General features: G+C 39.7%; 6 protein-coding genes, 1 long non-coding RNA gene and 1 gene segment (V, D, J or C); 3 read left to right on the top strand and 5 right to left on the bottom strand.

Annotated features, from left to right (window-relative positions):
- Positions 1-42667: 42667 nt before the first annotated feature.
- Positions 42668-44945, bottom strand: LOC311300060 (perforin-1-like). 2 transcript variants are annotated; one of them, XM_084424144.1, is made up of 3 exons: positions 44872-44945; positions 44140-44660; positions 42668-44013 (listed from the first exon to the last, which is right to left on the bottom strand). In XM_084424144.1, exons 1-3 carry the CDS (start codon positions 44872-44874, stop codon positions 42813-42815), a joined length of 1725 nt encoding a protein of 574 aa, XP_084280270.1. In that variant the 5' UTR covers positions 44875-44945; the 3' UTR covers positions 42668-42812. The 2 variants fall into 2 exon arrangements, with proteins under 2 accessions (XP_084280270.1, XP_084280271.1); XM_084424145.1 differs by having other exon boundaries at positions 44926-44945.
- A 14949-nt stretch (positions 44946-59894) lies between these two features.
- s100v2 (S100 calcium binding protein V2) lies at positions 59895-64579 on the bottom strand. Its single transcript, XM_084422808.1, has 3 exons — positions 63877-64579; positions 61823-61954; positions 59895-60695 (listed from the first exon to the last, which is right to left on the bottom strand). Exons 1-3 carry the CDS (start codon positions 63886-63888, stop codon positions 60537-60539), a joined length of 303 nt encoding a protein of 100 aa, XP_084278934.1. The 5' UTR covers positions 63889-64579; the 3' UTR covers positions 59895-60536.
- Positions 64580-71288: 6709 nt separating this feature from the next.
- Positions 71289-75185, top strand: LOC311299332 (uncharacterized protein). Its single transcript, XM_084422851.1, has 5 exons — positions 71289-71417; positions 71671-71831; positions 72540-72866; positions 73681-73974; positions 74431-75185. Exons 2-5 carry the CDS (start codon positions 71783-71785, stop codon positions 74592-74594), a joined length of 834 nt encoding a protein of 277 aa, XP_084278977.1. The 5' UTR covers positions 71289-71417; positions 71671-71782; the 3' UTR covers positions 74595-75185.
- A 2556-nt stretch (positions 75186-77741) lies between these two features.
- On the top strand, positions 77742-79290 carry LOC311300481 (immunoglobulin lambda-1 light chain-like). Its single transcript, XM_084424776.1, has 4 exons — positions 77742-77840; positions 77986-78303; positions 78435-78740; positions 78895-79290. The coding sequence occupies exons 1-4, from the start codon at positions 77792-77794 to the stop codon at positions 78999-79001; spliced, it is 780 nt and encodes a 259-aa protein (XP_084280902.1). The 5' UTR covers positions 77742-77791; the 3' UTR covers positions 79002-79290.
- Positions 79291-93117: 13827 nt separating this feature from the next.
- LOC311299296 (uncharacterized protein) lies at positions 93118-124333 on the bottom strand. 8 transcript variants are annotated; one of them, XM_084422791.1, is made up of 16 exons: positions 122603-124333; positions 101387-101704; positions 100993-101298; positions 100553-100651; positions 100402-100429; positions 100250-100287; positions 100039-100079; positions 99244-99302; positions 96760-99143; positions 96414-96549; positions 95991-96305; positions 95597-95902; positions 95108-95200; positions 94264-94304; positions 93954-94015; positions 93118-93442 (listed from the first exon to the last, which is right to left on the bottom strand). In XM_084422791.1, the coding sequence occupies exons 10-15, from the start codon at positions 96466-96468 to the stop codon at positions 93956-93958; spliced, it is 870 nt and encodes a 289-aa protein (XP_084278917.1). In that variant the 5' UTR covers positions 96469-96549; positions 96760-99143; positions 99244-99302; positions 100039-100079; positions 100250-100287; positions 100402-100429; positions 100553-100651; positions 100993-101298; positions 101387-101704; positions 122603-124333; the 3' UTR covers positions 93118-93442; positions 93954-93955. The 8 variants fall into 8 exon arrangements, with proteins under 8 accessions (XP_084278917.1, XP_084278916.1, XP_084278918.1 ...); XM_084422790.1 differs by having other exon boundaries at positions 93119-93442; positions 93941-94015; XM_084422792.1 differs by having other exon boundaries at positions 93119-93442; positions 93941-94015; positions 99088-99143.
- On the bottom strand, positions 118590-122595 carry LOC311299301. The gene is made up of 5 exons (XR_014629093.1): positions 121779-122595; positions 121011-121109; positions 119641-119681; positions 119327-119401; positions 118590-118791 (listed from the first exon to the last, which is right to left on the bottom strand). It is a non-coding gene; the product is annotated as an uncharacterized lncRNA (long non-coding RNA).
- A 4418-nt stretch (positions 124334-128751) lies between the features above and the next one.
- On the bottom strand, positions 128752-131815 carry LOC311299295 (Ig heavy chain C region-like). The segment is given in 7 exons: positions 131573-131815; positions 131113-131430; positions 130719-131024; positions 129879-129977; positions 129759-129786; positions 129622-129659; positions 128752-129474 (listed from the first exon to the last, which is right to left on the bottom strand).
- A 4527-nt stretch (positions 131816-136342) lies between these two features.
- Positions 136343-144179, top strand: part of sema4ab (sema domain, immunoglobulin domain (Ig), transmembrane domain (TM) and short cytoplasmic domain, (semaphorin) 4Ab) — a 43081-nt gene continuing 35244 nt past the window's right edge. For both annotated transcript variants that reach the window (XM_084422784.1, XM_084422783.1), the window contains exon 1: positions 136343-136597. The gene's annotated coding sequence lies outside the window, so the exon portion shown is untranslated. The remainder of the gene's footprint in view (positions 136598-144179) is intronic.

Below are 144179 nucleotides of genomic sequence, written 5' to 3'. Positions count from 1 at the left end.
TATTGACCTCCAAACGTTGTCATCATATAGCACCACCTATGTTCGGAACTTGGGGGTCTGGATTGATAATAACCTTAAATTTGAAAAGCAGATATGTGCTGTGGTAAAATCTTGTTTCTTTCACCTCCGTCTTTTAGCTAAGGTTAAGCCATTTCTGTCTGTCAAACACTTTGAGATTGCTATGCATGCATTTGTAACATCCAGATTGGACTATTGTAATTCTTTATACATTGGTATTTCGCAGAAATACATCACCCGTCTACAACGAGTCCAAAATGCAGCTGCACGCCGCCTCAAAGGGAAGCGTAAATTCGAACACATTACACCAGTCCTGATGTCGCTACACTGGCTACCGGTCAAATTTAGAATTGATTTTAAAGTTCTGTTATTTGTTTTTATGTCGCTACAGAAACAGGCTCCACCGTACTTATCTGAATTGCTCCATCCAGTATCTCAATCAAGATCACTAAGATCGGGGGATTCAAACTCTCTGTCTGTCCCACGAACCAGACTTAAAAATAGGGGTGATCGTGCATTTGCAGCCTATGGACCCAAGCTATGGAATAGCCTACCGCCGCATATTAGATCTGAACAAACTCTGTCACTTTTCAAATCTTCCTTGAAAACGCATTTATTCTCATTAGCTTTTAAAATATCTTGATATGTGTATTTTTTCTGTGGGTATCTTCTCTTGTGTACTATGTTGATATTGTGCTTGTTTTCTATCTCTTTTGCCTTGTTAAGCACTTTGGTCAACGCTAGTTGTTTTTAAATGTGCTATACAAATAAAATTGTATTGTATTGTATTGTAATCAAAATGTGCTGTCATTTTGTGTCATGGTTATACTGTGTGAATTATTTTTGAGCCTTTTACCTTTACTCAGAAAGGACAGTGAAGAGTGACTGGAGAGAAATAGGGTGGGATCGGGAAACGACCCCGAGTCACATTCGAACTTGGGTCCCCTGTGAGCACTTGGATCTGAATACGATACGGACATGGCAGTAGTGATTTTGTTACTGTTTACGATCTTGTCCAAAGAGCTGGACATTCCCTTTAAAATCAGGCGCGCTTGTTCCATGGCGGGTTGCTATTATAACGGCGGATTTGGCACACCTGGAGCGGTTCTCAGCCGAGGAGACCGACGTTCTCGCCAGGGCCGTAAAAGACAGAGAAGAGACATTGTATGGGGATGGGAGAAACCCACCAAAATTAGATTCGGTTAAACAGGCCTGTAATAATTTGGGTAAATGTGTAAGCTTGATTTATGCCTATTTTTTCATATCTTTATGGACACCACAATGATTTCCCTTGTGCGGTAATAATTTTCCTTGTAATTATGTATAATTTGCAAAAATGGGAACTGCTGCCTGCGTCTGTGTAGATGAGAGAAGCAAAGTGTATGTGCGTTGTGCACACGCTACATTACGGCCAAGCATGCGCCCTTAAAATAGCATCTGAATAACATGCCACTGACTTTAGGCTATGTTTTTCCTGGTCTGTGGCGGAATTGTTTTCCGGAACTGCAAAATGGCACCAGGGAACGTTTGCGCCGGAACATGCCTCCTCTTTTCGCTGAACCGCCCCCGGGAGTGCAAGTTTATTCCCTAATTTACCGACACGTGTCTGTGGAGGGAAAAGTCCGCTGTGCGTCGGGTGCAAAATAGGAATGATACATGCGTCGGTGTACAAAGTCAATCGCAAGATGCAAGATAGGGCCCTTAGTGTCACGGATTCAGCAACACCATCACTCCAGCCATCAGCACCAGATTACCACACTCCGCCCACTCGTTCACCAGAGTTCTGATCACCTGCATGTCCTCATCAGCATACTTTATTTAGACCGTCATTCCCTTCATCTCATTGTCTGGTCCCGTCTACGACAAGCTCTACAGACCCTACCTGCATACTCACCTGAGAGACTTACCTGATCTACCCGATCCGTCTTTAGTCTTAAGTTTGCCATCATCTGTTCCTCGTCTTCTGTTGTGATCTCCTGTTCGTCTACTCACCAGCCATTCACCTGCATAGAGAAACACTGTGTCACCAGCCAGCTAAGTCTGCATCGAATCATCTATTGCCTGTTGACTTACCTGTGTCGCCTCCCTGCTTCTCATCCACTCCTGCAAATAAAGTTTTATTATTAATCACTTACCTGGTCTGTCCTCTTCTGTTTATAACACTTAGCTGGTTTTGCAGCAAAAGACGATGTGTTAATGCATTGACTAAAGTGACGTTTTTGAAAATAAGACATTTCAATAACTGACAATAACCCTTTCATTGCCATTAAAGTGAAATTACTGAACCTAAACATAGGAGCTTGATTAAAAAAAATGCTAATTTAAAAGAGAAATGTCAGTTGGATTTAGAGATTTTTGCAGTCAGATATATCCCAGGTATCATCCATTCATTCAAGTTAACTCTCTACCAAAGTCATTACTCACAATGTCCCATCCTTGTCTCCACCCCTGAACTCGCTCCAAGTAACCCGTGAAATGATCCAAATTAGTTTTTCTCAGCTCCTCAGCTCCCCCCTTACCGCTGACTCTCTCCAGCTCTCTGGCTTTGCATCTCTTCACCACCAGTTCGGCTTTGTGAGGCAGATCCCTTGGCTATACCTCAGGCCTCCAGGCCCACGTCTCCACCTTGGCTTGTCTGCCCTTTGGCCAATTTTGGCCTTAAGACCTCTTTTAAGGGTTAAGATGCTTTCCGAATGACTTTTTTCTTTACTAGGATTTTTTCTTTAATTTTAAGAGTAAACGCCCACATTTCTAAGAATTTTCTTAGAATTTTGTCACTAGGAGCAACTCTTTGCATTAAGATTCTTTATGAATACGGGCCCTGTATTCTAGAAAATAGTAAAATATTTCTATATACAAGAATTAGCAGCAACCCAGGTTTTAAAAGTATAATGAGATGCCTATGTAGAATGTAGAATGACCTATAATATAAAGTGTAAATAAATAGAGATTATGGGAGCGGGGGTGAAAGAGAGGGGAGAGAGTTCAGCCGGGGCGGGGGTGGAAGAGAGGGGAGAGAGTTCAGCCGCCTGACAGCCTGGTGACTAAAACTGTTCATGAGTCTGGTGGAACGAGCACGGAGGCTCCGATATCTTCTCCCAGACGGCAGGAGGCTGAAAAAACTGTGCGCATGATGGCTGATACCGCCCACAACCATGCTTGCTTTGTGGGTAAGGCGGAGATTGTACATGTCCTGCAGGGAGGGAAGGGAAGCACCAATGATCCTTTCAGCTGTGTTTATTATGCGCTGCAGTGAGTTCCTGTTGTAATTGGTGGTCAACGTGGTCAAAATATTAACCTCCTTCCTGTAGTGGGTCTCATCATCCTTGGTGATGAGTCCCACCAGTGTTGTATCATCCGCAAACTTTACCATGTGATTTGTTCTGTAGGTTGGTGTGCAGTCATGAGTCAGCAAGGTAAAGAGCAGGGGACTGAGTACACAGCCTTGAGGGCCCCCTGTGCTCAGTGTGATTCTGCTCGAGGTGTTGTTGCCAACTTGTACTACTTGTGGCCTCTCACTGAGGAAGTCCAACAGCCAGTTACATAGCGAGTTGTTGAGCCCCAACTGGTCTAATTTGTGAATGAGTTGTTGTGGAATTATGGTATTGAATGCTGAACTAAAATCTATGAACATCATTCTCACATATGAATCTTTTGAGTCCAGATGAGTAAGGGCTGGATGGAGAGCGAAGCAGATTGCATCCTCTGTGGAGCGTTTGGCTCTGTATGCAAACTGGAAAGGGTCCAGGGTAGGTGGGAGGATGGATTTTATGTGTGACATGACTAGCCGTTCAAAACACTTCATAATGATTGAAGTCAGTGCCACAGGGCGATAGTCATTAAAGCAAGATGGAAGAGGTTTCTTTGGCACAGGTATGATGGTGGTGGTCTTGAAGCATGATGGAACAACAGCCTGTCTCAGAGAAGTGTTAAAGACATCCCTAAAGACATCCTTCAACTCCTCTGCACAATCCTTCAGGACACGACCCGGGATGTTATCTGGACCTACTGCCTTGCGAGTGTTGATAGTGGAGAGTGTTCTCTTTACGCTGGCGGCAGACAGACACAGAACCTGGTCGTCAGGAGAAGGTGGGATCTTCTGTGGCCATGTGTTGTTTTGTGCTTCAAACCTTGCAAAGTACCTGTTAAGGTTATTTAGCAGAGAGATGTTTGTAGTCCGTAATGGTCTGAATGCCCCCCCCACAGGCTCTGTGTATCTCTGCTGTCTTTGAAATTATGGGTTATCTTGTTTGTATATTTCTGTTTTGCTTTCCTGATGCCACGGGACAGGTCGGCTCTCGCTGTTCTCAGGCCAGTTTCATCTCCAGCCCTGAAGGCTTTGTTTCTAGCCCCCAACAGTCGATGGATATCCCCTGTCAACCACGGCTTCTTATTAGCCCGAGTGATGATGGTTTTTGTGTGTTACATCATCAATGCACTTACTGATGTAAGAAGTGACCGTATCTGTATACTCCTCAATGTCTGTGTGATCATTATATGTGGCTGCCTGCTTAAACATTTCCCAGTCTGTTGTGTCAAAGCAGTGTTGAAGTGCAGAAGAAGCCCCCTCCGGCCACACCTGTACCTGCTTCAGAACTGGTTTGGTGACTTTCACTCTTGGTCTATATGCTGGCATAAGCAAAACAGTGATGTGATCTGAGTGACCAATATGGGGGAGTGGGGAGGCCTTATATGCTCCTTTATGAGTTGTATAGACCAGGTCCAGGATATTATCCCCGCTTGTTGGAAAGTCAACATGCTGGTACAGTTTGGGAAAAACTGGTCTTAAGATCAGCGTGATTAAAATCTCCTGTGAGAATGGTAAATCCATCAAGATGGGCTGTCTGTTGTTCACAGATGGCCTGATACAGTTCACCAAGTGCCATTTTCCTGTCGCTGTTGTTAGGGGTGGGGGGGATGTAAACAGCAACTAACAAAATCGCTGTAAATTCCCTCTGCAGATATAAAGGACGACACTTTATGATCATAAATTCCGCCAATAATGAACAGTGTGTACATACCACCACAGCGTCCTGACACCAGGCATCACGGATGTAAACACAGACCCCTGCACCACGAGTCTTTTCTCCATTTTTGAGGGCTCTGTCTGCTCGATAGCATGTTTCCTGCTCCAGTTGCACAGCAGAGTCGGGGATGTTATCATTTAGCCACGTTTCGGTGAAAAGAAGCACACAGCAGTTTCTCACATCTCGCTGCGCCAATCTCAGCAGTTGAATGTGATCCATTTTATTATCCAGGGATCGCACGTTAGCCATAAGAATATGGCTAATATTTCCGTTCATTATTGGCGGAATTTATGATCATAAAGTGTCGTCCTTTATATCTGCAGAGGGAATTTACAGCGATTTTGTTAGTTGCTGTTTACATCCCCCCCACCCCTAACAACATGGTATGGCTGGGCGAGTTGGATTAGCCTTTAGCCTAGCTTAGATGCCTCCGCGCTTACTCCTCTTCTGCTTCCGTTCGCGCCGCTTGTGGCGCCTCCTTTCCCGGATAGAAGTAACAGTCGAGTCCGGTGTGATCTCAGGCCAGCGGCGTAATCCTAGGTTCTTGATTATCTCTGCTTGTATGATATCCAAAGTGTTGTTTTCCTTAATCCTGCCGATGTCTAACAAAACTTCAGAATCAGAATCAGAAAGAGCTTTATTGCCAAGTGTGCTTGCACCCACAAGGAATTTTTCTTGGTACTGAAGCTTCCAGTGCACATATACAAATACAAATACAACAAGAACATAGTAATACAAATTCTAAGAATAAAAATATATAAAAAATAAATAAAAATAGTATAAAAGTAAAAAAGTAGGGTCACAGTTGGGTTTAGTCTTAATAAACATTTACAGATTATGAACATATTTACAGTATTTTGAGTAGTATGAATAATATAAATATAAATATCACCTGAATTAGAGAATATTACACTAGACAGTGGGAGTCTAGCGCATGTTACAGATTATAAACATATTTACAGTATTTTGAGTAGTATGAATAATATAGATATAAATATCACCTGAGTTTATTGCACTAGACAGTGGGAGTATTGCACTTACAGGCATATGCTTTGGGGGGCATGTTAAGTGTTCAGAAGGGAAATGGCCTGTGGAAAGAAACCAGGGGGTGTCCAGGGTGAGTGGAGTCTGTGATGATTTTACCTGCTCTCTTCCTCACTCTGGAAGAGTACAGGTCCTGGAGGGTTGGCAGGGGGGCACCAATAATCCTCTCTGCAGTCCGGACTGTCCGTTGTAGTCTCCTGATGTCCGATTTGGTAGCTGAACCAAACCAGACAGTGATGGAAGTGCTTAAGACAGACTCAATGACGGCTGAGTAGAACTGGATCAGCAGCTCCTGTGGCAGATTGAACTTCTTCAGCTGGCGAAGGAAGTACAGTCTCTGCTGGGCCTTTTTCACAATGGAGTCAATGTGATTTGCCCACTTCAGGTCCTGGGAGATGGTAGAGCCCAGGAACCTGAATGACTCCACTGCTTCCACAGTGCTGTTCATGATGGTGAGAGGGGGGAGTGCTGGGGTGTTTCTCCTGAAGTCCACGATCATCTCCACTGTTTTGAGCGTGTTCAGCTCAAGGTTGTTATAACTGCACCAGACAGCCAGCTGTTCAACCCCCAGTCTGTAAGCAGACTCTTCACCATTTTGGATGAGACCGATGACAGTGGTGTCGTCTGCAAATTTCAGGAGCTTGACAGAGGGGTCTTTAGAAGTGCAGTCATTAGTGTACAGGGAGAAGAGGTACTTGACGATTGTACTTAACGCTCTGGGGACCAAAAACGCGCCCGCGCGTTTTGCTCGTTTTTTTTTTTTAGCAATGAAAATAAACACTAAATGCTCTGTTAATTTTGATCTTTCATTTTCGTGTAATACATCAATCGATCCTGTTCAGTTTCTATTTTTTTTCTGTATACTCACAATAAAAATAAAGTGTTTTGCTTTTTGACAAATAAAGAAAAAATAAGATGATGCGATTTCTGCCTTCTCTCTGTCAGTAAACTACCGTTTGAAACGCGTTCGAAAATGATCTATAACTCCGCGAAAATTCAGTCAAACAGGCAAACAGACCCACGGGCATAAAGCTTGAGATCGCAGCTTTTAAGTACCGATGTAGACAGATGAGACGAACACGAAAAACTCAAACAATTATCAAAACAAAACACCACATGGGGACAGCGAGGGGCCGCTGCATCTGCACGCGCCGCCATCAGCACACACACACACACCTCCTCATGGGATACCTCGTCATGGTATCTCCATTTTATTGATGGAGATACCATGACGAGATCCTGAGGCCCATTGTTGTGCCATTCATCCACGACCATCACCTCATGTTGCAGCATGATAATGCACGGCCCCATGTTGCAAGGATCTGTACACAATTCATGGAAGCTGAAAACATCCCAGTTCTTGCATGGCCTGCATACTCACTGGACATGTCACCCATTGAGCATGTTTGGGATGCTCTGGATCGGCGTATACAACAGCGTGTTCCAAGTCCTGCCAATATCCAGCAACTTCGCACAGCCATTGGTCTGGCCCATAGGGGTCTAGCCAAACAAGCAGAAGTTCCTCCAGGGTGTAACTTTGTACATGACAACCTTTTCACCTCACTTAGCCTCCTTCATGAAATGACAAAACGAGGTTATGGATGTCTTGGAATGTGTTGTGTAAATAGGTGTAACTGAATAATTTGTATGAATTCTGACTATGGCTGTTGAGATTGCTAACCTCTTATAATAACAAAGGCGTAGGTTGATGAGTGGAATAATGGAACTTGTCGTCATGCCGATGGATCTAATAATGTTTATGGATGAGTGAATACATTCATGTTTTTTAACATGACAGTGGTATGAAGCAGGGCGCGATTGCTAATGAGAGACAGATATCAGCGATATAAAGAAATAAGGACATTTATACCGAACTACCCGCAAGTGCTGAATTAATATTCACACAGGTCAGTTTATTAGACTAATGAAACTTGTGAGGTAACGCTAGTGATGGGGACGAGACCGCCTATGCCGAGTCCGAGTCAAGACCGAGTCTTTGAAGGGTCGAGTCCGAGTCGAGACCGAGTCCGTTGGTTTTCAAATACAGTCGAGTCCGACTCCAAGTCAAGACCGAGTCTTTGAGGAAACAAGTCCGAGTCGAGACCGAGTCTTTAGGAGTCGAGACCAAGACCATAAAAACATGTCAGTTTTCATATTCATGATTTAATATCACCCCAGTTAATAATCAACAGTTAGGCCTACAGACTAAGCTAGATTGGGAATTGTTTAGAGGAGCAGTCTTAACGTCTTAATATGGTGTGATAGATGTGACCAGTAAAGGAAAAGGAACACGGAGGCAGCAGGCTACTGCAAACGTTTAGGGGTTTATTTCCACAGAATGGGGTTACAAAAGTAAAGCAAATGTTGACCCAACTGAGGTAAACCAAACATACCAAAAATAAATAAAATAAAATACAAACAAAAAAAACATACACTAAAGATAAGTCACTGCATTTGCCTCTCAAACAGTTACAGAGGTCTAGGGTCTACAGGACCTGTTCTCTCACAGAACACTACTGACTCATACAGAAACAATTAACAAATTTATACATTGATGGCCAGCACCAATTAACACAAAAAGGGGAATACACAGACATATAATGGCCATTACATACAATCAACAAATATGAAAACATCAAATATACATAAACAAACAGTTCAAATAATACTATGAAATAACTTCACTTAATAAATGTACTTGTACATAAACAACAACAAAAAAGAAGCGAAATAGTCGTTGGAGTTCCCCCAGAGCAGAAACCGGAATGGTCGCGGCCCGATCATTGGCCGGAACCATATATATAGGTCCGATGTTTCCACCCGAACCCCTTTTGACGGTACACCAGCTCACGGGACTCCGACATAAACAGACAAAGGAACGGTAAGAATAAACTCAAACTAAACATTAAAGAGTATGCGCACTTAACTCCCAATGAAAGTTTAAATAAAGTTTATTAAACCAAATTCTGTTGTTGTGTATTCTTTACTATAAACAAATTCCATTTAATAAAAAAAACAAACTAACCTGACCCAGGCTCACCAACATCCGCCACACACTCCCCCACTTCTGGTTTCACACCGGCAGGCGAGAAAGGAAGTCAGCCAGCACGTTATCTCGACCAGGGACATGCTGGATGGAGAATCGATAGGGCTGGATCGACAGGTACCAGCGGGTAATTCTGGCGTTTGAATCTTTCATACGGTTCATCCATTGTAGTGCCTTATGGTCTGTCTCAAGCACAAACTCACATCCAAGCAAATAATACCTGAGGGTATCAAGGGCCCATTTTACTCCCAAACATTCCTTTTCCACAGTGGAGTATCGAACCTCCCTGGGGAACAACTTGCGACTGATGTAGGCTACAGGGTGTCGATCTTCTTGCGTCCCCTGGAGAAGAACCGCTCCTACTCCAATATCAGACGCATCAGTTTGCAATATAAAGAGCTGATCAAAATCTGGACAACATAAGACCGGCCCCTGACACAGAGCATTCTTAAGATCCAGAAAAGCCTGCTCCGCCTCCTCAGTCCACCGAACCTGGTTCGGACAGTTTTTACGAGTTAAATCTGTAAGGACAGCTGCTCTCACAGAAAAGTTGGGTACAAACCTCCTGTACCAATTTGCCATCCCAAGAAAGGATCTTACCTGAGACTTTGTCTGAGGTACGGGACAATTCTTTATTGCCTGAATTCTTTGAACTTGAGGTTTAATAACTCCATGTCCGATCACATACCCCAAGTACTCGGTTTCTGCCTTTGCCATGGAACACTTGGACGGATTAATGGTGAGCCCAGCCGATCTAACGTGGTTAATGACAACTTCCAGATGTTGCAGATGCTCTTCCCACGTCGAACTGTAAATGACAACGTCATCCAAGTAAGCGGCTGTAAAATCAGTCAAATTTGAGAGTACCTGATCGATGAGCCGTTGGAAGGTGGCAGCAGCTCCATGAAGGCCAAAGGGCATCTTGCAGAAATGATAGAGCCCCCAAGGGGTCCGGAATGCTGTCAGTTCCCGGGATCTCGCACTCAATGGAACCTGCCAATACCCTTTAGCCAAATCAATAGTGGTTAACCCTCTGGGGTCTGAGAGGTTTTTGGGGTCCTTGAGATGTTCTGACATGCCCTGACATTTGTGCTTTTTTCAGTTGCTTATAAACATATTAATGGCAAAGGTGTAAATTCACTCTATTTAGCACAAACAGGGCTACCATAATATGTGAACAACTTGCATGTACATGTTTGTATTTTTGAGAGAATAATGTTTATGCATGGTTTTTTAAAAAACAAAAAACTAAAGTTTCTGAAATAAGGCCATAAAACACATTCTAAATATATGTAAATAAGACTTTTGACTAATGGATGTCATTGCCTACTGTTTTTTCTTCAGAATTATGTGAAAATCATCCTGCCTAATCATTCACATAACACAATACATTGATTTAAATCTTGTAAAACACTTTTTGTTTGGAAAGGCCATATGCGGGTGGGCGTGATTCACACCTGCAGAGTCAATGGGGCCCGCATAATGAGGCTGCATACGTAATGAGCCTTTCATTCAGGTGTGTGACTGAGCCACAAGAATGCAAGGACAATATATAACTGGTTTGTTGTTTTTTCCACAAATTTTGCTTGCAAATTGTACAATATCCAAGGTAAACATTTCTAGTAATTGTGCAGTTAATTGTTCTCATACTGTCAGATTTGGAATATATTCTCTTCCCAAATGTGTCACTAATAAAGCATAATAAAATTATTTAAAGAGAAGGCTTATAATGACCTTTTAAGATTTTGTTTACATCTATCCTTATATAGGCCTATATATATATATATATATTAAGGTTATACAATTACAACAACATTTAAAATTGTAACAGTATTTCCAGTGTAATCTTTCTTTGTATTCGCGATTCATATTAAAACAGTATTTTTGCCAGCTGTAGTAGCTCCACAACAGCGCGCATCTGTGCGTTCATTCATTCCGATTAGAACAAAGCAAACAGAACTGACCTATTCCTCAGCGGGATCCGTTTGCTCCTCGAAATGATACTTCCAGAACTTCTGAGGTACATTTTTGCAGGATTATTATCAAGATAGTATTATTCCTCACAGCATCGTAAAGTACATACGTCTGAAAGTGAACTCGCGGTGTGTGTTATCCAGCTGATGTGGGCGTTTCACAGGTTTGTATGGATCGGCTTACATTTGCGTTTGAATAGCGCGCGCTCTCCGTGGGCGGAGCACATTATAACGCAATTAGCTGAGATGAGAACGACTGACATCTCTCTCTTTGCATACATATTACATAAACTGTGAATATTTGTTTTTTATAAAAATTACTTCATTTAAAAGGAGAGAATTCAAGCTTCATGTCTGTATGCCTGTATGCCTGTTTGACTGAGTATTCGCTGAGTTATGGTTAATTTTCGGACGCGTTTCAGAATGGACTACACTGAAAGAGAGGAGGCAGAACTCGCTTCGTTTTTATTTTTCTTTATTTGGCAAAAAGCACAACACTTTGTTTTTATTGTGAGTATACACAAAAATAATACACATTTAACAGAATCTATTGATGTATGAAACTCCAATGAAAAATCAAAGTCAACAGAGTATTCATGAGTTTCTTTTACACTGCTAAAAAAAAAGCGAGCTGGTATCGCCGGCGATACCGCCGACCTCAGGGGGTTAAGTAATTTGCTTTACCCAAACGGTCAATGAGGTCCTCTATTCTGGGAGCTGGATAAGAATCAAACTTTGACACGGAATTAAGATATCTGAAGTCGATGCAAAACCGTAGGCTGCCATCTTTTTTGGGCACCAAAACAACTGGGCTACACCATTCGCTTTTTGATGGTTCCACAATCTTCATTGCTAACATTTCATCCAACTCCACTCGCAAAGCTTTCAGGAGCCGCTCAGGTATTCTATAGCTCATACGTTTTGGGCAAGCTCCTTCTCTGAGCACAATGTCATGCTCAACTATGGGGCAGTCAAGGACTAGTGGGGGGCAGTCAAGGACTAGTGGGGGGCAGTCAAGGACTAGTGGTTAGGGAGTTGGACTGGTAACCCAAAGGTTGCTGGTTCGATTCCAGAACCGGTGGGAAATGACTGAGGTGCCCTTGAGCAAGGCACCTAACCCCTAATCGCTCCCCGGGCGCCACACAAAGGCTGCCCGCTGCTCTGGGTGTGTGTATCCACGTTTGCAGTGTGTGTGTGTGTTAACTACTCACTACTCTGCTCCTAATGTGTGTGCATTAACTTGGATGGGTTAAATGCAGAGGTCAAATTCCAAGTATGGGTTACCATACTTGGCCGTCACGTGTCACTTTCACTTTCACTTTCACTTTCAACTAAGTTGGTATGTCCTGGTCTTTTCTGAAAAACTTGGGGATCACACAACCTCTGAATTTCAAGCTGTTGACTTTGGGACAGGTGACTTAGCGATAGACTAGAAGGAGCTGAAATTGGTAGATACTGGGCCTCTACCTCCTCCTCATCCTCTACCTTCCGAATCATGAATGCCCCTGCATCCCTTGATCTGGAAAACCACTCTTTGAGCAAGTTAACATGCAAAGTCCATTTCGAACGTTTCTGACCCGGAGTGGCAACTTCATATGTAACCGGCCCCAGCTTCCTCAGTACTTCAAAAGGACCCTGCCATTTGGCAGTCAACTTACTCGCATCAGTGGGCAACATCACCAATACCTGAGTACCTGGCTCAAAGTTTCTTGTCCTGGCCTTCTGGTCATACCAGGTCTTTTGCAGTTTTTGCGCTTCAGCCATATGCTCCTGAGCCAACGTACCCATGGCTTCCAGCTTCTCACGCATCTGAACCACATGGGTCAACAATCAGAGTGGGACTTACACAGTCTTGTTCTCCATTCCACATGTCCTTCAGCAGCACCAGCGGTCCCCGCACTTCCCGTCCATATAGTAATTCAAACGGGGAAAATCCAGTCGAGGCCTGGGGAACTTCCCTGTAGGCAAAAAGCAGATACGGGAGCCACTGATCCCAATCGTCACTTTTGTCCACAACAAACTTACGCAGCATTTGTTTCAGAGTTTGATTGAAGCGTTCTGTTAACCCGTCAGTTTGTGGGTGATAAGGGGTGGTTCTTACTCCCTTTATACCCAACAGTTTATACACTTGTTTTAATAGCTCTGACATAAAGTTAGATCCTTGATCTGTGACTATGCTTTTAGGAAAACCTACTCTAGAAAACAGTTGAATAAGGGAGGAAGCTACCGCTCTAGCCTTAATGGATTTAAGGGGAAAAACCTCTGGATACTTTGTGGAGTAGTCTGAAATGACCAACATATATCGGTTTCCTGCCTTGGTCCTCTCTAGTGGCCCAACAATATCCATACCTAGCTGATCAAAAGGTACCCCAATAATGGGCAGAGGCTTAAGAGGTGCCCTAGGAGGGACCCGCAGAGAAGTCTGTTGACACTGTGGACAAGTTTTACAGTACGTGGCTATGTCCTTCCTCATACCTGGCCAATAAAAGTGACGCATGATTCGTGCTGTTGTCTTATGTCTACCTAAATGGCCTGCCCAAGGTACCGAATGACCCAAAGAAAGGACTAATTCCCTACCCTCCCTGGGGACTACCAACTGCGGCTCAGGACTCCATTTACGAAACAAAACCCCATTGCGGAGGCAAAAGACTCCCTGACTACCTTCCACCTCTGGCTGGCCTGCTAGTGATCTCTCCTCCACCCACTTGTACAATGGACCGACTACATTATCATCTTTCTATAATTGTACTATGTCTCGAGGTACTTTATAACCCAATGTATTCTCAGGGACAGGTTCCACTTCACTCACCACTGTATGTCGAAACTTTTCACGCTTCCTCTGACTCCTGGACTTCCGCGTCTTTCCTGGCTTTTCTTCCAGTTCTGCCTCAAAAAAAGGTAAAGCTCCTAGTAATCCTACCTCCTCCTCACTACTCTTGCCCATGGCCCGGGTAATAGCTGCATTGCAACTCTGCAAAGGAAGGAGATCAAACAAAACAGGCAGATCTTGACCCAGCACCATAGGGTATGGCAACTCCGGTGAAAGGCCTACTTCTAACAGAAAAGATTGTCCATGTACCTTTACATAAACATCAGCTGTAGGATAGTACCTTTCATCACCATGAACACATTTAATTGCTACTGGAGATCTTAGGTTCCACAGATGGACTGGCACTAACTCTGCTTTGACCAATGTCTGCATACTTCCAGTGTCCACCATAGCACTTACTTCCTGTCCATTCAAACACACCGTCACATGATGCAATGAAATCTTTGCTATACAAGTAGGGTCATCAGGTCTAGGTACTCCACACAAATTTGCCTGTGTGGAAGGTCTATTAGGGCACCTAGGCTTAGTATGCCCCTCCTGTCCACACTGATAGCACACAATAGTTTTGATGTTAGCACTCAGTTTCCCACTAAGACCACCATTATCACCCACAAACTTACCTCCCGTCATACTTGTCTTTGGGGGTGATACAGATCTCTTACTGGGTCTTTTGGGGTCTTTGAATGTTTTCCATTGATTGTACGACCAGGGTTGACCTCGTCTCCGTGCTGCGACAAACACATCTGCAAGCTCTGCAGCCTTTGCTGCTGACTCTGGGTTGTGCTCTTTTACCCATGTTTGAAGCTCTGGAGCCAGCACCCGAAGATATTGCTCCAAGATAATCATCTCCGCAACTTCCTCCTTACTCCGATTCTGTGGCTGAATCCACTTGTTAAAATTGTCCTTAAGACGTCCATATAGCTCCTTAGGGGACTCATCAGCTCTTACATCTGTGGACCGAAACCTCAAACGATAGGACTCAGGATTAATATCGTATTTCTTTAAAACAGCTGTTTTCACTTCATCATAGACAAGAGATTCATTAATATCCATGTTCACATAAGCACTACGAGCTTTGCCCGTAAGTAACGGCACTAACCTCACAGCCCAGTCAGTTCTCGGCCATCGGCATGCAGCGGCTATCCGCTCAAAAGTCGTAAGGAAATGCTCCACATCATCGTCTTCATTAAGCGGCTGTAGACGTGGCTCTGCCATAGCCCTTGGCTGTTCTACAACTTGACCAACAACGGATGGTGAGCCCCGAGCATCTCTCTGCTCACTCCCTTGATTCGAAGGGGTATACTGCAACCCAGCTGGATGAACATCAGTTGGTGTAGTTCTCGTATGTACCTCTTCCTGAAGAAGAGTGAACTGATGTTGAAGAGCCCTCCATCTATTCTCCTGCCTCGCTGTCTCCTGGTCAAGTCGTTCATCTCTCTCTTGCTGCATTTTCATGTGTGCTCTGAACATGTCTCGTACCTCTTCAACTGTAACATTCTGTGAGCCACCTGCAACTGTTAGACCCTCACCGTCAGCTCCTCCTGTAGCTGACGCCCCCATCTCATCACTCTTTACAGCTCTCTTCGGCCCCATTTCGACCAATGAAGTAGGGGTGGAAAAAGAAGAAAAAAAAACGTTCACTGCTGCCCCCTACTGGCACATCCCACCGCTGCCACCAAATTGTGATAGATGTGACCAGTAAAGGAAAAGGAACACGGAGGCAGCAGGCTACTGCAAACGTTTAGGGGTTTATTTCCACAGAATGGGGTTACAAAAGTAAAGCAAATGTTGACCCAACTGAGGTAAACCAAACATACCAAAAATAAATAAAATAAAATACAAACAAAAAAACATACACTAAAGATAAGTCACTGCATTTGCCTCTCAAACAGTTACAGAGGTCTAGGGTCTACAGGACCTGTTCTCTCACAGAACACTACTGACTCATACAGAAACAATTAACAAATTTATACATTGATGGCCAGCACCACTAACACAAAAAGGGGAATACACAGACATATAATGGCCATTACATACAATCAACAAATATGAAAACATCAAATATACATTGTAGCGACAATGGGTAGAAAGCAACCACCAACTAATCTTCTTTTTGAATATTAATTCAAATTCTCTACTTCTCGATGACTGAGGGGGGGAGATTTGTTCAGAACGTCTCATGATCATCACCGGTCTGACTAATTGAAGGAGCCCCCGGCACTAACACATAACTGGTCAATGGCTAGCTTTGTGGCCTAATACGGACTGGTTAAGATAAAGACAGTGTCCGCACATTCCAGAGTCAAATCACCAAGACCAGAGCCATAAGTCACCCATCCCGGTGCCAGAGAGTCTGCAAAAGACCCTTTAGAAGAAGAATCGACACCAGCAGATGTTACTGAAACCCCCGACAACATTCCTGAACACCTCCTCATTAAGACCTCTGAACAAACAGAGTTCTGTCTCTTCACCAGAGAACTGATTCTTATCAATAACTATACATAAAATCATTCAAGAACAATTTTCAATGGACTCATGATCAAACAATCATGCAACTACCTAATCCTGGGTTGTTTCCACCACTTATATGTATATTTTAATAAGATAATATGTTTTGATCCCATTTAATTCAGGTAATAGTTATTATATTAACTATTAGAAGGAGTGAATGAATGAAAGTGTGTACTGTTTCATATCAATGCTATCTTACGAACACAACTAGCAAGATGGCTTGAATGATATCGGTGTAATATGTTTTGATCTTCTTTTAATTAGAAATCATGTCTAAACTGTGGCCCCTGTTCTCTCTGTTAGTAAGGAGAGCACAGATAAGCATGATTTACGATCAGAACTGAAAAGAACGTCACCTCCTAAATTCAGCCAGTGTCTAATTGGCCAGAACTCATCCTGGAGGTTGGACAAAATTTTAGTTTAAAACCTTAGACCCAAAAACAAAGCTCTCGCTCTCGCTCTCTCTCTCTCTCGCTGCTCTCTCTCGCTCTCTCTCTCGCTGCTCTCGAAGCTCTCTCTCTCTCTATAGGAACCATGTAAACGCGCAAACGAAATAACCCAAATCAAGATCTGAAGAACATGGGTTAAATAGCTTCATTCAAGCCATCATCATCTACTCTCAATTTCCTTTCTTTTCTTAGTTTCATTTCTTTTCCGTTGTGAGTGTCGGTTCTAAGTTAAGTTTTGCGACAAGATTTCGAGCCACGTTTCTTCTGCAAAGCCAGCTTCAAACAAAGACTTTCATTCCGCCAGCACACCACGTGACTGACCCCGTGATCCAGACATCAGGCACGAGGAGACCGAACGGACCGGGAAAACCCCTTTCACGCAACAAAAAGGGAATCCCCAAAAGCAAATACGCAAGTACCTCCATGCAGGCTAAAATCTTAACTGGTGTATTTATATAACTTTAATAACCTGCCTAAAACGATAGAAGGGTTAAATTAATGATTGATGGTTTGTTCAGGTCATGTCTAGTGTATATGGAATCGTGAGATTTCATCCTTTCACTCTTAAACCCACTCTTTCCTCACTCTATCCCTTTCTGCAACGCGTATGAATGTGTATGTGTGTGTGTGCGTGTGTTTGTGTTGGATATTAGCTTTATGTGTTAGTAGTCTATATAATCAATAAAGTATTGTTTGTATTTAAAAGAGATTACTCGTGTGTGCTTATCAGATTTATTGTCTTGAACTTCGATTTAAGTTACCTATGCTGTTACCCTTAATTTACTTCGTAATTTATTGTTAGCTGGGGATTAATTCTTTCTTGACCAGGAAGATATTATATTTCCTAGAGTTAATACTTGTTTATGCTTTCTGTTCATTGGATGAACTGATAAAATGATCATACTATTGATTCTGCTACAGTAAATTCTGAAGATAATTAAAAATAATTAAAATATTAATTATTGGTCATATTCCGTTATGAATAATAATTAATAATATTTATACGTGGGCGTATAAACGCTACATTAAATGGTGGAGAAGAATGCGGGAAGTTTAACCTAAATTGTAAGCATATACGAAGTAATTATATTTTCATAGTATGCGAAGGGAGAGATCCGAACCTCCGAGTCTGTGTGTAGCCTATGACGTATGCAGCGAGCGCCGCGCGCCCTGTTTGAATGAATGTGAATACACAGAGAGAGCTGTTACTCTAGTCTAGGCTGCCTGCCTATTTTTATTTTATTTTAAACTGCAGTAAAATAACCCAAGATATAAGATCTCACACAATGATAAGGTAAGGATTGAGCGTGTCCCTCAATTTCTGAAATACTTAGCTTAAGACGTCTGCGTGTTCCAGAGTCTTTCAAATAGCTATAACGTTATGTGTGTTTGTATCAGTCAGAGAGCTGAATGAAATTAAAACTGCAGTAATTAAAATAACCATGTAAAGGACGGATGAGCGTGTTCCTCGTCTAACGTTCCTTATTTATCTGATTGTCACTCAGTGCGTGTTCCACTGCAAGGACGAATATTCTCCTCACAGATTAGTCTTTATTTCTCAGGTTGTCCGTGCGTGTCCCACGGCAATCCCCGTGATAAACTATAAGCTTATCTGTGTCAGTTCAATTAATTCTCGCGTAAACACTGCGTATGTCCGAGTGTAGTTGAATAGGAATTATTTAAAGTTGTGTTCAAGTAAAGCTTGACGTTGAAACTTAACCAACAGTTAGGAACCCTGTTGTTGTTGTGTGCTCAGATAACATTGCACAGAGACGATCCGCCGAGATCGCTATTGTTCCATCTATTACAGCGCAAAGCTGCCCTTTAAAGTTAATCTCACTCTTAAACAACTGAGTGAAGCCCCACGTCGTAAAAACTACGAGTGGTGTCCTTTATTTGTATTTTTGAAATGCGCCGACATTTCACGTAATATGATCGACGTGCATATTCTTTGAACATTGTTGAAATGTGCCGACATTTCATGTAACATGCATTACTGTTTACAAACTGCAATTCACATGTTTGCCCACTAGCGTTGTTTTGTCGCCATAGTTACAATCGTGACACGGAAGTCTTAACCAACGCTTCCGGGGGAACTCTGACCCTCGCATGATCAGAGCCACAGCAAAGCCCTGACCACAGTGTAAACAAACCCTTTGGTGGCTAAGCTAGCTGCTAACCCTTGGCTAAGCTAACCTAACCTAGGCAGTTGTTTACAGTGAGGCCTATATGCTAAAGCCTTAAGCATTATTTACGTTTGTCATTTGTATTAACATCAGTGGTTAAATACAGTGTCTGTTTGAACAACGTTAAAGTGATTTAACCATTTAAACACCTTGATTTTTACACCTGTTGGTCTTTTCTTCTTTCTTATTTTACCTGTCTAATATTTTAATTACCCATATTTTCCGTGAAAAGGAAATTTCGTTTGGAATTATTAATTTCGTTTACCTGCATTTTACTTGAAAAAGAAAATACTGGTTTATGATTATTAATTGTCAAATTCTAATTTGATTTAAAAAAGGAAATTAAAATTGAAAATCTATTTTTCTAAACAGGTAATTTCTAATGATTTCTAGATTTATTTTTAATAAATCTAATTTCATAATTTTCATAATTTCTAAATTACTCTTTTAGATTTAATCACTTAAGGTGAATACGTTTTGAACTTTGAAAGTTAAGTAAACTTATTCAACCCACATTTCCCTATTTCAAATATTGTTAGACTCCTACTTGCTCATTTATTGTTATTGCGTTGTAACCTCCTTCTCAAGTTGTGGTTATAAACTTAACCATTCTATTTTACCCATTTACCTCTTTTTGTCGCTGTGGAGCGACACACCTGAGCCTCAATAGGAGACATTGGTATCTCACTACAAGTTTCAAATAAATCAGAGATAACCCTCTCTTTACAAAGCTTTATTTTTGAATGTTTAGTTGGCTGGCAACTATCAATTCTATACTTGTAGTTCGACAAAGGCTCCAGAGCCATTTGTGGATCCAATCTCCTTCCCTCCTTTCCTTCTTACATCCTTCCTGTTCTGTCCTGATTTCCCATCCTTCACATTTGTAGGAAACAAACCTGGAAGAACCATCAATCGAGTCTAAAGAAAGAGAAAGATAATTTTTCCAAAGAAAACAATTATTAGGTATTTGATTTGTAATCAAACCCTCTCTTGTTCTCCATACTCTCTCTGTCTTTGTAAACGCAATTTACAATTTAACATCTTATCCAAGATCAATTAACAGAGACCAGTGTTGAGCAACCGTCGCCTTCATAGCATCCCAGCTGTAAGCGGTCCAACTGACGGTGTGTGGTGTCAATCCTGTAAAACTCGGAAAAAGGTATCAGCATTATTATTGTATTATTTTTCCTTGTAAACATAAGCAATAATATTGTTTACCTTTCTGGAAACAGATTCTCACCGATAGGAAGCATTTACGAGAAAAATAATATTTCTCCTACTTAAGAATTTTCTTTCTTGTTTTATTGAAATTGGTTTTAACCTCTCTCTCTTTTTTCCCCTTACTCAGTTGAGTGACACATCACGAGTTTAAACCAGCTTTTCAAAAAAAAAAATCCTTTCAATTGAGATTTGTTTTAACCTTTTTCTCTCTTTCCCTCACTTAGTTGAGTGACAAAGTTTCCACATCACTAACCTACCTGTCTACACTGAGACCAACACTTAGACATTACAACACTTCACTATTGTTGTACAGTCACTGAAACGACACTTAGCTGTTCAACCACATATAGGCTTACACCCCACACAGATCTGTGTCAGTCTCTTCACCCCAGCGTGCCAACATGTCGTGGACAACAAACCCCACTGACGTGGACGCCTGGCTCGGAGGCATTGCAGACTGCCTCACACCAAAGACATTTGAACTGTTATTATTTTTAATAATAATCATAACGCTGAGAAGATTCCTGACACATGATTCAAGCCAGAATCAGAACCACAACCACGCGGAACTAACCAAGATTATCTGTTCCCTAAGCAATGCCTTCACAGCCCAGCTGACACTAAGCGACAAGCACATCACCCACCTTCAGGAGGAGCTGACACGTGCCCAGAGCCGCATAGACAAGCTGGAAGTGAAAGTCCAGGACGACTTCAAGCTTCAGACCACTGAGTTCCTGAGAGAGCTGATGCACACTCAACTCTGCACTGACCAGCTCAAAGTGAAAGCTCAAGTCGAACTCGAAGTGCCCGACAAAGTGAAGCAAGAAACAAAGAAGCAAGTTTACAAGCTCCAAGAAGCCCTTGCAGTCACTGAACGTGACAAACAAGAATTAAAGACTGTCCAGAAGCACCTGGTAAACCAACTCCAGTCTGCTGAACACCAGCTAGAGAAAGCTAAAGCTGACATTAAAGTCAAGAACTCTAAGATCATTGCTCTGAAAGACCCCCTGGAAAGGTGCAGTGCTGAAATCGACCATCTGACCCAACAGCGAGATGACGTCAACGACGAGCTCTACGCGGTCAGAGATGAACTCCAGCACATTTTCAAACAGAAACCAGAGCCAAGAAGGGAGAGACCTCCCTCAGCATCACCACTGCTGAGCAGAACAGAGTCCTCCATCCAAGAACTGGCATACAGTGAAAGAAGTGAATGGCCACAACCCGAAAGGTCACCAGCCTTCACCACAGAACTGTTCACTGCCAACAAACAAAGAGAGCTCATTCAGGCAGACTCCAAAGCTGCACAGGGGATGACCTGTAAAGATCTCAACCAGCTGGTTAAGAGTATCACTCAGTTCAACCTGAACTCCACGGAGGGCCCAGACATCCAGGCCCACATCCGAGATATCAACTTCCACCTAGAGGTGAGACCACATGTGACTGACAGAGACAGGTTTTACATCCTCAGATCGACATCCACTCCAAAGGTACGAAGCTTCCTAGACCGACAACCTGCTCATGTCAAGTCAAACTACCAGCTGCTATGTGAGACACTGATTAAAGAATTCACAGGCCCAGAGTCGGAACATGGTGTGTTAATCGCTTTGGAAACTAAACAAGGTCGGCAAGAGACTCCTCAAGCCTACTACCACCGTTTTCGACAAGCCTTCTTTGGTGCACATAACTCACCTGAACATGAAGAGGATGTGAATTTCAAAAACCTCTTCCTGAGAAATCTGCACCCCGGATTGAGTTATTATCTTGGTCTCGAGGCCTGCGCAGACACAATGACAATTCAACAGCTGCGTGACCTGACACACAAGGCCCACATCAAACAGAAGAGGTCCTCAAAGAAAGGTTTGAAAACATCCACAATTTCAAACTCCTTCAGCCAAGACACAAGCCTTGCACTGGAAGACAACCAGTGGCATGACAACACCACAGTTCTTCGTAAGAAGCACAGAGAACGTGACTCCCATGCCGATGACAGCTACCACACCAACCGCATGGAAAAGACATGGAACCAGCCACGCTTCTCAGGAAACCCACCTCGGCACCACTCAGTTAAGCACAGCACTGAGTATGCCCAATAACAAGACAGTTTACCCTCAAAAGACATGGAGCCACTAATGAGGCAACGGGAAGTGTTCCTAGAAAGCAGGCTGAACACGGATGACCAACAAGATGAGTCAAAATTTGCTATGACTAGCGATGGAACGGAAGACCCACGACTCATCTGATACACCTTCATAATGAAGATGACAACCACTTGTTCTACAACAACACAGAACAAAGTGGTCTCTCACAGTCAACCACTGACAAACACCCAGAGGTACCAGAAAACACCATCCTGGTTACCCATCACTCATAAAGAAACCACCAAACGAGCTCCAACTCAAGAACCATGTGTGTGCTACAGCAACAACAGTAAGCACAGAAGATCAGAAAGGCTGTCACAACCAGAAGGCATCATCGGAGGAATGCAACAACGGAGACCAAGTTTCGCACTACAGCTTCACGCATCCATGCCAAACTACCTCCCCATGTCTGCCAGAGAACTTCCTGCCTTACTGGTTTGACCCCCAGCAGATCACAGAAGATCCTTTCTCCAAGGCAAAGAGGCAACAAGCTCATCAAAGCTAAGCCATCAAGCAAAGGGGGGAGCAAAACAGACTGAAACAGATCTGACCATACATACATACATACATACATGCATGCATACATGCATACACTACACAACACCCCTAACATACTCACTAACATATAGAAGTTAACCACCTCTACCGTGCAAAACACGCAACAAACATGTTTTCTCCCACAGGTAAAAACTAACTTCAGAAACTAGCTTAACAACGTAGCTACACTTACCATAGGAAACATGGTAACTACCCATCCAACAAGTACACCTGAGAACACCTCTCATTACATCGTGATACCTGACACCTTAGCTGCGCAACAGTAGTTATAAGTCATACCAGGAACACTCAACTGCTTTGTTTTGTTTTACCTCTTCCTTCCTTTCCTTCTTCTTTTATTAGGTAAAATGCCTGTCCACCCTATAAGGGTCAAGGTCGCAATAATAGGATTGACACACCACGCCTAATATTTGTAAGTCACCTTAAAACGAATGTGAGCCAGAGAACTCCCTGCATCATTCGTATCACAAATTGAAAGGTAAATTGGTCCAAACCTAGAACAATTTAGAAGAGAATAAAACAAACAAATCAAATTTAATCACAAAATTGATTAATCACCGTCCCAAAACGAACTAGGATAACGGTCCTAAGATTGAACTAAACTTTATTCAACGTGATTAACTACATTGAGAGAGTGAACCTGTTTATGCCTAGGTAATCTAATGTCCTGCACCAGTAAAGTGACCAGTCATGGAGGTGTTGTCTTGTTGTTTGCTGTGTGTGTTTGCTTCCTCTACCCATTTCTCCAGCGTTCACCGATGTCTTCTACTCAACACATCGTCGAACGGAGGGGGGATATGTAGCGACAATGGGTAGAAAGCAACCACCAACTAATCTTCTTTTTGAATATTAATTCAAATTCTCTACTTCTCGATGACTGAGGGGGGGAGATTTGTCCAGAACGTCTCATGATCATCACCGGTCTGACTAATTGAAGGAGCCCCCGGCACTAACACATAACTGGTCAATGGCTAGCTTTGTGGCCTAATACGGACTGGTTAAGATAAAGACAGTGTCCGCACATTCCAGAGTCAAATCACCAAGACCAGAGCCATAAGTCACCCATCCCGGTGCCAGAGAGTCTGCAAAAGACCCTTTAGAAGAAGAATCGACACCAGCAGATGTTACTGAAACCCCCGACAACATTCCTGAACACCTCCTCATTAAGACCTCTGAACAAACAGAGTTCTGTCTCTTCACCAGAGAACTGATTCTTATCAATAACTATACATAAAATCATTCAAGAACAATTTTCAATGGACTCATGATCAAACAATCATGCAACTACCTAATCCTGGGTTGTTTCCACCACTTATATGTATATTTTAATAAGATAATATGTTTTGATCCCATTTAATTCAGGTAATAGTTATTATATTAACTATTAGAAGGAGTGAATGAATGAAAGTGTGTACTGTTTCATATCAATGCTATCTTACGAACACAACTAGCAAGATGGCTTGAATGATATCGGTGTAATATGTTTTGATCTTCTTTTAATTAGAAATCATGTCTAAACTGTGGCCCCTGTTCTCTCTGTTAGTAAGGAGAGCACAGATAAGCATGATTTACGATCAGAACTGAAAAGAACGTCACCTCCTAAATTCAGCCAGTGTCTAATTGGCCAGAACTCATCCTGGAGGTTGGACAAAATTTTAGTTTAAAACCTTAGACCCAAAAACAAAGCTCTCGCTCTCGCTCTCTCTCTCTCTCGCTGCTCTCTCTCGCTCTCTCTCTCGCTGCTCTCGAAGCTCTCTCTCTCTCTATAGGAACCATGTAAACGCGCAAACGAAATAACCCAAATCAAGATCTGAAGAACATGGGTTAAATAGCTTCATTCAAGCCATCATCATCTACTCTCAATTTCCTTTCTTTTCTTAGTTTCATTTCTTTTCCGTTGTGAGTGTCGGTTCTAAGTTAAGTTTTGCGACAAGATTTCGAGCCACGTTTCTTCTGCAAAGCCAGCTTCAAACAAAGACTTTCATTCCGCCAGCACACCACGTGACTGACCCCGTGATCCAGACATCAGGCACGAGGAGACCGAACGGACCGGGAAAACCCCTTTCACGCAACAAAAAGGGAATCCCCAAAAGCAAATACGCAAGTACCTCCATGCAGGCTAAAATCTTAACTGGTGTATTTATATAACTTTAATAACCTGCCTAAAACGATAGAAGGGTTAAATTAATGATTGATGGTTTGTTCAGGTCATGTCTAGTGTATATGGAATCGTGAGATTTCATCCTTTCACTCTTAAACCCACTCTTTCCTCACTCTATCCCTTTCTGCAACGCGTATGAATGTGTATGTGTGTGTGTGCGTGTGTTTGTGTTAGATATTAGCTTTATGTGTTAGTAGTCTATATAATCAATAAAGTATTGTTTGTATTTAAAAGAGATTACTCGTGTGTGCTTATCAGATTTATTGTCTTGAACTTCGATTTAAGTTACCTATGCTGTTACCCTTAATTTACTTCGTAATTTATTGTTAGCTGGGGATTAATTCTTTCTTGACCAGGAAGATATTATATTTCCTAGAGTTAATACTTGTTTATGCTTTCTGTTCATTGGATGAACTGATAAAATGATCATACTATTGATTCTGCTACAGTAAATTCTGAAGATAATTAAAAATAATTAAAATATTAATTATTGGTCATATTCCGTTATGAATAATAATTAATAATATTTATACGTGGGCGTATAAACGCTACAACATAAACAAACAGTTCAAATAATACTATGAAATAACTTCACTTAATAAATGTACTTGTACATAAACAACAACAAAAAAGAAGCGAAATAGTCGTTGGAGTTCCCCCAGAGCAGAAACCGGAATGGTCGCGGCCCGATCATTGGCCGGAACCATATATATAGGTCCGATGTTTCCACCCGAACCCCTTTTGACGGTACACCAGCTCACGGGACTCCGAAGGTGTTTCTCAATGTCAAGGATACTTCCTTGGCAGGACTGGTCCTTCCAAGTCACTTCCTTCAGAGGCTAGGCGAGGCTCCTCTTTAGCATTCGGAAAACATGTAAATGGAACAGGCTAGCAAGTGCACGTCAGTGCGTCATTACGTCAGTGAAAATGATAAACAGAGCGTTGCTATGGACGCAGTTCTGTTCACTCAGGCAAAATAATCGTTTTTAAATCAATAAACTCCTTTTTAATCATATTGATTATTTGACTGGTAAGTGTGTTTAAACAGTGCAGGTCAATTTGACCCATAACATAATGGATGTAATTATTTTTTTAAACAAATGTTTGGTAACGTAAATATATTAACATTTGAAAGCATATTGATCCGTTAACGCTCCGACTCCGTTAACGTCCAACATTTTGAATTTTTTGAACAAGATAGCAAAGCTGCGCGCATAGGATTGTGGGTGATTTGAGAGCGCGAAGAGCGCGAAGGCTACACATATGCATCCTTTCCTGTATATGGGATATTTTTCGAACGAAGGACTCAGTCCTTGGTGGAAATTCCGAGGATCCTCGACATTGGAACAGTCCTTCGACGGATGTCGATGACGTAGCATCCTCGAAATTCTGGCTTCCGAGGATCCTTCCTTGACATTGAGAAACGCCTCGACATAAACAGACAAAGGAACGGTAAGAATAAACTCAAACTAAACATTAAAGAGTGTGCGCACTTAACTCCCAATGAAAGTTTAAATAAAGTTTATTAAACCAAATTCTGTTGTTGTGTATTCTTTACTATAAACAAATTCCATTTAATAAAAAAAAAAAACTAACCTGACCCAGGCTCACCAACATCCGCCACATATGGACTATGCTTTTAGTCAGGTCCGAATCTTCAAGATTGTGTAACCCTGTAGGCATTTTTGAGGAAAAGTTGTTATACCACATTTTTAGAAAGTTCAATGTCTCCTGAATAAGGATCCACCGTATAACATTGAAATAAGGGTTCCATTTTCTTGTAATTGTTATTGCAGGGCTCGAGACTAACGGCGTCCTATCGTCCTGGGGACGATAGAAAATGTGTTTAGGACGAACAGAAATATTCTCTAGGACGACAGGACGTTCTACAGGACGAAAGACATTTTTGTATGTGTGTTAATTTATTACTAGCCTATTAGGGTAACTTACTTAGAAAATGTCAAAATTAACCGACCAAGCGCTGACTACAACGGAGCGCGTCTTCTCATGCTGTTACTATAGTTACTATCACTGGCCGGCTACTCACCCGGAGACTTGTTTTGCGGTACATCTATCACATGGCTTATTTTCACAGACAAAAACGAGACGATAACTAAATAAAAACTAGTTTTGAATGACAAAAACCATGACGAAAATCTATTGACATTTTCGTCAACGAATAAAAACTAGACAAAAATGTTAGATAGTGACGATTTGGGAAGCGATCCAGTCAGAAATGAAAGCTCTAACATTAAGTTCTGCCAGGAAGACTTAATTGTTACGTCACTCTACTTTTTATCTATCCAATCACATTCCAACACTTGTGGTATATAAGATCGGTACTTACTCATGTTTGAGTTCGCAGATGCTGACGCTTCAATTCACCACCATCCTCCCCACCTCCTCCAAATTGAATCCTTCCCTCATCCTCCTCACCACCACCACCAGGATGGTCCCTTCCATACCTCACGGGGGTCGGCTGCGCCCCTGCCTTGATCTTCAGGCAGGATATGCAGAGTCCGGACCCTCAGATTACGAGCTACGGACGGGGCCTACGCCAAAGAACTTTATTGCTTGCTGGGTTGCTAATAAATGGTTAATTGTCACAGTATTTAGTCTCCCGAGTCTTTCTGGTAGAACTGATGTCCTGCGTTTGTGGTAGATGCGCACATTTGTACTGTAACGTGCTGATCTACCCAGCGGCACACGGGTTGACATGCGCTGCATGTCTCATAAAACGTTAAAAAATGTAAACGCCTGGGAGAATGAGTAGAGCAGACATATAGATCTGAATAAGCTGTATTCAGTACGGTTTTCTGTGCGCACACACCTGATCCGAAGTGTGCAGCCATGCACATAGACACCTATACAGCGCGTGAGTACTGAATTGAGCTCTCTTTCGTGTCTGAATGGACAAATACACAACATTATGTCGAAATGTCCGTTTCCTATTCACGTAAACTATGTTGGTTATGTCTTAAACAGTTTTGAGTGTATCGGATGTGCATCAGCGCACGTCACTGGACATGATCCGATGTCTTAAAGTGACAGTGGGTAATTAACCTAATGCGGTCTGTGTAATGATCAAGCAACAAAAGAAAAAGAGAAAAGCATTCACTGCTCGTTAATAGGTTTAATAATAATTCATTATATTTAATTCATACAAATAAATATGTCTGCTGCTTGAAAGAATAAAGAATGATGATATTTTTGAGATATGTTGTCACCAGTATTTATTTGTTATTTTTTAATCCAACCAACTCCAAAACGTTTTGAGCTGTATGTATTTTTATCTTAATTTTCGTATATGTAAAAAAAAAAAAAGAATTCTGCATGAGTACAAAAAAGCATACTGTACACTCCTGTTATTTTTTATTAAATCTGTTTTTTACCTGTTTACAGATAATTACTTTGAATGGAGCTAAATAAATATAATACTATATATCATAAACATTTTAATGGTGTTTTTGTTATGTGACTAACAACTAACAACTATAGATGATAATAACAAAGTACAGAAACAACATGTTTATTTTGGGACGGTTGACATTCACTTTAGGACGGTTCAAATCGTTTTTCAGGACGGTTCCAGGACGGAGGTGAAAAAAGTTAGTCTGGAGCCCTGTGTTATTGAAACAATAGGTGCATTATTCACAGCCGAAACACTGCAGGTGGATAGGGTAACATTTTTAAGTTATAGATATCACCATAAAACCTTTCCAGTTTTTCACTTACATAGAGACAGATGTTTTTCAGGACGGTTCCAGGACGGAGGTGAAAAAAGTTAGTCTGGAGCCCTGTGTTATTGAAACAATAGGTGCATTATTCACAGCCGAAACACTACAGGTGGATAGGGTAAAATTTTTAAGTTATAGATATCACCATAAAACCTTTCCAGTTTTTCACATACATAGAGACAGACATTTTTTGTATTACAAGTTTTCTGAAATGTCATGTTTACATATGCAAATGAGGCATACCAGTATATATATATATATATATATATATATATAAAATTCGAGGGGCAGGCATACCAGTACGCGGTTCTCCCTTTCGGGCTAGCCCTGTCTCCTCGTGTCTTCACGAAGGTTGTCGAGGCAGCCCTTGTTTCTCTCGACGACTGGCTGATCCTAGCTCACTCTCGAGACAAGGTTTGCGAACACAGGGACCTAGTGCTCCGGCACCTAGCTTGTCTGGGCCTTCGGGTCAACTGGGAGAAGAGCAAACTCTGCTCCGTGCAGAGGATCTCTTTTCTCGGTATGGAAATCGACTCGGTCACCATGTGCGCGCAGCTTACGAGCGAGCGCGCGCAGTCACTGCTAACTTGCCTTCGTCAGTTCGAGGGCAAGAGTGCGGTTCCACTGAAACTATTTCAGAGGCTCCTGGGGCATATGGCATCCACAGCCGCAGTAACGTCGCTCGGTTTGCTTCATATGAGACCGCTTCGCGATCAAGGCACACTCCGAGTCCCAGTGACTTCGACCTGCCGTCAGACCTTCACCCCGTGGACGAACCTCAGTTTTCTATGGGCTGGAATGCCCATAGAACGAGTTTCCTGGCATGTTGTTATATCAACAGATGCCTCCACAATGGGCTGGGGTGCCATGTGCAATGGACATGCTGCCGCGGGCTCCTGGACAAGACCCCAGCGCCTTTGGCATGTCAATTGCCTCGAGTTGCAGGCTGTACGTCTCGCCCTGCACCGCTTCTGTGCGTTGCTCAGGGGTCAGCACGTATTAGTCCGATCAGACAATACCGCCACAGTAGCGTACATCAACCGACAAGGTGGTCTGCGCTCCCGTCGTATGTCGCAACTCGCCCGCCACCTCCTCATATGGAGTCAGAAGCATCTGAGGTCGCTTCGAGCCATTTATATCCCGGGAGACCTGAACCGTGCAGCCAGTCTGTCTCGGTTTCGGCCTCTCGCTGGAGAATGGAGACTCCATCCCCAGTCGGTTCAGCTGATTTGGGATCAGTTCGGGGACGCACAGGTAGATCTGTTTGCCTCCCACGACTCGTCCCACTGCGACCTGTTTTATTCTCTGACCGAGGGCACGCTCGGCACGGATGCACTGGCGCACAGCTGGCCGCGGGGCCTCTGCAAGTATGCGTTTCCCCCAGTGAGCCTTCTTGCGCAGACTTTGCGCAAGATCAGGGAGGACGAGGAGCAAGTAATTTTGGTTGCCCCGTACTGGCACAACCGCACCTGGTTCCAAGAACTAGTACTCCTCGCGACAGCACCTCCCTGGCCAATTCCTCTGAGAAAGAACCTGCTTTCTCAGGGACGGGGCACCCTATGGCACCCTCGTCCCAATCTTTGAAATCTCCATGTGTGGTTCCTGGACGGGACGAGGCAGGTTTGAGTACAGGGTGGCTACCATCACTTCCGCTAGAGCATTGTCCACGAGACATGCCTATGCATTGAAGTGGAACCTCTTCGTCAACTGGTGTTCTTCTAAACTTCAAGAACCCACGAAAGGCCCGATCAGTGTCGTGCTTTCCTTCCTGCAAGAAGGGTTGGAGCGAAGGCTGTCTCCCTCCACCCTGAAAGTGTATGGTGCCGCCATTGCAACACATCATGATGCAGTTGATGGTAAGTCCATTGGAAAGCACGACCTGATCATCAGTTTCCTTAGAGGAGCGAGGAGACTGAATCCTCCTCGCCCTCCTCTCGTTCCCTCTTGGGACCTCTCAGTGGTTTTAACTTCTCTGCAGAGTGCTCCCTTTGAGCCTCTGCAATCAGTGGAGCTTAAGTTCCTGTCAATGAAGACAGTGCTCCTGGTTGCATTGGCCTCCATCAAGAGGGTAGGGGACCTGCAGGCATTTTTGGGTTGACGAAGCGTGCCTGGAATTTGGACCGGCTAACTCTTACGTGATCCTGAGACCCCGGCCTGGATATGTGCCCAAGGTTCCCACCACACCCTTTCGAGACCAGGTGGTGAACCTGCAAGCGCTGCCCTCGGAGGAGGCAGACCCAGCCTTGGCACTGCTCTGTCCAGTACGCACCCTCCATGCTTACGTAGACAGAACGCAGTGTTTCAGGACTTCAGACCAGCTCTTTGTCTGTCATGGTGGGAAGCTGAAGGGAAAGGCTCTCTCCAAGCAAAGGTTGTCTCACTGGATAGTGGACGCCATTGCTTTGGCTTACCAGCAGCAAGGTCGACCATGCCCCCTTGGTGTGACGGCCCACTCCACCCGGAGTGTGGCATCCTCTTGGGCTCTAGCGCATGGCGCCTCGCTAACAGACATCTGTAGAGCTGCAGGCTGGGCGACACCTAACACGGCCTCTGGGCGACCCCCACATGTGTAGTCCACTGTAAGCCTCTCTGAGCATGTGTCTTTCCCTCGGCAAGCCACCATGCCACCCCTGGGTTTGAAATATTCCACCTGCGGCTGGACACCCCAGTGATTCTCAATATGCAGCCCCCTGGGGGTCATGTGTATTCCAAGTTCCCCCCTTCGGGCTGGGCATAATTGCATATTTCCACTGATATATGCTTCCCAGTGTACCTTGGTACCTTGGCATAATTCCAGCAGCCATTAAAAACTGTCCCTTTCATGTTAATGATGTTTTTTCATTGTTTACATGTTTAAATATTCTGAGAATGCATAGTTTAGTTATAATGTTTAATGTTTAAACTGCAATAAATGCATTAAAACGTTTTTTTTTTTGGCAGCCATTTTGTTTTTATTGTTTATGCCAAAACAGTGATGTTTACAACTTGTTATACGGCAGAAATGGATTCAGCACCTAAAAATCATATAGAAACAACACTTGAAGTACTTTTCCTCAAAAATGCCTACTGCATCTTATCCAGGGCTATTTATCTATTTTGGGACTCGGCTATTTTATTATCATTAAAAAAATCCCTAACACATGCATCATCTTCTGCCTATATTTCTAAACTGCTTCAACAGTGCTGCTCTGTCATCAACATGTTAAGCCCACCCTGACTTTTTTTAATCATAGTCATGGAGAGCAAATAAAAATGTTCTAGTGGTATGTATTCTTGTGGACTAGTGATGGGGACGAGACCGCCTATGCCGAGTCCGAGTCAAGACCGAGTCTTTGAAGGGTCGAGTCCGAGTCAAGACCGAGTCTTTGAAGGGTCGAGTCCGAGTCAAGACCGAGTCTTTGAAGGAACAAGTCCGAGTCGAGTCCGAGAAAGCAGAAATCGGTCTCGAGACCGGACTCACTAGGTACTCACGGACTTACTACATCACTAGGTAACGCAGTGCTGTTTCACTTGGTCTACACTATCACACTAAACTGCATTTGAGTGCATTGAAAGTTCTAATGTTATTCTATGTGTTAGTTTGTTGGCTGTATGATAGTGATGAGTCGTTCATGAAAGATCCGTTCATTGCGCCTGTCACGTGACAATGATTTCTTAATTCAGAATATGATCGAGATTGCATAGGTGGATGTGTTCGGGGAATTTGCCTGTTAAAAGTATAACATTTAAAGCCCCTTAAATGAACTAAGTGACTTGAAAAAAGATTCGTTCATTTTGATGAACGAGATCGAACAAGAGAGTCAGTAAAATGATCCGAACTTCCCATCACTACTGTATGAGACTAGCAGTAAGCTAGATCAACATTAAAATAACATACTGATCATAAAAAGGCCTACCCAAATTAAACTGCATGCTGTTCTTGAACCATTTGGAGTATATGCATGGTATTGGTCTCTTTTGAAAGGGGACACTTTGAGGTTTGTTCCCAAACAGTCAGAATCACTGTAAGTCTCACTGGTATTGAGTAATAGAACTTTGAACACACTAAAAAAGAGGGAAAAAATTTCCGCCTAACTTTTTTTTTGTAAAAAGATGCCTGCAGATAACTATAGCTGGGAGGTATTAGCTGGAAAACACAGTGGGATAACAGCATGAAGCCTTACCAAGCCCAATTTAAATGTTGATAACACAACCTAAGCTAATGAGTGTTTTACACAGGTTTATCTAAGTTTATGTCTAGGCGCTCCCCAAAAAAGGCCACTTGGAGACTCCAAATGACACTTTGTAACCACAGACACATACCATGCTGCTATTCTTGAATGCTTTACTGTACAGGCATAATTTTGGGCTCTAATGAAAGGTTACACTTAGAGCTATTCTATTCCTTATTCAGATTCACTGTAAATAATTGTTGACACATAGTAACTGAAGCATAAACACATTATATTGTTTTTTTGCCATTCTTGAAACTGAAATTTGTGCAAATAACAATACAAAACAAGTGTTATGGTATTAAAATATTGTTTAATATTAGTATTTTATACACTACATATATATCAAACTATTAACAAATTTATGATTAGGTTTTTCTTTGGTTATTGAACCTCTCTAGGAAGGTGAAGGATAGGGTTCCTCTCTTGATGTCCATCATATGGCTTTCTGCTGACTCCCATTCTTCATCCAGTTCAATGTCAGATGTTTTTCTGTGATATAAAAAAAGCAAAAAAACAAATAATTTACATCTTTTATGTATTGTGTACTATTTTATACACACACACACACACACACACACACACACACACACACACACACACACACACACACACACACACACACACACACACACACACACACGTGGATAAAGACAAACAGGGACATAAACAACGATACACGCACACCTCATAACAATAACAAGAGCGCTAAAAGCACCAAACACACACAAACAAACACGGACAAACACAAACCCGTGGATAAAGACACACAAACCCGTGGATAAAGACACACAAACCCGTGGATAAAGACACACAAACCCGTGGATAAAGACACACAGGGACATAAACAACGATACACGCACACCTCATAACAATAACAAGAGCGCTAAAAGCACCAAACACACACAAACAAACACGGACAAACACAAACCTGTGGATAAAGACACACAGGGACATAAACAAACTGATAAATGTACAACACAACAGTAACATGAGCGCTCAATGCACACATACGCTTGAGGACGAGCTTAGCCATCACCATCTCAAAACAGTGAAACACAAACATAAGATACTCAGAAAAACACGTAAAATATGTTATATAGTATAAAAAAACACTTACTTGTCGAAAGAGACGATTTCCCATCAAAATAGCCTTCCTCCAAAGTCATATGTCATTTGCTACAGCGTACGCAGTTTTGCGCACGGGCGCACGGATCCACAACAACCATTTGCGCATCGTCATTGCTGACCGTGTGTGGATTCCTCCCACTAAAAATGCATATCAATGTCTTCAGGAGATCATTGGCTATTAGAAAAGTCAGTCATTTTCTAACATTGCTCCAATTGGAGTAGCCAAATGTCTGTCAAAGCGAAGGATGGACCGTGTCCCTAATGCACGGTGACTGGCTCAAGCTGGAGGAAAAACCCCCCTTGAACACCGTGATTCGCTGAAATCCGCTGTCACTCAAAAGTTCAGGGGTCAGCGGCCATTTTGAAGTCAAAATAGCTGTATTATTGACATGTAATTTGAAGATTTACCATAGTATGTTCGATAGTTGTGAGAGCTCTGTCGGCTAACTTGGAATGCTACTATTCACAGTAAGTGGATGTTTATTGATATATAAATGTGTTATGGACTAAATACTTCGCTAAATTGATTGTATGGAGCCTTTACAGTAGTGATGGCAAAATGAGGCTTCCTGAACCACTGAGACCTCGCAGGCCATTGCTTCAGCTAAAGGTTCATTACTCGAAGCTTCATTCAACATTGCTCACTAGTGACACCTAGCGACTGTGCAAAGAAATAGCAGACAAATGAATTCATTCTGAACCATCATTTTCTTCTCGCTGTTAATGTCTGTAACCTTTCATTTGCAATAATAAAAAGACCTGAGCAGACATTTTTGCCTGAGTATAAAATAAAATATGTATTTTTCTCTGTCTGAATTTACTTGTGCAGAGACAACTGTCACACACAGTTCATTAATTATTCATAAATTGTTTGGATAGTGACAGTATGAACAACAAAAGTGAGATTGCGTTGAGTGCAGTGCTTATGGTGGAGGGAGTGTAATAAAGTAAACTGCAACAGAAAAGTGTGGGGTGGGAAAGATGAATAATTGTTTCTGGGTTGTTTAGTGCATTGAACTGTTACTAGTTTTAGTGCAGTGTTGTGCTTATGGGACTGGGGATATAGAGGAGCAAACTACAACACTGCAGTTTGAGGTGGGTGAAGGAAGAATTACAAATGATTTTTATTGAGGAACAGAATCTTTTCAAGTGTGTTGGGGTTTAGACGATTCCTCTTCTTGGACAAAACCTCTCCAGCCTTGGAAAAGATCCTTTCACATGGAACAGAGGATGCAGGTAAACATAAAAACACCAGTGCCAGCTGATATAAATGAGGATACATCAGCTTGTGTTGAGCCCAATATACTAGTGGATCCTCAGATCTTGTGAGATTCACTTCTGTTAAATATCGGTCCACTTCTACAGTAGCATCTGCTGTTGCACTTGAGCTCCTTCTGCTGTGATGAACCGTGCTATCCAGCAGATGCCAAAGGTCACCTAATAATAAAGGAACAAAGAAAAAAAAAATCCATTAATAATGGTTCACAGTACTAAACACTAATGTGAACATTCACACAACAAAGACATATACTACTTACTGTTGTTTGAAGATTGACCTGCTTCTGAAGAGGCTGGCAGCTGAGCTGGGGGTGTGTTGGTGGAAACAGAATGGAGACCAGAACTTCTGATAACAGTAGCGCATTCAGATTTTAGTCTTGATACCGCATCTTGCAGTTTCCCTTGACTTAAGAATCCCAGCTTTTTGAATCTGGGATCCAATAACGTGGGCATGGTCATCACACTTATTGATTCCAAATTGACTGCATGTTCCCTGACCCTCCGTACAAGGCTGTCACCCAGCTGCTTTGTTAGATTTGAATTGAGGCCTTCTAGCTTGCTCGTTACAGCGTGATTAAGCATCTTCATCATTGGTATCACTTTGGAGGCAGACACCCTTTTCTCTGCCGAAAGCTCTACAGTAGCCTGGTGGAAAGGACCAAGAACATCTAAAGCCTCCTGGACTGCCTCATACTCCAGGGCTGTAGGAGGGGTGACGTCAGTCTTTAGAGAGGCCAGGGCTGCCCCCACTGGCTCTCTCAGCTGATAGAGACGTTCCAGCATGTTAAAAGTGCTGTTCCAGCGAGTGTCCACTTCAATTATCATTTTCAGAACTGGTCTCCCCATCTGCTCCTGTACTTGGGCCAGTCTCTCTTTTGCTGTAGTGCTGGTTCGGAAATAGGTCACAAGTTTCTTACATTTAGATCGAATGTCGTTGAAGGTGCTGATGTCATCAAAAGATTTCCTCACAATAAGGTTTAGAGCATGTGCAATGCATATTGCATGCCTAACATTCAATGACCTCACACATGCTATCATGTTGGCTGCAGCATCAGTTACCAGGCACTTCACTTTATCCTTTATGCCCCACTCCTCCATGAGCTTGATATGTCCAGCAGCCAAGTTCTCAGCAGTATGGCTGTTAGGGAAATGCTCTACACCTAATAACATAGTGCAGAGCTTGTCATTGTCATCTATAAAATGGCAAGTAACTGCTAGGTAGGCATCCATGTTTAGGGATGTCCACATGTCCGAGGTAAGGCTTATAGCCACAACTTTCTGCAGCTGCTCTCTGGCCTTCTCCTTAGCCTCCTTATATTTATGATCAACCATGACCTTCGAAGCCTGTGAATAAAAATAAATGCTGAAAATAAATACTCTTACTTTTAACTTGTTAAATAATGATGAACCACTTTATTAATCACATACCTTTCGCGTTGGGATAACATAAGTGGGATCCAACACATGCAGGAGCTCCCTAAACCCATCATCATCCACAATGGAAAAGGGTTGGGAGTCCTTGATGACCATGTTCACCAGGGCCTCATTCACCATTTCTTTTTTGGAATCTATAATAAAATACTGTACAATGCAGGTGTATTGTAGGAGACTAAAATAATTTTTAAATGTTGTTTAAAAAAAAAAAAAATATATATATATATATATATTATTATCAATTACTTTGACTACTGTGTGGATTGGTAGTAGTTTGTGCATGCTCATGCAGTGCTCGATAATGCCTGAGCATGGAGGAGGTGTTATTGCTGTATGTCAGCTCCTTTAGGCACAGCAAGCATTTCACCTTGAAACATAAATTAATAGACATGAAATATAATACAGTTATATAGTGAGGATAATTTTAATATCAAGACAGAATTTTGTTTTATAATAATAATACATATAACTTATTCTTCTGACCAACCATTTAAAAAAACTCCCAGACTGGGGAGGTTTTCCTCTTTCTTGCTGGCTCCATTACAAGGAAAAAGGTCACAAAAGCAAACAAATCCAAAAGGGCAATCCAAATCAAAAAGCAGTCCAGTCCAGGTCCAAAAATCCAAAGCAATCCAAATAATCTTATGTAATTAATATAATACTATAATATACTATAATTAACAATAACAATATACTATAACTAATCTAACCTGATATAATGTAATAATATATAACCCTAACACAGATATGACAATAACGACGATGACACAACTCTCTAACTCTCTAACTCTGACTCTCTGACTCTCTGATTCTACTACAACTGATTCTACAACTCCTGACAACACCCACAAAGAGGCGCGAGTTTCGAACCCCTTTTATCCGGAAGCGACACTCAGACCGAACCGATGACGTATCCACACAAACCGAGGCCTCGTTTGTCATCAGTCACGTGATTTTCACTTAAACAATACAAGCCTCGAATCGCGGCTTCATCTGGCACGCCCATTTTTTCTCGACACAAGCTCCGATGCCTCGGTTCATATGTCACATCACTACTTTACAGTGTAACTAAACCATTGTTGTTGCAATGTAATGGATCAGTGGACGAACAGAAGGCTTTTTAGGCAAGTGTCTTCCACTTCCTGTTTGTTTATTTGGCTGTTGGTGGTCTGACAAAGACACAGATTGTACCCGCTGTGTTTATTGTATCCTAAAATGGCTTATATCGTTAGAATCACAAGAATCTCAGCTTTCCATAGATATGCGTTTTTTTTTTTTTTTGTCTTTCATAAAGTTAACCCTTCAAAACACCCAATGTCCCGCGGGCGACCCGTCGGAACGCTATCTGGCTAACATTTCATCATGTTGACCTATATAACATTGATTAGTTTTATGTACATTTGCTTACCTGTCTAATAAAGTACATGCAAAGAGTACATACATACAAAGTACAAAGTACATACATGCGTCTCTGTCAAGTCGAAGTTAGTCGCGGACATGGAGCTCTTGGCATCTCGAAAACGCCACACTGATATTGATCCTTGTTTTAGTTCCCTTTTGTCCCAAAGTCTGCTTGCCATGGTCCATAATGTTTGAAGGAAACAACAACAGCGTGCCGCTAGACGTAACGCAGTTGTCCACGTCTGTCGACATGGTTACTATGGCAGTACGTATGAGCGGAAACCAGGGATAACGCGGATATTACGTCATTGACATGCGACAATGACCAGGGACGAGCCATTATTTAAAATATGAATTTCTCTGAAATTGCAAATGTTTGGGAACTTTTGGGATATTGTAAGTACACAACTGCAGGAAATATATCACACTGTGCAAGTGATCTTTGGATATTTTATTACAAAAATCTTACATATTGTACCTTTAAGAGTATTTGAGTGAATTCTACCAAATTAATGTTCATGTTGTCTGAACCACTTCTGCTGTAAATGGAAAGCCAATATGCTATGGCAAGGCAGCAGTCTACAGGCTATACACAACTGAAGTCAGTTCAAATCTTTTTTCCCAAATTCCTTACAAATGACAGTGATTAACAGCTAAAACTCTAAATGTTATGGCCCAAATAAGAGAGAATTTTTTATTGTCACTATGTATTTATATATATATATATATATATATATATATATATATATATATATATATATATATATATAATATCTGATTTATAATGCAATTTTTTTTTAAATAAAATAAACAACAGTTTAATATCAATAATAAAAACTCCAAACCCTTGATTATATTTTATAAAAAATTAAATATGAGTATTTTTCTTACATAAACGCATGGCTTCACTTCAGAAGGCCTTTATTAACCACCTGGAGCCATTTGGATTACTTTTATAATGGATGGATGCACTTTTTTGGGCTTCAAAACTTTCTCCAGCCATTCACTCTCATAATAAAGCTTGGAGAAGACATTACCTTTTTTAATTTAACTCAGATTGTATTCGTCTGAAAGAAGATTGTCATATACACCTAGGATGGCTTCAGGGTAAATCATGGGCTAATTTTCATTTTTTGGTGAACTATCCCTTAAGGTCCTGATGTTTGCAGCACCACTGTCATTGGTCTCATCCACAACGGTGACGAATCTGCATACAGACAGGAGGTTGAACAACCGGCTGTCTGGTGCAGTCATAACAACCTGGAGCTTGGTGTGGCCAGTCATGCAAATTCCACACACCAATTTCATTGGCCTTTTCTTAAGTATATGAGGGTTTTTTTGGGCTCCCAAGACTGACCCCTAATGTCGTCACTTGACATGAATGGAGATTACAATAGTAACCAAGACGTTCTTCCCTACATTAGTTTGTGTTCCTGCTGCTTCAATATAAAACTTACCTGCGTTTGAGTCTCTCTGTCACCCTCTCCTACCTAAATAGTATGGTTTTTGCTTTGGAAATAGGCTTATTCAAGTAAGAATTGTCCACCATTATAGAGTTTAGTAACAAAGCACAGTTCCTCAACTATGCCTGGGACCTATACCCATAGCACATTTTTTATCTGGCCCAGCTCCGTTTCACAGAACCCCATTTCCCTCGGCCCACATACCGCAAAGAATGACGGCCCTGTAGTGGCTCAGATCCGGACTGAAGACATGGACCACACATGGGCCAACACTAGCCCAAGTCTCAGCCATTTAATAACCATAACAGGGCATGAACTGGGCCAGAATTGGTTTTAATAGTGGCACCACCTCTCAGCCATTAATAAACCATATCAACACCAGCTTTTAACCAGACCCTCATCCATTTAATAACCCACAACTGGCCCTGAAAAGAGACAGAATAGGTTTTATTCTTGGTACAAATTCTCAGCCTTAAGTAAACCAAAACACAGCCAAACCTGGCATAAAATAATTGTTATATTTTATACATTGTACACTTCTTTATATTTTTTTACAGTACTTGCCATTATTTGTTTTGTTAAATATTTTGGTAACATTGTATGTAAACACAATCATTTTAAGAATAAAAATGTAATAAAATGTTCTATAAGACAAATGTACCAGACAGACAGTGTAATAAAAAAAAAAAATATATATATTCCAGAAAATGTCAAAAAGCAGTAACAAAGAAGTCCAAATGATGACGTGTAGCATCTGATTTCCTCTCTGGTGGTATACAGTAGTTTTGTGAGATCCATTCTTTGATGGCATTTCTCATTCAAACGCACCTTACCTGAAACACAGCATCAATGAGCATTTAATATCAATGTCGTAAAACTAGACATAATTTTCTTGAGGTTTTCATTGCTGAAATTTCTCCCCTCAAAGAAATCAGGACAGAAGTTTGTTGAAAGTGAATAAATGAGACCAGGTGTAAACGGAAATGCATCTACTTTTGAACTTAAACGCATCTTAATACCAGGTGGAAACAGTGCCTGAGAATTAAAGATGATTGTTTGAGTTCAGCAGCAAGCAGTACAATCAAACTTAACAGGTGGACTCCACATGCACAAACAACTGGTTCTTCTTTGCTGCTTTTGAAGCTAAGTTGAACTGTATTAGACTGCCCCCTACAGGTCTTTAATATTCATATTCAACAGTTCACTTTTAAATCCCACATGGCAAATTTTTCTGGCCCAGTTCCAGTCCACACAACACCACATTTCCCTCGGCCCACATACCACAAAGATGACGGCCACAAAGATGACAAGATCTGGATCCAGTGCAGGGCCAGTTATGGGTCATTAATTGGCTGAGAATCGAGCCAGTTATAGCCCATGTGTGGTCCTAGACTCCTAGTCTTAAATCCAGATCTGGGCCACTATAGGGCCGTCATTATTTGTGGTATGTGGGCCGAGGGAAAGGGGGTTTTGTGGAACAGAGCTGGGCCAGATAAAATTTCAGGGCCAGTTGTGGGTTATTAAATGGATAAGGGTCTGGTTAAAAGCTGGTGTTGATATAATTTATTAATGGCTGAGAATTGGTGCCTCTATTAAAACCAGTTCTGGCCCAGCTCATGCCCTGTTATGGTTATTAAATGGCTGAGACTTGGGCTAGTGTTGGCCCATGTGTGGTACATGTCTTCAGTCCGGATCTGAACCACTACAGAGCCGTCATTCTTTGCGGTATGTGGGCCGAGGGAAATGGGGTTCTGTGAAACGGAGCTGGGCCAGATAAAATTTGCTATGTGGGATACCATGAAGCTGGCTTAGAAGGATAGCTAGGTATGTTTCAGTTTAGTTTGTGACAACCCTGGTTTTAGGCACTATGAAAGTGTATCGAATTTTAGTAACTTAGTAACTTAGTCTTATTTAAGTAACTTAAGTAACTTAGTGCTCCATGGGGATTGCTAACCTGCTAAACAGCAGGTTATGTTGTAAGAGATCTAAACCGAAATTCAACCAATCAGCTGTGAGCAAAGTGACACATGTCTGACGCAATAAAGTCACTCCCAGTTTCTCTTGCTCCAAATTAAAGGTCACTACATAGTAAAGATTTTTAAGGACAAAATTGTCTGAATTTTAGCAATGCTCATTTATTATAATTATTATATAAAATGTATTCATGATTTATATTATTATTATACCTATAATCCATTACACCAGAGCAACTTTAGCTCAATAATTATTATTAAGCATTTAGTTTAAATGAATATAAATATATACTGATAATATTTTATTTAAATAAGATTTGGAATTGACAAATAAAGCTTTAAAAATGACTACATGTAAGCTGTTCACTTTAATACATATGTAGGCTACATTATCAAAGGTCCCACTTTATATTAGGTGTCTATAACTACTATGTACTAACATCCATTAATAACGTTAATAACGCCACACTTACATGTATGTGCTTCATGAACTCAGGATCAAAGCCTGAGTTCACAGGATGATCAGGGTCATGGTACCAACAAAGCCTGAATGGATTGATTTTGATTCGTCAACTCAAAACTTATCCTGTAACCCTGAGTTTGTTACCATCATGGTACAGGCCCCTGATAGCTCTTTAAATTGACACAAAGCATGTGACTGAACTTGCTTAAAGGACTTTTTTTTTTATGCAAAAGGTGTCTCATTAAGTTTATATGATTTTTACATTCAAATTAATCATTCTATTCAAATAACCACAAACATAAATAGTATGCCTCCAGGAAGAAGTTTTTAAATACAGATATTTTGCAGTACAGCTGTCAGTTTTAGCAGTTTTGGGAAGTTTTTCTACCCAAAAAGTAAATAAATCACACAAATCAGATTTTTTGAAAGCTTTAATAAAACAAAATACAAAGACAAGTATAAAATTCAAACTTAAGCATTTTAAGCATTTGATTATCAGGAAGCGTTGCAAGATTATGGCTTTAATGCATAAGGCCTGATTTGATATCCTACTAAAATCCTACAGCTTTATCTGTTGTCCATAAGCGCTCTTGAATTTATTTGAGAAATTGTGAGCTGATTCAAGCCTGGGCATGTCTTTAACCAGAACACCATTTCTTGAGCTAAAAATGTTAGCCTGAGGGGAAGCCATTGGAGAAGGTTTGTGTTCATTACACTGTGGGCCATTTAGACTGGGAGCACATTTCACTTCATAGGTAAAAAAGAAGGTGCCATATGTAAAAACACAAGCGTCCTTCACAACTCCACTTCTAAGTTCAAAAGAGCATGTACCAAGGGGGTCGCTGTTCCAGTTGCTGTCTGCATCAAACACTTCAAAAGTTAGTTCATTGGCCATGCTAATCTTAATAGGAACAAACTCAAATGTTTCTGGCCAATGTGGATTGTCATCATTATCAATAGTCTCAGTGCGCTTGATTTGTGTGCCATATTTAACTGATACAGTGCCGTCTGTTTGAGTTCTTACATCTCCATACAGACCTTTGGCTCTAAGGTTGTAGACTTTCAGGGTGGCTAGTCCTTTTTCAGCTGGACAGCAGTTAGACTTTATAATTTGACTACTTTCACAAACACAAACACATCGGTCTCTTGCACTGCACTTCCTGCCAATCTTGCAAGACTCTGAGCAAACCTTCATGAGGGCATTTTCTATTATGTATTCTTCAACAGCTCTCTTCAGTCCTTTCCTGGCAGGGTGTTTTTCACTCAGTAAGAAATGGAGGGGTTTCAGAGAGTAGTGCACAATGTCAGGGAGGCTCTTCAAAGACTCAAGCCAGGTCTTAAGGGAATTTGGGTGTGATGAACCATCAAAAAGCAGATCTTCTCCATTTATGTTTCCTCCGATAATCTCTGTCTGACGCTCACTGAACATGGTACTGAACTTTTGATTTGTGCCCATCTTCTTTTTCAGTTCTTTACAAAAATGGCTCTCTACCGTTACAGTTACTCCACTGTATGAACCAGAGGCTTCTACATCCAAACAGTCTTTCACTGCAGTGTCTGTAAGCCCATTCACTGTTGCCTGACATGTTTTGATGGCTGTTATTGCTTTCATTTTCCCCCCTAACATGACACCTGTGGTAAAGTGAGTGCCATATGTGGTGATCAGGTTGCGGTAGGCATCTCGATTGTAGGATGCAGGGAGTGATTTAATTGCTTCAAGAAACTCTGCATGAAGAGGAGGCTTTTCAGTTAGACCATATCTGTAAAAAAATAGTTAATACATTTGAATTAAGTGGAATCAAAGAGGGAGCAAATTACAATTAAAGATTTATTTTCTTTATTTTTTTAAAGTCATTCTATGAGGAAAAGCAACCCAACTCTCTCACCTGTAAAAGCTGCATGCAACTTCATGTTTGGTGAAACTGTATTTGTCTTCTTTTGATTTTGTCATTGCAAATTTCGCTTCCCTGGAATGAGTGCTTCCGACTGCAGCTCCAGCAGCCTTCACATCTAAACCAACTTTCCAGCCGACTGAGAGCGCTGATGATGAATCATTGACCAGTGCTTCACTTGATTCAAAGATCTGACTGGAGACTTTCATTGAACACTTTGGCAGGGTCCTCCAGAACACAACTGCTGCTGGTAGCTTCTGTTTTATTCCATTCATGTAATTGTTTTTGCTCATTTTACAAGTGCCGTTTCCTAAATCCCATTTCTCCGTGTCGATCACGTAAGATCCTTTTCGCTCCATGGTCACAACATCAAATCCCTCGCCAGCAAGATTGTACCCTGGAACAAAGGGAGCACCCTCACACTCTTCTGATGCACCTATGTCATCCTCTCCAGAAGTGGTCATGAAAAGCAAAGCCCAGAAAACAACAAGGTTAATCTGGAACTGCCCCATCATCTGTAGTGAGATAAGTCAAATCATTATTGTGATTATTGTGAAAATTAACATCACTTAACAAGAACGATAGTCTAGAATTGTAACAATAATACCTTCATAAAATTTGCAATATTGTTAAAACAAATACAAAATGAACAAAAGGATGTTAAGCAGTAATTGTCTCTTTAAAATAATAATATGATTAATTTAATGATTTTTTTCAGTTACCTACCATTAAATGTAGAGCTGAGATAATCAAATATAAGTTATAGGTTGTCTCTCTAACCTGTCGATGGTTGATTGGTTGTGGGTGTCAAAGCTGTGTAGTGCAAAGTATCATATACTACGACGTGGCTGTGACAAATCTTCTAATATTAGTTTAACACATTGCCTGGGCTGAACAATGCTATAAATATGTTCTGTGAACAAAGAAGAACATTTTAAGTACAAGTAATGAGATGTGACAAAAACCTCTGCAAATGGATGGCAGTGTTACAAAGAAGATGAACAGTTATGCTTAAGAGTTGCATTTTAAAAGATTATCTGTGCATCTATTATTCCTTTACATTATACTTTTAATTATTAATTTAATGCTAAAAAAAGAAAGAAGGTATGACACTGGCTTAGATTGTTTCTTCTGTAAAACTGAAATACGGTTTGGTACTGTAAAAAAACCTTGAAAAGTCTAACAGTGTAGGTTCGCATTTAGAATTAGAGCTGTATAGTTCACAATAAAAGGAACTTTTATTTTCTATTAAGTAGTCTTAAAGCCAATAAATGGCTAGGTCTGCTACCATGAAAATAATAGTTTTGTCTGGATCTTTGTATAAGAAATTCAGCACTGTATCTAAATTAAGTTCTTTCCTAAAAGTTTTAGCTGTAGTATTATCAGACCAGCACTATGCCAGTTCTAACCTTGGACCAACGAGGAATTTGTGCTGGTTTTCTGCAGGGCGCTGTGGTTTAACTTGACCCAAAGATCTTGCTTCAGCCAGGATTTTGCAAAAATAGCCTCATTAAGTGATATTTATTTAAATGATTTTATTTTCAAACTAAGTTTTAGACAGAATATCAAGAATATTAAGCATAAAAGTTATGCAACGATTCAGTCTTCCACAAATAGTCAAATAGTATCGTAACAATAACTTAGTAAAATCAACAATAGCAAAAATATTGTTTTTTTTAAACATTAAACATTTTAAAGTACAAGTATGTAAAATACTAATTGTTTCTTTAAAAACATAATATTATTTTACTTGATGATTTTTCTGTTTCTTACCATTGATTTTACAACTGAGATGATCAAAAATGAGTCATGAAATTTGTTGCCTTGTATGTATATGATGATTGTGTTTGTGAGTGTCGAAGGTTTGTGGTACAAATGATATGCCCTGTCACGGAACAGAAGATAGCATACACAGGTAAAATCTGAACGGAGTTTATTGAAGGACACAGGTTATTAGCAGGTCTCTTGACTTCAGATAGAACTGGTGATATGGAACTGGGAATGAAAGTCTTATCTGTTGCATGTTATGGATAGAAGTGGCTGGAGGACTGGAGACTGGTAGACGCAGACGCAGACGCAGACGCAGACGCAGACGCAGGCTTGGGAACGTGTGTAAGAGTCTGGTGCTGAGGGCGTGAAGGATGGTGTGGCGGATTCTGTGTCACCCTGATGTAACACATTTTTTGGGCCTAAGCTATAAAATGCTATGTATTCACGCATTTACGAGAGCACCACGACGCATGCGTTTGGTGATGACGCAGGAGCTGGCGTTCTGACATTTGACCCGGAAATGCAGGGATGTGTTTACAAGCATACAGTAGGAAGACTCACACTCAATATAAAACAGTTCATAACTATGTCTGCAGATTTCGACACAGAGGATTAATTGCATGAATTGCACAGCGTGAGCGTGCGTCTTCCTCTGCTTGTAAACACAGCCCTGCGTTTCGGGGTCATATGTCAGAATGCCGGCTCCTGCGTCATCACCACACGCATGCATGTGTCCTGGTGCTCTCATGAACACGTGTCGGAGACTGATACGGAAGAGAAGAAATTGTTGAATAAAGACGTTATTTTGGGGGGGGGGGGCAAAAAGTATTCTCGCCGCTTCATAAAATTAAGGTTGAACCACTGTAGTCACATGGACTATTTTAATGATGTCTTTCCTACCTTTCTGGGCCTTTAAAGTGTTAATTTTGTTAAAATTTGACTAAATGAGCATTCAAATTTATCTTATTTGATTATTATCTTATTTCTTTATCTTATTATATGTTGCAGAATCACTTAGCCTTATACTTTCCCTCCACTAGTGCTTAAACCAGATGCTATCTATACTGTGGGCCAATGCAGTTACTTTACTTGACTTTTTTTTTTACTTCATAAGTTATGTCCACTAAAGTAGGCTATGTTGGTAAACTATATCTCTAAAAATATATTTGCAGGGTCAGTTGTCTGACAGTTTCAGTATACGTAGTATATTTGCAGGACAGCTGTCTGTTCAGTATACTTAGAATATGTGTAGGCCAGCTGTCTGACGGTTTCAGTAAGTTTCTATTCACCAAAAGCAATCCCACAGGTCTGGGTTTGTGAATGCTTTAATAAAACAAAATACAAAGAAAATGCTTTTGAATGAAAAGAGCTGAGCAAAATTTAAACATAAAGATAAAACATAAAGATAAGATAAAAACATAAAGGATCCTATCTCCTACTGTAATCTTAGTTATATATCTGCTGTCTATAAGCACTATTGAAGTTAATAGTGAGCTAATTCAAGCCTTGGCATGTCTTTAACCAGAACACCATCAAGTATTTTAAGGTTGAGCATGCAAGCTCATCGATTCAGCAGAAACCAATCAGCCATCCTGTGCCATCTAGAGTTTCATGAGAATCATGACAGAACTTTGTATAATTATAGTTATTGTTCTTGGTGGGAATGGACCCTTTAAGTGTCACCCCCCTTTTTTTAAATATACATGAAAATGCACATTTCGACTTTAAATGGTTGTAATTAAAGAATGCTTTGGAGGATAGACGCAAAATTGGTCTTGTTTTAAAGAAGACATTTGGCAAATTTTTGTTGAAGTAAAATAAATTAAGAAAGTGAAACAAAAAAAAAGTTATAGAAGTTTGAGTTTATGAAAATGTACAATGTAAAAAATTTAATTATTCATATTTTATATAAAATATATATTTTTAAAACCTGGCCGACTCTAAAACTGCTAGAAAATCAAAGCCAAAAATCTGAATAAGTTGTGTTTCAAATTTTAGGTTGATATCTCAAAAAATGAGCTTTCAGTGAGATTTTGTTTTGGCGCAGTACCAAACATTTTCACTAGGTGACAACCAGACTCCATTACTGCCCATATAAGGGCGCCTTCATTTCCATATGCGTTATTAAAGACATTTTAATATCTTTTTTCTAAAATAATTGAATGGATGATATCTTTTGAACTCTTGACATGAAAACAAACTGAGGTTTCAACCATTCTTTCATGATTTTTCATGTTCATTGCTATTTCAAAATAAAGGTCTGAACACACCTTAGGAATATGAAAATATTCTTGTTGCAAATTGATAAATTACAGCTCCTCTCAAATTTATTTTGTAAATCATTCACCAAATATGAAAACTAGAGTTTGTAAGCTTTCAAATGATATATAGTTTGTCAAGATTAGTTTATGTTTATTATAGGATATTACTGTTTTAAATATGTAATGATTTTGGGCCCACCGGTGGGCCGGTGACACTTATAACAGGTCCGTTAATTTATGATAGCATGGACAGAGAACACGTTTCACATTTCAGTATATCATTATTGTCAATATCAACTAAGATAATTAATTTTATTTACCAAAACTGGCAATGATCCATTGAGGTAAAAATATTATAACGCTTTTTGAAGCTGGATTTGACAACATACGTACTGTGAGAAAGGTCTATTCTTAGCCTTGGACTTGCACAGTTATTGACTCTATTGCCTTTGCAGAGTCATCATTGTTGTTGGGATTCTCACCATGTGATTTTAGGGCAACATTAAACCAGGAACTCTAAATTTGTTGGGCTTCTTTTTGGTGTAATTTTGTATATTTTTGAATTATTTTTAGCCATATTTATTTCTAAAATACTTTGGTTTGGTCTGTTGCTCAGCAGATAGGGTCAGGGACAAATGATACATATTTAACATATCAATAAATACTAACATATAAGCAGCCCAATTTAACCCTCTGATGGTTTACGGGGTCTTTTGGGACCCCAAATGACTTTTACTCAAATAAAAAAAAAAATTCCCTTTGTCCAAATGGTATGAAACCTTCAATGGCTCTCAACACTTTCTAGATCTACAAAAAAAAAAAAAAAAAATTGGAATGATATCTGTTTTTATGTTAGCGTGACAAAAATTGTGACACTCGTGGTCATCAAAAATCAGAAACAACGCAGAACACATCGGCAGAAATGGCACAAATAAAGTGGCACACTTCCACCAATGCAAAAAACATCCACAATGCTAAATTATATTGCTCACAACACGCGTGTACACACACACACACACACATATAGAGGAATACATTTTTGAGACTATAAAAAACTGTTCTCTTATCATTTGTAAAATAAAATCATCCAAAATGCAGTACCACCACAAAAATAAATTGGTGACACTGACACATTGAAAATGTGCACACACACACACATTTGTAAGGCTATAATTTGTCAAATAAAATCATCCAAAATGCAGAACCAACACAAATATAAAGTGGTGACACTGACACCGACAATGTGTACACACACACTCTCTCTCTCTCTCTCTCTCTCTCTCTCACACACACACACACAGGAACATTTGTAAGGCTATAATTTGTCAAATAAAATTATCCAAAATGCAGTACCACCACGAAAATAAATTGGTGAGACTGACACATTGAAAATGTAAACACACACACACATACACGCATACACACACACAGGAACATTTGTAAGGCTATAATTTGTCAAATAAAATCATCCAAAATGCAGAACCACTACAAATATAAAGTGGTGTGGTGACACTGGCACATCGACAATGTGTACTCACACACTCTCTCTCTCTCTTTATCTCTCAGACACACACACACACACACACACACACACACACACACACACACACACACACACACACACACACACACACACACACACACACACACACACACACACAGACACACACACACACACACACACAATTGTGTGTGTCTAGAATCTAGAATTAGAATAAAAATAAATGATTGAAATAAATGATAAAATCTTAAGACTCCAACATTTCTCTTTGTAACATTTTGTTCAGGTTTGGTTCTAATCATAATGTAACATTATTGAAAAACTGTTTTTTTTTTTGGTACAAAAAAATGCTAAACTTTGACAAAAATATTTTATTTTTGTTATAATTGTGATTTTATAATATTTAGATATGAATCCAACTGAATCCAACTTGTGAAAAGATATCTTTCAGGTAGTCTAATAGCAAATAGCATATACTGGAGCTCTATAGCCATATAGTGGTTAAAATTATTATTTTTTATTTTAAAACTGCATTTTCCAAAAAATGGTTACAATAAATGTTACATTAAACCGTTTAAAATGATCTATGTTATCCCCATGAATGAAAGTTAGAAATCTGGGTCTTTTATAAAGTGAATTTTACATCAAATGCTGTTTTTTTGTAAAAAGGCTATTTAAATATTTATTTATTTATTTATAGAAATTAAAAAAATATCATAAATTCTCCAAAAACTGCACAAATGTTGAGTAAAAACATTAACGAACAGAATAAAATTACATTTGTAAAAAAAAAAAAACTATAAAACTATAAAAACTATAAAAAGAATGTTATTGTCTGGGGTCTCTAGAGACCCCAAAAAACTCAAGTGTAGACATAAATAAAGACCATCAGAGGGTTAAAGTAGGCATCAAAGCTGCTACTGTTTTTTTTTGTTTTGTTTTTTTCAGCCTCTGTTCAACAAGCTATTTTATGACTCATCATTAGTGCTATAAGACCACAGTAGCATTTCATGTACAAATATAGTAACATAAATGTCTGCAAAGCTCACATGGAACCTTTGAACTGCTAGGTGTCAATTATTCATGTCAAAAACAACATCAGCTTTATCAAGTTGTGGTATTGGTTTGGCATAAAACTGGTTGTAAATAGCCTTATATCCGCTCCATCATACTAATTGTTTTTGCGTGTGAACACAATCTATCACAACAGCATTTGTTTCTTCAATCTATCTTGAAACATAAACTGAAATTTGAAATCAAGAAGTTTGAAATCGCACCCATACTCTTATTCTTATTTACTATTACTCCACTAGTATAGCCCACTTAAAGGAGTGAATGAAAATGTGTGAGCAAATTCAGACACAGAGTGTGTTGGAAGAGCTGCTGCTTTTGCTTAGTTTGTGCTTGCTGTTTAATAATCATTTGAAACTTAGCAAATTGGCAGCACAAGCAGTAGTAAAAAGATTGATCTTGAACTCTGTCATGGAAAGTAGCATGTATAAACCTTAATTAAAATTTTATAATCAATTAAAAAAGAATTTATATCTGTATGATATTACGCTGTACCCACATTAGACCAGCGGTTTGGAAACCGGCTAAATGGATGATTCAGCTGCGGTGCCATCTTCTGCGAGATGCAGGAATTCATTCGGCATAACCCTCACAGTGCATTATGGGTATTCTCTAGCCGTTGAGTGTACATCAGTACACTGTTATGTACACTAAAGCTGTGCGTTATTAATAGGATTGAATGAATGCACTCATTAACATCCACTGTGATTTCAGACACCCCAACAAATGGCTGTCCATTTGACTAATCCCCATGAAACTAATATTTAAGGTTTAGGCCCTGGCCACCATAAAAATGACTTAGGACTTTTTGGATGCAGCAGTGGTGGATGAATCCATCCAAATCCATTCATAACTATGTTTGGAAACCTTAAAACTGATGTAAACTTGATGTACAAAACATCAATTTCATTCTTATTCAGAGAAATACGTATTCTCAGTGACAGCTATATGTAGGGCAACATCTTACACAAATTCAGCTGTTATAAACAAATTAATATATGCATGATCTTTTTCCATCATGTTTGGACTTTGTAGGCCTATGCTCAGACTAATGCTGCCTTCATGTGCTATCAGAATTATCATAAATACGAGTTTTCTAGTTAAAAATTGGACATTAATGCCCTCTCAAGTCATATTTACCACTGGGAAGTTCGGTAATCATTTTGATACCCAAGTTCCCGAGATGGGTGGGCCACTATCTTTAAACATGGGGGAGGATAGTTTTTCAGCGTGTTTATATATTTATTTAATATTGGATATAGGTTATTATATTTTAAAATATATTACATATTTTAAATTTTTTTGAGCATAGCGGTGTAGTTATTGTATAGTTGTATAAGTTTTCTATTTGCCTTCTGTTTGTTGTTGTTATCTAATCAGGTGCTGGACTTGGAGGTTTTTGCCTACATTCCCTTTAAAAGCAGGCGCGCTTGTTCCATGGCGGATTGCTATTATAACGGCGGATTTGCCAGGCGCACGCCAGGAGCGGTTTACAGCCGAGGAGACCGACGTTCTCGTCAGGGCCGTAAAAGACAGAGAAGAGACATTGTATGGGGATGGGAGAAACCCACCCAAATTAGCTTCGGTTAAACAGGCCTATAATAATTTGGGTAAATGTGTAAGCTTGATTTATGCCTATTTTTTCACATCTTTATGGACACCACAATGATTTCCCTTGTGCGGTAATAATTTTCCTTGTAATTATGTATGATTTGCAAAAATGGGAACTGCTGCCTGCGTCTGTGTAGATGAGAGAAGCAAAGTGTATGTGCGTTGTGCACACGCTACATTACGGCCAAGAATGCGCCCTTAAAATAGCATCTGAATAACGCGCCACTGACTTTAGACTATGTTTTTCCTGGTCTGTGGCGGAATTGTTTTCTGCAAAATGGCACCAGGGAACGTTTGCGCCGGAACACGCCTCCTCTTTTCGCTGAACCGCCCCCGGGAGCGCAAGTTTATTCCCTAATTTACCGACACGTGTCTGTGGAGGGAAAAGTCCGCTGTGCGTCGGGTGCAAAATAGGAATGATACATGCGTCGGTGTACAAAGTCAATCGCAAGATGCAAGATAGGGCCCTTAGTGTCACGGATTCAGCAACACCATCACTCCAGCCATCAGCACCAGATTACCACACTCCGCCCACTCGTTCACCAGAGTTCTGATCACCTGCATGTCCTCATCAGCACACTTTATTTAGACCGTCATTCCCTTCATCTCATTGTCTGGTCCCGTCTACGACAAGCTCTACAGACCCTACCTGCATACTCACCTGAGAGACTTACCTGAACTACCCAATCCGTCTTCAGTCTTAAGTCTGCCATCATCTGTTCCTCGTCTTCTGTTGTGATCTCCTGTTCGTCTACTCACCAGCCATTCACCTGCACAGAGAAACACTGTGTCACCAGCCAGCTAAGTCTGCATCAAATCATCTATTGCCTGTTGACTTACCTGTGTCGCCTCCCTGCTTCTCATCCACTCCTGCAAATAAAGTTTTATTATTAATCACTTACCTCGTCTGTCCTCTTCTGTTTATGACACTTAGCTGGTTTTGCAGCAAAAGGCAATGTGTTAATGCATTGACTAAAGTGACGTTTTTGAAAATAAGACATTTCACTAACTGACAATAACCCTTTCATTGCCATTAAAGTGAAATTACTGAACCTAAACATAGGAGCCTGATTAAAAAAAAATGCTAATTTAAAAGAGAAATGTCAGATGGATTTAGAGATTTTTGCAGTCAGATATATCCCAGGTATCATCCATTCATTCAAGTTAACTCTCTACCAAAGTCATTACTCACAATGTCCCATCCTTGTCTCCACCCCTGAACTCGCTCCAAGTAACCCGTGAAATGATCCAAATTAGTTTTTCTCAGCTCCTCAGCTCCCCCCTTACTGCTGACTCTCTCCAGCTCTCTGGCTTTGCACCTCTTCACCACCAGTTCGGCTTTGTGAGGCGGATCCCTTGGCTATACCTCAGGCCTCCAGGCCCACGTCTCCACCTTGGCTTGTCAGCCCTTTGGCTTCGCATTGGCTCCGCCAGGCTCCCATTACTGCTTCAGTCCCTCAAGCCGGTGGCAATGCCTTGGACTTCCGGGCCTGTGATGTTGTCTCGGGCGGCGTCTTTTCATTTTCTCTGGGGTCTCCACCTTGTTCAGCTCCACCTCCATTGGCCGGCCCCCAGGCTCTGTGTCTCGTATGCTTACCACTGCTATAGTGCTGACACTTACATTGTATTCAAGGAAAAGAATTTATCACTTCAGGCATTCTGGGAATTAAACCCAAGACCTTGGTGTTACTGCCTCCAATTTCTAATGTTTGAGCTACAGGAACACAAAAGGAACTCACTCTCATATTTTCCCATTTTGTTATTATTTTGAAGAATGTCTTACAACAATATTTTACCCTTAGGGGTACAACAGCTTTTTACTGGGGAAGTAATTGGAATAGTGTTTTTGTTGGGCAGTGCATTACTGGTATATCTAATGTAGGGTGTTTACCTTAAAACATACAATACTTTAAATTTGAGACAGTATTTATGGTTCATTTTCACTGTACATAGATTTAGGGGAGTGCAGGATAAAAAAAAAGCATGGAAAAGTGTTCATTCAAATAGGCTGATAAGATAAACGTTCACAGACCAATATGCTAATTCTGTGGAGTAGTTTTGACAGAATATGTGTTAAAAAAATAAAAATAAAAAAGAAGAAGTGGTGGGTGTCTACTCCTACTGTGGAAATTTGCTGTGGTGAATTTGTTCCGTACTTTACAGTACTGAATTAAGAAATCTTAGGTCTGTTCGCCTGTGACCATCCTAGCTTAATGTCTAAATGCAAATTAAGACAGATCAGGCTTAGCAACAGTTGCAAGAAGCCTATAAGTCTATCAACGGACAGGTGTAGAACTGCCTTTAAAACATATACTGTAGGCATTTTACAATACAAGAGAAAAGGAAATGCATTCAGACCACATAGGTTTTTGTGTGTGTGTGTGTGTGTGTGTGTGTGTGTGTGTGTAGGCATTTTACAATACAAGAGAAAAGGAAATGCATTCAGACCACATAGGTTTTTGTGTGTGTGTGTGTGTGTGTGTGTGTGTGTGTGTGTGTGTGTGTGTGTGTGTGTGTGTGTGTGTGTGTGTGTGTGTGTGGTGAAGCCAAAGTTCTCATGAGAACCTACACTGTGATAAAAAAACAAAGTATTTACATGTAACCTTATTCAGCACAGTTTTTTAAAACAGATATAACAATATTAAAAGACCTGATCATCTTTCTGTAGTTGCGTTGTTTTTTTTCTCAGAAAGGACCTTAGTCTTTACAGTAAGACAGATTTGTTAATGTTTGTGTTGCACATTGACAGCTGATTCTAAATGAAAATTACAATTGTTTATAAATCAGAAAAAACAAGGAAGTATTTTTTATGTGAATTTTATTAAACAATAAATCAGGGTGTTATTGATTTTTGGCCATATAAAAACAGTATTACAAAATATAAATAAAAGTTGTTGATGTTGTTTTTGTTTGCCAAAACCACTCAGTATACTTGTCTGCCTGTAAACATAAACATACTTTAGACTATTATGGCAGTAAGTTTAAATGTAGTGTTATTACAAAAAAATAAATAATAATACTAAAAGAAAAAATTAAAGTTTTTTTTTTTTTTTTTTTTTTTACTGAGAAACACTCAATTCATGTTAAATGTAAATTGTGTGGGAAGCTGTAACTTTACTTGCAAGTAAAAACAAATTGAACTCCAGGTTAATTATGGAATATGAAGTAGTTAGTTAACTTGTCTGTATGATTTACTTGATACTTGATTACTTGATACTTGATTGAAGAGAGATGATCACTGTAATGCTTGACACAATGTAAAAAAAATAAAAAATAAAAACTTAATGTAAAGACATACTGATGTTTATTTTGTCAGCATTTTATTGGAATGTTTAGGAAGGAAAGTTAGTGTTTTGTCTGGAGATGAGTGGTTCTGGATAAATGCAGAGATGCAGAGAGACCAGTGCAGGATGAAAAAAAAAAAGCATGGAAAAGTGTTCATTCAAATAGGCTGATAAGATAAACGTTCACAGACCAATATGCTAATTCTGTGGAGTAGTTTTGACAGAATATGTGAAAAAAAAAAAAAAAAAAAGAGAGAGAAGTGGTGGGTGTCTACTCCTACTGTGAAAATTTGCTGTGGTGAATTTGTTCTTTACAGTACTGAATTAAGAAATCTTAGGTCTGTTCGCCTGTGACCATCCTAGCTTAATGTCTAAATGCAAATTAAGACAGACCAGGCTTAGCAACAGTTGCAAGAAGCCTATAAATGGACAAGTGTAGAACTGCCTTTAAAACATATACTGTAGGCATTTTACAATACAAGAGAAAAGGAAATGCATTCAGACCACATAGGTTTGTGTGTGTGTGTGTGTGTGTGTGTGTGTGTGTGTGTGTGTGTGTGTGTGTGTGTGTGTGTGTGTGTGTGTGTGTGTGTGTGTGTGTGTGTGTGTGTGTGTGTGTGTGTGTGTGTGTGGTGAAGTCAAAGTTCTCATGAGAACCTACACTGTGATAAAAAAACAAAGTATTTACATGTAACCTTATTCAGCACAGTTTTTTAAAACAGATATAACAATATTAAAAGACCTGGGGCCTGTGCCATGAAGCCGGTTTAGGTGGCTAGCCAGCTATGTTTCAGTTTAGTTTCCGCCAACCCTGGGTTTTAGGTACTATGAAAGTAGCTTGGCTTTAATCGGTGTTCGTTGCCATGGTATCTTACGCTGCACGGCTAACCTGCTCCGGGGCAGGTTATGTTCTGGATTCAAGATCTCAGACTGAAGTTTGACCAATCAGCTGAGAGCAAAGAAACATATAGGTGACGTAACTTATTCCAAGTGTCTGTTGCAATGACTTCACCTTTTCTTCCAAATCCGGTGGACATCTCAGCGCAAATTGTTTGACGAGCACTTCGTAGAGAAAGAGTTTTTAGCCAGACAAAATCCCCTTGCCTTTCCTGATAGTTATTTGTATGAAAGATACAGATTTTCCGCGGAAGGAATGTCTTATCTTTGCGAACTTCTTGAGCCGCAAATAAAGAATTTAACACGTCGAATTCATGCACTTACTGTACCTCAAATGTTGCGTTGCGTTTTTTTTTTTTTTTTTTTTTTTTTTGCAAGTAGTACTTGCACGGTGGGTGACGCACAGAAGCTATAGGGGAAAACACGGTTTGTCGAACCATTCGAAAGGTGGTCCTCGCTCTGCAGGAGTACATGAAAAGTTTCATTAATAGTGTTCCCCGGACATTTATCGACCATGTCCATAAAAGAGGGCTTTTATAAAATTGCCAGTAAGATAGGGTGACATCACATGAACACTTTTTTTTAAGCAAATTTCACAAATGTACTATACAATATAATACATGTTAAGAATTATTTTGAATCTTTTTTTTATTATTCTTCTGTTAATCTTATGATAGGATTCCCTAGAGTCATTGCAACATGTATGCAGTCTATTGCTCCAATCTCCACTGCTCTAGGGGAACATGAGGCAGATTATGTTAATAGGAAGTCCTATCACAGCCTTAATGTTCAGGTAGAGATGATGTGAATATGTGAGATGATTATTTTCTGTGAGATGAATCTTTAAATTAATAGTAACATTAACAGATATAACAATGATTTACTAGGCTAAACATTTCATCTGCAGACGACTTGTGGTCATGAACATATATGATCAAGTTTGGATGCCAAATGGCCTGGCTCCAGTGCTTGACTCACAAATTTTCCATGAGTCTGTGTTGTGTCAGCGCTTTGAGGAAAGCGAGTTAAATTTGGTACAATACAAAACACTGTTAATTTGAACTGAGCTAGAAAAACCTACACAATAACCCCCTATCATGACCCTCAGACAGGGCCACAGCACCGCTTCAGTGTGGCCCTCAGTAAAACCAGAGTGAAGATAGAGATGACCTTTGGCATCCTAAATGCATGTTTCAACTGTGTTCAGCCCTTAAGAGTCACCAGAGCGGGCATCAGAGATAGTGGCTGCATGTGCCATTCTGCACAATATAGTCACCAGTAGAAAGGAGCGAGAAACAACACAAAACCAGCTTCTCCCCGATGAAACTGACCCGATCACACTTGACTACCCAGCTGGTGCAGATGTAGATGCAATCACCATACAATATTACACTTAATAAAAGCACATTGAAACTGCAGATATGTCTCAAACTGTTTTATTGGTTTTGTGGGATGGGAGGGAGAAAGAGAGCAAGAGAAAGTTGCATTAATAAATATTCATACTAAAGTGTTACTTGGTTAAATAAGTTAAACATACATACATACATATATATATATATATATATATATATATATATATATATATATACTGAGATCAGTTTTATCCAGCTGTTTGATTTTGTTTGGAGCCTCCTCAGCTCACAGTCAGCTCCTTTAGTGTGCAGTCTAGTTCAAGTCTCCTTTAGTGTGCAGTCTAGTTCAAGTCTCCTTTAGTGTGCAGTCTAGTTCAAGTCTCCTTTAGTGAACAGTCTAGTTCAAGACTCCTTTAGTGTGCAGTCTAGTTCAAGACTCCTTTAGTGTGCAGTCTAGTTCAAGACTCCTTTAGTGTGCAGTCTAGTTCAAGACTCCTTTAGTGTGCAGTCTAGTTCAAGTCTCCTTTTGTACAGGGCCCTGACTGAGTCTGTTTCCACCTGAAACATAATTCCACCACAAACATGATCATTACAAGTTTTCTGGAGGCTCATCAAAATCACAAAAAGTTCCTTGACTTCCTACAAACACAGGACTGACTGTAATTTATGTCAAGGGTTTTAAATCCTTACACATTACTTCTGAAGGCCATTGAGGTAGAGGCCTCAGTTTCTGGGGCAGGTTGTGAAAAATCCTACAATAAAAGAGATGTGTAAGGGCCAGTCCCTTTTTTATGCCACACATTCAAATGTTTGCCATAATAAAAAGCCCAGTGCATTCACATCAGCAACTGTCTGAGAACAGGTGTCTTCATTTCCTCCACCCTAATAAATATAAATAGGCCAATGTAAAGCATAAAGCAGGTTATGTTTGGTGTTCTGTCTTCTGCATACTGACCTCTGTGTGGGAGACTGTGTGTGTGTGCTGGCTTCAACAGGGACACTGTATTTCCCTCTGCAGAACATACAGTCAGCCATATTTAAAACTTAAAAGTAGTAATGTATTGCACACGTGCCCAGTGTTACTTGCTTAGAGGAGCCAGCACCAGGGTCAGACTGTACAGCACCTGTAATCCCATCCATAATCGGCCGTCCCTTATTGCCTACTCAGAGCCTACTCCTCCGCCAGTGTATTCTGGTTTTCTGAATTTAATTCTTTATTTCTGTTTTCTGCAAACAAGTGTTTGTGATAAAATGTTCACAAAAGTAATAAAAGGTTGTGGTAAATACTCACCACTTTGAATTATATTTTTATATTTTGTCTTTATCTGCTGCCAAGAACATTTGGAGTTGGGGTTGCATCTAAAAATCAATGAATATTATTTTTTCTTAGTACCGGTACATGCACATTTTTATATATTATAAAAATAGGCTATAGGCTATATTACACATATAGGCTACACATACATACATAATTTTACATAAATATAGAACGTATTTGTTTAACTTACACATTAACAATCAGCAATCTTTCTCCAACAGTCTTCTCTTGCTTTGGCAGCAGAGACCGTATTGTTTCGAGCTTGAAATACATATTTAAATTCATTTTAATTATGAATGATTATCTCTTGCTCCTCCGCGGAAAAATCGCGACCCTCGATTGGTTGTTCAGTGTCGACGTCACTCTTTACGCGCGCGTGGAGTAATCATAGCTTGAGGATCAAAGCCTGAGTTGACAGAGAAAGTTGATGAGCTGCATCATGGTACCAATAAAGCCTGATTGCATCGGTTTGGTTTTGTCAACTCAAAACTTATCCTGTAACCCCGAGTTTGTTCAGCTACCTTCATGGTACAGGCCCCAGATCATCTTTCTGTAGTTGCGTTGTTGTTTTTTTTCTCAGAAAGGACCTTAGTCTTTACAGTAAGACAGATTTGTTAATGTTTGTGTTGCACATTGACAGCTGGTTCTAAATGAAAATTACAATTGTTTATAAATCAGAAAAAACAAGGAAGTATTTTTTATGTGAATTTTATTAAACAATAAATCAGGGTGTTATTGATTTTTGGCCATACAAAAACAGTATTACAAAATATAAATAAAAGTTGTTGATGTTGATGTTGTTTTTGTTTGCCAAAACCACTCAGTATACATGTCTGCCTGTAAACATAAACATACTTTAGACTATTATGGCAGTAAGTTTAAATGTAGTGTTATTACAAAAAATAATAATAATACTAAAAGAAAAAATGTAAGAATTTTTTTTGTTTTTTTACTGAGAAACACTCAATTCATGTTAAATGTAAATTGTGTGGGAAGCTGTAACTTTACTTGCAAGTAAAAACAAATTGAACTCCAGGTTAATTATGGAATATGAAGTAGTTAGTTAACTTGTCTGTATGATTTACTTGATACTTGATTACTTGATACTTGATTGAAGAGAGATGATCACTGTAATGCTTGACACAATGTCAAAAAAATAAAAAATAAAAACTTAATGTAAAGACATCTTGATGTTTATTTTGTCAGCATTTTATTGGAATGTTTAGGAAGGAAAGTTAGTGTTTTGTCTGGAGATGAGTGGTTCTGGATAAATGCAGAGATGCAGAGAGACCAGATCTTAGTGGCAGATGCAGATGAATCTGCGACTCATAGTAAAAGGCAGGTGCATTTGGACAACTTCTCTTGGCTGAGCAGACCATGCTGGGTTGTGGCCAAGTTCTGGATCAGGCCCCAGAAGTGTTTGAAGCTGATGCCTTCTCCATCTTTCACACCCATTTGCTTCAGCACTTCTCCAAAATGATCCGACTACAGGAAAAAAAAGAGAGTGAAAATCCTCACTGATGTTCATATTCTGTCAAAATGTGCCCCATTTAAAATGTTTTCTTTCTCTTTTGCATTTGAACAATTGCACTTGATCGCCCTCATGTGGCTGTTGGTTTGTCTGTATTGCTCAGTAATAAACATTATTTTGAGCCCCCCCCCTTTTTATGTTCTTTAATAACTCCGCAAGTTCAAGTACAATGAGTAGATTCAGGCTTTCAGTTATAATCTTTAAATATAATCTAACCTAATTAAACATTGCAATGCTTGCATAATCATATATACAAGATTGATATTAATTGTGTGCTAATACATTTTTCTAAATCTGTACAGTGACAGTCTATATAATTTTCTTTCTTCTGTTACTAACATGTCACAACATGAACTGTGAGCACAATTACATCAACACTGAAGTACAGTTCAAATGTTACAGTATCATTTACCTCAGAGCATTTGCTCTTCATTCAACTAAAATAAATACAAAATCTTCTGTCACAGGTTCTCCCTGAAGCTGTAGAAGGCCTGCCATAACATGATCTAGTACCGACTGTAACTGAAGAGCAGGAGAAACTATTTAGATCAACGGCAGCCACCATTTTGCTCCCTGAATGGAGCCACACCCAGTGTCCTTCGCAGGCTCAACCTGAGTTTAAACTGATCTGTGTAATCAGACCACGCCTCTATCTAAGGCAACAAACTATGAGAAACAGTCTCTGTGAAATCAACCAATCCTTCACAGAAATCATACACAGGAAAAATGTTAAATTATGGTAAAATGGCAGCTGTGGTTACCAGAACTTTACTATAATAAATATGGTTTATAATAAATACCCCCCCCCCCCCCCACACACACACACACACACACACACTACACCACCAAAGTAGCATGTATTTCTAAAACAATGCAAAAACATTGAGTTAACATAAGCTATACAATTAATACTTTTTATATCTAAAAAATGATTTCACTGAAGCATTTTCACATTTTCCCCCATTGAAAGGATTATCAATTTGTTAAGCTGCAGCTTAATACAGTCACCAGACATGAGTAATAACAGTTTTTAAGACATTCTTATCTGATGGAATGAATGAATGAAAACATGGGTTTTTACCTTGACTAAGGTTGGCATCTGGGAGGAGAGAAGATTCTTGAACTCATCTACCTTCAGCGTAGGCCGATTATCAGGAGAAGCAGCATGGAAGTTTGTGACCAAGGTGTTAATGGCCTTCTCAAGGTCAGAATACTGTAGAATTAAGAGAGTACAAGATGTTGTGTACAGATAGAGACAGATAATTATAAGAAAAATATATAGGTGGAGGTTCTGCTGCTTAAAAATGTTTCATTGAAAACCAAAAGGGTTTCATAGCATGATGTTTTAGGAGAACCTTTTTCAGTTTCACAAAAATGTTTCTCTATAGTTCTTTAGAAAATCACCCATGTGTTGGCACTTTAAAGAACATAGAAACATAAAACACTGATCTGGGGAGAATATAATGATCTTTTTTACTCAATGTCTATCATAATTCAAATGGAAAATGTAGTGCAGGAAACCATCTCTTAAATTACAAAAACAGAAATATGACGATCAGCACTTTTTTTTTTTTAGTATTTAGAAATTATTTATTTAGTTTTGATATGTTAACATCTGTTGCTTTGTCTTTTATAATGAAGAACAATAAACATTCAGGCTGAAACAATCATATGCGCTCAGTTTTATATTGATCAATCAACTTCACTCTCTTCAAAACTATCTGAGCACTATTAAAGGAGTCTGTAAACTGTGGGTATTCAAACCTTGCTCCCTCTCACACAATTATCTAGATTCTAAAGTACCTGAAATACCTGCATGTCAGGCCATGACAGCCTGCCCTCTGAGCATTATTTATCTAAGCTGAGCCTTTTATGACGGAAACCATTTCCCTGTTTTGTTAAGACAAAGGGTTAGGGTTTCATTGTTATGGCTCGAAATACATTTACTGTACACTGTTGAAATAATACATAAAAATCCTGTGGCTACAATAATACAAAATTAAAAAAGGGTTAAAGGGATAGTTAATTTTTTTGTCATTTACTCACCCTCCTTTTGGTAACCAGACAGTTGACTGCACCCATTGACTTCCACAGTATTTTTTTTCCTGGAAGTCAATGGGTGCCGTCAACCATCTTCTTTTGTGTTCAACAGAAGAAAGTAATTCATAAAGGTTTGTAACAACTTAAAGGGCGAGTAAGTAATGACAAAATTTTCATTTTGGGGTGAACCATCCCTTTAATATCTAACACTAATTGCAGCCTTGACCATTCACAACCACCCTGGTCTCACACCTTCGTCTTGAGGCCTCTCTGCCAATGCACAACAACGCAAGAGTCTGATTGATTCCCCGTGCTTTCCATTTCTACACAATGGCTGTATGTCAAAACCTAGTGAGCTGCCTGCTTAGACAGCATTTTTTGGCTATCATAGGCGCGACGGGGGTGGTTAGGGTTGGAACGCAGGCAGCTCACTAGGTTTTGACACATAACCATTGTGTCGTTTGAATAGATAAAATTGCGAACATTTCATTGCAGCGATGGTCTCGACTCATATGGCTTGAATTATCTGGCACTATTTCTAAGATTCTTTCTTTGTTAGGGTCACAGGGCGAGTTTCTGCATTCAAAAACAGGGAGACTCACTCAGCGCAGCGGGATGCCAAAGAACGCACGTCCTCGAGAAGAGTTTTCGAAAGTCGAATTTCTTTTCAATCTACATGTCCTATAAAACGCGGTGGTTATTACACGAGACATAAATAACAAAGACAAAGACACGTACGCATAAAAACAACCAACCAACCAAACAACCAGAAAATAGCACAAACGAGGTGCGTCAGTGGCACTTGGAGTTAACTGCTCATACAAAAAGGAAACAGAAGCAAAGATCTTTGGGGGGGGGGACACTTAATAACATTTATAGAAAAAAGTTTTCTTGTTTTAGTTTGTTTGACAGCAGAATAGCATCTTGACACCGTTTCGGTCAAGTGCGGAAGATTGACCGAGACTGACAAACGCAAAGTTTCAAGAGAAAAAACCGACGAAACGCAGATTACGTAAAACACTCATAAACTGCGTGAACCCCAATTTAAATGTAAAAGAGCAATCACAGATATGTAATATAATGTACACCACATACCTCTGCAGCCATTTGAAGTGAATTTGTTTTATTTTCTTGCCACTAGATAAACTTTACTGTTCCCGTCGTGCAGTACTCCTACTTTACACTCTCAGCGTCCCATCGCTTCTGTCACATCTTGGCTGACATCCTGAATCCTCCCACTCAGGGGGAAAAAAAAGGAAGAAAAATCAAACCCACCTTCCGTGTCAGTGACCGCTATGGGAAAAATGCCTCCTGTAACTTGATGCTTTAGGACAGTAAACCTAACGGGGCGGAGTCGATCGGGTTTCATATGCTCCACACTCTGGAAAAAACTCTGGAAAACCAGGTTTCCGTATGACACATTTTTGTTGATGGATGAAACTATTGGAAACTATTAGGCCTACTGCTCCTTTGGGAACACATCTGGAAGCTCTCAGGATACAAATTCCTTTGCGCAACAACAGGCCTCTACTTCAGAACGTGTGATTAGGTTTGCATTGGCCTAGTTTTTAGTCGTGTGGCATGTCGTAATCGTATTGTTCTAAAAAACTTATAAGTTAGAACGTGTTAAATATTCAATGTGCAGTTTTGGTCAGCATTACTATACATTTTTCATGAGATTCTTTCCAGGAAGCTATCAGAAATACTCTATAGATTCCCATTGAGCAAGGCGTGTCCCTGTACAGATCAAAATTCACTGACTGGCTGTCTTCCTCTCCTTGTTTTCTGAACAGTTCTGGTTATGCACAGGCAAGGGCATGCTTAGCATTTTGGGTGGGTGCATTGAGATTACGAGAGATGACACTCCTTTGACAGCATTACAGCAGCACATCACTACAGAATATAGGGCAGCATTGTACAGGTGCAAAAGCACACAGATTTACAGATAAACAAACTGAGCAATGAATTAGTCAGCCTATCCTCATCTCCAAACAGTTGCACAACCCTCTTGTGCAATTTTAAAAATGGTAATTGATAACTAGTAGTGGGCTTTGTATAACTGACTCACTTACACAAGAAGAATTACACACTCACACTATCATATGAGTATTTCAGGTGTTCAGGGACCTTTTTACCCATACACAGACACACACGAAAATGGATTATAATTTTAAAGTTAAGGCCTTAATGTACAGTTAAATATACTTTACATGTGCTTTAGTCAATACATCGAAATAAGTTAATTTCTTAAAAGCATGACAATATTATTAAGGCATGATTTAAAATGTACTTTAATGAAAATAAAGATAAAAGATATATAAAAGATATACATCTTTATTGTATTATTAATTAATAATATATTATTTGCAAGTACAGATATACTTTTAAGATTAGAAGTACACTACAAGTGCACATTCAGTTCAATTATTAAAGGGATAGTTCACTTTGAAATAAAATTTTGGTATGTTTTAGCTTACCTCAAGGGCATCCAAGATGTAGGTGTCTTTGTTTCCGCAGTAGTTTCAATTTTGATATTTTTAGGTCAAACCGTTCTTGTCTGTCAGTCATATAATGCAGGTCTATGGTCACTGTCTCAAAACACAAGCACAGAGTCCAAATTAAAACAATTCCCCATCGTCCAAATTAAACAATTCCCCATCGTAAGTACACATTGATGGCCTAAGACACGAAACGAGCGGTTTGTGTGAGAAAACGAACAGTATTTATATCGTTGTTATCTCTTGAACACAGCACACGTCCAAATGGTCTGACGGCGCGGGCGGGTATAGATATATAAATCGATGTCGCCTTCGCTACTGCAGTTCATTGGAACGAAACCGTAAACCATAAATACTGTTCGTTTTCTCACACAAACCGCTCGTTTCGTGTCTTAGGCCATCAATGTGTACTTACGATGGGGAATTGTTTAATTTGGACGATGGGGAATTGTTTTAATTTGGACTCTGTGCTTGTGTTTTGAGACAGTGACCATCGACCTGCATTATATGACTGACAGACAAGAACGGTTTGACCTAAAAATATCAAAATTGAAACTACTGCGGAAACAAAGACACCTACATCTTGGATGCCCTTGAGGTAAGCTAAAACATATCAAAAATTTATTTCAAAGTGAACTATCCCTTTAAGCACACTACTTTTTCACAATGGAATACAAAGGCCATTTGTTTCTGTCTTATGAAGTTTTTTTGTAAGTTGTCTTTAGTGCATGTTGATTCTGGTTTGTTACTGAACAATGTCCATTTGAAAACATCAGGGTTTGGCCCCATATTCAAGTAAATTGTAAATGGTCGCAATTTTTCTGTTCTTTTTCCTTGCTATATTTGTATATTTTTTGGGTGTGAGCACAAACAGCAGTGTTTCTCACTGCAGATGTTAGTTTCAACTCAGTGCAAGTCTACATTCTTCACATACCACATTTTTATGGCAAACTGGAGGTAAAACAGGCAGTTTGCAAATGGCAGTCTACCTCAAATGTAGCATACTCACAAAGAGAACAAATGTACTTTGTATGTACAAACTCGTGTTCATACTTGTATGATTGTGATGCATAGATTATGCATGCTTCAGAGTCCAGAGTCAAGTATTTGCTCATGAGTGTGTCATCATCATCTGGTTCAATGGGTGCTGCACTCTCATGGCTAACTAAACAGACAATAGAATATGCACTGTTCAACCACAACATTAAATCCACTGACAGGTGAATTGAATGACATTGATTATAACAGTACAATGGCACCAATCAAGGAGTGTGATATATTAGGCGGCAAGTGAACAGTTGTTTCTTAAATTTCAAATGTTGGAAGCAGGAAAATGGGCAAGCTAAAGATCTGAGCGACTTTGACAAGGGCCAAATAGTGATGAATAATGGCTAGTCTTGTCAGGTGTTCTTAGTATGCATTGGTTAGTACATACTAAAGGTGGTGCAAGGAAGGACAACCGGTGAACCAGCGCCAGGGTCATGGTCACCCAAGGCTTGTTAAAGCATGTGGGACTACTGAAAAACGTAATGCTTCACAATGCAACTCACAGTACATCACTGTTTGCTGTGTATGGGGCTGTGTAGCTGCTGACCGGTCAGAGTACCCATGTTCAAACCTTGTTCAATGCCAAAAGTGCCTACAATGGGGATTGTTCAAATGCCCATTGTTCAAATGCCAATGAAAATTGATCAGAAATGGTTTGAGGAACATGACAAAAAGATCCAGATGTTTCCTTGACCTCCAAATTCCCCTGTGATTGAGCATCTATGGGATGTGCTGGACATGAAAGCTTCAGTGTAGGTTCTACCAGGAAGTCTCTAATGTCACATCATTAATTAATCACATCGAGCAAATTAACTCAACGCTATATAAGTCTCACCTTACTCTCTCATTTGCTGATCATAGGTGACCTGGCGAAGTAGCCCTCCATCTTCCCCACCACCACCACCACCAGATTGGCCCATTCCTCCTGTCCGAGGTTGGCCAGCTTACATCAAGACATGGACTAAGGACAAAGACATTTGTGATAGGACTGTAGCTGACACAAATTCATATGTAATTGTTGAAAAATCTTTCAGAGAATAAAATTATTGAATGTTTATCTGCCTACTGAGTCTTTCTGGTACAACAACAAATTTGATCCATGGAGGCCCCACCTCACAACTTGCAGGGCTTAAGGCCCCGATATAGACTCACAGTGAAGTTCTTTTTTGTTCTTCACTTTGGGGTAAAAAGAAGTTATAAATACGTGACCAGCGGTATACTATTTGTGAACATCCCGATGCTGCCCATGCTGCTGCAAGTAGCGTCTAAATGAATATGTAAAAATGTGCCGCACTTTGATTTTAACAAAATAAACAAACTAAACAGCAGTGAGAAAACATCAGTTAAGAAAGCATCTGATCATAGCGATGTTGATATGTTTGCATCAGATCTACAATTCAGCACTCCAGTCAAGTCACGTGACTCGTCATGTTTATTTACTCATCAATGCTTTTACTTGCAGACATCTGACCTTGACAGACTGGACAGGAGACATGAAGATTTCCATATCATAAAAAGGCAGAGCCCCAGTCCCCTACCTACCTATAACATAATTGCCATGGACCAATGGGGGTTCGAAGGTGGTTACCAGCCATAGTGAACTTTTCGGAAAGTAACATCACACCAGTTCATTCTTCGATTTTGTTTAAAGTATATCGGTGCCTTTAAAGGATCTGCTGCTAATGTCTTGGTGCATCAGAGCTGAGGGGGGCGCACACGATATTAGGCAGGGAGTTTTAATGTGTGGCTGATCAATGTATACAACATTAAAACCACCTGCATAATATTGTGTTGCCAAAACAGCTCTGATGCATTGAGGCATGGACTCCACAAGACCTCTGAACATGTCCTGTGGCATCTGGCACCAAGACATTACCAGCTCTCTGCAGAGTCATTGAGGTCCAGCTCCACCTCTCTGGACGTCTGATGGGGTGGAGGGATAGAGTTGTGGTGGGTAGGGTTAGGGTGTGGTTGGATGTTCTAGCTCCAGCCATTAAAGGACAAGTTCGGTATTTTACACTTAAAGCCCTGTTTACAGATCGTTTCTGATGAAATAGAACGGTTAAGATTAAAATTTGGACACATGCTGCTGTCCCGAGAATTTTAGGTTTATTTCGCTTTCCCCCCCCCACCTACACAATGGCAGCCTATGGGCACTGGAACAATCCTTCATAAAACGCATCAAATTTTCGTTTACAAAGACGTGAAACTCAACGAGTGGTCAGGGGTGTTCACTGATATGCTCACAAAAAAATCGCTGCAAAAGATGCTTTCCAACAGGTGTTTTACCATTCGTTGTAAAACTGTGGATCTATTTTTCCAAACGTCTCACACCCGTAGATTCTTCCGTTGAGAGCTTGAATAATAGACACTCCAGCCCAGTTGGTGGTGATAATGCACCTTTGCCAATTGCAAGCAAACCACTGGCATTTAATTGAATACACAGAAGAAGCAGAAGAAGACGCGGCGGAGTAATACCGTACCTCACACAGCTCATCTAATACAAGTCAATGGAGTTGGACAAAAACTACGATAAAATTTTAATCTTAACCGTTCTATTTCATCAGAAACTATCTGTAAACAGGCTTTAAGTGTAAAATACCGAACTTGTCCTTTAAGCCCAAATTACATTCGCTCCTTATCGTTAGACGTCTAGTGAGGGGGAACTAGACGTAAGCTCCACCCATTTGTTCTGCAGTGAGCAGCGTCTCTTAAGTCCTGCAAGTTGGGAGGTGGGGCCTCCATGGATCGGATTTGTTGGGCCAGCATATACTCAATCGGAATGAGATCTGGGGGGAATTTGGAGGCCAAGGCAATACCTTGAACTCTTTGTCATTTTCCTCAAACATTTGAATATATAGCTATATTAATTAAAATATTTTGGGGAAAATAGCTTAAGCTAAACCAATATGTCATGAAAATATTAGGGCCAATTTTCTATTATTTTTCATTTTGTAGCTCTTTGATTTGGACTTTATTTAATTTCAAGAGCTTATGGTTAACATTTCTTTTTTTCTTTTTTTTTGTTCCACAACCCACTAGCAATATCAATCCGTCCATTTTTCAAACTGCTAGTCTTTAAAAGAAAATGTATCAGGGTGCCTTCCAACCTGTTCAGTTTGTACATATAAAAGTATACAGAGAAGCAGGAAACCAAGAGCACATAGGATTAGTTCCCTGTCATCCCAAGGGTTGAAACATAACATGACTGATTACGAATTTACTCTGCCTAATCTGATGCCAATGTCACAATACCCTATCCTGTTCAAACCTGTACTAAACTGAATCTACTTCTGCCCTGCCTTAAAATCTCATAACTACTGACATCACAGAGCCATGACTCTCCCTGTATCCGCTTTAACCAGGGGCATTTCTATCCTTTCATCATTACTGGGGCAAAGTGTCTCTATATTTCAATTGTTCTTAACCAGAGGAACGGGGCCCACTAGGTGCAATCTTCTAATGGGACCCCAAGATGACTTACAATGACTTAAAATAAGACAAAACAAACATTTGATACATTATAATCACTTTATTTTTTATATGTTCCAGTTATGCAAAGTTATAAAATAAAAATAATAATCCTTATTCCTTAATTGTTCAGTAAATCTCAAACAGCTGGAAAAGTCATAGGGCCGTTGAATATTGCTGAACGGGTAATGTTCATCTCCGTGGCTGAGGAGAGTTTTCGAGGGAATTCCTCCGGCTTGCCATCACCAGCTCCCTTGATAACAACACCCTGAGGACCCTGTTCCAGATCGGGGCAACTTCCAACCACCCTATTGACCTCCCAGACACCACAGGGCTGGACTGGAGGGAAACCTTGATTCGTTGTCTGGAGAGTGTTGGGTCCCAGTCTGGAACCAAGCCCATCTCTGAGTCCATTCCAGAGTCTTGTCCCGTCCCGTCATGGCCGCCATTCCAGAGTCTCGTCCTGTCCCGTCATTGCCACCATTCCGGAGTCTCATCCAGTCCTGTCATGGCCGCCATTCCAGAGTCTCGTCCTGTCCCACAATGTCCGCCCTTTCAGAGTCTCACCCCGTCCCGTCATGTCCGCCATTCCAGAGTCTCGTCCCAAGGTGGCCGCCATTCCAGAGTCTTGTCCCAAGATGGCTGCCGCCGCGCCTGATTCTCCTGTCCCCCTCCTCGTCCAGAATCCAGAGAAATTGGACTTAATAGATTTCGATACTGAAATACCCTGTCTTCCGCCATCATATGTATTATCTGTCTGCCCGTAACTGTCTGTCAGTCCCAATATGGCCTCGCCACGGGTCTGCCAGTCTCTAGCTCCATCGTGGTCGGTGGATCCCCGATCTCCGCCTCCGGCCTCCGCAACCAGGACTCCACCTCAGCCCGTCGGCCCATTAGCTCCACCTTGGCTCCTACCTTACTCATCTCCATCGTGGCCCATCAGTCCACCAGCTCCGCCAGGCTCCCTTGTCTCTCTGGCTCCGCCTTGGTCATTCGTCGACCTGCCCTCGCCTCAGGACTACACTCCTCCAGCTTCGCCTCGTCCCTCTGGCTCCATTGGGCTCCTCACTCCCTCCAGCTCCACCGTGGTCCTCAGTCGTTCCGGCTCCACTGGGGCCCTCTGAATCCCCGCCTGTGCCTCGGTCACCAGAGCCGTTGGCATTGCCATCTCCCACCATCTACTCCACCCTGGTCTCCCGAGCTACCGGCACCACCTTGGAGGCTTCCCATTCTGTCAAAGCCACGCCCACGCCCTTGGATGTTTTACGGCGCGAGGATGCGCCTTCCGGGAGGGTGGGGTGCTGTCATGTTTCAGTTCATGTTTGGACTTTCAGTTTGTGTTTTGATTGGTTCCTGTTTTCCTTTGTTCTTTTTCCACCACTCATTTGTTTCTATGGTTACTGTCATTATGAGTTAATCTGTCCCGGCTGTGTCTGATTAATTATCTCGTTTCTGTTTGCTATTTAAGATGCACCCTTTCTTTCAGTCTTTGTCCAATGTCTGTTGTGTGTTTCCCCTGCCTTTCAGTTTGTTCCAGAGTATTACTATTAAAGGTTGAATTTGCATCTGTAATGGAGTCTTCAGTCTGTTCCTGAGATAACCACAGTGTGAGAGTAGCAGGTAACAAAATTTGCAAGAAAATTTGGGTTAACATTGAAAGCCATGTTGAGGATGTCACTGTGAGTATTTAGACAACTAACATTTAACACTGTTCCAGCTTTTAACTTCAAAAGATGTTAACAGAAGTTTAAAAAAGGCGAAATGGAATATACTGAGGTCCAGCATTTCAGTCAAACTGTTTATGAAACAATCTCACTGCATTTTAATGCTAACTAGACTTGCCATAGTTTTAAGTATCCTGTGTTTTCTGTAGTCACTGACTACTGTGAGAAGACCTATCACAGACGGCTGAACGGAAGACCAAGTTTTTGCTGATCAAGACAAATAAAGGCTAGATTCAGTTGTGTGATAGTCAGACATAAAAGATGAGCATCTGGCTGATGATGATCGGGGTATCTCTCACTGTGGGAACAGGTAAAGAGATTTTACTCATTTTGTAATGAAGCAGTTTGTTAAATAAGAATTTTAGTCTCTAGAAATATACTTCTAAATTCATTCAAAATCAAGTTGGTAACACTTTATTTCAATAGTCCACTTTAGACATTCTACTATAACTAACTATAAGTAACTTGTCATCTACCTACCAGTCATTAGAGTATTAGTAGACTGTCTGCTTAATATCTGCTAACACTTTATTCTGATGGTCTCCCAACATACCGACTATATGTCAACTTATTCTACTAACCGTATCCTAACTGTCTACTAAAACTACTAAAATGAAAGTTATTTGACATGTAGTTGCAAATGAATGAGTTGGTTGGCATGTACAAAAGTTACAAAGATACTTATAGTTAGTAGAATGTCTAAAGTGGGCTATTGAAATAAAGTGCAACCATCAAGTTTATTTAAATGTACTAATGTGCTTCAAAGGTTAACATTAATATTTAATCTGCGAGTTATATTTGTTTGCATATTTGTATTTTGTAAGTATTTTATGAAAATACTGGTTGCAAACATTTATATACTTTTAAACATTTTTAGCAAACATTGGTAGGCGGGTCGGCATGATAATTTTGTAGTTATTAAAAATGAAATGCTTCTTTACGTTGTTCAAAAATCTGCTGTATAAAAGCCCCAAGAGTCAGAAGTATTAACATAAACATTACAATATTTCTCATCTAGGGACAAAGCCGTTCATTGTGACACAGTGGCCGACCGTTGCTGAGGTGATGGCTGGAGAGGACGTAATTTTAAAGTGCAACATTGCGGAGTTGTACTCCCCATGTTCCACGGTGGCTTGGCTGAGAGTCATTCCTGAGAATGCAACAATCAGCCTCACTGACAGAATTCAAATTGATCCTCATCACTTGTCCGACCAGTGGACCGGCACTTGTACTTATGTTATCACCAATTCAACAGTGCATGACTCCAGTATGTACTATTGTGCAGCTGTGCAAAGCCGCTTTGCTCACATTGGCAATGGCTCCAGGGTTGTTGTGAAAGCCAAAGGTGAGTCTAATTAATAATAATAATAATAATAATAATAATAATCTCTTATTGTGAATTAATAATTTTGTATAAACAAAATAATAATGGCATTTTTGTCTTCTGTGTACATATATTACTAATATATATGTACACAGAAGACAAAAATGCCATTATTGGTGGCACCACCAGGTCAACTGTACAAAAGGACTTTAAGAAAATAAATGTATGGCATTTTTTGTCATTTACTCCATAAAATGAGTGGGTAAGTATATGAAGTTTTATGAACTTTTTAACGAGATTTAATAATGCCATTTATATCCAGGATTAAATATTTACCTAGAATCAATCATTTTTCAGTTTTTGAATATAATGTTACATTTCTTTTTTAGTTTTTACATGCTGAATTATCCTTGACTCCCATTTATACACTCACTCTTAAAAATAAAGGTTCCAAAAGGTGTTTTTATTTTGTAGTAGTACAATAGAAACAGCATTTTGCCTTCCCTAAATAACCTTTCAGTCAACATTTCTGAAAAAATAACTTTTTTTATTTTCTTAGTGTGAAGAACATTTTAATAATCAAAATAACTTTTTTCCATAATAAAGAATCTTCAGTGCAATGGAAAGATTCCATTGATATTAAAGGTTTTGATGGAACCATCAATGCCAATAAAGAACCTTTATTTTTTTAGAGTGTAGACTATGTGCCTCACACTTTTAATACAACTGATTTACAGTAAACCCATTGAATAGCAACACAACGTTCTAAAGTCTTTCATTGATGCTTAGTATTTCTCTCCATTATAACCAAATGTTTCTCCCAATCTCTTTCCAGAACACACTGTGTTTCCTGTTATTGATATTCTGACACCGCTGATCCCAGACGGTTCTTTAGTCCCTCTTCATTGTGTTGTGACTGGCGTTGAGTCTTCTCAGATTCATATGTCCTGGGTTGTAGAGAGGAGAAAAGAGAAAGGACAGGCAGTTTTGACACATGGGAATGATGGTGGCATCCAGATCACCAGGAACCAAATCCTGATCACTGCTGAGGAGTGGGACAGAAAGGTGAAGTGCGTGTGTGTGGTGAAGTTTAGAGGACAGCTCTATACCAAGACCCTTCAGCGACATGGTACAGTATAATATCTCTAAAATATACACTACGGTTTAAGAGTTTGGGATTCATCGGGGGGATTCCGATGAAAAATATTCATCGGTGCTACTTCTTTCAACATTGATAATAATAAACAACAAGTTGAGCTGCAAATCAGCATTTTAGAATGATTTTTGAAGGATTATGTAACACTGAAAACTGGAGTGATGGCTGCTGAAAATCTGCTTTTTTACAGGAATAAATTATATTTTCAAATATATTGAAGTACAAAATAGTTATTTTAATTGTAATAATCTTTCACTTTTTTGATCAAATAAATCCAGTCTTTGTGACCCCAAAATTTTGAACGGTAGTGTTTAATTAGTTCATAAAATTGATTTATTCATTGTTTTTAATTTAATTTTTTATTGAATATTCTGTTTTTTTTCTATTTTTTTTTTCTAATGTACTCTTCCATATTTTCTCTCTCTGCAGATCCATCAAATGTGTGCTATGCTGTAAAATACATATATCTGTCTCTCTGCTTCATTTTTGGTCTCCTGTTTCTGATAACAGTGATTGTTTATGTTTATAAACTGGGACGAAAAACTTTTGTGATGATGTGTCTGTGCAAAAACCTATCCTCTTGTTCAGTCTGACATTTCCCATCACTGTTTCCAAACGCTCTACCAGATGCCCCAAGAAAACAACAAACGGTGCTAATATACGCTCACCATGTGATGTAAGACGAAAAATTATAGTCTTAACCTTTGTCTCCATAATGAAATCCCAAATGGCCAGACAGTAATTCATCTGTTATGAATCCTTAAAATACTTGTGTTTGGGCACAAAATAGTGTACAGCGTACATTTGTAAATGTGTGTACTGTGCATATATGAATAAATAGTGCTCATAAACGGCTGTTGAAATAATATTCTCAAGTGAAAAGTGTAGAGGCTTGAACCCGGAAACAGTATTCCTTACATCATGACTTAACAAGCGGATATTCAAAGAGTTGTCTATCTATATTTTGCTTTGACAAACGTTTTATTCGTCAAACTTATTTTGGTGTTTGGCATTGCTGTACATCAGTGGAAAGATGGCAATAGTTATAAATTGGCATATCTATTTGCAGGAAGCATGTTTCATGAGTAATTGTAATCTTTTTGCTTCAGATTTTTATTGATGTTTATTTGATGTTTTGTGTTATTTTGTGAAATGTCAGTTAATTGAAAGGATAAATTTAGACTTTCACCCAATCTGGGCTGAACTTTGTTAATTCCACAGCATAATATTTTTAAAAGTAATTTAAATATATAAATTTCTATATAGAAAGTGTCAGTCGTGTGTTTCTGAATGGCAAATGTAATTATTAGGAACAAAGAACCAGCAATAAAGAGATATTGTGCCTTATGTGATTTCGGTTGTGTGGCAGGGTCACAGACAGGAAGTGATGTTTTCTTTCCTTCAGTGTTTTGTTTTTCTGTGTCCTCTTTATTGTGTGGTTGCATGCACCACACGAGCAAAATTATGATGAGGACCTCATCTCATATTTACTAATGTCCAAACTTTGCTTTGTCAGCGGAAAAACTTCAGTCTCAAAAGTATGGCAATGAAACCTCAGAGATGCATAATTCTAACCATGAAGTGTTTGGGGGAGGAACAGAATTGCTGATTTTGTTGAAATGAAGTAGGGCACAAGTATGTGCCACACTGCTTTAGTCTAAGATTGCATTCATGTATTTGGTAATTATGATCTTATGTGTTAAATAAATGTCATGCGTTATGCATAAAAAATGCAACAGAGATTGCCTGATTTTGCCACTTTACTTATCCACCCAGAATTCGTTCAGCTCTCATGTGAAATTCTTTCAGGTTTAAAGTATGCCTTGAAAAACTATGATGTCCAGTTTCTGTCAAATATAATATAGTTACAGTCATTACACGTATCACATTATTTATTTTAGCAATATCGTACAAGAAAGACTGCTGTCATTCCGGATGTAAGTATGAGGCCACAGGTTCATAGCTGTGCTGATATTTATGATTGTGACTGTAAAATGTGTACTATATGCAGTAGTGCAATAGATATAGAGTAACGAACATTTATTGCCAGTTTTTTTCCATGGAAAATTTTGTCACGTGTATATGAATGGAAAACTTTACTAACCGCAGAAAAATAACAGTTCATGTTGCTGGCATATGAGGAGGGGTTTGCAAGGCTGGCAGACAATGGCAGACATCTTTGTGCATCTTGCATACAAATGCAAAGAAAAATGAGAATTTACTAACTAGCACAGACAAATAGTGTGCATTCAGATCAAAGCTTGCAACTTGGCGATCTATATAGAGTGAGCCACTCTATAAATGTTTCCCCTTGTTCAAACTGGACATTCAGACAGTACTGCAGCATTTTGTGAGGTCTTTTCTAGCATAAAAAAAAAAAAAAGTCTCTTATTTCCCCTCAACTTCAAAGCCATTGACTGGGTAAGAGACACATTTAGCTAATCTGCAATGAGGAAAAGGGAAATGGACTTTGAAGCAACACGAGCAGCTCACTAAAATGAGACATGACTGTGGTTTAGTGACCAAACTTTTGCCAGTTTCTGGTTAACTGAGGCCAAAGAGTATTCAGTCATCGCAGACAGAGCAATCTCAGTGTTGCTATCATTTTCCACAACCTGAGCTTTGATTTCTAGACTCTTACTTGCATATGTCACAGTGTGAAAAGGACCCAAAAGCGAATGCTAGTTGCAGAGGTTTATTGAGGATCAGATAAAAGACAAAAATAGGCTGTCTAGGCGGACGCATAACAGGACAATGAAACTGAAAAGGACCAGGCTGCAACCTGGCAGGGTGAAAGGCACAGGTAGTTGCTGTCAGGAAGAGATGATGAGCACTGACTCCACTTGGTGGACACAGCAGCACAGACTAGCAGGCTTAGCACAGGATAACAGGTGATATCTCTTGTCTGATGCACACACACGGAAGGAATTAGATAAAGGTAACTCACAATGATGAGGCGTCTGTAACAGACATGAATGAACAAATAATAAACCAACAAAGAGGGGAGAAGAACTCAAGATCTAAATAGCAAGAAGATTAGGGCAAATGGGAAACGGGTGTGGGAAGATGAGCGAGGGTGCGAACGCAGATTACGTTGTGCGAGAGCGCATGTGAAGGAGAGGGAGAATGGAAACGCTGATATAGATTGTGTTCAGCTGTGCGAGAGCGCACGTGCAGGAAAGGTAGAAGAGAAACAAGCTAAGGAATCATACTTGACTCCTGACAGAGAAAGGCTGACCAGGAGCTCTGTGTGTTTTTATTTCCTTATGTCTGAAGGAAAGAAAAAATCACTTCCTGTCTGTGACCCTGCCACACAACCGAAACTTGTCACATAAGGCACAAAATCTCTTTATTGCTGGTTCTTTGTTCCTAATAATTACATTTGCCATTCAGCAACACACGACTGACACTTTCTAGGCTATAGAAATATATATATATATATATTTAAATTCCTTTTAAAAATATTATGCTGTGGAATGAACAAAGTTCAGCCCAGATTGGGTGAAAGTCTAAATTTATCCTTTCAATTAACTGACATTTTACAAAAGCTCTGTGTGCATCAATTCCAGCCACGATATCATCTTTGCGTTCATTGAAACAAACTCAAGTTTCAGATTAAATGTGAATAGCCTACTACTTTTGATGTGCCATTAAAACATGCCATTTGAAGAGTTGCAATGCCTGTTTGTGCATTTTGCCCACCACCGTGGACAGACAGGAAAAGGTGTGTGACATGTCAGACTCTGCACATTTCTCTCAGTTGCTTTGGCCTGTAAAGTCTTCAGACAGCATGCATGACCTCCTTTTTCTTGTCTTGTTCTGGTTAATTTCGCCACACGGTAAGCTACAACAGTATTTTCCTCTTCATTTATGCATTTTAGTACATTTGTAACTAAAACTAGTAGGCTAATTGGTAAGACCATCAAAGTAGCATTTATGATATTGTTTAATTTTTCACATTTTGAGGTCTGAATCCCTTTGCAGCGATGGCGGGAACGGTTTATCAGTTTCCCCCGTCAGTGAAAGTAAAATCGGGGGATACAGTGACCATGCACTGCCAACTCAATGAGGTGCAGTCATTCTGTCACACAGTGGCCTGGGTCCGAGTAAATCCAGTGAGTGGAATAATAGACATTCTGCAGGATGCAAACATCCCTCCTCAGACTAAAGATGAGGTTGAAAACCCAGTGTGTCAGGCTTCCATCAACAACGCAGCGGTACAGGATTCTGGGACATATTACTGCATCGCTACAGACCGTGAGCATATGTACCTTGGGAATGGCACAGCTGTCACTGTACATGGTACTGTATTAGAACATGGTGGTACTCAACGTTTATGTTGATAAGAAAGCTCAGGTTTTAATTATATAATTATGTTTCAAACCTTTTGTTAGTTTATCTCATTAAAATTGCATCTCTCTTTCTTCTTGCAGCTGACAGCACTGTTATGCCGTCTGTTGATATCATGGCATTTACCAGCAGCAACAACCACGACTCTACAGTCACTCTTCAGTGTACGGTCGAGGGATCTGCTCCATCACAGATCTTTGTGTACTGGCTCATAGGTAGTAGAAAAGAAAATGGACAAAATTTGGTCGTTTGGGAAGAAGGCGAAGAGAACTCTGTGAAAACTCTGAATAATTTAGCCATATCAGCTGAGGAGTGGAAGACTGAAGGACAGTACACCTGTGTTGTGAAGTTTGGTGGATGGATATTCAACACAACTCTTCACCATTATGGTAAATAACTTTTCATAATCCATATCCTCACTAAGTTAGCAAATGAAAGGTTTTGTTATCTGTCCAAAATGTTGATCAGTATGATTTATTGACAACTGATGCAAACTTTTTGATTCCTTTCTCACAATACTTTACATTTTCTTCTTTTCCTCAGATATTCAGGAGACTTGTTATCCTTTCATCTGTGTAACTAGATTTTTTGCACTTGTCGCTGCTCTTCTCTTTTTCATTACCTCATTAATTTTAGCAGGACACTTCTAAACCACAGATATTTTGTATTACAATATATGAACTGAAAAACATAAATATTTCTTGCATAAAGCTTGAATCAACTTTGCTTAGTTTGCATAGGTTTTATTTTTAAATTGGCAGGGATACATACTATATTATAAGACACAGCCTGCTGTATTAATGAACCTTTTGGATAATTATTTTCTTGTTATGTTTATGTGAGTACATTTTATGCAAATGTGAGAAGTAAAATAGTGAATGGGTGAGAATTTTCTGCATGTGAAAGATTACATTTGAATAAAGGCCTACCGCAACTTGGAACAAACATTCTAATGTGCCATCCAGTTTCTGCCTTCCAGTTTTTCAGTTAGAGTGCAATGTCAATAAGATGAAAAATATCTTTACAAATATAGGCACGAAAATCATGAATTCCCTTACGAAAAATACATTTATTCAAGTGTTCTATTAGTATACTTCTTTTAAACTAAAAATAAGAAAGTATACTTTCAGTCTACATTTTGTATACTTCTCAAAAATATAGCTACTTTATGTCCTTCTCAGAAATATACTTAAAATTACACTTAAGTGTACTTGACTTATACTGAGAGAAAAGTCCAAGTATATTTGGCTTGTACTTGTACTCAATCTTTTGATCGAGATATAAAAGTATAATTAGGTATTCAAAGTATACTTGGCTTGTAGTTGTGTTAACTCTTTTGATTGAGTAGCCTATTAATTATACTTTTTTTTTTACATAGTTTTTCATATACAGTCTTACGAAACTTACATTGTTTGAAAATATTGATTAGAGTATTGATATAAAACAGATATGTTTCTAATTCTGCGCATTTGAATTTTTGTGTAGGCTAGTCCACTGATAGTGTATAGGAATTTACTCTAATTCTACTTTTTCCAGCTATCCATGTTTTCACTGTTATACGGTAGGGGGCGACACATCTTCTAGTACAGAATCTCCGGATCAAAACACAGGAGAAGAAGAAGCTGAAACAAGTGATAGAAGATTGCTCACTCAAATGTAAAATAACGTGATAATCAAGCATTAAAAAGCGTGTAAATCAAAACTGCTTAATATTACCAAATGAAATGAGGCGTAATCCATGAAGAAAAAATGACTGTGAAGCTTTGGGGGTGTTGGACTCGATCTACTCAGGGATCTACTCCATCTGCGTTTTGATCGTTGTTCTGAATCAGATCAAGGCGTGTAATCTTTGACAAAAATGTGATTTTCTTAACTTTTTTTGTTTAAAATGTTGCCTTTCTTTATCAAACTTACCGACATTCAAGTGTTGATAAAAAGGATGCATGAAGCTAAAAAGTTAAAGGTATTCTTCAAGTATAAAAATAATGTCTACATTTGAACATAGTATAGCCTACTGCAAGTGCAAAAAAAATTATATAAATAGTGAACTATAAGTATAATGTTATGTTCACTTAAAGAAAACTAAACTAAAACTTAAACTAAACTAGTAGTTTACGGAGAGTACACTTCAGTGTGTACTTTCATAAACTAAAAAGATTACTTCTTGTATTAAAATAGTAAACTACTAGTATACTCATAAGTTCACTTGTAGTTCAGATGCATTACAAATGAGAAACCTAGTTGTGTACTTAAAGTTTACTACTGTTACACACTTATAGTAGCCTACACTTTAAATGTATACCTTTATATACTAAAAGTGGGCCAATTTAGTCCCAAGCAGTATTGAAATAGTACACTTACAAGTTTACTACAAGTACACATTGATATTAGTATACTTACTACTTAAAGTATACTTAAAAATATACTTGAACATTACTCAAGTATACTTCATAAAATTAACTTGAAGTATACTTCTTTTTCGTAAGGGTTATGAATAGTGATGTAGGCTACTTGTTTGTCCAAGAAAATGCAATAAGGCAGAAAGTAAAGAAATGACAAATACAAATGTGTTCAGATACATCACATTTGGTAAGAATAATAATTGATACGAATGTCTCCCTGTATACTGTCCATGCATGTCCAAAAGCTATACAAATCATTTATCAATGATCTGTTTATTAAAATTAAATCTAAAAATACGGATTTTATTGTAGCAAATTCACCAATGATATTTTGACCAGAGTGGTGCTACTGATTAGAAATACACAAATGTTTCATTATCCTTCTTTATACCCAATATGTTTTATGTTTAATTATCCTTTATATCATATATCCTATATGTTTTATTATCCTATATTCTAAAAGAAGAACACCGGAAAATCTAGCAGGATTACTGCTATTGTAGCTGCAGTAGAACTGGGCTGTGGCAGCTGAAACAACATGGTTCTCAGTCACCAGCGCTTAGAACTCGTGAAGGGCCCTCGTGTGGTGAACACAAGGAATTGACCAACACGGATGTTTTTAACTTTGGGCGCTCCCTCATGTCGAGCATGATGTTGAGTAACATCTGCCTGCAAAACCAGAGGCTGCATTTTCAGGACTCCAGTTCTAGGACCGCATTTCTAGGACCCTAGGTTTTTAGTGACAACGCCACCTACCGAATTAGAGGACCAGCAAAGATGGATGACAATCAGAGTGTGAGTATCAAATGCGAATCAAATTTTATTTGTTTAACTTTAAAAACAATTGTGATGCATTTCATTGGAAAGTTAACATTGCCAACGTGATGGTGATTTGCTAAATAGTCTTGAATGCATAGCCATCATATATTAGCCTCTAATGCTGTAAAATGAATTGTTAGCACAATATAGAAGCGACGCGGCGCGCTCATTTTTCCAGGCGCGCCTCTGTTCATGGTTGCATAGCAACGACAGACTCCACGAGAGAGCAAGCGTTTGTGGAAAGGAGAAAGCGGTACGAACTGCGAAATTGATACCGAGAACCGTGGATTTTCACTGGTATTGGTACCGAATACTGAAATTTTACAGTGAAAAAAAACAACATTTGATTGATATCATTATTTTTGTATCATATATGTGTGTGCACTCTGTGGTAATTAAGATCTTTTAAATATGAAATTTAAAATTAGAGAGAAGAACATGTTCAGCTAAATGTTCCTTATTTAATTCACTTCTCTTTCTCTCTCTTAGGAGTTAGTGATGATGTTGTCCATGAAGGTCTGTCTATGTGGTTCACGTCATGAACAAATTTGTTTTTGTGTGTTCAAGTTCAGTTGTTATATATTATTTTGTAAAATATACACAATCTTAAATCTACCCCCAGAGTCATCCTTGTCTTCCCTCTGTACTTGAAAATGTGGTCGATCAAGTGACTGAAAAGACTATAACATGATTCCTTGTTTATTTTACTTGAGTTATTATGCTACTTAAGACCCAATAATTTCTCAACATTCCTAGGAACCAGGTTTAATTGCAATAAAGAAAGTAGTATTTGGGTGTAATAAAACTTTTAATAAAACTGTAAAACTCTAATGTAGTTAAAACTGGGTGGAAATACTGCCTTGGTGGCACTTTTTTCGGTCCTCCAAAACTAGGGTCCTGGAAATGCGTTCCTGGGACTGCGGTTCTCCGACTCGGTAGGTGGCGCTGTCACAAAAAACTAGGGTCCTAGAAATGCGGTCCTAGAACTGGGGTCCTGAAAATGCGGCCTCCGGGACTGCAGACGGATAATATTGGCTCATGTCGGCTAGTAGTGTCACGGCGCGCACACGAAAGGGTGGATTCCAAGTGCAGCTTTATTTTGGGTAATTCTTAATCATATCCACAAACAGGTAAAAGGTCATAATCCATGTAAATCAGTCCAAAATAAGAAACAAACAAACAAACAAACAAACAAACAAACAAACAAACAAACCAAAACAGACTCTGAGATGCGGGTGACACAATACAAGGACTGAATACCAGTGACTAAAACAGACAGGGTATAAATAGACAGACACTTAACAAGGTGAGTGGGAACAGCTGAGTGCAATAATCAAAGATGAGTCCGACAAGGTGATGGGGATTGTAGTTCATGAGTGAATGACACCGTGGGGGAAGAGGACCTCTAGTGGCTACCCAGGGAACATCACCCAGACACTGTGACAAGTAGGCCTACAATAGTGACATACGCTGAATTTAAGAAAAAAGTATTCCATGCATCAGAAACCCATGCATTTAACAACACGTGAAACAGCCAAGACATTATGATTTCAATAACAGGAATCCAATAAAAACTAAATTAATACATTCTTTGGGATTTTGTTAGAATTGTATATTTCTCATGAATTTATTATTGTTATCATCATCGTCATCATCAATGTCATTATTATTATTACTATTATTATTATTAATGAAATATTTTAGACAAACTTTCTTTGCACAAGATTTGATTGGCTAATGGCTACGTCAGGCGCATGGTCGATGGGATTGGGATCTTTGAATGAGTGAGTTTTGAACGCTAGGCTACAGGACGGCTTCGGAACTCTTAAAAATAGCGCACAAATCATATGTTGCTGCTCTCTCACTCACTTTACGAGGCTGCTCGGAAGCCTCAGAATTCTATTTAGATCACAGTTCTTTCCCAGTGTACATGGAGGAGGGAAGGAATTTGAATGCAACTTTGGACCGCCTTATGCCTCCACACAGGTGGGTTTATTAGGCTATATTATGTTAAATGTGTCTCTACATAATATTTATATACAGATATATACCAAGTTTGGGAGTACAAGGATGCCAACATGCTATGCTTATCATAAGATTTGACTAGCTAAAGTACAACTATTCTGACAATATACCTATCAACAGTATATATTTGTACCAACAGTATATATTTGGTTTTGTGTGGTGTTAGTCATACGTTTTGCAACCTGGCCACTTGTCACCATATTCTGCTTAAAGGGGTCCTATAATGCCCTTTTACAAAGTCTGGATTTTGTTTTTGAGGTGTAATAGATTAGGCTTTCATGCTTGATTGTTCAAAAAACACTTTATTTTTCACGTATTTTACATTATTACAGCATCTCTCTCACCAGTCTGCCTCGAACGTGCCGTACAGTTCCTGTTTCGATGAAGCTCTTCCTCCCGAAATACAAAATGTGCTGTGATTGGTTAGCTGCCCCAGTGTGCTGTGATTGGCACCGCTTAGCGTGTCTTCGGGAAATGTCACGCCCCTTCATAACATCAAGTTCTGCTCTGGTGTAAATATTAAGGATGGCAAACAGCCTTACAAAAGCGAGCGCTTACAAAAGCTACAGTAAACACTAAATCAACACTAATGTTGGCTAGCAGGCGAGCGGAGCCAAACAACTTTGCCCTTTGTTTACATTATAGCAACAACATAACACTTATAATTGGAACTGTTAATAGAGAATGCAACAACCAATAATAAGACATACTTACAAGTTGTGATCCACAAACAACAGGTTGTCCCAACAAAGTAGGAACTGCTCCATTTCAGTTGAAGCTTTTGTGCATAGCCTGCAATGTACTCTCTTAGGTTCTGGAAGCTGTCCTCCGTAAAATGTGCAGCACACAGATAAACGTTGGGGTCAGGGGTGGATTTATGGGTGGGCCTGAGTGCTCTCGTGCCCACCCAGATTGACCGGTGGCCCACCCAATCAGATTAATAAAAACAATTAAAAACAATTCTTTTAATAATAATAATTAATTAATTAATAATTTCATTTCAATAGTTTCCTGAGGACATTTATGTACAGTAGCTACGAAAAATAGCTACAAAAGAAAAATATTATGTCGGCATATCACCTGTCAGTCCAGTGATGCTATCACGCAACACCGCTCTCCGTGCGCACACTGACTTAACGTTGTGATAGTCTACATGCGAGTCGCGTAACAGACAGATGAGGTTTAAAGCAGCCGGGGGCTGACTGACATGAGTACAAGGCATAGGCCTATTTAAATTCACTACCGAAGCACCGATCTGCTTCTATAGTTGACATATTTATCAGGCGTGTACATAGGCGTAATTTGCCAGGGTCGATATTGTCCCCACCACTTTTTAAAACATCTTGCGGCATGAATGTACCAATTCTACAAATAAATAAAACATCTCCAGTTAACTAGCAGAGCATTCATTTCGTTCGTTTTTTAAATAAGAGACGATCTAGCGCTGAAATGTGTTTTTTAAATCAAGTGATCAAAGTGCTCGTTGCCGCTGCGATCAGTGACGCGGATACAGTGTTTTCTTGTGTGGCTCGCACACGCCGCACTATTTTCACTCGGATGCGCGCTTCAATCCGTTGCGGATACTCTATTCGTTCTGGTGAAATCACAAAACATAATGTATTGACATACAACCACAAACCACTGATGAACATAATCGGTTTTGATGAGGAAAAAAAACTATACGAGTAAAAAAAAACTATATGAGTGCGGATTAGAACCCAGAACCTCTAACACGGTTGGCGAAAGTTCGACCACTGGACCATTAAGGTATACGTTATTCATATATGCGGATCTATGTATTTATTCACACGAAAATTCTCGGCACTGACAACATATATTAGGTTACATCTCATTAAACCCCATGTAGCCTACTATTTAAATCGATTGCTGGATATCGTAATGTTATTGTACATATATCTGATTTAGCAAAGTTACGCCACTGGGCGTGTATATAATCTTAAAAAACCGAGGCCCCTCCGTATATTCACCCGGCCCACCTATTAATGACGTTCTGTATCCGCCACTGGTTGGGGTTGCAATGTTCAGGAACAGAGTTTATAATAAATTTTAACCACTCTAAGTTCGTCAGCCTTAGGAAGGTCAAACAAATGAGTTTTGGAAAAGGGGTTGAAAAAACAGTGTCTCACATAGCAGCAGCTCAACCAGCACTTTTCTTTTTTTTTCTTCTTTTTTTTTTTTTTTGTTGCTTATTCCGTGGGCGGGGATTATTTGAATGAGTAACATAAATCCTGGAGAAAAATACATAGGCCTAGTCCTAAAGAGTCGTTCGTTGTAGTTCTACCAGAAAGACTCGGGAGATAGAACGATGTAAACAAAGCATTAATTTATTGACAGCCCAGCAATTATTTATAAAGTTCTTTGGCGTAGGCCCCGTCCATATAGTGATAATCCGAGGGTAGCGATCTGCATTTCCTGCCTGAAGACGAAGACAGGGGCGCAGCCGACCCCCTGGGAGGTAAGGACAGGACCATCCTGGTGGTGGTGGGGAGGATGGAGGTAATTGTTTGCGTCAGCGTCTGCGAACTCAAACATGTGTAAGTACCGATCTTTTATACAGCAGGTATTAGGACATGATTGGATAGATGTGAAGGTAATAAGTGACGTAGTAATTGAGTCTTCCTGGCAGAACTTATGCTAAAGCTTTATTTCTTGGAAAGTGAATTCTGTGAAATATCTCCCTTTGGAGTGGTCTTTGAGCTTTGCAACCTTGCAGATCTTTGTTATGCTCAAACAGGGACATTACACACTACTAACTAAAGATGAAAAAGTGAAAACGCATAATAGGACTCCTCTAAGTGCACACCGATTGTGTGATGCAATAATTTGTATGAGGATTTGCATGTTATTACATTTTGTTTTATTTTGGTGATAACTCTCACTGTGCTGTTTGCTTGTTGCATTTCTTGTCTGTTTCTGCAGTACTTTAGAAGAGAACACCGTAAGCTATGCTGATTTTCCTGCCGAGGCCAAGGTTCAAGAGTCACGATTCGCTAAGAGTCATATTCAGTACAGACAGGTATGGAAATTAATTTGGGATTGAGGAGTAATAGCAAGTTGTCATGAGAATGTCAGAAAGTCTCCGATTCGTTGATCTTACTTTTAGAGATTATGAGTAATGTTGTTCATTGAAGTGTAATTCCTTCAAGCTTTGGCAATCTTCTAATATATCATGTGTTTGAATGATGCAGACATTACCTGCAAAATACAAAACAAACCCCATGGTCTCTATATTTCAAGTTTTCCGAAACCGTATAAAAGCTTTGAACAGAGTGAAATATGAGTCGTTATTCACTGAAAATCGTCTCGGTTACGGATGAAACCCTCGTTCCCTGAGTGGGAACGGAGACGTTACGTCGGATGACGACGATTGGGGTTTCGCTTAGAAGCCTATCACCTTCGAGTATATAAAACGAGCCAATGGCAATGAAATGCCATGGGTCTGCGGAATTTGCATAGCGTAACTCCGCCCGCCGCAGGGGGTATATAAGGAAGTACGCTGCACAATGCAGACATGCCTTCGCTGAGGAGCCGAGACTGGCCCCAGGCGTTTTTCAGCGGTACAGCGGAAGTGGCAGGAAGACGTAACGTCTCCGTTCCCACTCAGGGAACGAGGGTTACATCCGTAACCGAGACGTTCCCTTTCGTGGTCACTCCGAGTTACGTCGGATGACGACGATTGGGGTTCCAGTCTAATCACGCCACCTCGGCTGTCTTCCAGTGCCCTGCGTAAGTCAGAGCTCCCTGTTGTGAGACTAGCACGAACGAAGGAGTCCTACTTAACACAGGGATACCAAGGTACACTGGGAAGCATATCTCCAGAGAGAAATATGCAATCATGCCCAGCCATTGATGGGGGGGACTTAGAATACACATATGACCCAGAGGGATGCATATGGAGAATCACTGGGGTGTCCAGCCGCAGGTGGAATTTTAAACCCCAGGGGTGGCAAGGTGGCTTGCCAAGGGAAAGACACACGCTCACAAGGAGACTTACAGTGGAATACACATGTGGGGGTCGCCCAGAGGGGGAACCATGCACATGGAGGCACCTAGTCAAGCGCAAAAGCTGCGTTATGGCAGATTGGCATAACTCAGGCGTTGACGTCACCAGTGCTGGAGGAACTCAGAGCTTATCAGACTCACCTGAGAGAATATCGCACGTATCCCGTCCGTGGAGAGGAATGGCGAGCAAGCGAAGACACCTGAGCAGAATCTAGCACCGGCTGGTTGAAGCGAGTACATGAGAAGAAACTGGCTCTACGCGGAGATTATAGAATCTCGCGAATGTGTTGGGTGTCGCCCAGCCTGCAGCTCTACAAATGTCTGTTAGCGAGGCGCCATGCGCTAGAGCCCAAGAGGAAGCCACACTACGTGTGGAGTGGGCTTTCACACCAAGGGGGCACGGACGACCTTGCTGCTGGTATGCCAAAGCAATGGTATCCACTATCCAGTGAGATAACCTTTGCTTTGAGAGAGCCTTTCCCTTCAGCTTCCCACCATGACAGACAAAGAGCTGGTCTGAGGTCCTGAAACACCGCGTTCTGTCTACGTAAGCACGGAGGGCGCGTACTGGACAGAGCAGTGCCAAGGCTGGGTCTGCCTCCTCCAAGGGCAGCGCTTGCAGGTTCACTACCTGGTCTCGAAAGGGTGTGGTAGGAACCTTGGGCACATATCCAAGCCGGGGTCTCAGGATCACGTGAGAGTCAGCCGGCCCGAATTCCAGGCACGCTTCGTCAACCGAAAATGCCTGCAGGTCCCCTACCCTCTTGATGGAGGCCAATGCAACCAGGAGCGCTGTCTTCATTGACAGGAACTTAAGCTCCACTGATTGCAAAGGCTCAAATGGAGCACTCTGCAGGGCAGTTAGAACCACTGAGAGGTCCCAAGAGGGAACGAGGGGAGGACGAGGAGGATTTAGTCTCCTCGCTCCCCTCAGGAACCTGACGATCAGGTCGTGCTTTCCCAGAGACTTACCATCAACTGCTTCGTGATGTGCGGCAATGGCGGCAACATACACTTTCAGGGTGGAGGGAGACAGCCTTCGCTCCAACCCTTCTTGCAGGAAGGAAAGCACGACACTGATCGGGCATTTCGTGGGTTCTTGATGTTTAGAAGAACACCAGTTGACGAAGAGGTTCCACTTCAACGCATAGGCATGTCTCGTGGACGATGCTCTAGCGGAAGTGATGGTAGCCACCACCGCAGGTGGTAGGGTACTCAAACCTGCCTCGTCCCATCCAGGAGCCACACGTGGAGGTTCCAAAGATCGGGACGAGGGTGCCATAAGGTGCCCCGTCCCTGAGAAAGGAGGTCCTTCCTCAGAGGAATTGGCCAGGGAGGTGCTGTCGCGAGGAGTACTAGTTCGGAGAACCAGGTCCGGTTGGGCCAATACGGGGCAACCAAAATGACCTGCTCCTCGTCCTCCCTGATCTTGCGCAAGGTCTGCGCAAGAAGGCTCACTGGGGGAAACGCATACTTGCGTAGGCCCCGCGGCCAGCTGTGCGCCAGTGCATCCGTGCCGAGCGTGCCCTCGGTCAGGGAATAAAACAGGTCGCAATGGGACGAGTCGTGGGAGGCAAACAGGTCTACCTGTGCGTCGCCGAACTGATCCCAAATCAGCTGAACCGTCCGGGGATGGAGTCGCCATTCTCCAGCGAGAGGCCGAACTCGAGACAGCTCGTCGGCCGCCTGGTTCAGGTGTCCCGGGATATAAATGGCTCGAAGCGACCTCAGATGCTTCTGACTCCATATGAGGAGGTGGCGAGCGAGTTGCGACATACGGCGGGAGCGTAGACCACCTTGATGGTTGATGTACGCTACTGTTGCGGTATTGTCTGATCGGACTAGTACGTGCTGACCCCTGAGCAGCGCATGGAAGCGGTGCAGGGCGAGACGTACAGCCAGCAACTCGAGGCAATTGACATGCCAAAGGCGCTGGGGTCCTGTCCAGGAGCCCGCGGCAGCATGACCATTGCACATGGCGCCCCAGCCCGTGTTGGAGGCATCTGTTGATACAACAACATGCCGGGAAACTCGTTCTAAGGGCACTCCGGCCCGTAGAAAACTGAGGTTCGCCCACGGGGTGAAGGTCTGACGGCAGGCTGGAGTCACTGGGACTTGGAGCGTGCTGTGTTGCCATGCCGACCTCGGGACTCGATCGCGAAGCCAAAGCTGAAGCGGTCTCATATGAAGCAATCCCAGCGGCGTTACTGCGGCTGCGGATGCCATATGCCCCAGGAGCCTCTGAAAAAGTTTCAGTGGAACCGCACTCTTGCCCTCGAACTGACGAAGACAAGTCAGCAGTGACTGCGCGCGCTCGCTCGTAAGCTGCGCGCACATGGCGACCGAGTCGATCTCCATACCGAGAAAAGAGATCCTCTGCACGGGGCAGAGTTTGCTCTTCTCCCAGTTGACCCGAAGGCCCAGACGAGCTAGGTGCCGGAGCACTAGATCCCTGTGTTCGCAAACCTGGTCTCGAGAGTGAGCTAGGATCAGCCAGTCGTCGAGATAGTTCAGGATGCGAACCCCGTGTTCCCGGAGGGGAACAAGGGCTGCCTCGACGACCTTCGTAAAGACGCGAGGAGACAGGGCTAGCCCGAAAGGGAGAACCGCGTACTGGTATGCCTGCCCCTCGAAAGCAAACCGTAGAAACGGTCTGTGTCGAGGTAAAATGGAGACATGGAAGTAGGCGTCCTTCAGGTCGATCGCTGCAAACCAATCCTGCGGCCGCACACACTGGAGGATGTGTTTGGCCGTTAGCATCTTGAACGGCAGCCTGTGAAGGGAGCGGTTCAAGACGCGCAGGTCGAGGATTGGCCGTAACCCACCGGACTTCTTGGGTACAATGAAGTAAGGGCTGTAGAAGCCGGACTTCATTTCGGCTGGAGGGACAATCTCGATCGCACCCTTCGCCAGTAGGGTGGCGACCTCCGCTCTCATGACAGGGGCATTGCCACCGATCATAGTGAAGCGGACTCCCCTGAAGCGGGGAGGAGATCTCGCAAACTGAATCGCGTAGCCGAGCCTGATGGTTCTCGCGACCCAGCGGGACAGTCTGGGAAGCTCTAGCCAGGCCTCCAGAAAGTGCACCAGCGGGGTCATACGAACCACAGACGTACCGTCGGTGGGGCAGCGAGGCGGAATGACCGGCACCGGCGAGGGTGGCATAGCGGCCCTGTGCGGGGGCACGGTCATTAACCGCGTCCTGCCAGAGGAGGCCAGGGGAGGGCGCGCGTCCCACGGGGGCGTGCTCTGGCAGGGGTCTGGCGACAGAGGGGGATGAGAGGAGCGTGGCCCGTGGGCGGCGCGTGCTGTCATCCCCCTCTGGGACAGAGGAGGGCGGCAGTGGCGGGACCCGAGGGTGGCGCGCACTGCGTCCCTCGGACTCTGTCGGCTCAGGATTGGGGAATTCAATTCTGTCTTCAACCACATCAGAGTACTGCTCGTCGTTGGACGAGCAGCGGGGAGTGGAGAACAAAAGATTCTCCCCCGGCCCTCCACCGGGGGAAGGAGTGGCCCCGCTACCAGCTCCTGGGACAGAATTGAAGCCAACCCTGAGCAGCCCGTCTCAGGAGCGCCGCTCGGCCTGGCGTTTAGCGGGCGGCGGGGCTGGAGAGGGCTGTGGCGCCTGCCTGCGGCTCCCTCCACAACGCGGCCCGGGTGAAGGTTGCTGCTGGGGCCGTGCGGGAGGGGCGGCCGCGGGAGGGCGCCCTCGGCGGCGAGCAGGCTGAGGATTCTGTGCCGACGGCTGAGCAGCGGAGCGTCGGGGCAGAATGTGCTTGATAGCCTCAGTCTGCTTCTGGGCGGTCGAGAACTGTTGGGCAAAATCCTCGACCGCACCGCCGAAAAGGCCGGCCTGGGATATGGGAGCATCAAGCAGACGAGTCCGCTCGGGCTCACACATATCAGCCAGGTTCAGCCAGAGATGTCTCTCCTGGACCACAGCTGTGGACATCACCAAACCCAGGGAGCGCGCGGTCACCTTCGTCGCTCGGAGAGCGAGGTCGGTGGCGGCGCGCAGCTCATCAACGAGCCCTGGGTCTGTCCTGCCCTCGTGCATGTCACGAAGCATCTGGGCCTGGTAGACCTGCAGAATGGCCATGGCATGCAAAGAGGCAGCTGCCTGTCCCGCCGCACTGTAAGACTTCGCCACGAGAGTGGACGAGAATCCACAGGCTTTGGACGGGTGCTTAGGATCACCACGTGATGAAGCGCCTGCCGGACACAGCTGCATCGCGACAGAACGTTCAACCGTGGGAATCCCAGTGTACCCACAAGCATCAGCTCTATCGAGGGGAGGAAAGGCGGAGAAAGCCGACGAACGATCGCGGGAAGACATGGGAGCCTTCCAGGACCGCGTGACTTCCTCATGCACTTCCGGGAAGAATGGTATTGGGGTTGGGCGGCGACGAATGTCAGCGGCCGCTCCCAAAAACCAATCATCCAGCCGCGAGCGCACCGGATCGGGCGGCGGGGACCACTCGAGCCCAATGGCCGCGGCTGCCCGGGAAAGCATGGCAGTCAGCTCGGGATCAGACTCGGGCAATGCTGGCACGCCCGAGGGCGGCAACACAGCCGAATCCTCACTTCCCGAGGACTCATGCCCACCTTGTGATGCAGTGATCGACATTGCATCCTCCTGTGGAACGCCAAACGAAACGCGCGGGGCCTCCGTAGAGGGACCGGCGGTTTCGGTTTGCACGCTCGCGGGTACCAATGCTGAAGAGGGGTGTGTGGACCGTGGACGTATCGGCGGTTTGTCCCACACAGATACCCTCAGGTCACCCTGGCCACCAGCCGAAGTACAGCCTCTCGGGGAGACCGTAGATCGGGGTGTGGATGAGGGGACTCTCGCTCTGATGAGCTCATTGAGTCTCGACCGCAGCATGGAGATGGTCATGTTCCCGCAATGAGAACATGAATCATCCACAAACGCTGCTTCAGCGTGATCAACGCCCAAACACGCTAAGCAGAGATTGTGCCCATCAGGAGAAAATACATCGCGACCACAACCAGAAGTGCACGGGCGAGACATCTTTAAAAAGACGTGCCACATGCAATGCTCTTTTTGTGAGAGGAAAACTCCGCGGATGTTGAAGCGAACAGGGAGAAATCACACTAACTGTCAGATCACTGACAAGATCAGCAGGGAAGTGTGCACTCGCTGAAATCGCCGTCACACCAACACCGGAGAGCTCGCTCGTCTCGAAGGTAAGAGAAGACTAACTCAGAATCTTTGGCTTGCAGGAGTGGAGAAGTTCTCGGCTCCGAAGCGAAAGCATGTCTGCATTGTGCAGCGTACTTCCTTATATACCCCCTGCGGCGGGCGGAGTTACGCTATGCAAATTCCGCAGACCCATGGCATTTCATTGCCATTGGCTCGTTTTATATACTCGAAGGTGATAGGCTTCTAAGCGAAACCCCAATCGTCGTCATCCGACGTAACTCGGAGTGACCACGAAAGGGAACTTTAGCTCTCAAATATAACTTGTGCACATGCATATTCAAAAGAGGTTCCTCAAGAATCTTTGCACAACAATAAAAGTTGGCTTCCTAACAAAGGATTCAATGGCAGAGGGCAATTTCTGTTCCTAATACATAAAAATGTAATTCCAGCTTTTAAAAAGTAAAAATATCTTTATTTGGAACCAAGAGGAGACATAATCAAACAATAATACATATTATTTTTATAATTTTGATTTAACAACAACTCTACATTAGAAGGATGTAAATTTCAATATAATTAACTTTAATTTCAATGATTGTGTGGCATACTCCAACATTCCTTCGCATTCCTTTCATTAACACTGATCTCCATTGATGCCCTGAAAAAAAGAACAGATTATCTGAATAAATAAATTGTTGTGATAACACTTGTCTGCCTGTTATGTTTTTCTTCATAACTTTACAGTTTTAAGAAATGGCTATGGGTAAGTTTAGGGGTAGGAGTAGGATTAGCGGCTCAAAATATCTTTTTAATGCTATATTGTTACTAAAATTGTCATTTCCCTACACATCTCTGTCCATTACGTTTTATTCTATTTATATTTTGTATAAAATGGGTATGTTTAGGTTTGGGAGTAGGGTCAAGGGGAATTATACAGAAATCTTTATGAAATTAAAGATTTGTAAATATTTAATGTTTTGTAGCTGTAAAATGAATGTTGCAGATACGTCCTTATTATACATTTCAGCATCTATCTAAACATACAAAAAAGTATGTTTTGTGTTTTTGAAAATTACGTATTAATATCTACGTATTAACAATGAGACCAGGCTGCAAGTCTACAGTCAAAAAGTACATACAAATAGAAAATACATACATTTTCTTTTTACCTTTATTTTTTTCTTGTTGGACTTAAATTCTGTCCAAAATTCATGGGATCCACTGGATAAAACTAGACAGAAAAAAAAAAAAAAAAAAAGTTTAATATATCCACACCAAAACTATTCTTAACTGTATTTGACAAATCATTTTGAATCTTCAGGTTAAAGTATTTAAAGTATTTTTTGTCAAGATTCTTTTTTTAAATGTTACGTTTTCACAAATTCACCAACAACCATTCAAATGGAATAATTAACAAACAATAACAATATCTGTATATATAAATATCAGTCTATAATTATTAGATTATACCATGCTTACCATTACAGATGAAATGTCTGCAGTCGCTTCACTCTGTTTACCTGTTAAGGGTAAATACAATATATTTAATAAAAAGATACATTCAATGCAATTGTGTGTTATGATGAAGCCACTGGCAGATTTAATGCACTAGAAGATAACTACATGTTTATAACATATGTTTGCTAAAGATTGCTAAAGTCAACTTATAGACCTACCAATCTCTGTTTAAAAATAAAATAATTATACTGCCATCTTTCTAAAGTAATTTTATACCAGCCTGTAACTTGGCTCCAAATCTCAGGTGAAAATTGTCATTTTAACCCCCCTCTACAAAATAGTGGATTACTCAGTAAATATACATCCATGACATTTAATATTTTGGCTTTCATCACTGTTTATGTTTGTCTTTAGAAAAAATATTAACAAAATAAACATTTTGAGCCGGGGAAGTTTCCGAAATTTGGTTGATTCGACACGGACTGAACCTTTAGTTAACATGATCTAAGAATGAACAATACTTTTACAGCATTTATTAATCTTAGTTAATGTGAATTTCAACATTGAACTAACATGACCAAACAATGAACAACTGTATTTTAACATTAACAAAGACTAATAAATACTGTGCTGCTCATTTTTAGTTCATGTTAGTTAATTCATGAACTAACCTATTGTAAACTGTTTTTTATTGTAAAATTATGTACTTTTACCACAGATTACATACAGACTAGATAAAAACATATGACTATTGGTAATAATTTCCTCAGATGTGCTGATTTAAGTATGTTAGTTATAATATTTGTAAATTATTAATTTGTAAAAAAAAAATGAAATGGGTATCCAGATTGATTTAAATCTTTACCTTGGCATAAACAAATAGAGAATATCACAGCCATAGCCAGGAATGCTGCCCCAAAGCAGTACAGAGGCCAGAAGGATTGCACACACAAAACCACTGCCAAAGAAAAGAGAGAGAGAAAAAAAAAACATTTGTGTAAATGACCTCTTGAATCTAGACAACCTTTGGTCACACTTTATTTTTAAGGTGTCCTTGTTACAGTGCAATTATACAATTATTCAAGTTATAGTTATTAACTATATAATTAGGGTTAGGGTTAAGGTTTGGTTTGGGGTTAGTTGCATGTAACTATGCATAATTGACTATTATTGCTGTAGTATCTACTGTACATGTTAAATGTATTACAGGGACACTGTAAATAAAGTGTTACCCAACCTTTTAGTGCGACTAAAATATAGTTTTCGATTTATTAAAAAACAGAGAATAAAATGGGGAAATATCACGTAATGTTTGTCCTGATGTTTCTCTGAGACTTTTAGCATTTATACGCACCGCATCGCTTCAGAGTTTTGGACATGTTCTTGCCATTATATTCAGCAATGCACTGGATTTCATCGGTTTCTGTCAACTCATCTGCAGAAATAGAGAGATGAGCACGCGTGAATTCTGTGGCTGAATCAATGGAGTTTGTCCAGGCGGATTCGGTCCATCCAACATGTGCTTTCTCTCCAATCCTCCAGAACACCTGCACTTGAGACGGGACAACTCCGGGCACCAGACACTGCAGCGGTACCGATGATGAGCCAGTTTCTGGTGGTGAGTATAAGATGGATAGTTCTGGTTCCACAACAGAATGATCTACAACACATATCATCAAGTCAGAATGTTATCTGTTATAGTGACCGTGACCCATAGAAAAGTTGATGAGATTTAACCCCAGATTTACCTGTTACGATCACTCTGCTTCCACTGCCGATAACAGCCATTGAGTTACGCTGGCCAATGCAGTAGTACAAACCTGAATCATTCTCTGTTACATCTGTTAAAGTAACAACGCAAGTTTTATCATCATGTTGAGGTAAATCGGACTGAGAGCCAGACCTCGCCGGTGTGAGTTTACCAGTCCGTAGGTTCAGCTTTTGCCATGTTGCAGCAGTATAGCAGTAAGAAACTCTATGCTCAAATGTACATCTTAATTGTACAGTGTCACCAACTGAGACGTGTGTGAGGTCCGGTGACTGCAGGAGGAATGAGTAAGTAGCTGAAAACGAGAGAATAAAAGCAAGTTTATAACAAATATTCAACATGATGAAATATTAATGAGCTGAGATAAATGTGATGACATTCTTAACTTGCATAAAAGACTTACTTTGTAAAGCTGAAATGCAAAAACATAAAATCCAACAGCACATCCAGGTACTCATGTTAACGGTTAAGGCTCTGATGCACCTTTTAACGGTCACAATCTTAATGCCAAAAGATGCCAGTACACTAGTTCAATTTACCTGCAAAAAGGTTAAAAAAAAAAACTCACCAGTGGGTGGACCTTCCTAGCATTTAGAAAAGCAGTTGCAAAGCATACACTGATATACTAGATCTCTTTATGTTGCAAATTACACTCTTATAACGTATAAGGTAGGCTAACTTATTATACAGGTAATAATGCTTTAATCAAATAAGTTGCAAAGTAGCACTTATACTGTGTCTGTGTGTACCTAATGAAAAACAAGCAGTCTATTTCAATGTATCATCTACAATTATTGCATTAGTTTTATCAGGATTAGTTAGTATTTGTTTCTCTGTGTAGCAATCAATGCAAGCTGAGAATTTGTTCTTGTCTGTTAACAACTCTTTTTGACAGTCTGCTGTCAATTGTTTTTATCTAACTACATGGTGTGAGATGTAAAGAGCAGTAGGTGTAAGAACGCCCACACCTTCGCTCACAAACTGACAATACTGTTTCTCCACACTGCTCTTCAGATAGCTATACATATGTGGAATGTCACGCTAGAAAATATACCGAATGAATTATGTAACGTCATGTTAAAATATTCAATTCACATTTATTTGTATAGCGCTTTTCACAATACATATCGTTTCAAAGCAGCTTTACAGAAAATGCTTGTCTATATTACAATTTAGAGTGATTTGTTATGAGATGACTGTATCCAAGTTATGTATCACACAGTTAGCTAACAATGTTAAACAATATTAAAATTAAGGCAGAAAAAAATTGCTTATTGAAGTAAAGAATACATGTTGTTAACAAATGATTAAGATATATGAAGTTTTTTACAACAATAGTAAAAAAAAAAAATAGTTAACACAAATATGAAAATTAAAAATACTCCAATCTTGCATGACTTTCTTTCTTCAGTGGAATGTTTTTGACTAATGCAATGCTGTTATTGACCTCATATGGATAAAACAGTTGAAATATTCGAAATATCTTCTTTCGTGTTGCACAGCAGAAAGTCAGTCATTCGGAATGGCATGAGAGAAAGAGTAAACGATGTTTGGGTGCCCTTACAAAAAAGTTTATTCAGGTGTGCTATTAGACCTATTCTTGAACTCAACTCAATCTGCATGTACATTATATTCATACAACAAAATATCCTGAAAATTATCAAAAAAACTGGCGCTGGATAGCAAAAAAAAAAAAAAATGCTGGTGGGGAAAAAGTTAAAAATACAGTTGAAGGTACATTTCAAGTGTAAAAATTAATACCTAAATAAGAACAGTAGTATACTTATAGTTAACTGTATTATTTTTGCACTTTAAGTATGATGTTAAGTTATACCTATAAGTTCACTTGTAGTATAGTTGCAGTCCAAACGAAAAACTATTTGTAAACTAGTACTCAAAGCTTACTGTTACACTTAAAGTATACTTTTATACACTAAAAAGTGGGCCAATTTAGTTCCAAGTAGTATTAAAATAGTACACTTACAAGTATACCACTAGTACATATTACATGAAGTATGCTCAATTAAATTTCAAATATATTTTATGAACTTGAACTTGAAGTATACCTATTTTTTGTAAGGGTGCTCTATCCCATAAGCTTGATATTTTACCAAGTAAAATGGACAAAATAAAAGTATACTCCCTTAATAGTGTGAAATCAGAAATACAAAAATGTTATGCAATTTCTTAATTCAGAGTTTGCATTATACAATCTGTAAATCTGCATAATGCAAAAGAGGAAAACAAACTTTGCTCTCTAATCTGTTATCATTAAGTATATATATTTTTTATTATATTCCAAAATATATTCACAGTGATTTAATACAGATTTGCAGTCTAATTTTATTTATCCTCAGAACAAGTTAATATGGTAATTTAGGTAATGTAGAGAACATTATGTATCAGTACAAAGGTGCAAGGTCCAACATAAACAGTTTCAAATCAAGGCTTAAGTTATGTCAGTGGAGTTGCTGCAAAAATGGACAGTAAAAGCAGGTGTGCAGTTCATCTCATCTAACATCCTGTTATGCAGCTTACGTCTAACCACAAGCACTTTACTGAGAGTATGAAGGCTACAACAAGAGGCCGTACATTGTCTTTTTAGATGCACTGTGGTTTTTCAACCCATCACAGGAAAATATGCATACATTATGAACACAATCTCACGGGCTCATGTTTTACTTTACAAAAAAGCTATAGAATTACAAAAGACTATAGAATTGGTGCCACTCTCCTAATTTTCATGTCCTTATTTTTAATCCCAGGATGCCATTAAGGTTGTATTTTGAATCAGCCTATTTTCCTTTAGGACAAATATAACTTTCATAATATTTTACATCATATGAACTACTATGGAAAATGGTCTAGAAAGTGTGATGGTCTACAAATAGGCATGATTTAACCCAATTTCAAGAGGACAGATTTTTATTAGGGAAAAAAAGTTAAAAAAAAAAACTAACTTAAAATAACAGAAATACATACAGGAAAACCTACATTTCCTAACTAATAAATATTCATGATTATAAAACAAGACCAGGTCATCTTATTGTATTAAGACAATATGTTTAATTTTCTACCTTTTATTTCAGTCATTTTTAACATACTCCAACATGTCCTTCTCCACTATAGCACCCTAAAAAAAAAGAAAAAAAAAAGAAAAAAATAAAGTCTCAAGGCCACGTGAGAATGTTACTATTTGCTGTTGCACATAATTCATATAAAATTTGCTTTACCTTTATTCTTTTGATGGACTCGTGTCCTGTCCGTGACTGATGAGATCCCCAGAGAAACACTGGACAAAATGTTAAGATCATAAAATATCGTTTTTTAAAGTTATAACAAATTTTGTTTGGTAAAAAGTTTGCAAAAGCATAGTTTTGTAATTAAAATATTTTGCTGTTCAAGGTTACGTGGTTTACTGGTCAAAAAACACAACATAAATCCTACGTACAAAATGGAGTAGAAACTATAGTGAAGACACTAAAAAGACTTCATAAAGTCCCATCACAACCTTTCTTTCTTATTGATTAAAGTTTGGTCATTAAACATAAATTTTTAACTGCTCAATGCCACAATTGATCAGTCGAATCATGTAATACATTTTAAAAAAAAAATTAAAAAAAACATTTTTAAAGAATCTGCACACAGCTATTTTCCATTCCACGACATTCATAGTGACCACATCTGCCAAGCTCCAATAAAACTTTTACCAATGTAACAAATAAGCGCACACACATAATGTCAAAGGAGTTACAGGCAAAAACTATTTTGATCAAATTTCAAAAACCACTTATATATATTTTTTTTTTCATTTAATATTATCACAAGCCTTGTTCAAATTGTAGAATACATATAGAATTGTCTGTTGATCTTTTTAAAAAGTGCATTTATGCAACATGAACCTGTTCTCATGTTCTAAATAGCACACATTAAATAGTTATTTTTAAACAGCAAAAACAGTCATTTTCAGAAGACACACATGCAGTAAAAAGTTTAGTTCAGTCTTCACAATTTTCTGTGTCTCTTACCATAACAGATTAACTCTCTTCTCTCAGTGTGTTCTGTTTGCCTGTTAAAGGGTAAATAATTTTTTTGTGATAAACAAAAATAAAACATTTTGTGTTTGCAGGGTTTTTTGTCTTGACTCTTATTACTTTACAGCTATTATTGCATATATTAGCCTATATATTAGAATACAGCATACCACGTTATAGTTGTAGGTTGGAAAGGAAACATTACCATATGAAATTTTGCGGTGGGCATCTTTTCTTGTGAGCCTAAAATAATAAAAAAAATAAAGATAAAAAAACGTTTGGTTTAGTTGCTTCAATTACATTAATAACATATACTTTTTGAAGTTTATAGGGTAGCCTAGAAGTTGAAATACTGACCCTCTGTTTTTTTTGTTTGCCGACATATCTGAGAATTTAATGGAAAAAAAATTGGAATATGTTATAAAAAGTATGCCACAATGTCTCATATATCGAACTATTTAGGATATATATTTAAACATCCTCTAAATCAGAAGCACCAAATTCTCACCTCGGTACAATCCTACAGACATAATGACTGTTAGAAGTATGGTAAGGAGCGCTGCCATGCAGCCGGTGTACAGAAGCCACGAGTAGATTGGTTGGGTTCCTGAAATATAGCAATAAGCAGAGTAATTAAACTAGATATAGATATGCCTATAGCTTAATTAATAACTAGAAGCAAAATGCAGTGGGCAGTGTTCTGTATCTAAACGGGTATCATCATTTGTTTACATTGGTTTTCACTTTTACTCGATTTCTCGAGTTTTCAGAGTTGCAATGCAACTTTCCTCTAGTAATTACATTTTAAAAATCAACTTGAATAAAATCAATTTAGTCAGTTGACATTTTTAAACTTAAAAAAAAAAATGGCTGGACAATAATAGGTATAGACCTGTTATTTTTCCTGATATGTTTCTCTGAGACTTTTATCATTTGGGCTATACGCACCATATCTCTTCAGAGTTTTGGACGTGTTCTTGCCATTATATTCAGCAATGCACTGGATTTCATCGGTTTCTGTCCACTCATCTGCAGAAATAGAGAGATGAGCACGCGTGAATTCTGTGGCTGAATCAATGGAGTCTGTCCAGGCGGATTCGGTCCATCCAACATGCGCTTTCTCTCCAATCCTCCAGAACACCTGCACTTGAGACGGGACAACTCCAGGCACCAGACACTGCAGCGGTACCGATGATGAGCCAGTTTCTGGTGGTGAGTATAAGATGGATAGTTCTGGTTCCACAACAGAATGATCTACAACACATATCATCAAGTCAGAATGTTATCTGTTATAGTGACCGTGACCCATAGAAAAGTTGATGAGATTTAACCCCAGATTTACCTGTTACGATCACCCTGCTTCCACTGCCGAAAATAGCTATTGAGTTATACTGGCCAATGCAGTAGTACAAACCTGAATCATTCTCTGTTACATCTTTTAAAGTAACAACGCAAGTTTTATCATCTTGTTGAAGAAAATCATACTGAGAGCCAGACCTCGCCGGTGTGAGTTTACCAGTCCTTAGGTTCAGCTTTTGCCATGTTGCAGCAGTATAGCAGTAAGAAACACTATGCTCAAATGTACATCTTAATTGTACAGTGTCACCAACTGAGACGCGTGTGAGGTCCGGTGACTGAGCCAGGAGGAATGAGTAAGTAGCTGAAAACGAGAGAATACAAAAATTCTTAATTATTATGACTAGAATATCAAATTAAATTTACTCTTTAAAATTAATGAGGTGAGATACTTAAAACAGAACGTTCTCAACTGAAATTTCAGGCAAAAATGTCAAATAACTTACTGTGTGAAGCAAACATGCAGAAACATGACAGTATCCAACAATGCGTCGAGGTGCTCATGTCTGCAGTTCCAAAGATCTGAAAGAATGTTAGATGTATACCACTTTTAACTAGCCTAAATACGGCAATCTTACAATCAAACGCCACCCAGTTTGACGGAAAATGGCCTGCAAGGAGAAACAAAAGAAGAAAGAAAGAAGTCCTCAGTGGGTGGAACTTTATTGCCTAGCCTATACACTTGTGCAAAAGATACACCAAGACTGTAGATGGAAAGACATGTTTGCATTACAGTTTTCCCAGTGGTCTGCAGCCCTCAAAGGTGCTAAGTAATCAGTCAACTAGTTAGAAAACATGTTGCCAAGATAAAATAGCATTTTACTTTTTGCATTTACTTTGGTGTTTCAGGAAATAGGGCCATGGGACCATATCACTTTTCTTAGGCCTCCTAGAACAGAGCTTCTCAAACCTGTTGGGACCACCATTGCACATTTTGGAAGTCTCCCTTATCAGACACCCAAGTAAACACTGTAAAATCCAACAGTGATTCTAACTAACACTATTTAGTTAACTTTACTTAATGTCTTAACTTAATTGTAAAAATCTAGTAATCTGCACTATTGAAATACTATGCTTTGTTTACTAAGAAACCCCAAGTTAAAGGAGAACTCGGTAACTCTAGCGAACTCTAGTCACTTCTTCGCTGATTTTCCCTTTTGTTGTCGCATGTTTTCCCCACGAGCTCCCCCTACAGCTGTGGGAGGGTGTATATTTCACAACACGGTCGTAAAAAACTCACTTGCGGCGGCCTCCTCCCCCTCTCTACCGCTGCTCATGTGCGTTTGTTTTGATCGGAGCAAGCCAACTGTATCGTGTGGAGCTATGTCTACTGAGGTGGGTAATCTGGTAATACATCATACATGCGTGTTTGTTTATGTCGAATTGCCGTAAAGCAATTTGTGTTTCGCGCTCGTTCTCATTCTCGGTCTCGCTTCTCACGAGACTTCCAATTTCTATCTTGCCGGGACGGTAGTCCCCAAGTTGCAAGGTAGGTTTTCCGCCTGGGAATGCTGGGGGGAGCGGGGGGGGGGGGGGGGGGGGGGATTGCGGGGAAAGTCACCAATATCACCAGAACAGGTTGTTTAACCATCCAAATGATTTCTAGACAGTTTTATTACGTTAAAAAAGTTACCAAGTTCTCCTTTAAGATTAATTAATTGGTTTGAGTGTGGTTTTTGAGGCGGGGAAAATCTTAATGGACTTTTTACTCATTTCCTCCACTTCTGCAGTTATTTTTCTCTGTTTGCATTCACTCATTTCCCAAAGTCATCTTAAATGTTGAAATTTTAATACAACTGAAAAATCTGAGAGAACATCACATAAGTTGACTTCATAAATTGATGTTGATTTTCCTAAAATGTTTTTAGTCACCATTATGGCGATTAGTGATCCCTTTGGTTGGGCACTTGAAAATGAAAGCTTTAGCGTAAGTTCTGCCAGGAAGACTCAATCAGTGTGTCATGTATTACCTCACTTCTAACCAATCATGTGCTAACACTAGCAGTATTGTAAAGATTGGTACTTACATTTTTCTGAGTTCGCAGATGCTGACGCTGCCAATTACAGTACCTCCATCCTCCCCAACCACCACCAAGATGGTCCCTTCCTTTACCTCCGGGGGGTCGGCTGCGCCCCTGCCTTCGTCTTCAGGCAGGATATGTAGCTTCCGCTACCCTCGCATTGCGCGCTAAGGACGTATGTATATGTATATGTATATGTATATGTATATGTATCTATATATATATATATGTATGAATGAATGATGTATAATATAACTATATTTCATATCAATTAATGATCTTTTATAATTTTGTTGCTAACACTTATGTCCTAAACACCTTGTGAAACTTTTAATTGGGTCTGTATAATCCCTCTATATTTGTGACAATCTTGCAATTGATCATACTTGAGTCACACAGACTTCAACATTCAGCATGCAAAACACAACAATGGTAACAATTATATTTTATTTAAAGTAAATTATCAAGTACTCTCTACCAGGGCCGGCCCTGACCAATTTGCTGCCCTAGGCAAGATTTTACCTGGCGCCCCATGCATCACAGCCCATTTCACCCTGTCATTGTGTTCATGATTTAGCATATATATATATATATATATATATATATATATATATACACACACACACACACACACACACACATTACAGCAGAACTGTTTCCAACACTCATAATAAATCATCATATTAGAAGGATTTCTAAAGGATCATGTGATAGACCGGATGTCACATGTGACACTGAAGAATGGAGTAATGATGCTGAAAATTCAGCTTTGCATCACAGAAATAAATGATAATTTAAAGTGCAATAAATTGAAAACAAATTATTTTAAATTGTAATAATATATCACAATATTACATTTTTTTCTGTATTTTTGATCAAATAAATGCAGGCTTGATGAGCAGAAGAAACTTCTTTCAAAAACATTAAAAATAGTAATGTTTCCAAACTTTTGACCTGTACTGTATCCCCCCAAAACTGCACAACTGTAGAGTAAAACATTAATAAAAAAGTGATAATAAAAAATGCGTCTTAAAACTGACATGATTGTTACAAAATCACAGTCTGGGGACTCAGAACTCAGAACAACTGCTAACATTAAGTTTAAGGTAAAAATAACTGCCATGAAATTATAGTATCTTACTCCTATGCAATAAATTGTTCATTCACTACATCACTTTACCTCTGTCTTTATCCTCTTCTCTTCTTTTTGGCACTGTATCTATCGCAGACTATGCTCATTTATAATGTGTCATGTAAATTCGGCCTTCCGTCACAATCAGGAAACTTTCACCGTGTCTAGAACTGGCGCGAGCTGCCAGGCCCGTTTCTACGAGCTGTGTGTTTACAAAAGCAGTGCTGTCTACATTGGATGCGGCGTCGGGCACGCTACACAACAAATTACCAACAACTGATCGCGCGCGCGCTCTGTTTCTGACGCACTTCAAGCACTCGATGGGCGGGGGAAGATTGAAGAGCCGGACTTTTTCTTTTTCTTTTCTTTTTTTGCTTTATTTGGTAGTATTTCGAATTAATGGTTTTAAAATAGTAGCCTATTATAAAAAAAAATATGTAAAAAAAAAAAAAAAAAAAAAAAAAAATTCACTCGTTCACTCATTCTGGCGCCCCTATGGATGAGTGGCGCCCTTAGCATTTGCCTATACCGCCTATGCCGCGGGCCGGCCCTGCTCTCTACAGTTCTTTTTTAGGTACTAGAACTCTTGTGTAAGTGAACTATACTAACTAAGCATTTGTCAGTATACCACATACTATTCCTATTTCACTTTACTTGTTTTTTTTAAGGCAATCGGTTTGCATGCTTTTTTTAAGTAAGTCCAACTAATTAGATTTTACAGTAAAGCTGATGAGTTGAATCAGGTGTGTTAGATGAGATAGACATACAAAATGTGTAGTGGTGGGGGGTCCTCAGGACAGGTTTGAGAATCACTGTCCTGATTGCTTAATGCAGTTCTCGGTTACTAACTTGGAAATAAACTTAGTCAATGTGTCAGTCCACAGAGGCCTGCCACTATTTGTTCCTGATGTTTAGATGCCAATACATGAGGCCAAAAAGGAAGTTGTGCTGATGTGGTATTGCTAACATAGGCAAGAGCTCAGGTTGGATTTCTTGCAACTATTGCATATTGGTGTGGCTTAGTCTGTATTGCTCAAATCTACAGATTTTTATCCTGAAAGGTCAACAGAATGAGCAGGTGTTCTTTTTGTCGGTTGACTCTACTGTGTCTGCCAGTCTGCTGTTTTTCTGGATGCTGTTACTTGTTTTGATCTAACCTCACGGGTTTGAGATGAAAAGAGCAGTATGGTGAGAGAACAACGACCAATGCTGAACGCCCACGCCTTCGCTCGCAAACTGAGTCTAAAACATTTCCCCACGCTGCACTTCAAATACCTATGTCATACTGTATGTGCAACGTCATGTTAAAATTCCATTCTATAAATATCAAATATATTTCTTTACATAGAAAAAAAAAAATCATTAAATTATACTAAAACAAATATTTTTATTATGCCTGTGTCCTGAGTATTAAGAGTTTTGTGATATGAAAAAAAAAGGGAGAAACTTTCTTTTAAAAGTTTCCGGAATTTATCAACAATAAGCGAATCACCAAAATATATGGATTTTTACAAACCAGCTTGTTAAGTAATTTAAGTCTATAAATAAGTAAATATACAAATAAAAAATGGATCCATATATCACAGCATGTATTAATGCTGTGTCTATGGTCAAAAATGCATGTTCATATCATACCACCAGCAATTTACTTATTTAGAATTTATAGGGATAAGAGTACATGTATTAAAGTGATTATGTTTGCTCCATTTTATTTGGGTAAATATTTTGTTTCAGGAAAATGTTTTATATCAGTGTTGTTGTAATGCCATTGGGTCATTGTGAATGGACAGCTGTATGTGAAAGTAAGCAGGTTCAGTTTAGTCTGTTTCATGAGACCCTCGTGTAACATCCTGCTGTGTATAGCACCTCTTTACTTTGGTCTAACCACACATGTTCAGATGACAGCAGAAAGGCAGAAGGCCCACGCATTGTCTTGTTGGGATGCAGAGTGGTTTTTCAACCCTTCACAAAAGTATAGCATACATATTCACAAAATCTCAAATATAAAATCTCAGATATCTTTTGATTAATAAGTGTTAACATTGTTAACAGCTTGTTTTAACATTTTTTTTTTCATTCTTTTTTTTTGCTAAGAAAGAAAGAAAAAGTGAAATATGTTTAGGGGTTATTGTTGATTTTTTGTTTCAGAAACATCTTGACACTGCTTTACACACATCGGATAGTGCATCAAAATAGTTTATACTGTATGCTGTGACATTGTGTCCCAGAGGCTCATCAAGCCTATAACTCCTCTCATCTCTGTGAGGGTCTGAAACATTAATTTCACTCTGTAGTTTATCCCTGGAGGATCTGGGACTGTTTTGTTTACGACCACTTAAACTATTTGCTTTTTGGATTGTTTTTTTATCATTGCATAAACAACTACTTCTTCAGCGCTCTGAAAATGTAAGGTGTTTTTATATTTATTTATTTATTTATTTATTTTGCCAACTTATTTAATAACTTATTTAAGAGTTTATTTACTAACTAAAACTGTTTAAATAAATGCTGTACCAAATCTGATATTATTCATTGCGTTATACATTTTATCTATAATCATTTAATTTAGAATATAGATAAGTTTATTTTTATAGAACCCTTGTGTGTGTGTGTGTGTGTGTGTGTGTGTGTGTGTGTGTGTGTGTGTGTGTGTGTGTGTGTGTGTCTGGTTCAGGTATTTTTGACCTGAGCAAAATGTGTCCCATGAGCAAAACACCTTATAAATTATATTTATTTATATTTTTTGAAAATGTAAAAAACAGAGAAAGTTTTCTGTGAGGGTAGTGTTTAGGTGTACAGGTAGAATATACAGTTACAGTACAAAATCATTATGTCTATGGAACCCCCACTGCTGTGACTGTCACACCATTTTAGCTAAAAACACACAGCTCTGTCACTCTAAGAAACACTCAAGACAATTTATATTATGGTACATGAAGTCTTTAAATAAATGCACGAAAATATAAAAAATCATTAAGCTGATATTTTTGTGTATTCATAAAGTCAAAGGGTGTTCTAATACTGTGTTCTAAGTTTAAATGTAAGAAAAATAAATCCGATCTTCAAAAGGCGTCAGAATTGAGATGTCATTTTTAGGTTTCATCGTTCTTTCACGCTTTAACCAAGAACAACAGGTAATAAAATGTAACTTCCTGGCCATTTTGTTTTGACCCCTGACTTTTTCCTGAAGACACTGGTATAAACATCTAATTATACTGATCTTACAGCCTGGTCCCTGTGAAGTGTCAAAATGGCACATTTTGCCCTGCCAGACAGGAAGGCTTCAGATAGGAGATTTTATGATAGGAGTCTGTGACGTCTTTGATTGTAAAACACCAGGTGACTGGCCTATCTTTTAATTGCTTGATGTTTTCTGAAACAAACTGAACATGCTAATACATAGCAACTACACAGAGAGGAAGGGGAGGGGAAGGCCTGTGCCCCTGCCATGATGGAAACAATCTTCATTTTCAATTTAGCAAACGGAGAGCAAACATCTCTTCTGCTCAGAAATTCAAGGATCTATGACTTTAACCAGTGACAAAAAGACCTCCTAATTTCACTGATGGTAAGTTCACTTCAATACATGTTTAAACCTAAATACTTGATAATTTAACATCTTATTTCAAACAAAACAAACTATAATTCACTATTTTATGTTTTATTTATCTATGCAAGTCAGTATATTGTGGTGTCCGCATGATGACTCTATATCACTGATGTAATGGATTAAAATACTAATACTTGATAATTTCACATCTTATTTAGTTTATTTTTTATGTTTTGTTTATCTGAGTAAAACAGTATATTGTGGCGCCCACATGATGATCCTATAGCACTGATGTATTAGATTAAAATGCTTATACTTAATAATTTAACATTTCAAATAATATGAACTAATATTCACTATTTTATGTTTTATCTATGTAAGTCAGTGTTTTGTTGTGTATTAGATTAAAATACTTATACTTGATCATTTAACATTTTAAATAATATGTACTATTCACTATTTTATGTTTATTTATCTATGTAAGTCAGTATTTCGTTGTGTATTAGATTAAAATACTTATACTTGATAATTTAACATCTTGTTTCATATGATCTCTATTGTTTATTTATGGACGTGACTGTGTAATCTGATAACAATTCATTCTGACATATTTCTTCGGTGCCGAAAAATTCCACGATCGGCTATTTATACACTCCTGAGAGACTATCTGTTGTGAATCATCAGAGTCTGAGAGATCCATTTGCAGCTACTTTATTTAGAAAAGAGAAGTCGACAGGCAAAGGTGAAAACACCGGCAAACAGTGGCAGGAGAGAGCAGGAGAATTCATGGTCAGTAAACAGGCAAATGGTCAATGCAGGCGGCGAACAGTCAAATTCCAGTATCCAGGCAGAGGTAAAGCAGGCAGGCACGCTCAAGGAACAAAATAGGGTCAAACCAGGTATGCAAACACAGGAAGAAATGCTCTGAATTGTCACAGTAGTAATACAAAAGCTGTTTCTCATCTACTGGGCTTTATAGCTGCAACTCGCACAGCATTCTGTGCGAGTTGCAGCTATAAAGCCCAGTAGATGAGAAACAGCTGAGCGAGATGATTAGGATAAGAACAGGGGTTATGGGAAATGCAGTGCGTGAATGAGTCAATATTCGGGCGAGGGCGCCCTCTGATGGCCTGAGAGGGGGGTTGCAGAGTCTGTGATTGTGACAAATGTCCTTTGCGTCGACCCAGGAACACTCCTCCGGGCCATATCCCTCCCAGTCGACCAGGTACTGAAGGGTACTGCCCCGACGTCTGGAGTCTAGGAGTTCATGGACTCGAAAAGCCTCCTCGCCCTCCACCAGGATGGATTGGGGGTTCGGCTCCTGGGACCTCTTCTCCCTCTCTTTATCGGGACCATCAGCGGGCTTGAGCAGTGATACATGGAATGTGGAAGCAAGACGGTAATGTTTAGGCAGGGCAAGACGACACAGGTGTGATCTGTTGTGTGATCTTGAAGGGACCCACATACCTGGGTTGAGCTTTTTACAGGGGAGCCGTAGTCGGAGGTCTCGGGTGGATAGCCAAACCCACTGGCAGGGTTGGTACACTGGACCGGAACGACGGTGGCGATCCGCTTGTTCTTTCTGATGGCGAATGGCCTGGTGGAGATGAACATGGGCCTGGTTCCAAGTCTCCTCGCTGCGTTGTAGCCAGTCGTTCATGGCTGGGACACTGGTGGGTTCTCCGGACTATGGGAATAGGGGCGGTTGAAACCCCAGGACACACTGGAAGGGGGTGAGGCCGGTAGCGTGCTTCTGGATGGAGTTCTGGGCGTATTCAGCCCATATCAGATAGTGGCTCCAGTCCTCTTGATGTTGGTGGCAGTAGGAGTGAAGGAACCGAATGATCTCCTGATTCATGCACTCGGCCTGCCCATTGGATTGGGGGTGGTACCCAGACGTGAGACTGACGTTAATCTGCAGGGTGTTGAAGAAGGCTGCCCAGACTCGGGAGCTAAACTGTGGGCCCCTATCGGAGACAATGTCCTCTGGGAGGCCGTAAAACCGAAATACCAGATTGCAAAGGAGTTCTGCTTTTTGTAGGGCGGTGGGTAGCTTGGCCAGGGGTATCAGGCGGCAGGCCTTGGAGGACCGATCTATAACGGTGAGGATGGTGGTGTGGCCATCGGAGACGGGGAGATCGGTGAGGAAATCGATTGCTATATGTGACCAATGGCGTTGGGGAATAGGAAGAGGCTGGAGTAGTCCAGGTCGAGGTTGTGTTGTCTCGATAGAGCATCTGCTTTAACATTCTGGGACCCTGGGCGATAGGTTACGGAGAAATGGAACCGAGTGAAGAACAGTGACCACCGAGCTTGTCTGGGGTTCAATCTCTTGGCGGTGCGCAAGTACTCTAGATTCTTATGGTCGGTTAGTACAGTAAAGGGGTGTAGAGCTCCTTCCAGCCAAAGCCGCCACTCTTCGAAGGCTGCTTTCATAGCTAGAAGCTCCCTATCCCCTACATCATAGTTCTTCTCAGCAGCATTGAGTTTCCGTGAGTAGAATGCGCAGGGGTGTAACTTAGGAGGAGAACCCTGCCGTTGCGAGAGGACGGCGCCTATCCCAGTGCTGGATGCGTCCACTTCAACCACAAAGGGTATTTCAGGATCCGGATGGGACAGGATGGGTGCCGAGGTGAAACGCTGCTTGAGTTGGTTAAAAGCTTGGGTTGCAGATTCATCCAGGGACGTGAGGGGGTTTGCCACTGAATTGAAGTTTCTTATAAAGCGCCGATAAAAGTTGGCAAACCCGAGGAAGCGCTGGAGTTCTTTTAGAATGGTGGGTTGTGGCCACTCTAGGACTGCTCTGACTTTTCCCTCATCCATGGCGACTCCGTCCGGGCTGATTACGTACCCCAGGAAGGTAGTGGACGTCTGGTGGAACTCACACGTTTCTATTTTGGCGTACAGTTGGTGCTGGATGAGCCTCTGAAGGGTCGCTCGAACGTATTGCACATGGTCGGCCAGAGTGTCCAAATAGATAAGAATGTCGTCGATATAGACAATTACCGTCTTATGGAGCATGTCTCTGAACACGTCTTTGATGAAGGATTGAAAGATGGAAGGACTGTTTGCCAGGCCTAAAGGCATAAGCAGGTATTCATAGTGCCCTGTATTAGTGGAGAAAGCGGTCTTCCACTTGTCCTCTTCTCTGATGCGGATGAGGTTGTACGCACAGCGCAAGTCTAGTTTGGTGTAATATTTTGCTGTACACAGCAACTCTAGAGCGGCTGGCACCAACGGGAGTGGATAGCGGAACTTAACAGTGATGTTATTTAGGGCCCGATAATCGATGCACGGCCAGAGACCCCTGTCTTTCTTCTGTACGAAGAAGAAACCGGCGGACGCCGGAGAGGTGGAGGACCGAATGAAACCCTTCGCTAGTTCCTCTTCTATATATTTCTTCATGGACTCGGACTCGGGGTGGGAAAGAGGGAATATTCGGCCTTTAGGAGGTGCAGAGCTGGGCAGCAGGTCAATAGTGCAGTCGCTGGCGCGATGAGGTGGAAGGTTTGAGGCTTTTACCTTACTGAAGGCCTCCAATAGATCATAGTACTCTGAACTGGTCTGCTCGGGGGGTACTGTCACCGCTCGAACAGACAATGGGGAAACGTGGTAACAGGCATTTAGTGTAACAGGCTTCACTCCAGCGGGCAATTTGGTTGGTCCTCCACCCGATGTGTGGGTCATGTTTGTGGAGCCACGGCAGGCCTAGAATGACTGGGACATGGGAGGTGTTGAGAACGTAAAACTGGATAATCTCACCGTGAAGTGCTCCAGTCCACAGATGGAGCTCCTGAGTGATGTGGGTCACTTTGCCTGTGCCTAGCGGCCGTCTGTCGATGGCTTTGACTGTGAGAGGGGAGATACTTCATATTAGTGTTATGTTGTATGATAGAGCAAAGTCCTTCGATATGAAGTTTCCGGCAGCCCCGGAATCAACTAGAGCACAGGTAGAGACTTGACGGCCATTGGCTGTGATTACGATGGGTACAGACAAACAGGAATTAGAGTTCAATGTGTCAGAGGTTAAACTCACCGGCCTTGGTGCAGCTGAACGTGGTCGTGAGGGGCAGGCGATGCGAAGGTGACCAGCCTCGCCGCAGTACATGCACAGACGTTGTGTAATACGTCGCTCACGTTCGCCAGCTGACAGATGGTACGTGTTGAGTTGCATGGGTTCGGAGTCATCAACTGGAACGGTTACTGAGGGACGAGGAATCGGTACGTGCCGGGGGGCTTGAACAGTGCGATGACTCACTCTGCGAGATCGTAGGAGATTGTCAATCTGAATCGTGAGGTTGATGAATTCATCCAAGTTTCTGCCTTCATCCCGACAGGCTAGTTCAGACTGAAGTTCGTGAGTTAAGCCTCTACGGAAGATCACTTTTAGCGTGTCATTAACCCAGGAGGTTTGGGCTGCGAGGGTACGAAAACTGAGTGCATGTTCTGCAGCGGTTAATTTGCCCTGCGTAAGTTCAAGCAGGCGATCGCCCGCATTCCTACCCTCCTTGAAGTGCTCAAATACTTCACGAGAGCGCCGTAGAAATATCTCAAATGCCGGAAAAGCAGTGCCATCCTCCCTCCACACAGCCATTATCCAATCCAACGCCCTCCCAGTGAGTAATGAGCATACAAAGGCAATCTTACCAGCCTCGGTGGTATACAGCGTTGGCTGTTGAGCAATGAATAAGGAGCATTGAAGAATGAACCCTCTACATTTACTTGGATCCCCGTCAAATTTCTCCGGCAGCGCGAGACGGGGGCTAGCGGAGGGCATGGTCTCTGCTGATTTGCATTTGCAGCTACTTTATTTAGAAAAGAGAAGTCGACAGGCAAAGGTGAAAACACCGGCAAACAGTAGCAGGAGAGAACAGGAGAATTCGTGGTCAGTAAACAGGCAAATGGTCGATGCAGGCGGCGAACAGTTGAATTCCAGTATCCAGGCAGAGGTAAAGCAGGCAGGCAGCAGGCTGGCGCAATCAAGGAACAAAATAGGGTCAAACCAGGTATGCAAACACAGGAAGAAATGCTCTGAATTGTTCACAATAGTAATACAAAACTTTGCACAGAATGCTGTGCGAGTTGCAGCTATAAAGCCCAGTAGATGAGAAACAGCTGAGTGAGATGATTAGGATAAGAACAGGGGTTATGGGAAATGTAGTGCGTGAATGAGTCAATATTCGGGCGAGGGCGCACTCTGATGGCCTGAGAGGGAGGTTGCAGAGTCTATGATTGTGACACTATCAGACAGACATTTGTATTCTTAACTCATATAATGTGGTGTTTAAAAGGTTAAAACTTACTTTTAGAAATAGTTTTACTTCAATAAATAACATATATCAGTTATTTTACATGTTTTTAATTTGTCAATGCTATTTCTTAATTTCATTCACCCTGTTTTTATTTTCTCCCACAGCCATTATGGACAATACAGTGAAATCTGAAAAACAAATCCATGACAGATCTCTCCATGTTCATAATTTCACCAATCTGTGGACATTATCCACCAATAATAAAAACATCCCTGAAAAACATTCACTTCCTTGTCACACCAAGCAGCTTACAGTCATAAACACACATCCATAAACCCCCTGGAACCACACAGGGTCAAATTTCACATGGCCTCATAAAACCGCCATATAAGGACATCCTGTCATAAACACATGTCATAAAACCATAAATCATTTTTGACAGTCTAACCCTCATATCAACTACTTCTGGATTTTGTTTTTGAGGTGTAATAGAATAGGCTTTCATGCTTGATTGTTCAAAAAACACATTATTTTTCACGTATTTTACATTATTACAGCACCTCTCTCACCAGTCTGGCTCGAACGCTCCATACAGTTCCTGTTTCGATGAAGCTCTTCCTCCCGAAATACAAAATGTGCTGTGATTGGTTAGCTGCCCCAGTGTGCTGTGATTGGCACCGCTTAGCGTGTCTTCGGGAAATGTCACGTCCCTTCATAACATCAAGTTCTGCTCTGTTGTAAATATTGAGGATGGCAAACAGCCTTACAAAAGCGAGAGCTTACAAAAGCTACAGTAAACACTAAATCAACACTAATGTTGGCTAGCAGGCGAGTGGAGCCAAACAGCTTTGCCCTCTGTTTACATCGTAGCAACAACATAAAACTTATAATTGGAACTGTTAATAGAGAATGCAACTACAAATAATTAGACATACTTACAAGTTGTGATCCACAAACAACAGGTTGTCCCAACAAAGTAGGAACTGCTCCGTTTCAGTTGAAGCTTTTGTGCGTAGCCTGCAATGTACTCTCTAAGGTTCCGGAAGCTGTCCTCCATAAAATGTGCAGCACATAGATAAACATTGGGGTTACAATGTTCAGGAACAGTGTTTAAAATAAATTTTAATCACTCTAAGTTCGTCAGCCTTAGGAAGGTCAAACAAATTAGTTTTGGAAAAGGGGTTGAAAAAACAGCGTCTCACATAGCAGCAGCTCAACCAGGCCTCGCACATTTTTTTTTCTTTTTTTTTTTTTCGTATTCCGTGGACGGGGACTATTTAAATGAGTAACATAAATCCTGGAGAAAAACACATAGTCCTAAAGAGTCGTTTGTTGTAGTTCTTGGAAAGTCAATTCTGTGAAATATCTCCCTTTAGAGTAGACTTTGAGCTTTGTAACATTGTAGATCTTTGTTATGCTCAAACAGGAACATTACACACTAACTAAAGATGAAAAGGTGAGGATTTGCATGTTATTACATTTTGTTTTATTTTGGTGATAACTCTCACACTCACTGGCCCTCATTTATCAAAAGTGCGTACACCAAATTTCCAGCGTAGCCTACACCCAAAACCACGGTGACTTTCGAGATTTATCAATATGGACGTTGGCGTACGGCACGCTCAAATCCTACGCCAGCTCAGGAGGTGGTGTACGCACGTTTTGAGTTAAGCCTGGTTTATACTCGACGCGTCCGCACGAGCGCGAAGGTGCGCGCGGCAAAAATGACGTCATTGCGGTGTGGGCGGTCGTGCGCGTTGGGTTCGCAAGACCCAAGGTGTGTTCGACATCGGCTGCGGCTGGATGTAACCGATCGGCGAGAGTAGCCGCGTGCAGGCGGGGAGGAGCTGCAAACGGAGACGTGAAGTCGGACACTTTAGGTGTGTTCGACATCGGCTGCGGCTGGATGCAACCGATCGGCGAGAGTAGCCGCGTGCAGGCGGGGAGGAGCTGCAAACGGAGACGTGAAGTCGGACACTTTCTGGTTCTCGTAGTGACCGTTCACGTGGTGTTTGCATACTTTACCACAGCTGCAGTGAAAAAAAATGCAATATTTGCCAAATAATACACAGATGTTTCAGAGACATTTTCATTCAATACTTTATGTACTGCTTTATACAGCGTCTGTTTGAACAAGAATAAAGTTCAACATAAGCTACTATCAATGAAGTGGTGTCTACGTTTTTTTAATCAGTTTTTTAATGACAACGACATGAAAAGAGTGTTCACTGTTATAATAAACTGATTTGAGAGCTTTAGAGGAACTAAAGGTGTTCGAATAAACACGAAACACACGTGATCGTTGTCATGCGGTGAATCCGGCCAATCGTGGAACAGTTGTGTCGTCATCAGCCCACGTGCAGCCCAGTGCAGCCGCTCTTGAGAAGCTGCGCTGGCTGAGTTCTCCGGCTACTCTCGAAACGGTCTCGCGGTACTTTGATGGCATACGTCACAGTCACGTGGCGTCGTCGCTGTATCAAGTCGGACAAAATTTCTAACCGGCATGCAGTGCTTCAAGTCAGCCGCCGATCGGTCTGCGCAGAGCTGCATGAAGTCGAACAAGCCTTTTCTGGTTCCCGTAGTGACCGCTCACGTGGTGTTTGCATACTTTACCACAGCTGAAGTGAAATAAATGCAATTTTTGCCAAATAATGTTTCAGAGACATTTTCATTCAATACTTTATGTAGGCCTACAGCTTCATGCAACGTCTGTTTGAACAAGAATAAAGTTCAACATAAGTTACTATCAATGAAGTGGAGTCTACGTTTTTTAATCAGTTTTAATTTAATAAACATGACACAATATAACATCGCAACTACATGAAAAGAGTGTTTACTGTTATAAAAAAAATGATTTGTGAGCGTTAGAGGAACTAAAGGTGTTCGGATAAACACGAAACACACGTGATCGTTGTCATGCAGTGAATCCGGCCAATCGTGGAACAGCTGTGTCGTCATCAGCCCTCGTGCAGCCGCTCTTGAGAAGCTGCGCTGGCTGAGTTCTCCGGCTACTCTCGAATCGCTCTCGCGGTACTTTGATGGCATACGTCACAGTCACGTGGTGTCGGCGCTGTATCAAGTCGGACAAAATTTCTAACCGGCATGCACTGCTTTAAGTCAGCCGCCGATCGGTCTGCGCAGAGCTGCATGAAGTCGAACAAGCCTCCAATTTCGGCTGGCGGTGTGCGCGACATTTTTTGTAACAACGCGCGCGGCGCCGCATCCGAAGATGAACGACTTCGAGCCGAATCTGGCCGAGCTCGAACTTCTCACCACACCAGCACCCAGTTTGCAGTATAAATGAGTTGCTTACATTTAAAAAATGAGCATACAATAGAATAAAAAGTATTTTTAATGAACATAAAGGTCCATGTTTAATAAAAATGTTCACGAAACTTAATGAAATGTTTAGTGAAATTAGAAAATATGAAGGAGATCGTTGATTTAGTTATGTTTTTTACACATTCTAATATCCATATATTTTGTTTTATTGTCACGAGTAATAATCTCAGGGTTTACTGGGTTTTACACGATTCTTTTTGTAGTGTGGTATTGGTGGTGGTGTACTAAAATAAACATTGTCACGTGTGTATAGCTTTCTTCTTCTCACTGCTGATTCCTGGTGGTTTAGAGGACAATTACTCGAGTCGCCCCCTATCGTTTCAAAGAATAGTAGGCTACAACGGCGAGCGCGTCAAGTATAAACGCCTCGTCCGTTTCGGGAGGTGCGCGCGCAGTCTGCGGAGACTCGCGCTGCGGAGCCAGGCGAAAGTATAAACAAGGCTTTAGTGCGGAAATGCGCAGAAAAACAATTCCTAACACCACAAAACGCACTGACAAACTAAAAGATATAATATATTATTACCCACTGTAAAAAAACAACAACATAGTAATTAAAAACTTCAGTGTTTATTTTTGTGCAACATGGACTTAAATGTTTAATTTTGTGTGACTTTACCAAAGCATTTGATGCATATGTATTCCTTCAGTTGCGAGCCTGTGCGCTTTACCTGACGTTTCAAGCCTTGTTAAATACTTTCGCCTGGCTCCGCAGCGCGAGTCTCCGCAGACTGCCCGCGCACCACCGCAGTAAACGACCGCGGCGTTTATACTCGACGCGCTCGCTGTTGTACTATTCTTTAAAACGATGGTTAGACCAGGGTTAGGCCCGGCAGGTGTGCACGGACTGGGTTTAATAATGAAAGGCTTTCAATGACCAAAAAATAATTCAGACTGACAAAATAATAAAAATGACATTCTTCTTATTTTAAATAATAGGCTAATAATAATAATAATAATAATACAAATAATAACGACATTCTTCTTCTAAATAACAATAAGCGTCATTAATAAAAAAAATCTAGAAATCAATTTTGTTTCTTTCCACTTCCCTGGTTTCTCTTTCTCTTTCTCAAAGAAGTTTATCTTCTTTGCCGTCTTCCGTGTGTCCATGGCGTAAAATGAGGGCGTGGGGGGAATTCTAATGACGCTCGTTTTCAGCCGCGGCATTTATCAAGGGCAGGTATTGCGTACACCTGGATTTCAAAGGTACGCACAGCTTCATAAATCAGGCGGTGAGAGGAGTGTAAGCATAATCTTACGCCAACTTATACGCCCGTTTCTACTCAAGAATGATAAATGAGGGCCAATGTGCTGTTTGCTTGTTGCATTTCTTGTCAAATGTAACTTCTGCAGTACTTTCGAAGAGAACACCGTAAGCTATGCTGATTTTCCTGCCGAGGCCAAAGTTCAAGAGTCACGGTTCGCTACTGAAGAGTCATATTCAGTACAGACAGGTATGGAAATTAATTTGGGATTGAGGAGTCATAGCAAGTTGTCATGAGAATGTCAAAAAGTCTCAGATTCGTTGATCTTACTTTTAGAGATTATGAGTAATGTTGTTCAGTGAAGTGTAATTCCTTCTAGCTTTGGCAATCTTCTAATATATCATGTGTTTGAATGATGCAGACATTACCTGCAAAATACAAAACAAACCCCATGGTCTCTATATTTCAAGTTTTCCTAAACCATATAAAAGCTTTGAACAGAGTGAAATATGAGTCGTTATTCACTGAAAATCTTTAGCTCTAAAATATAACTTGTGCACATGCATATTCAAAAGAGGTTCCTCAAGAATCTTTGCACAACAGTAAAAGTTGGCTTCCTAACAAAGGATTCAATGGCAGAGGGCAATTTCTGTTCCTAATACATAAAAATGTAATTCCAGCTTTTAAAAAGTAAAAATATCTTTATTTGGAACCAAGAGGAGACATAATCAAACAATAATACAGATTATTTTTATAATTTTGATTTAACAACAACTCTACATTAGAAGGATTTAAATTTCAATATAATTAATTTTCATTTCAATGATTGTGTGGCATACTCCAACATTCCTTTGCATTCCTTTCATTAACACTGATCTCCATTGATGCCCTGAAAAAAAGAACAGATTATCTGAATAAATAAATTGTTGTGATAACACTTGTCTGCCTGTTATGTTTTTCTTCATAACTTTACAGTTTTAAGAAATGGCTATGGGTAAGTTTAGGGGTAGGAGTAGGATTAGCGGCTCAAAATATCTTTTTAATACTATATTGTTACTAAAATTGTCATTTCCCTACACATCTCTGTCCATTACGTTTTATTCTATATATATTCTGTATAAAATGGGTATGTTTAGGTTTGGGAGTAGGGTGAAGGGGAATTATACAGAAATCTTTATGAAATGAAAGATTTGTAAATATTTAACGTTTTGTAGCTGTAAAACTAATGTTGCAGATACGTCCTTATTATACATTTCAGCATCTATCCAAACGTACAAAAAAGTATGTTTTGTGTCTTTGAAAATTACGTATTAATATCTACGTATTAACAATGAGACCAGGCTGCAAGGATTGACTACTGTATACTGTTTCACATAATTCATATGATTACAGTCAAAAAGTACATACAAATAGAAAACACATACATTTTCTTTTTACCTTTATTTTTTTCTTGTTGGACTTAAATTCTGTCCTAAATTCATGGGATCCACTGGATAAAACTAGACAAAAAATTAAGAAGTTAATATATCCACACCAAAACTATTCTTAACTGTATTTGACAAATCATTTTGAATCTTCAGGTTAAAGTATTTTAAGTATTTTTTGTCAAGATTCTTTTTTTAAATGTTACGTTTTCACAAATTCACCAACAACCATTCAAATGGAATAATTAACAAACAATAATAATATTTGTATATATAAATATCAGTCTATAATTATTAGATTATACCATGCTTACCATTACAGATGAAATGTCTGCAGTCGCTTCACTCTGTTTACCTGTTAAGGGTAAATACAATATATTCAATAAAAAGATACATTCAATGCAATTGTGTGTTATGATGAAGCCACTGGCAGATTTAATGCACTAGAAGATGACTACATGTTTATAACATATGCACTGAATTGCATACAGTACAGTTTACAGTAGAATACTTTTTGAGTGATAGGCACACAAACTTGTTTATGGCTCTCAGACTGGTATATTCCATGCAATTGTGTTGATAGATTTTTTTTATATATATACATTTAAGTTTCAACATTGTTGTTCAGATATTCCTCTTTAAAAGAAAAAAAGTATCAGCTGTATGCAAAGTGACCCACATTTGGTTTTTGACGACTGAAAAAGTGGACAATTTACCAATTTACTCATGGAGCATTAAGATCTCCATCGAACCATATAGGGCCTTTATAATGAAGATTCCAAAAGAAATATTTCTCAAAAACCAAAATCTAAAAGGATATTAAGATCTATTTAATACCGATTGAGTTAGACTTATGCAAGCTTGGAGCAAAAAAGTGCTTTTTTCCATTTTTGAACTTTCACTGTTGGCATATAATGCAACAAAGATTGCTAAAGTCAACAGATTTAACTTATAGACCTACCAATCTCTGTGTAAAAATAAAATGATTATACTGCCATCTTTCTAAAGTAATTTTTACCAGCCTGTAACTTGGCTCCAAATCTTAGGTGAAAATTGTCATTTTAACCCCCCCTCTACAAAATAGTGGATTACTCAGTAAATATACATCCATGGCATTTAATATTTTGGCTTTCATCACTATTTATGTTTGTCTTTAGAAAAAATATTAACAAAATAAAAATTGAGCCGGGAAAGTTTCCGAAATTTGGTTAATTCGACACGGACTGAACCTTTAGTTAACATGATCTAAGAATGAACAATACTTTTACAGCATTTATTAATCTTAGTTAATGTGAATTTCAACATTGAACTAACATGCTGAACAAACATTGAACAACTGTATTTTAACATTAACAAAGACTAATAAATACTGTATTGCTCATTTTTAGTTCATGTTAGTTAATTCATGAACTAACCTATTGTAAAGTGTTACCAATAATTTGTAAGTAACCCATGTTTTTTTCAGTTATTTAAGTTTTTTCACATTTCAGTTTTTTATAATTTTTCTTCTTCTGAGAATTATGTATTTTTACCGCAGATTACATACAGACTAGATAAAAACATGAATATTGGTAATAATTTCCTCAGATGTGCTGATTTAAGTATGTTAGTTAGTAATAATATTTGTAAATTATTAATTTGTTAAAAAAATTAAACGGGTATCCAGATTGACTTAAATATTTACCTTGGCATAAACAAATAGAGAAGATCACAGCCATAGCCAGGAATGCTGCCCCAAAGCCACAGTATAGAGGCAAGAAGGATTGAGTCGTTTGATTCAGTCCTGAAAGATTAACCATCACAATTATATTCATAATTAATATTTATCATGTAATGTTCTGTATTGGAGACCGAGGTTCAGTTCTTTGGAATTCTTTATATCGACCTATGTATCTTGCTTGAATGTATAAAAATTTATTTTGTTCAATAAAAACAAAAATTTTGTTCATATAATAGAGATTACATTTGAATTTGTAGAACAGAATTATTAAACTTATTCTTCTTATAAGGGCTATTCTAATCATTTTTAATCACTTCATCAGGGGTCTGATATATGTTTGTATATGTAAACACACACAAAACCACTGCCAAAGAAAAGAGAGAAAAAAAACATTTGTGTAAATGGCCTCTTGAATCTAGACAACCTTTGGTCACAGGTTCAGTGCAATTATACAATGAAGTACTAAGTTATGGTTATTAACTATATAATTAGGGTTAGGGTTAAGGTTTGGTTTGGGGTTAGTTGCATGTAACTATGCATAATTGACTATTATTATTGTAGTATCTACATGTTAAATGTATTACAGGGACACTGTAAATAAAGTGTTACCCAACCTTTTAGTGCTACAACTAATCTAGTCTCCAATTTATTAAAAAACAGAGAATAAAACGGGGAAACATCACGTAATGTTTGTTCTGATGTTTCTCTGAGACTTTTAGCATTTATACGCACCGTACTGTATCTCTTCAGAGTTTTGGACGTGTTCTTGCCATTATATTCAGCAATGCACTGGATTTCATCGGTTTCTGTCAACTCATCTGCAGAAATAGAGAGATGAGCACGCGTGAATTCTGTGGCTGAATCAATGGAGTTTGTCCAGGCGGATTCAGTCCATCCAACATGTGCTTTCTCTCCAATCCTCCAGAACACCTGCACTTGAGACGGGACAACTCCGGGCACCAGACACTGCAGCGGTACCGATGATGAGCCAGTTTCTGGTGGTGAGTATAAGACGGATAGTTCTGGTTCACAACAGAATGATCTACAACACATATCATCAAGTCAGAATGTTATCTGTTATAGTGACCGTGACCCATAGAAAAGTTGATGAGATTTAACCCCAGATGTACCTGTTACGATCACCCTGCTTCCACTGCCGAAAATAGCCATTGAGTTATACTGGCCAATGCAGTAGTACAAACCTGAATAATTCTCTGTTACATCTGTTAAAGTAACAACGCAAGTTTTATCATCATGTTGAAGAAAATCATACTGAGAGGCAGACCTCGCCGGTGTGAGTTTACCAGTCCGTTGGTTCAGCTTTTGCCATGTTACAGCAGTATAGCAGTAAGAAACTCTATGCTCAAATGTACATCTTAATTGTACAGTGTCACCAACTGAGACGTGTGTGAGGTCCGGTGACTGAGCCAGGAAGAATGAGTAAGTAGCTGAAAACGAGAGAATAAAAGCAAGTTTAAAATGAATATTCAACATGATGAAATATTAATGAGCTGAGATAAATGTGATGACATTCTTAACTTGCATAAAAGACTTACTTTGTAAAGCTGAAATGCAAAAACATAAAATCCAACAGCACATCCAGGTACTCATGTTAACGGTTAAGGCTCTGATGCACCTTTTAACGGTCACAATCTTAATGCCAAAATTGCCAGATACCTTTATACCTTTTACCTTTTTAAGGTTAAAAATAACCCCTCCCAAGTGGGTGGAACTTCCTAGCATTTAGAAAAGCAGTTGCAAAGCATACACTGATATACTAGATCTCTTTATGTTGCAAATTACACTCTTAAAACGTATAAGGTAGGCTAACTTATTATACAGGTAATAATGCTTTAATCAAATAAGCTGCAAAGTAGCACTTATACTGTGTGTGTGTGTACCTAATGAAAAACAAGCAGTCTATTTCAATGTATCATCTACAATTATTGGATTAGTTTTATCAGGATTAGTTATTTGTTTCTCTGTGTAGCAATCAATTCAAGCTGAGAATTTGTTCTTGTCTGTTAACAACTCTTTTTTACAGTCTGCTGTCACAAGTTTTGATCTAACTACATGGTGTGAGATGAAAAGAGCAGTATGGTGTAAGAACGCCAACACCTTCGCTCACAAGCTGACAATACCGTTTCTCCACACTGCACTTCAGATAGCTATACATATGTGGAATGTCACGCTAGAAAATATACCGAATGAATTATGTAACGTCATGTTAAAATATTCAATTCACATTTATTTGTATAGCGCTTTTCACAATACATATCGTTTCAAAGCAGCTTTACAGAAAATGCATGTCTACAGTACAATTTAGAGTGATTTGTTATGAGATGACTGTATCCAAGTTATGTATCACACAGTTAGCTAACAATGTTAAACAATGTATGAAAATTAAGGCAGAAAAAATTGCTTATTGAAGTAAAGAATACATGTTGTTAACAAATGATTAAGATATATGAAGTTTTTTAACAACAATAGTTTAAAAAAAATAGTGAACACAAATATGAAAATTAAAAATACTCCAATCTTGCATGACTTTCTTTCTTCTGTGGAATGTTTTTGGCCAATTCAATGCTGTTATTGACCTCATATGGATAAAACAGTTGAAATATTCGAAATATCTTCTTTCGTGTTGCACAGCAGAAAGTCAGTCATTCGGAATGGCATGAGAGAAAGAGTAAACGATGTTTGGGTGCCCTAACAAAAAAGTTTATTCAGGTGTGCTATTAGACCTATTCTTGAACTCAACTCAATCTGCATGTACAGATATTCATACAACAAAATATTCTGGGGGCCATGACATTTTTGTGAAAATGATTAAAAAAATACTGGCGCTGGCTAGCAAATAAAAAAAATAAAATGCTGGTGGGGAAAGAGTTAAAAATACAGTTGAAGGTACATTTCAAGTGTAAAAATTAATAAAAAAGAATTGGAAAAAAATCCAGGTCCAGGCACTCAGGATGCAAAAGTTAAAAAGCCTTTATTATTTTAAAGGGCTAAAGCATTAAAACACCAACGCGTATCGGCCCACTGGCCTTCATCAGGGTGTTGGTAACAAACAAACAGAATCAAGCCATACTTATAGTTGCATTGATTTCAGGTGTGCCCCTCTGGCACTTGCAACACAATTTCTTTGCCACTAGAGGCAGTAGTTCAGGTCATGTCTAATACCAGAGGTTAAACCAAACAAGACCTAATGAGACATCTCCAAGTGGAAAAACAGGAGTGACACCATTGCAAACATCCAATGTACTCCACACAATATGCACCAAAAGTCATTAAACCAGTTACACATCATAATTCTTAATTCATAGTCAAGATGGTTCTAAAACAACATGAATAGTGTACAAAAATGGCAATTGGGTCTATTGCATTCAAAACCTAGTCATCATTTACGAACAGCAATATACTGTCCCAATAAAGACACAATTATAAAAAGGGTGAAAGGTCAAAATCTTCATTGAGACCTGGATAACTAGTGGCCCTCAAGGAATAGATCCAATATGTCTCCCTCTGTTTAAGGCGTTTGATTATATCCCCACCCCTGGCATCAAGGCGAATAGCCTCAATGCCCACTAGTCGTAAGGTCGAATCCCTCCCATGTTTTGCGTCTATATAATGTTTGGCCATTGGATAATTCATATTTCCAGTCCGGATGGCATACCTATGCTCAGCTACCCTGTCTCTTAGTCTCCTTTTAGTGAGGCCTACGTAAAAGCAGCCACAAGTACACTCTAATCGATAGACAACATGGGTAGTATTGCAATTTATAAAACTGTTAATAGTATTAAGTTAATGTTAAGTCTTATTGCTGAAAACATCCATAAATGTAGCAATTTTAGCCATTCTCACAATAATTACAATTACCACAAGGAAAGTTTCCCTTGGGTTGACAAAGCCAAGTTTCACGTTTAGGAGCATGCAGGGAGGTAACTTCTTACTAACTTGTCTTTAATTGTAGGGGCCCTCCTAAAGCTGATCCCAGGGGGTTCAGTGAATATTTCCCGTAAAGTCGGGTCACATTCAATAATGATCCGGTTTTTCTTAATGATGTATTTAATATGGGCAGCCTCCTTGCTATAATGAGTGACAAAGTAGGGTTTCTGAGTTGACACTCTTTTGGGTCTAGACTTAAGCAGGCTCTTCCTTTCAAGTGATTGCGCTCTATTATGAGCTTGAACAAGAGTTTGGGTTCGATATCCTCTTTGTCCAAAACGCTGCTGCATATCCATAGATTGATTTTGGAAATCCTGATCTGAGTCACATATATGCCTTAGTCTCTGGATCTGTCCAAAGGGTATGTTATCAATAAGCCATGGCGGATGAAAGCTATTTGCATGCAATAAGGTAGACCTCCCCCTCTCTAATGACTGTGTCTCTGTCTTGTCCAAGGGTCTCTCATTTTCTCCTTCACATTCAGGTAGACCATTTGACACCAAAGTGGACCTCTATCGATTCTATAGGAGTTTACATTTCGTTAGCCTCATAGCATAATTGCCTAAGTAATATTTAAAAAAAAAAGGACTTAGGCAATTATGCTATGAGGCTAACGATTTGAAGGTCTGGTACTCCCAGAACACACTGGGTACAGCTACCTACTCAACCACCACGGTAAACTCTTCTTTTCGGCCTAAGTCTACCTTTTCACCTTGTACTACAAATCCCACATTGACTACCTTCACCAAAAAGGTGTCCTATGAAGTTGAAAAGCTTTACAGTAAACAAAAAAAGATCACACAGCATAATCTCACAATAAAAGAATCTCAAGCACTTAAATGGCTTTCGGAGAGAGATGATATAATCATAAAAAGTGAATAATCATTTATATGCTCCCCAAAGTCCACAAGGATCTGGAAAATCCACCTGGTAGACCGATAATCAGTGGGAATGATTCAATAACAGAACCTGCTTCCAAGTATGTGGATTATTTCATAAAGCCATTTGTTGCAGATTTGCCCTCTTATATTCAAGATACTACACAGGTTTTAAAGAAAATTTAGCAAATATGTAACATAGGCTCTTGTATTATGGCCATAATGGATGTGGAGTCTTTATATAGCAATATTGTACACAACGAGGGTCTAGAGGCTTTAAAACATCTGTCATCCAGACCTGAACATTTGATGCCTCCCATTTACTTTATAGTGCAACTTATTGAGTGGACTTTAAAGAACAACATCTTTTGGCGCTTTTCCACTGCATGGTACGGTACGGCTCGGTTCGGTACGGCACGCTTTGGCGCTTTTCCACTGCATGGTATGGTACGGCTCGGTTCGGTACGGCTCACTTATGGCGCGTTTCCACTGCATGGTACGGTACGGTACGGCTCGCTTTGGCTCGCTTTAAATGGTACCACCTCTTTTGAGGTTCCAAGCGTACCGTACCGATACTAAAATGTGACGTGAAAACACTGCATATCACTGATTGGTCAGACAGAATCATCTCTACCAGCGTCATTGTATTTACGACACGAGACACTTAAACCCGCTAGATTTAAATAGCCAGTAGACAACAGCCAACGCTGTAACACCTGTTTTAAAAGTATTTGCTTCAAAAAAAGAGTATAAACTTTTTTTTTTTTTTTTATAAATGGCTGAATCGTGGTCAGTGGACGAGGTGCAGACGTTCCTCTCGTTGGTTGCCGAGGAGTGGATGGGGAAACACGGAATGAAAAATTCGCATTTAATATGATGATGTCATGGTAGAGACGGCAACTATAACGATCAGTCCCGCCCACTTTGAAGCGGTACTAACTGCAGTGGAAAAGCAACCGAGCTAAAGCGAGCCGAACCGTGCCGTACTGAGTCGAGTCGTACTAGGGACAGTATATTGCTGTTCGTAAATGATGACTAGTTTTTGAATGCAATAGACCCAATTGCCATTTTTGTACACTATTCATGTTGTTTTAGAACCATCTTGGCTATGAATTAAGAATTATGATGTGTAACTGGTTGATTGACTTTTGGTGCATATTGTGTGGAGTACATTGGATGTTTGCAGTGGTGTCACTCCTGTTTTTCCACTTGGAGATGTCTCATTAGGTCTTGTTTGGTTTAACCTCTGGTATTAGACATGACCTGAACTACTGCCTCTAGTGGCAAAGAAATTGTGTTGCAAGTGCCAGAGTGGCACACCTGAAATCAGTGCAACTATAAGTATGGCTTGATTCTGTTTGTTTGTTACCAACACCCTGATGAAGGCCAGTGGGCCGATACGCGTTGGTGTTTTAATGCTTTAGCCCTTTAAAATAATAAAGGCTTTTTAACTTTTGCATCCTACTGAGTGCCTGGACCTGGATTTTTTTCCAATTCTTTTTTTATGAACATTTAACCCTTCCATGAGCACCAGAGGATACAAGGGATACCAGCAGCGCTCCAGTTCCCCTTTGACCTGTAAAAATTAATACTTGAACTTGAAGTATACCTATTTTTTGTAAGGGTGCTCTATTCCATAAGCTTGATATTTTACCAAGCAAAATGGACAAAATAAAAGTATACTCCCTTAATAGTGTGAAATCAGAAATAAAAAAAGTAATGCAATTTCTTAATTCAGAGTTTGCATTATACGATATGTAAATCTGCATAATGCAAAAGAGGAAAACAAATGTTGCTGATGTAATATTCACAACATTGCTCTCTAATCTGTTATCATTACGTATATATATTTTTTTATTATATTCCAAAATATATTCAAAGTGATTTAATACAGATTTGCAGTCTAATTTTATTTGTCCTCAGACCAAGTAGTTAATAATAGGTAATTTTGGTCATGTATAGGGATGACAAATGAGAACATTGTGTATCAATACAAAGGTGTAAGGTCCAACATAAACAGTTTCAAATCAAGGTTTAAGTTATGTCAGTGGAGTTTCTGCAAAAATGGACAGTGTGCTATAGTGCAGGTGTGCAGTTCATCTCATCTAACATCCTGTTATGCAGCTTACATCTAACCACAAGCACTTTACTGAGAGTATGAAGGCTACAACAAGAGGCCATACACTGTCTTTTTAGATGCACTGTGGTTTTTCAACCCATCACAGGAAAATATGCATACATTATGAACACAGTCTCACGGACTCATGTTTTACTTTACAAAAAAGCTATAGAATTACAAAAGACTACAGAATTGGTGTCACTTGAATCAGCCTATTTTCCTTTAGGACAAATATAACTTGCATAAAATTTCACATCATATGAACTACTCTGGAAAATGGTCTAGAAAGTGTGATGGTCTACAAAGAGGCATGATTTAACTCAATTTCAAGAGGACAGATTTTTATTAGGGGGAAAAAGTAAAAAAAAACAACCTTAAAATAACAGACATACATACAGGAAAACCTACATTTCCTAACTAATAAATATTCATGATTATAAAACAAGACCAGGTCATCTTATTGTATTAAGACAATATGTTTAATTTTCTAACTTTTATTTCAGTCATTTTTTAACATACTCCAACATGTCCTTCTCCACTATAGCACCCTAAAAAAAATAAATAAATAAATAAATAAAGAAAATCTCAAGGCCACGTGAGAATGATCCTTACAAGGGTTACTATTTGCTGTTGCACATAATTCATATACAGTTTGCTTTACCTTTATTCTTTTGATGGACTCGTGTCCTGTCCGTGACTGATGAGATCCCCAGAGAAACACTGGACAAAATGTTAAGATCATAAAATATAGTTATTTAAAGTTATAACAAATTTTGTTTGGTAAAAAGTCTGTAAAAGCATAGTTTTGTAAGTAAAATATTTTGCTGTTCAAGGTTATGTGGTTTACTGGTCAAAAAACACAAAATAAATTATAGAAACTATAGTGAAGACACTAAAAAGACTTCATAAAGTTCCATCACAACCTTTCTTTCTTATTGATTAAAGTTTATTGGTCATTAAACATACATTTTTAACTGCTCAATGCCACAATTGATCAGTCGAAATGAGTCATGTAATACATTACAAAAAAAACAAAAACATTTTTAAAGAATCTGCACACAGCTATTTTCCATTCCATGACATAGTGACCACATCTGCCAAGCTCCAATAAAACTTTTACCAATGTAACAAATAAGCGCACACACATAATGTCAAAGGAGTTACAGGCAAAAACTATTTTGATCAAATTTCAAAAACCACTTATATATATTTTTTTTTTTCATTTAATATTCATGTAATATTATCTCAAGCCTTGTTCATATTGTAGAATGCATATAGAATTGTGTCTGTTGATTTTTTTAAAGTGCATTTATGCAACATGAACCTGTTCTAAATAGCACACATTAAATAGTTATTTTGAAACAGCAAAAACAGTCATTTTCAGAAGACACACATGCAGTAAAAAGTTTAGTTCAGTCTTCACAATTTTCTGTGTCTCTTACCATAACAGATGAACTCTCTTCTCTCAGTGTGTTCTGTTTGCCTGTTAAAGGGTAAATATTTTTTGTATTTTTTGTGTTTGCAGGGTTTTTTGTCTTGACTCTTATTACTTTACAGCTATTATTGCATATATTATATATTAGAATACAGCATACCACGTTATAGTTGTAGGTTGGAAAGGAAACATTACCATATGAAATTTTGCGGTGGGCATCTTTTCTTGTGAGCCTAAAATAAAAAATAAATAAAAAGTTTGGTTTAGTTGCTTCAATTACATTCATAAAATAGACTTTTTGAAGTGTATAGGGTAGAAGTTGAAATACTGACCCTCTGGTTTTTTTGTTCGCCGACATATCTGAGAATTGAATGGAAAGAAATGACGAATATATTATTTTTAAAAATGCCACAATGTCTCATATATCGAACTATTTAGGACCAAATTCTCACCTCGGTACAATCCTACAGACATAATGACTGTTAGAAGTATGGTAAGGAGCGCTGCCACGCAGCCGGTGTACAGAAGCCACGAGTAGATTGGTTGGGTTCCTGAAATATAGCAATAAGCAGCGTAATTAAACTAGATATAGATATGCCTATAGGTTAATTAATAACTAGAAGCAAAATGCAGTGGGCAGTGTTCTGTATACTGTAAACGGGTATCATCATTTGTTTACATTGTTTTTCACTTTTACTCGATTTCTCGAGGTTTCAGAGTTGCAATGCAACTTTCCTCTACAGTAATTACATTTAAAAAATCAACTTGAATAAAATCAATTTAGTCAGTTGACATTTTTAAACTTAAAAAAAAATGGCTGGACAATAATAGGTATAGACCTGTTATTTTTCCTGACATGTTTCTCTGAGACTTTTATCATTTGGGCTATACGCACCGTATCAAAACCACTGCCAAAGAAAAGAGAGAAAAATAACATTTGTGTCTCTTGAATCTAGACAACCTTTGGTCACACTTTATTTTTAAGGTGTCCTTGTTACAGTGCAATTATACAATGAAGTACTAAGTTATAGTTATTAACTATATAATTAGGGTTAGGGTTAAGGTTTGGTTTGGGGTTAGTTGCATGTAACTATGCATAATTGACTATTATTATTGTAGTATCTACATGTTAAATGTATTACAGGGACACTGTAAATAAAGTGTTACCCAACCTTTTAGTGCTACTAATCTAGTGTCCGATTTATTAAAAAAAAACAGAGAATAAAACTGGGAAATATCACGTAATGTTTGTCCTGATGTCTCAGAGAAAGACTTTTATCATTTATACTCACCGCACCGCTTCAGAGTTTTGGACGTGTTTTTGCCATTATATTCAGCAATGCACTGGATTTCATCGGTTTCTGCCCACTCTTCTGCAGAAATAGAGAGATGAGCACGCGTGAATTCTGTGGCTGAATCAATGGAGTTTGTCCAGGCGGATTCAGTCCATCCAACATGCGCTTTCTCTCCAATCCTCCAGAACACCTGCACTTGAGACGGGACAACTCCGGGCACCAGACACTGCAGCGGTACCGATGATGAGCCAGTTTCTGGTGGTGAGTATAAGATGGATAGTTCTGGTTCCACAACAGAATGATCTACAACACATATCATCAAGTCAGAATGTTATCTGTTATAGTGACCGTGACCCATAGAAAAGTTGATGAGATTCAACCCCAGATTTACCTGTTACGATCACCCTGCTTCCACTGCCGATAATAGCCACTGAGTTATGCTGGCCAATGCAGTAGTACAAACCTGAATCATTCTGTGATACATTTGTTAAAGTAAAAACGCAAGTTTTAACATCATGTTGAGGTAAATCGGACTGAGAGCCAGACCTCGCCGGTGTGAGTTTACCAGTCCGTTGGTTCAGCTTTTGCCATGTTACAGCACTATAGCAGTAAGAAACACTATGCTCAAATGTACATCTTAATTGTACAGTGTCACCAACTGAGACGCGTGTGAGGTCCGGTGACTGAGCCAGGAGGAATGAGTAAGTAGCTGAAAACGAGAGAATACAAAAATTCTTAATTATTATGACTAGAATATCAAATTAAACTTACTCTTTAAAATTAATGAGGTGAGATACTTAAAACAGAATGTTCTCAACTGAAATTTCAGGCAAAAATGTCAAATAACTTACTGTGTGAAGCAAACATGCAGAAACATGACAGTATCCAACAATGCGTCGAGGTGCTCATGTCTGCAGTTCCAAAGATCTGAAAGAATGTTAGATGTATACCACTTTTAACTAGCCTAAATAGAGCAATCTTACAATCAAACGCCACCCAGTTTGACGGAAAATGGCCTGCAAGGAGAAACAAAAGAAGAAAGAAAGAAGTCCTCAGTGGGTGGACCTTTATTGCCAAGACTACATCACTTGTGATGGATACACCAAGACTGTAGAAGGAAAGACATTTATACATTGTACATTACAGTTTTCCCAGTGGTCTGCAGCCCTCAAAGGTGCTAAGTAATCAGTCAACTAGTTAGAAAACATGTTGCCAAGATAAAATAGCATTTTACTTTTTGCATTTACTTTGGTGTTTCAGGAAATAAGGCCATGGGGACAATATCACTTTTCTTAGGCCTCCTAGAACAGAGCTTCTCAAACCTGTTGGGGACCACCATTACACATTTTGGAAGTCTCCCTCATCAGACACCCAAGTAAAGCTGATGAGTTGAATCAGGTGTGTTAGATGAGACATACAGAATGTGTAGTGGTGGGGGGTCCTCAGGACAGGTTTGAGAAGCACTGTCCTAGAATGATTGCTTAATGCAGTTCTCGGTTACTAACTTGGAAATAAACTTAGTCAATGTGTCAGTCCGCAGAGGCCTGCCACTATTCGTTCCTGATGTTTAGATGCCAATACATGAGGCCAAAAAGGAAGTTGTGCTGATGTGGTATTGCTAACATAGGCAAGAGCTCAGGTTGGATTTCTTGCAACTATTGCATATTGGTGTGGCTCAGTCTGTATTGCTCAAATCTACAGATTTTTATCCTGAAAGGTCAACAGAATGAGCAGGTGTTCTTTTTGTCGGTTGACTCTACTGTGTCTGCCAGTCTGCTGTTTTTCTGGATGCTGTTACTTGTTTTGATCTAACCTCACGGGTTTGAGATGAAAAGAGCAGTATGGTGAGAGAACAACGACCAATGCTGAACGCCCACGCCTTCGCTCGCAAACTGAGTCTAAAACATTTCCCCACGCTGCACTTCAAATACCTATATGTGCAACGTCATGTTAAAATTCCATTCTATAAATATCAAATATATTTCTTTACATAGAAAAAAAATCATTAAATTATACTAAAACAAATCATTTTATTATGCCTGTGTCCAGAGTATTAAGAGTTTTGTGATATGAAATAAAAAAACATTTGTCAGGGAGAAACTTTCTGAATGTTGATTTTATCAACGATAAGCGAATCACCAAAATATACGGATTTTTACAAACAAGCTTGTTAAGTAATTTAAGTCTATAAATAAGTAAATATACAGTACAAATAAAAAATGGATCCATATATCACAGCATGTATTAATTCTGTGTCTACTTATGGTCAAAAATGCATGTTCATATCATAACACCAGCAATTTACTTATTTAGAATTTATAGGGATGGGAGTATATGTATTAAAGTGATTATGTTTGCTCCATTTTATTTGGGTAAATGTTTTGTTTCAGTAAAATGTTTTATATCAGTGTTGTTGTAATGCCATTGGGTCATTGTGAATGGACAGCTGTATGTGAAAGTAAGCAGGTTCAGTTTAGTCTGTTTCATGAGACCCTCGTGTAACATCCTGCTGTGTATAGCACCTCTTTACTTTGGTCTAACCACGCGTGTTCAGATGACAGCAGAAAGGCTACAGCAGAAGGCCCACGCATTGTCTTGTTGGGATGCAGTGTGGTTTTTCAACCCCTCACAAAAGTATAGCATACATATTCACAAAATCTCAAACAAAAAATCTCAGATATCTTTTGATTAATAAGTGTTAACAGCTTGTTTTAACAACTTTGTTTTTTTTTTTTTTTTTGCTAAGAAAGAAAGAAAAAGTGAAATATGTTTAGGGGTTATTGTTGATTTTTTTTCAGCCTGTTTCTTGACTCTGCTTCACACACATTGGGTAGTGCAGGCATTATTTTGATTCAGATCAAAATACTTTGTATCATTTGTTTTACTCTCTTTAAGAGTGCAACATGCACGCTGCAAACCTAAGCCAACTTAAACAAAGTTTAAGTCTTTCATCTAATTCTGGTTGCCATTCTGCCGTGATCTATTTTAACGCCAAAATGGCGTCCAGCTGAAATGTAATTTAACTAAACTTAATTGCAAACTGTAAGTAGGCTAATTCGCAGCCTTTCAATGATGGATAAACGCTTTTATGAATGAATTCACCAACAATTCCACTCTGTAAGAAATTAAAATATATTTGAAATTATTAAATAGGCTAAATAATTGAGAAATTGAAGAACGACACACCTTTTCCAAACTAAATTTCGGTTCACGTCCGCAATAAAGGCATGCCATGTGCGACTCCCCGGCACGATGCGCACAGTGAATCTGAGCCTGAACTATAAAGTGTTTAGGCTAAAGAAAGACACGAATAAAAAGACGTTCTCACTAGTCCTACCTCTGATAATGAATGTCACAATTACAACTCCAAAGAATTTTGGAAGAATGTCTTTTATCACACTTGCCAACCGCGCGCTCTGTTCGATTATCCAGACCTTCAGCTTGAACATCACCAGACACTGAAATTTTTAATTAACATAATGTAGCCTAAATAAACAGGTTTGTATTCGAGCACATTTATTACAGACATTAAACTACACAACAAAACACGTTCGCGTTGATAAGCGCAAGGAACCATTTGCGCGCAAAAGCCAGTTTTGAGGTCGGCGCTAAGCCTCAAATCTTCTTTGCTCATATTACTAATCTTACTACCCGCTCCCCTGTCGTGCTCGATCCTGACCTACCTATTAGCCTATATCAGTGAAAGCCTGAGATGACCCTCTTAGTGATTATTGAACATATTGCTTGAATAAATTGCTCTGCAAATGTTGTTTGAATAGCTTATTAGGCCTACCAGTCGGGACAGAATTTCAGAGAGCTGTAAAAGTAATCACTTGGTTCTCAAGTGAATAATGAGATCTACATTTAGGCTGCTTAAATCCACACTGAATGCACAGATGGGACAGGTGCGATGACAGGACAACTCTCACCGTTCCGTTCCCTTGACGGACGAATATTGCTGCGTTGTAGTGGGCAGATTTGATAAACATTCGCTATCACGGATTTGGTGAGTTTTAGTGTTGCTCCGAGGAAACACGTGCCTTTATGGGCCTATATGTTTTAGTTTAGATGACTGCGAACGCTAAACTGAGGTTTCAACCCCTTGGATGTCCCAAGCAAAAGATGAACGGAGGCCAATGAATGTCGAACAGCGAAATTGCTGTCTTGAAAAAGTCAGGTAAGTGTATGATGATTTTTTAAATATATATATATATATATATATATATATATATATATATATATATATATATATATATATATATATATATATAGGCTAAATATGCCTTTAGCTATGCACTGTAATTTTTTTTAAGTGAAATCAACTTGGATGTAATTTCAACTTTAATTAGGCCTACATTAAACTGACTTTAAAAAATTAATCTTGTAGGCTATATAACAAAAAAAGTTGAAAATAGCGTAACATATATATTGTTTAAGTTAAATCAAAATGTAAAACATGTTGTCACAACTTATTGATCATACTTGTTTTGTGTAGGCTACATTTATTGGCCAAGTAAGATTCCAATTCTATTCTAGACCATACATGTTGACTCAGATTTTGCATCAATCACATTGCACATTTTTGTACAGCCAATTCATAATGCATGCATGTTGTTGTTAGGCTATTTAGTAGTTTGACAGCATAGCTCATTGCACAATGTTCGGCCTAGGCAATTATCCACAGCATTAATAACAAAGCCTTTGTAAACTAGCTTGTCACGTAGACCTTACTGTTTTGGCTAATACGTGACATATTCCTGTTCAGAATGTTACGAAATGGTGAAACTGTGACAGTATGCCATGTTCATTGAAAAAGAAGAACAGGTGACTCAGCCCTCATGACTGACTGAAAACCCCTCCCTCAAAACCCTTGCCTTTGATAAAATAGCATTTGATTTTTACTAAGGAACTGTAAGTTTATAGTTCTTAGTGTGTGGAGTACAAAATACAACTATGGGATTAAGATTAATCTGACTCCAAACTGTTAGCCAAAAACAGTGTACTTTTGTAAAGTGTACTTTTCCACAAATCTTGATATAATTCTTTAAAGTGAATAATCTGGCATTGAAATATGCAGTTTAAAGTCTATAAGGAACCAGTCTGTCTGCACCAAACTGTCTTATAAAATGGCCTTTCTTTTTTTCTTTCTTTTTTCTTGAATGAATGAATGAATGGACACTTCAGTTTAGGCCTTCACTCTTAAAAATAAAGTTCTTTATTGGCATCTCTGGTACATCTTTGAAAACTTTCCATTGCACAAATAGTTCTTTATAGTGAAAATGGCTCTTTAGATGATTCAAATGTTCTTCACACTAAGAGAAAAAAAGGTTATTTTAAGAACAGTTCACTGAAAGGTTCTTTGGGGAACCCAAAATGATTCTTCTTTGGAATTATAGAAAAAATCCATTTGCAATAGTTCCATTTTCTCTACAATGGAAAAAAATTCTTTAATTTTTAAAACGTTGCTCACAATAAGAAAGCATCAAAATGGTTATTCTATGACATTCATGCCCTTTTGTAACCTTGATTGTTTAATGTTTTATGTTGTTCCGTGTTTTACGGCCAGATGGCGCTGTTGTTTAGTGTAGCGGTGTAATGTCGTTGACCTGTGTCTTCCCCTTGGGCAAAACGGCGTTTACTTATCAACAGTACAGCGTGTGTGCACAATAGATAGGGAGAGACGAGCGAGCTACTTTAGAAAAAAAGATAGAGAATTCTGTCAGTAAACGGACTATGCTTCAGATTTTCGATTACTTCGAGTAGTAACGTTAGTTTGGGGGTTGTTCTTAATTCAGAAACGGTAATATACACGGACTGAGGACTATCATATCAACACTGGAGCGCAGCACAACAGATACGGAGAAGCACATTTTGATGTGAGTACAACCGTTGAATCGTTGCAGAGCCTTATGAAGTGAAGTAAATGCGTCGTTCAGTGTATTTGACGATAGTATGGAAAGGACACGGGCAAATCCCCAAACTGTGGGCGATAATTGATAGTATGTTTGTGCTGAGCCTGCATCCAAGTAAATGCAAATGCAGATTTGAGTTGTAGCCTACAGTGAAAACTTTTGCGTGAAACGAACATTGACTAATGTTATTATGTTGCGATGGGTTGAATGAGGTATGTTTAGTTTAGTAACAGTGTAGAAACTTTGCAACAAAAAAAAAAAAAAAAAAAAAAAAAAAAAAAGAAGACCAGAGAGAGAGAGAGAGAGAGACCGAGAAAGAAACACGTGCTTTTCACCCTGTATGTCTGTATGGTGGTCAGCAGGACGTGTTTTTCAGTGTGTAATTTGCTATGTGTAATTTGGTTGATCTGTTGTAACACTGAACATTTCTATGATTGCAAAGTCTAGTTTAAAGTTTTTGTTTTGGTGGTTAGTTTTTCAGGTCTTGACTAGATGCATCAAATAACACATCAACAGCACATGATGTTTGGTTTTAAAAGGCATCACTTCTAAGTTTACGTTTCTATTTTAGAACCCTGTATGTATCAGTTGCTTGTGATCTAATCTACGTACTTCTGAAAATCAAGCCGGTGTTTTCGTGCACATTTGTTATCTGGAGTCTGGACCTGCAGTGAAGTGCAGTAATGCACACTTGTATAGCAATTCAGTTCAGTATGCAGTTTATGCTGGTACAGGCCGTCAGTGTTGAATTACCAGTCATTGAAAGACAGTTCTGATCATTTTAATACAGAAGTTTACAAAATATACAAAACATTAAAATACTAATTCTATAGCCTAAGTATTGTTATTAGTATTTTTATTGTTGTCCTTGTAATTATGTGATTAACTACACCTGTGGTGATGTTAAAGGGATGGTTCACCCAAAAATGAAAATTCTGTCTTCATTTACTCACACCTCACGTTGTTCCAAACCTGTGTGAATTTCATCCTTCTGCTGAAAACAAAATATATATATTTTTGAAGAATGTCGTTAACAATCAGTTGATGACATTGACTTCCATTGTGTTTGTTTTTCCCATTAAAACTTTTATTTTTGGGTGAACTATCCCTTTAAGACACTGACTTCATCCGTCCACTACCTTGGGATCAGTTGGTTAAAAGTCATTGCAAAAATGGTTCAGAAAAAGTGTTGTTGTGTCCGAGGTAGCTCCAGCTGTGTATTTTTCCATAGTGCAATGAAATTAATCTGAGCGTTGCCCGATCTGTCTGTCCTCAAAACATTATCCAGAGACTCAAATCACCTGTATTGTGATGGGATTTGTCCTTTTTTTTTTTCATGAGTTTTCATTCCTCCCTCAAAACAAACCTTACATCACAGCCTGCATGGCGCAGTATCACCGGCTGTTTTTTTATTTGCTGGATTCAGCAAACACACTTAAAATGATATGTGGCATTCTCACACTGTCCCTTCACAGCATTATACTATAGTGCATCAGCACACTGGCTGACACACACCTCATAACTCCACTGTAATCACATCAGCTGTAGTCATGGCAACTGCACATGGGAATGAAAGCTTTCACTGGGAGAGCAATTTTCTTCTCCTTCACTGACTCACCGCTTTTCCTCCATGGACCGAGATGTGTTACCTGCTTGCACGCAAATGCCGCCACCGTTTTTCCTTAATACTTAATGTTCTTCCGGAGGCAGATTTTTTTTTTTTATGCTTCCCCTTTACGTTTGTGATTTTATAGTTTTTGCAATATATTAGTTAAGCACATTTAACCTTAAATTCTCAAATTAAAAATGTTCATATTCTCTTTGTTTATTTTTTAAATTAAAAATATGTAATATTTTAATATATAAATATTTAATACATCATGGTATTATTTGTCATGCTTTCATTTATGCTATAGCCTACTATTTTAACATTATATAATATAAATAACATATTATAACATTACCTTTTTTACTCTGATACAGTAAAACTACTGTATTAGAGTAATGAATAATCAGTGATGATAATTGGGAATAAACTGTCCTAAAATGTCAGAGTGCAAACAAACAGTAATCTAAAAAATAGGTTTCACTTTTTTTTTTATGTAAAATGTATTTTCTTTTTGATTTCATGATATCCCTCCTAGACATTAGGTAGATCAGTCTTTCCCAAATTGGGGTTTGAGAGTCGATTAGAAGCTAATAATAAATTCATTATAAAAAAAAATTATATTCATTTTATTTTATTTGTTTACCTGCATGAGTGCAAGTATGACCATTAAACAACATCAGAGAACCATGAACATGTGAATACATGGTCATATTATTGAAATATTAGCTTCAAATAAAAAGCAAAACCGTTATCGTCTCCATGTAAACAACAAAAATGCAAATTTGTGAAAACTGTGACGTCATGCGTATTACTTGTTCAGTAAGTAAGTCATTAGTACACTCTAAAAACTCCTGGGTCAAAAATAACCCATAATGGGTTAATTTTGACCCAACTCCTGGGTTAAAAAGGGACCAACTAATTTATGGGTTATTTCAACTCAGAAAATTGGGTTATGCTTTTTGACCCAAATTCTGGGTTAAATACCTGACCCAGATGTTGGGTTTAAAAAACCCAACATCTGGGTAGAAATAACCCAAAAATTAGTTGATCATTTTTTAACCCAGGAGTTGGGTCAAAAATAACCTAACTTAACCTCACTATCCCAGTATGCCTTATTTCAGAAAATAAAACTTTGTTTTACATTATATTACACACTTCAAGCACTTTTACATTTTTATTGCATTAAATTAAAATCTATATGAAAAAACACACACTTGGACATGTTTATTTTCCTATTTATTTTAGGTCACACTGTAATAACAATATTAGAAATAAAAAATAGAAAAATAAACAACAATTCTCAGAAGAGCCTCAGGAATTTAAGCCTGGGGCCAACTTTGGGGACAAGATTTTTGATAGTGTCCTCATCAAAGAGAAGAAATGCCTCCTCATCTATGTCTTCATCTGAAAGACAGAAAACAAGACAACATGAGTATATTTAATAAGTTGACAATTGTGAACCACTCACCAGACACTCTTTCATTATCAAGCTAACAAATAATCACTTTTAAGGGAATGCAGAGGCTTTTTTTTTTTTTTTTTTTTAAGTGGCCCAAATTGCTAGTTAACTAATGTGGTTCTTTTGCAGCATTAACGTTACCCATTTTGTGTGAATGACATCTTTTCTTTCATTAAAAAGTGTAATGACATTAATGCAAAGGTGAATATCTTGCCCATTGCATAACAGCTTAAAGACAAGGCACAACAAAATCTTGCACTGACACATTTAAGTCTTATTAAAAAAAATGTAGGTATAGAGAGATGATATAAGGGCAATAAGAGTAAAATGCTCACCTCTAAAATTCTCTGTCAGCTCAGACAGCTGCCACTCAGTTAGCTTATCAGCGACAAAACTGTCCATTCAAGATGACCTGGAGAAAACATAGCAATATAGAGGTTAGCAACAATTTGAAGACTTGACCCGCTTCTTTAACTCTCACTACTTCAGCCAGTAGAGCACTGTATAATATGATAAGCACGGCGCAGCTGGAAAACATAACTCAACTATTGTGTTGCCTCGTCGCTCTGTAGCCGCGGCTATGGGGTTTGCACACCGGACGAGAAGCGTCGCGTCGCGTCTAGGACAACTCGAGGTATTGCTCACCGGACGTGCAGTCTCTCAAGGGGCTCACACACCGGACGCGAAGCGCAGTGCCGCGTCTTTAAAATTCGAACACATTATTCTCTATGAGTGTACACACACCGGCGGCGCCATCCGGCGTCTGTCCGCGTCCGCGACACCCATAGATATATACATATATAGTGTATATGCGCGACACCCAGCAACGGCTCAGGACCGTGTTCAAAATCGCGTCCGGTGTGTGATAACGTTACCTCGAGTTGTCCTAGATGTTGTCGTGATAGCCGCGGCTACATGCCAACCACAGAATTACCACGGCTAACGCTAGTCTCAAAGTATTTTTTTTAGCAAATGGTGATAAACTAGCAACAGGGACATCGACACAGAAAAGTTTACATTACATCATCACTGAAAATACTCTCTTACCTTGAATATAGATGAAGTTGCACCGATGAAGCACAGGCCAAAACGGATCGAGCGCGAAAGCGACGGTTATTTCAAACGACTGTTGTGAGAAAATTCCAGAACAACTGCGGGCGAGAGAGAGAGAGAAAGCCAACCCTATAACCCAGAACATGGGTTACTCTTTGAAAAATAACCCAGAATCCCAAACAACCCATGAATTGGGTCAAAATTTTAGCCCTATAACCCAGAAAATAGTTACTCTCTGAAAAAAATAACCCATAATTTTAACCCAACACAAATAACCCAGAAAATGGGTTGAAGAAATAACCCAGGAGTTTTTAGAGTGTAAACATTGCAAGATGGCTGTGGATGAACACCAGTTGTTTGAAACGGCTTTGGCCACTACAATGAACGAGTTAGACTTGCTTTTTATCTAAAAGAAGAACAGAAGACGGTGCTCGCATCGTTCCTTTGCAAGAAGGGCTGTTTTTGCTGTTTTGCCGACCGGATACGGCAAGAGTCTAATCTACCAGTTACATTTTGTTCGCCGCTAGGGGTCGCTAACCTCTTTACAATAACAAAGGCGTAGTTTGATGACGCAACACATGCTAAGAATTATGGATGTTGTCGTCAACGTCAAGCCGGCCGATCTAATAATGTTTATGGATGACTGAATACATCGATGTTTTTATCATGACTGTGATATGAAGCAGTTCGGGATTGATAAGAGACAGCTATCAGCTCCAAACGCGATGCGAGTCCCATGGATATAAAAGGAATATGGACATTTTATTCTACCGAACTACACGCAGAATTACTACTCACAGGTCAGTTTATTAGACAAATTAAACTTGTGAGGTAACGCAGCGCTGTTTCACTTGGTCTAACATTACACTATCACTCTAAACTGCATTTGAATGTGTTGAAATGTATGTGTTAACGTTAGTTTGTCTGTATGAGACTAGCAGTAAGCTAGATCAACATTAGAATAACATACAGATCATATTCGAACATTTTATCATTGTTGAACTATATAATATTGATTAGTTTTATGTAAATGTGCTCACCTGTTTAATAAAGTACATGTAGGAGTTGTCGAAGTCTCGGACGTCTATGGGAGCTCTCGGCATCTCGAAAACAAAGCGCTGATATTGATTCTCGGTCTAGTTCTCCTTTTTTATCCAAAGTCTGCTTGCCATGGTCCATAATGTTTGAACGAAACAACAAAAGCGTGCAGATAGACATTGCGAACTACACAGTTGTCCGCGTCAGTTTGGTTACTATCAGAGGGCTCTTGGTCATAGCTCTGGTTGCCATGGCAGCACGAGCGGAAACCAGAGACAACACGGATATGACGGCATTGACGGCGACAAAACGGAAATAAAGACACGGTCCGTGTCTTCGAATTAAAATATTAATTTCTCTGGATTTAGAAGTTAATTGGAACTGTCGGGATAATGTAAATACACAACTTTAAAAAATATATAACATAGATATAGTGATTTTTTTTATATTTTTAAAGCAAAAAAAAAATACATATTGTGCCTTTAATGCATTGACCAGCACTGACACCAGGAAATACCCTTAAATGTTAAAAGGATGATGATACGACAAAGATTTCACATTCCTTGGACGTGGCACACTTTATTTTTATTTTTATTTTTATTTTATTTTTTATGAATATAGGCATATGACTTGACCTGAAGATCAGACACAGGTAATCGCATGCGCTAAGTCGATCTCTCTCACTCTCTCATTCACTGCCTAGGCTTGTTAAGTGCAAATCCACGGAGCCATGATAAACACAATCTTGTTATCATTATAGTGTAAAACAGGAACAAGGTACAGTTTTAAAAGTAGGCACCTGTATTGTAAAAAAAAAAAAACCCGATACCCAACCCTAAGCATAATACAGCTTTTTTCATTTTCCGCAGATCTGTGTGAATGGGGATAATTCTCTAGTTCTCTTTTTCTATATTGCCTTTCTGTCTTCTGCCTATGTGCGGCTGAGATTTAGGGGAAAAGGGAACCTTTTTTGCCCCATGCATGGGCAGCTTCAGAAGTCTGCTTCCTCATGTTTTGACACTAGCTCTTTGCTCATCTTCAAAAGTTTAGATTCTCCCTAAACAGTCAGACCTGCTTTGTTCATCATGTTCTAATTTAATAAGTCTAACTAATTAACTAATGTTAACAATTGAGACCTTATTGTAAAGTGTTAGCCTACCACTTTTTTGTATTTGATGTCAAAGAATGCACATAATTAATTTCTTATATATATAAAAAAGGCTGTTTGTTTTTTGGGGCAGAATTAAATGTAATTACAGAAAAATATCACATTAGATAGGCAATTATGTTGATTTATAAATAGCAGTAGCCTAGATTTCAAAACTGTGTTTTTAAAGGGACCTATATGGGAAATAAGTTTACAAAATGTGAAACAAGGTGATGGGTGAGAGGCAACACAGTCTACATCTCCTTTTTTTTAAATAACACATACGGATATGAAAAGTGGCAAATGATCTTACGGTAAACAGTAAGAGGAACTCTCTCAGTTAAATGAACTGTTATCTTGAGAGTCTTTGTCTCAGTAGTTTTCAGTCTGACTCAAATAGTGCATAGGGCCACTGCAGTTTCACTGGTACATGTGTGCGTTTCTGCACCTGAAGCTTGTAATTTAGAATCTGTATAGTATGACAAACATGTCTCTGAATGTTTATGGCTAGGTATGAATGAATGAATGAGGCATTTATATAGCGCTTTTCCTGTTACTGTACACCCGAAGCGCTTTACAATCATGTCGGGGTCTCTCCTCAACCACCACCAGTGTGCAGCATCCACTTGGATGATGCGATGGCAGCCACAGTAAAAGGGCGCCAGTGCGCTCACAACACACCAGCTATAGGTGGAGAGCAGAGAGTGTGATAGAGCCAATTCAATGGATGGGGATTATTAGTACGCCATGATTGGCAAGGGCCATTGCAGGGAATGTGGCAAGGACACCGGGGTTACACCCCTACTCTTTAGTGCCATGAGATTTTTTAATGACCACAGAGAGTCAGGACCTCGGATCTCATCCGAAGTGGGTATGGAAAGTGCTGGCAGGTTGTGATGTAATGTTTGTTGTGTTTATATCAGGCTTGCGTGACTTACTACACTAGAGGTGTTACCTTTCAGACAGTCCTGACACGAACATTTTGACGCAGAGGTTTTGTATTATTTATCAAGTAGCTGAGGGCACTTTTTTCTCATTGGCAGCTGACTTCAATTCTCTAATGAATATGCATTTTATATTAAGATGACTACCTTATTACATCCCATGTTTTCTTGTTCCCATTGCAAGTCTTAGAAAATATGAGGCCCAGTGTGCTTATAGTGGGCAACAGAATAGATGTGTCAGCATAAAGGGGTTAAAATTAGTAAGTAAAGAACTTGTGGGACCATAATAGCTGAAA

Source organism: Rutilus rutilus (assembly GCF_951802725.1).
Source record: "Rutilus rutilus genome assembly, chromosome: 11".
Classification (NCBI taxonomy): Eukaryota; Metazoa; Chordata; class Actinopteri; order Cypriniformes; family Leuciscidae; genus Rutilus; species Rutilus rutilus.
Note: the sequence above shows the minus strand (reverse complement) of the source record. Positions and strands in the feature narration are given on the sequence as shown.

What these genes read in the sequence shown, in the direction of transcription:
- LOC311300060 (XM_084424144.1), bottom strand. An exon ending in GTTGCATGCAGCTTTTACAG is followed by an intron (nt 44,014 to 44,139) that starts GTGAGAGAGTTG and finishes ATTTTTTTACAG; the next exon opens with ATATGGTCTAACTGAAAAGC.
- s100v2 (XM_084422808.1), bottom strand. An exon ending in AGATGCCAACCTTAGTCAAG is followed by an intron (nt 60,696 to 61,822) that starts GTAAAAACCCAT and finishes TTTTTCCTGTAG; the next exon opens with TCGGATCATTTTGGAGAAGT.
- LOC311299332 (XM_084422851.1), top strand. Translation starts at nt 71,783, where the DNA reads ATGAGCATCTGGCTGATGATGATCGGGGTATCTCTCACTGTGGGAACA. An exon ending in GGTTGTTGTGAAAGCCAAAG is followed by an intron (nt 72,867 to 73,680) that starts GTGAGTCTAATT and finishes ATCTCTTTCCAG; the next exon opens with AACACACTGTGTTTCCTGTT. An exon ending in CAAGACCCTTCAGCGACATG is followed by an intron (nt 73,975 to 74,430) that starts GTACAGTATAAT and finishes CTCTCTCTGCAG; the next exon opens with ATCCATCAAATGTGTGCTAT.
- LOC311300481 (XM_084424776.1), top strand. Translation starts at nt 77,792, where the DNA reads ATGCATGACCTCCTTTTTCTTGTCTTGTTCTGGTTAATTTCGCCACAC. An exon ending in CTGGTTAATTTCGCCACACG is followed by an intron (nt 77,841 to 77,985) that starts GTAAGCTACAAC and finishes ATCCCTTTGCAG; the next exon opens with CGATGGCGGGAACGGTTTAT. An exon ending in CACAGCTGTCACTGTACATG is followed by an intron (nt 78,304 to 78,434) that starts GTACTGTATTAG and finishes TTCTTCTTGCAG; the next exon opens with CTGACAGCACTGTTATGCCG.
- LOC311299296 (XM_084422786.1), bottom strand. Translation starts at nt 122,789, where the DNA reads ATGCTAGGAAGTTCCACCCACTTGGGAGGGGTTATTTTTAACCTTAAA. An exon ending in TTGCATTTCAGCTTTACAAA is followed by an intron (nt 101,705 to 122,602) that starts GTAAGTCTTTTA and finishes TCTCGTTTTCAG; the next exon opens with CTACTTACTCATTCCTCCTG. An exon ending in CAAAACTCTGAAGAGATATG is followed by an intron (nt 100,652 to 100,992) that starts GTGCGTATAGCC and finishes GCTATATTTCAG; the next exon opens with GAACCCAACCAATCTACTCG.